Here is a 144,179-nt window from a genome sequence, read left to right as displayed (position 1 = left end):
TGTGTGGTAGAATAAGCGCAACCTGTGTGAATGAATAGGTAAATGTCACTTAAAGGTTCAGTGTGTAGAATTTAGTGATATCTAGTGGTTCAGTTGCATGATGCAGCTGAATACCCCTCACCTCACCCTCCCCTCCCATACATGAAAGAGAACCTGTGGTAGCCTTAAGTTGTCATAACAACTCAAATGTGTCAAGTTTGTCCAATTTGGACTACTGCAAAAAAAACATGGCAGCCTCCCGGGAGAAGATTAAATCCTTATGTAAATATAAAGTATTTGAATATAAAGAGACCATTCTAGGGTAAAGTACAATTTACATGATTACACCCTGTGAAAACCAATAGATCCCTTTTCATCTAAAGTAAAATTAATTATAGTATAGTGTAAATATTTACTGTGAATTTCAAATGCATTGGCTGAAATAAAAAAAAATGAAACCGTTTTTCAGTAGACAAAGTCCTCATTAAAAATAACAGCCTTGACATAATGAAGCAGTCATATGCTAGATTGTGTGTTGCCAATGCTTTGTTCAGTTTTGAAAATAGACCAACAATGGTCTCAAAGCATTTGCTTCTATTATGTGATTAGGGCTCCTTTTAAACTGTGACAAATCTGAAGTAAGACAAGGAGGGAATCAATCCGCACATGCCAACAGACACGTTAACACACTAGCCAGCATCAAAGTACACATGAGCAAGTAAACAATGCACTCTTCCATCCCATAGGGGCTAATTAGCCATCGATGTACATTAATCCATATGGACTGACAGTAACACAACACACCAACACTATTGGATGCCAGATACAGGCCAATATTCATTGCAGCACCAGCCATCAATCAGTATTTTTGCTATTTACTTTTGTATTGTGCACTGCAGTGTAATCAGTGGATTATGTGCAGATAACATCTATCTTCCATAACATCATCCAGCTCGTCCCTTCTTCTGTTCTGCTCCTGTTGCTCTTTATTTCTTTTTTCAATCCACTGACGTTGCTGGTCCGTCTCTTTGATTGTTATCTAGTGTGTCTTGGAATCTGTATTAATTAAAATGATTAACATAGAGAAGCTATAACCACATGGAAAGGGGTAACTTGTGACAAAAACAGTTTCTCTCTCTCTCTCTCTCTCTCTCGCTCTCGCCAGACAGACGGATAGACGGACAGGACATCAGGTACCAGGCAAACACATTCAGCCATCTCTACATTTCCATCACATTTCATGCATGATGATGCCACTTATCCGGAGTGGTGTTTGGCTCAACACAGCAAACTTACAGCCACTGATCAGTCACATTACAAGCAAACACTTGCAAGAGCTGCAGAGTTTAAAGCTTCGCTGCAGGTAAATAACCATCTGATACACTAAACTCTTGAGGAAGAAATGTAGCTGAAAATGAAACTCTCCTCTCACAGCAACATCCCGACCCACCTGTTATAACCAAATATTTCCCAAAGCACAGAATCAGGTTTCATCTCCTCTGTACTGATTAAGATCTATTGTATTTATCCCCATGGTAAAATTAGTTTTGGACTCAGTGATGCAGTTCCACAACAGACAAATGAACAACTTGGAGGGGCGACACTCTAGAGTGCAAGAAATAAGCATACACACACACACACACACAGAGAGAGAGGGGGTGTGGGGGCGGGGGGTAGCAAGAAAAACTTGCATAGCTCATAATACCTTTGTTTTGTTTTGCTGGTGATAAGAACTCACTCTTCTCACTCTCACAAGCTCCTTTCCTCATTCCTTTCCTCATCCCATCATCTACCTTCCGTTGTGTTAAAATGTTAGCATAAAGTAATGTGTGCAGATAAAAATGTTCCTATTATAATAAAGGTAGTATGACCATGACCTATAGTAGAGTAAATCTTTGATTTGCACAAACTTTGTATTATTGGGGCTTGCACTTTGTAGCATGTCCCTTTACTGCTAATTGCAGTCATCAGAAAGGCCATGTTGTAAGTATATAATACAGCATGTGTTAAGAGTAAATGTGAAACACAATGTAGCTGCATGATCGGAAGTTTAGGTTTTGATTGTACTAAATATTTACAGCCCACTAGACGCCCACCAGTAGAGATGAATTAAAATAAGGAATGTTAGATAATATTTTGAGTTTGAGATGTACATAGTATTTCAGTGTATTGGTAGGATTGACAACAGAGGCAGAAAAGACTTCTAAAGTCTGGAGCTAAGACAGCAGTCGATCCAAAGCCAAGGATGAGACAGATCGATGAGCAGCGAGGTATGATTCTATAAAGTAAACCAGACATGTGTGGTAATTAGAAATAACAATCAGCAGCGGGTTTCCTTGTAAATACTCAGGTCTGTACAAATTCAAAAGGCCTAATAAAGTCAGGGATGGTATCATTAGATGTTAGCTGGTTTTCATGTTCTTTATGAACAGGTAATCTTTTCATCTCCGAGATAGGATTAGAAAGTGTGATCATAATAAGAAATTTAAAACAGAACTATGCAAAAATCTCATTGTACTGTCAAATAAAAATGCACCGCACATTTTTCCCTCTTCAGAGTTTGTGTGAGTTCACGTTTGCAAGGTGTTTGTGTCTTCTGTTGGAGGCTGTTGCTGTTTTTCTCTCCCATCATGAATAATGCAAAGTCTTTGGGATTTATCAGAACTTGCAGGTGAGGGACAAAGGCAAACCTTTTGAGACAGGAGTAAATGATTGGTAACATGACTCAGTGGCAAAACCTCTCAGAAAGATATCCAGCATAGGGCTGTTACTTTTTATTTTGAAATTCAAATATTCTTTATAGAGAAAAGTTTGTAGTTCAAAAAGGTCATTCAGACATTCTGAAGTAGTTTGCTGTGCGACCCAAAAGAGGGCAATCGCTATAATATCTGCATTCGTAAAAAAAATAGGCTTAATGTAAAATGTTCATACCGAAGATGGTCCATAATTCGTATCTGACAGATTGAATTTCATGACAAGCCCCCTCTGTAAACCCTCTGGTGACCACAGCTCCAGGACTGCTGACGAATGCTCCTCGTGGGGAGATTAACTTTCATTTCAGAGTTCAAAAATGACCTTTCAGTCTATTTGCCCCCTGGCAATAGGTAAAAAATAATCCTGTGACTTAATCATTCTTCATTGGGTTGATTATATTTATCCAAGGCAGTGTCCATTAGTTTACTGTTTAAACACAACTAATCAATCAACTCTTCTGCTTGAACTAAGAAAGAGCATGTTAATTTCACTTGTTATTTTTTTATTGAAACAACTTGACATTCAAGTAAATAAAACAGTTTAAGTGAAAGTAACATGCAGATATTAAGCAGTTAGGATCAGACTTTCAGGGGTGCTCAGCCCCTATGAGAATGTGACATGCATACAGTGCGTGGTTGGCATGAACAAATAAAGGCCGGTCCACAAATCAGGCTGGGGGACAATAACAGGGTCATAACTTTCATATGGCTCTTATGTTATGTGAAAATTAGGTTAAACCTTGTTACAACTTCATATTGGCAATTTTAGGGTACAAAACTGATCATGTGGGTACTTCGACAGTTTAAACAGTTTTTGACCTGTTTCCTTATCCCTTAAATCCAGAAAGTCATCTAGAGCCCTTTCTGCTTCAGGTAGGAGGCTGTCTTGTAGCTCTCTTTCTGTCTCTTCATTTGTCTCTCCGGTCTGCCCTCTCACTCTCATGATTCAGAGATTCTTCATGGTCTTCTCTTTCTCCTTGAATTTTAAAAATAAATAAATAGCATATGATGTTAAAATGATAGTTCAATCAAATAAGTAAGTCACTTATTAACTACTCGTCACTATGCATATGGAGGGGGTGGGTGAAGTGTTTGAGTCCAGAAAACAGCTTAATTTACACCATGTTTGTAGCCTAATTGTCTGCGGTTATCCTCCTCTTAGTTACTGCAGCTTTCTTGAGTTCTCGTGATAACTGCAGTAACTCGCTGATCTCGTCTTGTGATAACTGGCGAGTATCCCAATAACTAGGAGGATAACAAAACATGGTGTAAATGGCGCCGTTTTGAGTCGAATTTGAACGACTTGGATGACACCAGAGGAAGAATAACATAAACATATTGTAAGAAAATAGAAAAAAATTGTATACGGGTAGTCTGGGAGAAGTCACATTTTATAACAGTACACAAGTGTTAAGTAACTTAAAATCATTGATAAGTCCACTGTAATACTGTGGGCAAAACAATGGTTATAACATGGATTTATAACTATGTGGTCTTGACTACCTGTCTACTTTCTCATCTGGTTTTTGCTCTACTTGCTCCACTGTCGCTGTGAATCTCTCTCAAATCCATCAGGTAGCAGGAAACAGGAATAATATCTACAGGCTAACAAGCACTGAGTCGACTTTCTGACTGATGTATGTGATGGAATGTGGCGAGCCCTGAAGCTACCAGTTGGTCCCTTTGGCTTTTTTTCAAGGGCAGTGTCGGTGGCAGCAGCTGAGTTGAGTACACAGGTTTTTTTAGAGCTGGTTTGTAAAAGTGGACGGCCACAGCAGGGAGCACATACAGCCAGCAGGTGATTTGTAATTCTTTATCAGAAGGAATGACCCAAGGGGAGCCCACACAGGGGGACGTGAGGGTGAGGAGGAAGGGCTTCCTTGTGTTTTTTCCTTTTTTTGGAAAATTTTTGATTTTTAGGAACTTTTAAAAGGTTAAACTCAGGTAAATAATTGCTTCAATACATTGTCCAATAAACACTAATTGTCACACAAAGATTTGCTTTATTTGAAAAAGCCTTGAATAAGCCTTTGCTTAAAGCTCTGTAATCCTTGATCATGCCTCGGCCATGATGCTGTTATGCGGGATACATCACATATTTAACTATTGATTCCATAACCTCTGTCTCTGTCTGTCCGTATGTGAAATGCATATCAAATAAAATATTTCAAAGATACTTTTTTGTCCCCATGGGGCCAAGGTGGCAACAGCAGCTGCAGAACAGTAGGTTGATCAACAAACAACAAAAAACTGTTCACAATGACATATCATGTAAGACTCAGAATAATAATGCAGAATAAAACTGCCCTAAAAACACTTAGAAAGATAAAACACAAAAAGGACATAAGTCATAAAAGATGAAAAACAAAAACTGGCATTAAAACTGAAAATCCATAGTGTTAAAGAACCAGACAAAGTGCAGTGGTTATTGAGCTACATGGCCATTGCGAGGGTTGATTTCTTATTGAGACGTGTGATAGACGTTGGAATGAATGAGAGCTTGAAGCAGTTGGTTCTACACTTGTAGGCTCTGTGACAATTTGCCTGAAGGTCAAATTCAGAGAGGAGTATGTGTGATGGGTCATTAAGAACCCTTTTTTAGATTTTAGCTGGTCTATGAGAGTCCCGAACCATGCTGCCATACTGTATCTAATTATGCTGTCTGGCACAGCAGCGTAAAAAGTCTGCGTAGGAAGTGCAGCCTTTGAGCTAACTTCCCTCTCGCAAACCATTCATTGTCTCTAGATTGTGTTGGTTGCTTAATAGACCTTTGAAATAGTCGACATACAATTTAAGAAAAATATTCCCAGCTAAGTTAGTAACTCAAACCTATATGGAAGCCACAGGTGTGAAAAGTATTAAAGCAAATTCGGTTTTATCTTATTAAAAACATTGAATATAAAATCTAAACCAGGTAGAACACAAACATCACTCTGCACCATAGACTGTTTATAAAAAGTGACAGTATATTATTGAACTGTTTGATGAAGACTTTGATGCTTGGGAGCATTCAATTTAGGTAAACATCAAGTAGACAGGCATGTTTAGAACAAGCATTGCGCTAATGGTATAAGATTCACTATTAGTAAAAAAAGTTGAGAGAATATTATACATCCAAGGGCGAAATTGTCTAAGAGTGAGACAAAGATAAAGGCTCAATTAGAAATGTGTTTGTGCCTTCAGCACCATGGACAGCGTCATGGATTTATCAATGCACACCACAGTTAGTCTGCTGATATTTCACAGCCATAGATTCTAACTTGAAGCAACCTCAGTTAGATACAGGATCAATGAGTCTGGCAGACGAGACTTAAATATTCAACTGAACATCCCCGATGCTCCTGCACTCTCTCTGCTACCAGGGGATAGGCTGTGTATCACAGTTGCTCTTAAATACTTTCATTATCTCTGCTGCTGATTTATTTGCTTCAAATGTGTTGATAACTTTACAAGATCTGCACTCAGAACTACATGCACCAAAGTGAAACCAAGTTAGGGCCAAAGGTTTGATTTGATTTAATGAATGTCTACAAAAGCACACGCATCCAAATTTGAAAAACAGTAGCTGCAGGAAAGAAAACCAGAAGACGAGAAATTCCCACACGTCAGTTGATGCTCCCGCAAACATGGTGTCCAGGCATTTCTCATCTTCTGAATTGATCTACAACCCTGAGAAATGATAATCAAGCCGAATGATTGGTTCTGTTTGTCTCTGATCTTCTGACAAATAAAATATGAAAATATGAAAACAAGACAAATCTCTATCTCTGATCACTCTGAACATCTTGAATCCCAGAGATGTGGCCATGGTGAATACCACCTAAACCCAAGGTAATCAGGGGATGGAGCAGCAACAATATTAACGTAACCCACCACCAACATCAATACGTAAAACAAACGATTTAAAATTGAAAACAACGGAGTGATATTTGTTTGGCGAAAATATAATCAAACAATAAACACACAATGAAAAAGATAAAATGTTAACATTACTGTTATTAATAAACGTATTACTTATTTATATCATGGTAATATCTGATTTATTTGGCCGCCAATAATTTTACAGAGAAAATAGTGTCCTCAGAAAGATAGCAGTGCAAACACATGTGTAAGTGTAAGTGGGTGGGTGGGTGGGTTGGTGGGGTGTGATGTATACACTGGGGTTTTATACATTTGTACAAACGTTGTCTTGTAGACAAAACATGTATCAACACACAAGCAGCATCTCCTACGCTCTAACCTTGTCTTTGTGTGACTTTGTGTTGTAAATGTCTCTCGTATCATTATTCAACAACATTCAGATTTTTGCAGGAAGCTCCATCAAACCCCCGCCTCTCTCTGTCTCACTCTCTCTTTGTCTTTCTCTCTGGCTGTCTCTCGCTCTCTCAAATAGCCTCCTGCTCGTATGTAAATGAGCTCTGCTCCTGCTCAGAACTGTTTGTCTGCACTCAGATACACTGTTGCTGCACAAATGTCCCAAACTTCAGTTGGAGTCCTTCCTCTCAGGCTGCTCCTGTGCGCTCAAACACAAAACTTATTTTTGGGCAGCAGCAGTTTGTCTGAGAGCAGACTAACAGCTCTGAGACGGAGCAGAGCAAATTTGCAATCAAAGGTGAGCTGCTTGAGCGCTGCGAAAAATGTTTGCAAATACACATGCATGTTGTCTCAGGTGTGAGCCTTATGTACAGAGGTAATTAGTGGGAGGTAACAGTAATTAGTGTATAGATACAGATAGACTAGTATTAATGGCCTTCATTTATACAGTTTTTAACAATAATCCTTAAGAGTTGAAACCACATCCATGATGCTTTACAAAAACTAGCACAGTGTCAGAATCATATTGTTTGTGTGCTGGAAGTTGTTTGATGCAGAGTGAAGTAATAGAACTTTGTGTTCAATCCTACTGTTTATCAACAGTCAAGATTTTATCGTCAATGTTTTTAATTTAATAAAACAGAATTTGCTTTGTTACTGTTCTCGTGCTTGGTTTGTATATATGTTTGAATGATTAAGTAAGCTGTTGTTATTTTTCCTGATGTTGCATATTGCCTATTTCAGAGGTCTGTTAAGCAATGGACACAATCTTCAGACCTGAGTTCAAAATTTTTTTTAAATAAAAGCTCTGTAATTCACCTGGATATAAAGCATTTCAGCAATAAAACAAAACTTAATAATTTTACTTTGAAGACAAATTGCCAAATAGGAAGTGATTGCCATGATTAATCGGCGGGCCAGCAGTTTTGACCCGTGGTTTCACCGAGTTACCGACAACTGCTGTAGTTTATCTGAGGATATAGAAGGAGACATGTTCAACTCCATCCGCAGACTGAGGGCACACTGCTCTACAAATCAATTGTCCAGATAGATGGATAGATAGATTCTTTATAGTGAAATGTCATCTGCCAACAGTCCACTTAGCAGCATGCATAGAATAGATAAAATAAGAATAGGTAGACAAATGAATAAATAACTTTAAATTAAGCTTAAACTTTTAAATGTTTAAAAATTGTAAAATATTGTAAGTCAATGTTATGATTTTAACAGCATTTAGAAAAAAGCTATTCCTCAGCCGTTTTTGTCCGATATGACCCTGAGCCTGCCTGAGGGGAGGATAGCGAGCAAGTGTTTCCCAGGATGTAACAGGTTCCTGTCGATGTTGACTCCCCCTCTGTGTAGTCGGCACTAGTGGATGGCCCCACAATCGCACCAAACACTTCACCTCGATCTGAAGCCGATCAGATGAGAGGTTTGTGAGATATGTGTTCTACATTCGGACAGAAAGACAGACGGATGTTTTGGGAATTAGGTAGATAGTACTGACTGTCTTTGGGGTGGAATGCCTGTGATCACACAGGTCCTGAGCATATGTGTCCCCTCCTTTTTGTTGATTCCTTCCATTACAGACTGCAAGCCTTCTGAACTCCCTCTGCCTCAGCCCAGGCCAACCAAAGAATCCAGCCTCTGCCGGCGCCTGTGAGGCACTTTTATATTTCAAATGATAAACACCTACCTTGGGATGTAGGAGCAAAGAGGGGGTGGCTATTGAGACGTGTAGATAAAAAGAACCATGCAGGATTCCTATTTGAATTGTATACACACACATATACTGCCTCCCCCTCAGAGCAGAGACAGAAAGGCAGAGCATGGCCTTATTCTCTGCCATGCTCTCACCACAAGCATGTGTGGGCTGTATCACATCTTCTCTTGTCTCTGTCTGCTATCTCCGGTTGCCATGATTGCTCCTCTAATTTCACGTCCTCTCCCATAGCACTTCTTTTCACCACTTTATTTGTTTTTAACCATTTAGTAGCCATTTAGTTTGATTGTCTCTGTCATTCAGTTTTTTTCTTTTCTCAAGGTGAATCAAAATAACAAATTGAGGCTGCAAAAGAGTTTCTGAATTAAATGGAAAAAACATGCAATAATAATCCCAAAATCCAATTTTTGTAAATAACAAATAAAGAACTTTTATATTCTCATCTCTGTCAGGCTAAGGGTTGTTTTCTAACAACTTACATCCCTCTGCAAATCGGTGCAGTGACAAGTGGACACAAATACACAGTAATTCAGCCCAGTTTGAGCAAATTGAGTAAAACATGCATTTGTTCAAGTTAATAATGTTTCAACTTAACTGATAGGTTTGTGTTAATAATGAGGTTTCATGAACCTGATAATTAGCCTCAACCGCCAGTTAATGTAATTGTTATTTCTGATGTTTTTTGATCAGTACACCTCATATAAGGCTCTTTTCATACTTCAGGTGATAAGATCACAAGTGCACAGTGTGTCTCCTCACACCTGGTATCACAGTGTGTCTCCACATTTGTATCCTCCGACCAATGATCAGATCTCAGTTCCATGCGGCCATTTTCTGTTGGACTGATTGGTCTGGTGTGTGTGTGTGTGTGTCAATGTGTTTGTGTTAGAGAGAGACAGAGAGGGCAATGCGGTGCTGATTGAATGAAATGGATGTGCTACATACAGCTCTACATTTTACTGAAATCAGCCTGTGATTATTTTATGGTGATGATGGCGACAAATAGATTTATATGTATGTGTGACTCACTGAGAAGAGTAAAAATATGTTCTCTGCCGGGAAGCTGACAGACCACTCATATGGGGTCAGAGTGTAGGTTGTAAGGCCCTCTGGTGTTCACGTAGTAAGCAGAGATAAGAAAGCAGCAGACAGACATAAGTTTGTACATGTTAACAGAATGCCCCGCTGTTCCTTCTTGTACGGTGACACATAGTTAAAGCCTCAAGAAAAATCAAAAGAGCAGTAAATTGACTGACAAAATGTGAGTCAACTCAGTGGCTTCATGAAAGTGCGAATCGATATTTTAGTAGGAAGAACCATTATCTGCTTTTGTTTACTCCTCATTTTTCCAGGGCGGCTGGAGACAGATGCCAATGGTGAGAGGTGGGGTACACCCTGGATAGGTCTGACTTACAGACACGGACAATCAACCATGCTCTGAGTCTCCAGTTTATTATGGCTACATCCACACTAATGCATTTTTGTTTGAAAATGCATCGACCCTGCTACGGATACGACTGTCATCCACACTACTCTGGAGTTTGGAGCCACTGAAACAGAGAAATTCTGAAACACTGTTGGCCCTGTTATAGTTTGAAAACTCGCGCTGCAGTTTAGTCTTGACGGTCCGAAACTGAGATGTTTGGACACAATGACGTGGATCGCAACTGCTGCTTCACGTGATGTAGATGGGGGGGGGCTTACATATCTGCAGGTTGGCTACTATCAGCATTTAACAGCCAGATGGCAGAAGGAGTAAGGGGATTTCCATAATGATTTGTTGTCAGTTTTCGTTGGGGGAAAATACATGGTCGGGTTGACTTATTATTACTGCTGCTTTCTGGACCACTCCCTTCTTAGAGAGAGCACAGGTCTGTTTGCCCGACTCCAGTGAGCAGACCTTAACAATATGGTTTTAACATTTTTTGGCTTTTACAGACAACCCATGGAACCACATACAAAAGAAAAGGTTTCGATAAAGGTTTGATCGAGGTTGCATAAAACATTCTTGCAGACAATAAGAGTTAAGCTTCCTTTTTGGTAACCATGACACCCCTGTGCAGCCCCTTTTTTAGGAAGATGACTACTTATTTGCCTTAATCGGTCAATTGTTTTTCTACCTTCTAGAATCAGTCGTGAGTAGACACAATGTCAGACTTAAATGAATCAAATACAAGCTAATAAACAAGCAAAGACTTGTGGGTAATTAAATCACATGTATTTAAAGTAAAAGCGTCACATCCTGCTGCACATTGGCCTCGGACTGTAAGTGAATCACAGTGTGACGGCTGGAAGGATGTGATATTGGGTAAGAATGAAAAATTACTGGACCCTCCTTGTCATTTTTTTAAGTGTACACGGAGTTCTCCCCTGATTCTCTTTGACTGCAGATTTTTTCCAAAATCGTTGTCACTTCAGCTCGATCTTTGCTCTCTTCCTGTTACAAAAATCAAAAGTTCCGCATCAAATCCTACCTCAATCTGGGGGAGGTAAGGTAAGTGCGTGTATCTCGCACCTGCCTGACACCTGCGGTTTAGAGCAGAAGAAAGGTTGTCTGCTGCTGCTGTCAGGCAGCTTTTTTTCCTGTTTCTTAATGAGAACATCTGAGGGAGACGCACACAAACACACACGCACACACACACACACTAAGAGAAAGAGAGTGAGGAGTGACAGAGCAAGCATCAATTCATATTCGTAGGCCCAACAGCTGGTATTTTAAAGTATTGCTGCTCAGTTGTCCTGGCAGCCTTGATGCTGCCTCTGTAACAAGTCTAGAATAACGATGTTCTCCAGCCCCGAGCCCCAACTCTCGCAAAGTGGGAAAGTTAACACTTTTTCAAATCACAGCCAGAGGCTGCATTTATGTTACTGGGTTTTGAGAAAGCACCCATCTTTATCCACATGAGCCTGTATCAGTTTTAAACTCAAACCCAATGTACTGGTGTAAACAGGAAGGCATGTGCATGCCAATGTTCACAGAAATAACTTGAATAATAGCTCATCTCCTATGCATCTAACCAGTTGTAATATTGTAAAATCAATCAAATTTTGATTTCTATGGCCTATATTCCGCATATCACAAATTTTGTCATAGGGCTTGATAAGTTATGCCATCTTTCGCCCTTAACCCTCAGCAAGATGAAGGAAACGAATGTGAGGGGTCCCTCTCCCAGGACGGAGAGAAGTGCAATAGATGCCATGTGTAGAAGAGCACATTCACAAAATAATCCTAATTACAACATTGATGAGACAAGACAATTTTTAACAGTTATGGAGACCTGCATCAATGTTGAAAGTATTTGTATTTGTGCACAGCTTGTAATTGATTATCCAGCGTTCTACACTGGTAGGCCAGGCTAATGCTGGTTGTCTCCTAGTTGAAGGGGGTAATCAGCAAATGGAGCTGATTTACTGTATGCAGAAATCCTCATTGGAATGAGTCATAATAAAAAGATATTCTGCGTCTCATCTTTACCTCTTTAACACTAAAATTTGCAGATATACCTGGGTTTCTAAAACATCGGTACCCTGAATAAGATTGACTCATTTCCCATGGCCAGATGAAACCTTTATGTTTTTCCCCCCGTTGCGTCATGTATGTACCTCGCTGTCTTGCCAGATTTGCACATTCACCCAGATGTCACATTCCCATCTCTTCAGATCAGAGCCGATAAAAACCTGTGCAATCATTTAACTGATACTGATCCATTCCCATCGCAAACAAAAGCCAGATGTTAGTTTGAGTTTTGACCAGTTCAAAAAGAAGTTTAATGTCTTATAGAGGTTGTTTGAAAAGAAATGACTGCAAACCCAAAACTATGTGTAACAAATAAACACGATTTTTACCCGTCAATTGTATCACTTATCTCCTACCTGTTATTATGTCTTTACAACAGTATAGAGAGAAGTTTATTGATGGATGGCATTACAGTGTTTTTTTTTATAAATTTGGCTTTTCTAAACCTTATTGCATAATCCCATTTTTGTGGTTCTCCTAAACTCTTATGGCGTTAGTGTCAGGGCTGGCAGAATGGCAGGCGTGAACCCAAAAGCAATGACACTGAATCAGAGTAGGAATGAGCAAAGTTCTTGGTTTATTGAAATGTAGCAGGGGTCAGGAGTTAGGAGGGCAGTCAGTCCGATACAAGCAAATCCGACAAGGAGCAGGCAAGAGAGAATCCGGGATAGATGGAGCAGGGGTCAGGAGCCAGGCAGTCAGTCCGATACAAACAAATCCTACAAGGAGCAGGCAGAAGAGGAGTCCAGGGAAAAAGCAGGAAGGTCACTATGGGGATCAGGCAAGAGATGAGTCAGGTCAAGGATTAGGCACGAACACACTAAACGATCTGGCAGAGGACAAAGGGAACAGGCAGGCAGATAGACCGGGGAGACTAATGAGTAGATGGAAGACAGGTGCGTGTGTGAGTGGGGCCGGTAAAGGGATCAGAAGAATGAGGAGGTGCAGAGCAGGAGGGGAGTGGCTGTGGTCTGAAATGACAAGGGGATTAATATGCAAAACTTTAGATCAGACAAACTGAAAATTGTCAGTTTGTCTGACGGCTCCTGAAGTCCCACCAGGCTGGTCCTGATGGGACCTATGGAACTCTCTGATGAGAGCACGATCGAAGATGTTGCGAGAGGGTTCCAAGGAGCGCTTTTCCGGTCCATATCCCTTCGTCACATCACTTTCGCTGACGGGTTTGATTTTGGAAACGTGAAAGTTAGGATGAACCCTCATGGACCGGGGAAGTTGAAGGTGAACTGCAGCCGGGTTAATGCTCCTGTACAGGGAAAAGTGGAGGCTGGTATCCTCGGGAGCACTGGAATGGAGAGAGTCCCGTAGCTGAACTGTGCAGCGTGTTGTGCGCGTATTCAACCCACAGGAGGTACTTGGACCAGGAAGAAGGATTGTGAGAGACCACGCACCTCAAAGCAGTCTCCATCTCCTGCTCCATTCTCTCGGACTGGCCATTGACTGTAGATGGAACCCGAGGATAGGCTGACCTTAGCTCCCAACAGGCTGCAGAATTCTGTCCAGAACCGGGAGGTGAATTGTGGACCCCTGTCAGACACAATGTCACAAGGGAGACCATGCAGACGAAACACGTGTTGAAGCATAAGTTCAGAAGTCTCATTGGCAGATGGCAATTTGGGTAACGGGATGAAATGGGCCGATTTGGAGAATCTATCAACAACAATGAGAATAGAGGTGTTACCGTCTGATGGCGGAAGTCCAGTGACGAAGTCGAAGGAGATGTGAGACCATGGACGATGGGCAATGGGCAGTGGCTGGAGCAGGCCAGAAGGAGGGTGACGGGCACTCTTGTCCTGGGAACTAACCCGGCAGGCTGCGACAAACTCCTTAGTGTCCTCTTCCATGGAACCCATAGTAGTCTGTCCCTTGCAGAAAAGCTGGGCGAGGATAAGGGGCCGTGAGGGCTTTTCAGTACTTGAAATGTGGCTTACCAGCGCCCTCGGAGTCTCTGGTGAGCCTGGTCTTTTACATCCACTGATGATAGCCGGGTTGGAGTTGCATCGGCTCCATGGGTGCGTTTTGAATCATCGTGATCGATGCAGAGGAGACATATGGAGATGGTAAGGGTCGACGGCTACATTACATTACATGTCATTTGGCTGACGCTTTTGTCCAAAGCGACATACAATTAGTACACTCAACATTCATGAGGGGCCATTTAGGGGTTCAGTATCTTGCCAAGGACACTTCGGCATGCAGATGGGAGAGAGTGGGGTTTGAACCGGCAACCTTCTTGTTGAAGAATCACCACTCTAACCACTAGGCCACACCGCCCGGCTACGTTGACCACTCGTCCCTGCTCTCTCTCGTTTCCGTTCCTGGAGGCGCCCGTCGATGCGGATGGCAGTTGCGATGAAAGTGTACAAATCCGCCGGAGGATCCCGTGTCGCCAGCTCATCTTTGATGACGTCAGAGAGACCGTTGTGGAAAGCGTTCCTCAGCACGGAGGGGTTCCCCTCCCTCTCTTCTTGGGACTTGTAAATTAATTGATACAGCCCTTTGTTTTTGCACAGCCCCTCAATTTTGAAATATGCAGAAATACCCACTCATTTGGTTGCATTGTAAATTATTTGCATTATATTTGTCTATTTGGTCAGGCGTTGTAGATTAGGCGAGGATTTCTGACCAAAAACTCTTATACAGTTTATATAATTACAATCTTTCTTGAGGAAAACACTGAGGGATCCGATTGTTGTGTGAAGATGATTTATCCACAATAAACTATCCGCTGAATGCTTGACATATTAAATTTTGGGTTAAGGTTAGGACATTCGTTTTTTTTTCTCTTCCTCATGTTACTCCCAATGCTGCTCCCTCCCTCTCATTGTTTCAATATATCATGATATTATGTCAGAGCTTCTCCTTGTTCCCAGTTTAGTAAACGAAGTTACGCACAAGTTGAAGTAGTCACAGGGCTGATGCTTGGCAAACTGCAGGGGCTGGCTTTGCAGTTCATGAACCATCAGAAAGCCACAGGGAACAATCATACTGGGACAAAATTAACTTCCTTACACCATCAATCAAAATCTATACAAAGCACCTGAGTTCCTGCTGAAACTCCCCAGAGCCACAGAAGTGCCTGTAGCTCATTTTTTTAAATCTATATTCAGTGAGGTGCAGTTTGCTGTTTGACTGTTTAATGAGCCGCATAGAGTCTGGTGCAGTAGAGTCATTAACCCAATGGCAAAAAATTGACGTGCTCAAAGAGCCGTTAGACGGACGCATCTGTCCCAAGCCATAACTTGGCTATATGAGTCGAGGCAGCACAGCGGAACTCTCTCTGCTGGAAGGGGGACTGTGTGAGCTACCTGCATATTGGTGTTGTGTTGGAATGTTAAGTGAGGTATATGGCTGACTTTTTAGTGTGGTCGATGTTCCATCCACTAACATGGAGGAGTCAGGGTTCAGGAGCAACCAACCACCATAAGGCAATAAAGAAGCTTTGGCTTCACTTTTGGGGAGCCAGCATATCACTCATCTTTATATACAAGGACTCAATTCAGGGGCTGCATCCTTCAGAGGCTGCATTTGTAGACTCAATCTTCATAGTGGCCATGACTACACTGTCCAATTTCAAAAGCTGAGTCAAATAAGGCGAACACATTAGTTTTTTCATACCACAAATGAAGGTTCAAAAGGGTGAATCCTTCTTGGCCCAACCTATTCCAGGATTCCCTAAGTTTATAAAACTTTCTTATTGTGTCCAGCAGCAGCTCTGTTGCTATTCAACATCATTAAATGCGGGACAAACTGGTGACACTGATTATGAAATTCCTCTGTAGACCATCGTGGTCTATGCTGCGCACAAAGTCCCCTGAATTGGGACATAGCTACAGCCTATTATTGTTTATTTAAGTATAAAGTTTCACAAGATCTAGATGTCCTACGGGTGCAAAGTCCTACCCAACGTCAAAACAGGATCAGCAACGAAAAGAAACATTTTCAGAGAATAAACCTAAGGACTGAGGGCAAAAAGAATGTATTAATAAAAACAGTGAACGTCCATGAATACATTTCAGCTACTTTATAAAGTAACATGTGGTAAAGTGATACATCACTGCAGCTTTAGCTGCAAGTTGCAAGTTTCATTTTGTTTTTAAAGTCTGGTTTTCATTTATGAAAATTTGTTTTAGGTTCGTGACATGTTTTTTTATGTTTGCATGATGATATTGATTTAACACTGTAATCATTAAAGGATAAGAGATTCATTTAGGATGCTGCCTTTATTCACATATGTACCACTTTCATCTATGTATATTACTTGCATTAAAACGCATTTCTTGATCCATATGATTAAAAAAATGTCATCTATTGTTATTATATTTTTACTGAAATAACATTAACGCATCCCTTTTATTGAACGTTAAACTGAATTAAGTGGGAGAATGCAATTGGGACTGAACAAAGGATCACAATGCACAGCCACTTTCAAACAGCATAGTCTACTGATTAATTTTAGATGAATTCAAGTTAATGAATTCATTTTTAATATAGGCTTGGGGTTTGATATCATTTTATCCAATCTGAATCCAATATCAAGTTGAATTGAACTGATTTGACCTTCTAGTTATTTTCTATAACCAACAGTAGCCTGTGCAGCCACAAGTGTTAATTAATTGTGTGGAGCGCAGAGTCTGAGCAGATAAGTTGTATTCATGTACACAAAACAAAGCTCATCAGTCTCGTGATTGGAGCACCGTCTGCGTAGTCCCACTCAGTGAACTGCAACGAACTGTTCACAGTCCTCATGATCCCCAGCTGCCCAAACCTGAATAACAAACACAGCTTACTCTGCTTAGGATTCTTGATATTATTAAAGTTTCCTTGGTGAATATAAGAGATAAAGGTTGTTTTTAATGACTTCCACTTTAAATTACATTTCTTTCTTGGTGTTGACCTTAACTCTCCGGTGCATTATTGATACTCTTGTTGACATTCCGAGCAACTTGCACCAATACGTCCAAATAATTTCTCCCATTCACAGACTGCTCTCACTGTAGATGCCATTTCTGTTTCCCTAAAATGGCAGCCTATTTGTCATTTTGATGGTGGGGGGGCGCGGACACTCTCCGGGGGGGGGGACCATGTCACAGACAAAAAAAAAAGGACCTTTCACTGGTTAGTGAAATCTCCCTCAGTGGCAAAATGCTAGGGGCTGGACTGACACAAACAAATCAAATACTGTTTCGTTCCTGATCCACCAATCAAAAGAGGAGTGTTATCATTTGAACGCGAGTTGCATGTAGGCTTCCGAGTATAAAAGTAACTGCAGGCATGGTCAGCGCTCACCCTCACTGAGACGACACCCTGCAGAGTTTGTGCGATTGCTCTTGTTTCCTCTATAATTCAGATATTCATTGCTTTATAAACAGTCTTTTTAAAGACTCACTCCCCAAGAGTTAGCCTTCTAGCTAGCTAACTTCTTCAAACTGCAGGTAGCCCTTTTCTCCTTAACACCTACCTTTACATCCATAATCATCCACTGTGACGCAACAAATAATACACCAGCACTTGAATACTATTCTGTGCTGTCCCTGTCTACATTGTGTACTGTTCGTTTTGTTAGGAACTACCCCTAACCAGCTTTGGGGAGGCCAAGCTTGCAAAAGTTTGAGAACCGCTGCTCTATAGCTTTGGCAAGTTTCAACTACCCTTGATAAATGTGTAACTGACTGATAGAGAATCCAGCACAGCAAGTTCGAGAATAATGCTGAACTGTAGATCGGTCATTTATAATCAGCATTTATTTCTAATATTCAGCCAGGAAACTTTTGAAATATGAAGAAGTCTGAAAAGAGTTTGGTGAATATTTTTCATTGGAAGACCCACTGGTTCATCCGGGGATCAGTTTTGTGAGTGTGACAATGAGGCAGAGGTGTGGACTTGAGTCACATGACTTGGACTCGAGTCAGACTCGAGTCATGAATTTGATGACTTTAGACTCGACTTGACAAACTGTAAAGAGACTTGCAACTCAACTTGGACTTCAACATCAATGACTCGTGACTTCACTTGGACTTGAGCCGTTTGACTTGATAAGACTTGCTCTTTTCCCCAAAACACAAAGATTCCAAAGTATGTTATTAAGGAGCGCTCTGTATCTGTCATCGTGTTTGTGTGCGTCTGTGTGTGTGTGTGTGCAGCGCCGCCGCTCCCAAAACGCGCACTACGCGCTGTGCGTTGGGCACCAAGTCCTGAGGGGGCACCAAAAAAAAAGCAACTGAAAAATCATCATAGTTATAATAATTATGTAGCCGAGCGTTTGGTTGTATCATAAGTCCGGCTTCAGCCGACAAAGGACACGAGAGCAGGTCATGCGCTCGGGACAGCACACCCGTTTATTCTCCGTTCATTTTACAACTTCACTAATCACAGCACCCACTTCCTTTAAAACCCCCTTTCAAAATAAGAGTCACTACCAACAACCCACTTAAAACCGGAAATACAAATCAACCCTCAACAATAACGTCATTAAATAAATTAGCTTACAATTATAATGCCGATATTATTTCAGTATAGAAATATTAGGTACCTTTTAGCCATGTATATCACAAAAAAGGCAGAACAAGAGATATATTAAATTGCTCAAAAAAAGTTAAAGAAGATTGACTATTCTTGTTTGTAGTTATTGATGATTATTTAACGTAATCATAGAGGAGTTATGCTTAGGGCACCAAAATGGCACGCAGCGGCACTGGGTGGAATCATACTACGTCCCCATCGTGCACAAATGACTGACAGACTTTTGGCCAATGTGGTCTTTTGCAAATGCAATGCAGCATAGGGCCCTGACATATAAAAAGCACAACCCTGTTCATTGTTATGTTCAAGTATTTGTTATGTTTCTCACATGTACAAACACACACAGACCATATGACGTGAGATAAACACAGGACAGGACAATGTTGTTAGCACTTTTGTACAAATAATTACAGTTGCACTTGTTTTTTCAAATGTGTTCATTCTGTAGGAGTGGTTTAAAATGAAGAATATTCCTGCAAAATATGAGTTAAATGTTAAAAATGACTGGTTAATAGTGCAATAGGGAAGTGCAATGTTGGCACAATTTTTTTTCTGTAATTTCAATTGCACTTGTTTTAATAAATAAATACAGATTTTAAAAGCATACATGATCTGTGTAAATATATTATTACTCAGTGATCAAAGGGACTCGAAAAGACTCGAAACTCAAACTGCAGGACTTGGACTTGACTTGAGACTTGTCAGTCTTGACTTTGGAATTGACTCAGGACTTGCCTGTCTTGACTTGGGACTTGACTCGGGACTTGAGGGCAAAGACTTGAGACTTACTTGGGACTTGCAAAAAAATGACTTGGTCCCACCTCTGCAATGAGGTCAGAGCTCCACTCGACAAATTGTCTGGCTTTGTTTTTTCTCTACATGAAAACCACTACTGCTCTATGATATGGAGCTGAACAGAATAAATATCAATGTGAGGCAGCAGAGGTCGCTATTAATCAGTCAAAGTGACATAGTATTGCTTTAAGTTTTATATCATGCCTCCAAAATACTGCAGTTTTTGAAACTATAGCACATGATGCTAGAGGGACATACAATTCACATAGCAAATGAATCCTATACCATTTTTCATGATACAAGTGTTAGGCAAAATACTTAATAAAAGGTTTTAGGGTTTTAACCTGATTTAGTAAATAATGAGTTTGACAAAAGATATTCACGGGCTTCCAATCAGCTGAAACAACCCAATCCTACATGGTGGAAGGAATATTTGTTACACACAAAACAAATGATTCCAATCCAATGCTCCTAATAGAGCAACACTTTTGTACAGGATAGTATTTTGTCATATCAAAGTCAGAACCATGTATTGAAATCCACTGCAGTGTTACAGCTTGTAAACACAAACCCCCATTTGAACTGGCGTCGGTGCAATAACATTGTCAAACTAAAGCCTTTCAACATACTTGAAAAAACATTGAAAACCCATTTTCAGCATTGTCTGTCATGTGTAATATTAAAAATGTGTGGATGCTGACAAACCTGCTCTTGAGAAAACCTTTGGACTATGTGAGGTTAAACACACGGGAGATATTCCCCCAGCGTCAGTGTCTCATGCTCACAGATGAAAAGTGACTGACCCTAGTCAGCCTCTAATTTGAAGGCAGACTCGTTCGTTTGAACTGCAGATCGGTAGAAAGTGACGTGCTGCGTTTCGCTCACTTTTAATATGCAGTGTTGCGATGAGGAGGTTTGGTTACTCTACAGTGAACATGGAAGGTTGTTGATGCAGTGCTGCACCGGAGTATTAAAAGTACGGTGAGAAATTAAGTAGTAAAAGTATACCGAGACATTAACAACCCCCACCTAGTACTTAATGCAAGTATTTAACCTTTAACTATCTCTCTTAATGTCACCCTGTCCCAGATAAGGGTTGCAGCAAATCAAAGAGAAGATGTGAACTTTATGTGGAGCAACGCTGCCACTATCTGGTGATACAGAGAACAACATTAGAGTTAAAACACTAAGTGGACATCTTCCAGAGGAATGAGCCCCTTTTTAATGTGCCAAAGCAGTAGTTTCCTCCTGTGAGTCAGATCCCTCCCCTTACGGATTCTAAAATAAACCCGGGGATTGAACAGACATTGTCTCTGTAGCACCCAACCTTTTCCCTCTGATCAACTATTTTTGTGTGTCAAAAGAAAAGGACATCTTCTAAAATAATGCTTTTGTCCTTTATTTGATAGTACAAGAACAGAGCTATTGAGTTGTGTAAATTTAAAAACAGCCTGAAAAACCGAGCGGGACTGGGGGTGTGGGTATTGTACCATGGGGGAGGTCTGATTGAGCATAGGTGTTTGTCGTTGGCAATTCGCTCTCTCCCCTTTCACAGCAGTGGTGCCATGTCGGCCTGGACACGCAGAGACGCTCCCACACTGTTAGGTGATAAAGACAGAAAGTAGGTGTGGGTGAAAGGTATTTAACAACTAAATGTTTGTGTGGAGACTAATGAGTCTCAGCGTGTCACTTACGACAGAACCAACCAATAACAGCCTCACATGTACAACCGTGCATATGTATCACCTGTATCTTTTTTTGGAGTAAAAAGAAATGCAATTTCTGGGAGGAAATCCATCTGTGACTCATTTTGTGTCTCTTTTGTGTAAATTTGTTTATATATCGTGGCAATAGTGGAAGAAAGGGGATTGAGACAAAGAATTTGATCTCGGCTCACAACCTGTACCCCATACCATGCAAGGCAGAGGGGAAACTTGAAATAAACAGTGATTTGACCTTATCGAAGAAACTGTACCGGACAGTCACTATCATTAGTAAACATAAAACTTGACTTTAAACTATCCATAAAAAAAACACATGGACCAGGTCAGAACATGATCACTACATTGCAGCCACAATAGCTGTGTCTCAATTCAGGGGCCACGTCATTGAGAGGACCCGGTCTATGCAGCCTATATTAGCTGCATCCTTCATCTGCCACCGTCTTTTCAATACATACCAGCTTTGCCGCCCCCTTCTTTGATTAATTACAGATGTTTTAAAATATGTGTTACCTGTTTAATTGAGTACTTAAATTTTAAATTAAATTGTTTTGATGTTTATGCCTCACACATATTTCTTAAAAAAAAAATTGGGACAGTCTTGTCAGCCCATTGTGACACAATTGCTCTTCGAAGGCAGCCTCTAAAGGATGTAACCCCTAAATTTGAGACCCGGCTATTCAACAAGGACATTTAAGTCCCAAGAGCCTTTTTTGTAAAAAAAGAATGTCTCCTTTCTTTGCTTTGCAGACAACATTAAAATATACTTGCCCCCTGGATCATAAAACTAAGACATCACTGCAGCCCTTGCTTGACTGCTTAAATGACATAAAATCATGGATGGATTCAAACTTCCTCAAATTAAACAACAATAAGACTGAGTTTATCGTATTTGGACAATCAGAACTGCAAGATGTGGATGATCTTGGGCCTTTGGCTCTTTATTCTCACTCCACTGTAACATGGTATTCTTTTTGACAGGGCTTTTAATTTGAAAAGCAAATTTCCTCAGTAGTCAGAGGTAGGTTTTTTCAACTGCGACAAATAGCTAAGGTAAGGGCCTACCTCCAACAAAAAGACCTAGAGAGAATTATCCATGCGTTCATAACCTCCCGTCTTGATTATTGTAATTCCCTGTATGTAGGCTAAAACAAATCCTCCATTAAACACGAGACTATATATATATATATATATCGTCTCCTCCATGGGGGAGCTCCAGAAGCACCTCCACTGGCACAGGTGAGGCCACTCTGGCATCAGGGTGTGGCCAATAAAGACATTCAGCTGTGCTGGTGAGCGGGGCAGCAGTTCGGGAGCAGACGTAGTGAAGAGACTAGCTGTATGGACGTGCCGTGTGGGCAGGCTTCATGCTGTGTGCTGTATTATAGTATTGGTTGTTGGTTTGTGTGTTAATTTCCCCCTTCCTGTATAGGAAGGGTGTTTTTTGTTAACTGAAGGATTACTTGATAAATCCTTATTTCCTTGTTAAAACCTAATCTAATGGCTTCCTTGTTTAAGTGGCCGGTTTTATTTTCTAATTGTTTGTCCCACTACCCTAGATAGCTTGGGGGACGTAACACACACTTTAAATCACTTTTAAAAGCACACTTGTTCTCCCCGGCTTTCTCCTCAAGTTGAGTATGTTTCATCGCAGCTGATTTTATTTATATGATCGTTTATCTTTTATTTTAAATTGATTTATTTTACATTAATAATTGTATTTTATTTGTATTACTATGACGTACAACCTATATTTTTACTATCCTTTTGTTGTACCATAGAACCTGTAGAGCACTTTGGTCAACCAAGTTGTTTCAAATGTGCTATATAAATAAAATTGACATTTACACCCACATACTGTTCAATCAGAGCAGCTCAAATATCACTGCAATGGAATTTCTTCATGGTTATTAAAGTTAATTCAAGACCTTGTGGATTTCAAGCAAAGTGGGACCCCTTAATATAGTCCAACATGGAATGAGTTTAAAATGCAAGTGAAGAACTATGCAAAATATCTGTGTTGTGTTGAAAGTTTGATCAGAAGCTCTCATCATAAGCTGTGTCCTCTCCTCTGGAAAGGATTACCACAGCACATGTCCTGCACACACTCACACACCCAAATAAATGCTCTGTGTGAATTATGTGTCGGAAGATGAATCGTGATTTTCATATGACAGAGCATGTGCTTTACAGCTGTCAATCAAACCATCCTGTCACTTCAGCTGCTCTCTATTGAATTTCTCCTGATACGCGACACATACCAATGACATTCCATCTAACCCACGATAGGGTGTGTGTGTGCGTGTACCCGTGCTCTGGAGAAAAAGTCTATCGAAGCATCCAGTGGCAAAATCTTTAGTATTGCAGCTGTGTTCCATACAAGTGCAAAGAATTCGAGCCTGGACGCAGACTGAGCTCTGGAGCGTCAGGCAAAGCATTAAAGAAACATTTTATTCTGTAAAACCTGAGCAAACTCTTGTTATATTTCATTTGATGTTTTGTATTCACTTCAGTTAATTCATCACACTGGAAATATGTGAGCTACTGAGAATTACTTTCAAACTGATTATTTGCTTTCCTTCATTCATTCAGTCATAACCGCCATTGCGTCTCTTTTGTTTGGCAGAAATCGGTTACTCATTCATTTCTGTCTCGCAAGGTGGATTTCTCCTAAACAGCATTTATTCCTGTTCAAATAAATCGTGAAAATGTTGACGAGAGAATTTGAAAATCCAATGTTTTCTCCTGCTGTCTTTACAGACGAGTATGTTTCTCTTATCTTTCTTCATCCTGTTTATTCAGTTCAAGTTATCAATGGCTGACTGTTTTTAATTATCTTCAAAGGTATTTGTCAAGCAGCCATTCCCCAGTTCTAGAACCTTTTGTCTTGTTCATAACATTGTATTATATCATTAGAAAATCTGTGTCCTTGTCTCTAGGCAAATGTATTTCCTCCTACAAGATACATTCACAATTAACATGACCAAATATTAATAACAGAGACAATGATTGCCATTGGGGCTGCAGATGTTGCTTGTCCGATACAAAAGAAGTGAAAAATGTGAGACCAGAAATCATGAGGACAACAAGAGTGTGAAATTTTAACTTTGACCTCATCTACATGAAAAGCATATTTAGAATATAGAATAATCAATTTCTTAAAGGAACAGATTGAGTTTTGCAAATGTCCTTACTATGTTCTCGCAATGCTATAAGAAAACTGTGGAAAGAAATAAGAATAAAAAGACACTCAAAATACATCACCTTATTACAGCTAACATTATCAAATAAACTTGATTATGTAACTTATCCAAAGGGTTAGAGTAGGTGTTAGGGTTGCATAAGGGTTAGGGTTATTATTATTTTAGATTTTTCGGTCCTCTTTCTCTGTCCAATGGTCCAGTGGTCCTCTGATTTCAGACCTGATATTATAAGGTTATTTACAGAGTGGAGCTAAAAATGGGTAATGAGGGGGATGGTTGACTTGCCTTCCCCAATGTTATATAGGTGTTGCTTATGTCGGGTGAGTATGGTATGTGTTGTTTTTCGCCGATGTAGTGTTTATTGCATGTGATAATGTAAATTAAATTACTTGTACTGAGGGAAAATGTGCTGAGTGTGGGAAATGCTGTTCTACTGTGGGGGTTGGAGATGAATTTTCTTTTTTTGTAGTGTGTGTCGTATTGTGTTTGGGTGGGGGTCTATTATCTGTGTATTTATATTTTATAAGTAGACTACGAATATTTATATTTTTTCCTAAAGGTGGATATTATGTTATGTTTCTGAAAAGCCGGATGTAATGTTTGAGTGTGAGGGAAGTTCTGTTTGATGACGCTATGGAGTCGGGTTAGTCTGTGAGAAAAGGTGGATATGAAAGGTATTAGTATGGGGTTGGGGTCAGGGTTGTTGGGTAGATGACTGTTTGTGTCCCGGAGAGGCCCACGCCCCCCAGGTTAGGATTGGGGTTAAGGTTCACGGTTATGGTTTTAGTGGCACTGGCCTACTGACCTGTTTTGTTAAATCCGGTTGGGAGGTTGGTTTGTGGCGAGTCCAGAGGGTAGTTTTACAAGAAAATTCCTATGCAGGTTGGTAGAGATCAACTCCCCCATCCCGGGGACCAGGGTCGGTCCCCAGGCAGAGTGTGTCAGCAAGGACCATGGGGCAGAGAAAGAGGCGAGTCTGGATGATCTCTGGGCTTGTCACGGTCGACTGATGTCACCCATCATTAAGGCCCGTAGGCACGATGGTGTCCATTTTGTGTATCCAACATTTTTCTGCCCAACGGTCCATCGGTCGTTGGATTCAAGACCGGAGATTATTAAATTGTTGATAAGATGTTGTTGAAAATGGTTGACCAAGGGAGTGGTTATTTTGCCTTCCCCAATGTTTTAAATGTGTTGTTTGAGACGTGTGAGTATGGTATGTTTGTTTTCTCCAATATAATGTTTATTGCATGTGGTGCATGTGATGATATAAACAACGTTACTGGTATTGAGGGAAAATGTGCAGAGTGTAGGAAATGCTGTTGTGCTGTGGGGATTGGATATGAATTTTCTGTTTTTGTAATGTGTGCTGTAAAGTGTTTGAGTGGGGGTTTCTATTATTTGCGTATTTGGATTTTATAAGAAGACTATGGAGATTTGTATTTTTTCTAAAAGCGGATATTGTATTATGGTTGTGAAAGGCCGGATGTAATGTTTGGGTGAGGGAGAAGTTTTGCTTAATGAGGCTATGGGGAAAAGGTATTAGTATGGGGTTAGGATCAGGGTTATTAGGTAGATGATTGATTGTAGTCTTGGAGAGACCCACGCCCACCAGGTTTGGGTTAGAATTAGGGTTAGGTTTGGGTTGGGGTTAGGGTTCAGGGTTTTGATTATGCTTGCGCTGGCCTACTGACATGTTAGGTTGCATCCGATTGGGGAGTTGGTTATGGAGGTTAGAGTTGGTGGTCAAGTTGGAAAGGCTCAGCTCTCCCATCCCGGGGACCAGAGTTCGCTCCCCAGGCAGAGCATATCTTGCAAGGACCAAGGGGCAGAGGTGGGTATGGAATGTTTTGGTGTGAATGGTGGGCGTCTCTCTGCCTGATGGATTTTTGGGAGTAGAGATGAAAAGAGGAGTTTTAATATGGTACACTATCAGAAAAAATGAGATGTTTATTTAAATTAATCAACAGAAATTTTAAGAGAAAGTTTGGTCTAGTGGCCGTGACGATACCCTTGGCACCGGGACCCCCGGTTCGAATCCCCCCCGAGGCCATTGGTGTTACGGTCATGGGGTCCTGGGAGTCCCCATGCAGCAGATCTGGTGGAACGAAAAGGATAAAAGGGGATTCAACAAAAGACAGGCAAGAGGGATGGACCTGTCGTGGCCACGGTGGACCGATGTTAGTCATTGAGACCTGTTGGTGTAAATGGTGGCCGTTGATGTTTTATTTATCGTTGAGACCTGTTGGAGTAATTGTGTCGAGTTTGAAGATCCACAACTCCTCTGCCCAATGGTCCAATGGTCTTGAGATTCCAGGCCTGAGATGGTCAAACTGGTTACTGGATGTTGTTGTAAAGATGTTTAAGTCTGGTGAGGATGGAATGTTTTGTCTCGCCGATATAATGTTTATTACAAGTGGTGCAAGTGAGGATGTAGATAACGTTACTGGTGTTGAGTGAAAATGTACCTAATGTGGGGAATGCGGTTTTGCTGTGGGGGTTTGAAATGAATTTCCTGTTTCTATAGTGTGTTTGGTGTTGTGTTTGAGTACAAGGTTTGTTTTCTGAATATTTTAATCTTATTAGTATGCTCTTAATAGTAGTGTAGTTCTGGAAAGCCGGCTGTATTGTTTGAGTATGGGCGAAGTTTTGTTTAATGATGGTATGTAGACCGGTGATTCTATTGGAGAAAGTGGAGATGAAGGGTACTAGGACGGGATTAAGGTCAGGGTCATTGGGCAGTTGGATGTTGGTGGCCTCGGAGTGGTCCCTGTTGGGATTATGATCTGTGTTATGGTTAGGATTGGGAGAGCTGGGGTTAGGTTTAGGCTTGGGGAAGATGTGGTTAGGGTTAGGATTTGGATATGGGTTAGGGTTAGGATTGGGGGAGCTTGGGTTAGGTTTAGGCTTGGGGAAGGTGTGGTTAAGTTTAGGATTTGGATCTGGGTTAGGGATGCCCTCCGAGGCCATGACTTGGGTCGGAGCATTGTGGGGAGTGGAGCGAGTAGGCGCAAGAGATGCCAAAGTGCTGTTTTTTATTTTTCGGAGGAAGCGTTTAGAGTAGCCTCTTTGTCTCAGACTGGAAAATAAAGTGGAGATGGATGTATGGAGGTCTATTGCTTGGGATGATATTCTATAGAACCGAATAATTTGAGATATAATTATGCCTTTGAATGTGTGTTTTGGATGATAACTTTTTTTGTGGAGAAGAGCGTGTGTATCTGTTATTTTAAAATAAACCTTCGTTAGTAATTGTGTGTATGGAAAATTATTTGATTGGTCAAAAAAGACTGGAGTTTCCTCCTTTGTCTAGTAATATGGTATGTGGGTCTGCAATTACCTGGTGTGTTGAGGGTGGATTGTAGTTGAATGATTGGGGAGGAGGCGGAGGAGGGTCCTGCGGGGCTGTCGTCGGGGGCTGCCGGTGCGCTGGAGCCCGGAGTGGCACAACTGGGAGGTGGAGTTCCGGGGATGAGTCGTGGCGAGGTCTCAAAAGCGGTTGGATTGGCATTGTTAGCCTTTATTGGGCCGCTCATCATGTTTAGTGACCCTCCCTTTAAAAAGACAGGGGCCCGTGTCTCCATTGTGTCAGTCCGGGCACCAGCAACACCTGTGGATGTGAGAGGGGGAGAGGAGATGGTGTTATGAATTAGGGTAGAAACGTTGGAATGACTTTGTGTAGTGGGTGTATTTGTTACCAGTTCTAAGCTATTGTTATGGATATCTGACGAATTTTGAATCTGGGCCTGTATTAGTCTGGTCTGTGTGGTAGGTCCTGGTTCTGTAGTGGTAGTTCGCAAGTCCGGGATGCTGGAGGTCGGGGGTAGTTGTGTCAGTCGGGTGTTAGGTCGGGTCAATGTAGGTAGAATGGGGGAGAGTTGGGGGTTGGGTTTACTGTTTCTAGTTCCTGGGCGACCGGTCTGGCTCCCAAGGAAACTTTCTTGACTGCACGTGAAGGGGGGGTGGAGGTGTTAGGGACGACAGGGGCTTGTTTGGTCTGACTGGGGTAAGTCTGTTTTGGGGGTGGCTGTGGAGGGCTTTTGTCATACGTGGGGCGAGTGGGTAGTCTGTCCGGTGGTATCTTGCATCTTTGTCTTTACGTTACATTACATTACATTGCATTTCATTTAGCTGACGCTTTTATCCAAAGCGACTTACAATAAGTGCTTCTTTTTTTTTTCTTTTTTTTCTTGGTGTAGGGGGGTCCAGTAATCTGGGTTCTGTCAGGGTCCTGGTTTGGGGCAGGGGAAAAGTCTTTCGTCTGTAAGTCGTACTGTTGTGTCGTTCGTGAATGATTCGTTCGTTTTGAACGAATCGTTACAAGGACTCGGGAGTAACGAGTCCTCTCAAAGAGTGATTCGTTCATTTTCTCGTGGCCGCGCATCGGGACTGTTGCGTTGGCTGCTGCAGGTCACGTGGAAAATGATCCAAAGACTCGTATCCGGCAGATGAACGAATCACTGATCCGAAGACTCTGTTGGCAGAAGAACGAGTCACTGATCTGAAGACACGGTCGTGAGGTGAACGATTCGTTCATCTGCCGGGTACGAGTCTTTGGATCATTTTCCACGTAACCTCCATAGGCTCAGAAGAGGAAACAGTTACCTCATTACCTATCGCGGGACCGCTGTTAAAAAGCAGCCATGACTGACAGCTTTTGTGTGGCAGATCATATTTTTTTTAAGAAAACCTCCTATTATATACAGTAAAACATGACAGTTTGTATGGTTTTAAATTGTCATATATAGTCACACTGGCATTTAATTATCACAGGAAATAATTACACTGCACTAAACTGTAAGTGTAAATGTTAAGTGAAAATAACAAAACCAGTCATTATGACTTTTGAATAGAGATGAACGATATGGGGAAATAATCTAATTGCGATTTCCCCCCCCAAATATTGCGATTAAGATTTAAAATGCGATTCTTTTATTTTATCCTCTCTTTCCCCCCCAAAAAAACGTAATGAATGATTTAAATATGACCAACACAATATTAGATACTGTACAATATTCTTTACCACATTTTTATTTAACTGCTCATTACAGAAACCAGAATAACAAATCGGTGTGCATTTAAGTAATTGAATCAAAGTCATTGTAAGTATAAACACAAGGCATGCACTTTTTAAAAAGTGTGTGCAAATTTACCATCTTGAGAATTTTTTTTTTTTAAATATAGGTGTCTTACTGCTCTCAAGTCAGTAACATTTCCAGTGTTGGGAAGGATACTTTCAAAACGTATTCTGTTACAGAATGCAGAATACATGCCAAAAAATGTAATCTGTAACGTATTCCGTTACATTAACTAATCTGAGTAACGTATTCTGAATACTTGGATTATTCCACATTGAATTACATTTTATAAGTGTAGGAATGTGGCGTTGTTATAGTCAGTGGATCAGCAGCAGTTTAAGCTCTGTGTCCACGGATGCGGCGGGCCAGCTGGATGTGCTGGTAGCGTGCGGATCAGCAGCTCCGTAGATCCCCGTTCATGTCCGGGCGGACGTGCAGCGGTATGGAGGCGCCGGGCCGCAGCAGGAACAGCTGAACACCTCCGTCTCGCAGATGTGCATGTTGGTGACCGGGGGGCTCTGTCGGCTTGCTTCTCCAAGGAGCGATTTCCCCGTCCGCCGCCCGCACCGCGGTCACCGGCGAGATGAGCTCGCTCAGTGTGGCCGACACGTTGGCCGAAGACTCTGTGGGCAGGTGACCGAAACACGTCGGGAGTTGAACGATTATGTCATCTGCCGGGTACGAGTCTTTGGATCGTTTGCACCCCCCCCCCCCCGTTGAAACGAACGAATGACTCAAAAGGAGATTCGTTCATTCTAGTGAACGAGATTCAAAGAACCGACACGGTAAAAAGATCCGAACTTCCCATCACTAGTCGGTTGTAAGTAGTCATGTAAAGTCATGTCGTGAAGGTTGTGTTCGTTGAGTATAGGGGGCCGGTCTTGTCTGGGGTTGAGTAGGGGTGGGGAGAAGGGGTTTCCGGAACTGGTGGGTTCTGTGTTGTTGAGATGCAGGTGGTACCTTACAGGGGCCTGGCAGTGTTGGGAATTCGTCTTCGTCAGAGAGTTCCGGGATGGTGGAGAGGGAGCTTTCCAACCTGCTCTTATGTTTGAAAAAAGGTTTATGGTTATTGGAGTTACTGTCATTTTGTAATTGTTTATTAAGTAAATGTTCTGTGGCTGTTACTGTATCCGATCTGAACCTTTGGCCGTATCTCTTCCTAGCTCATCCGATGGCTATCTGAAAAGCTAGGGGGTTGTATGTTGTGTGGCCGAGGCTGTGTATAGTGTTGGTGTAGTGTTCCTGTAATAATAACATAATATTGTCATGTTTGATGTCATCCATTGTGTTGTGTTGTTTTGTAGTTTGTGTCGTGTGTTGACGGTAGGTGTGGCTGGTTTGATGAAGTCTGTCAATCTATTGACCTGTCGCATCATCCCAGGTGGAAAGGTGTTGGTGGCTAGTGAGTGGTCAGTCGTGTGTTTGTGGTGTATGGCCTGGATCAGTCTGAATATTTGTTTTGATGTTGCTCGAGTATCTGGGTCTGGTGCATGACTCAGTGTGTGGGTGGGTGTTGTATCTATGTATGTATTCCTGGGTGTAGTGTTGTGTTTGTTCTGTGGTGTTGGGTGTGTGTTTATGGCCATCAGTGGTTGTGGTGTTGTGTGTGTGAGCTGTGGTCTGGATTCTTTGCCACTCTTCTATACGGTCTCGGCCTTGTTAAAAAACATTTTTTATCGTCACTGGTGGGGGCTCTTCCCCTGGCGGCGTAGGTGGAGGTGTCCTTGGTCTCACCGTGGGCTGCTTGGTCCTAGGGTCTGCCGGGTTGGAGCTGGGATGCTGTTGTTGTCCTTCTTATCCGGTTCCTGGCCAGCACGGTAGATGTTTTAGTGTGTCGTATCCGAGTGTCTGGTGGGGATACTAGTGCACATGGAACCCAGAGCCCTGTTTGAGTTAAATTAAAACACACGAGAAGGAAAAATAAAAAAAAATGTATAAAAATGAAAAATTAAGACAGAGTCCAAGGAGACGTACCGTACAGTGGGTTTTTTCAGGGTCCTGTTCCTGGGGCCTGCCGGGTTGGAACTGATGCTGTTTTTCACTTTGTAGCTCCTATCCGGCTCGTTAGATGTTTCAATGTGTTGTTTCCTGGTGCCTGGTGGGGATACTTATACAGATGGAGCTCCCAGAGCTCTGTTTGAGTTAGATAAAAAAGCCCACAGAGAAGATACGATTGTAATGAGGGGGGGGGGGGGGGGGGGGGGATTCAAGTGGGGGAAACTCAATAAGAAGGAGATGGGAGGGAGATCTCCAAAGTGTTAGTTATCCGTTTTAGAGCAGCACCCAAGAGTTAGTCCCCAAAAAAAAGGGGAGGGGGGGGGGGTTGAAAAAAATCCCCAGTGTGTTAGTATTCAATCCCAGAGAGAAAGTTCTCTTGGTTGTAAAACAACAACAATTGCTTTAGAAAAAGGAAGGCTCCAGGCAGATAACCCCCATGACGATAAAATATCCTGCTATTACTGGTTAAAAAATACAAAATACTCCATGTAGGTTAACAAACATCGGACATTCAAAGGTGGAAGAAAGTTTTTTTCTCTGACGAGAAAAAATTGACGGTCCTGATGGCTTCCAACGTTACTGGCATGACAAGGAGATGCCACCTGAGATGTTCTCTATGCGGCACAGTGGAGGGGGCGCCATCATGATCTGGGGTGCTTTTTCCTTCAATGGAACAATGGCGCTCCAGGTTGTGCAGGGGCGTCAAACAGCAGCTGGCTATGTGGAGATGTTACAGCGGGCATCCCTCATGACTGAGGGCCCTCGTCTGTGTGGTAACGGCTTGGTTTTTCAGCAGGACAACGCTCCAATTCACAATGCCCGTCTGACCAATACTTTTTTCAAGGAGAATAACATCACTCTTTTGGACCATCCTGCGTGTTCCCCTGATCTTAATCCCATTGAGAACATATGGGGATGGATGGCAAGGGAAGTTTTCAAAAGTGGACTTCAGTTCCAGACAGTGGATGCCCTTCGTGAAGCCATCTTCACCACTTGTCGCAACATTCGCACTAGCCTTTTGGAAACACTTGTATCAAGCATGCCAAAACGGATTTTTGGAGTGATCAACAATAATAGTGGAGCTACTCATTACTGAGTCAGTTTTTGACACTTTAATTTCTGTTTTTGGAGTTTTTTTTTTTTTTTGAGCTGTGGTCTTAAACTTTTGATCAGCTGATGAACAGCCTACTTCAGTTAAATTGTTGTTTTCAATAAATTGCCTGCTCACAACTTTTGGGCTCTTGTTCCCTTTTTCTTCTTTTTGCATTTTTAAACTCTACTTAGAACCTTCCTAAGATTCAACAGTGCAAAATGCTAATTCATGCAATTTTTTAACTGGTCTTAAGATTTTGATCAGGAGTGTATTTGTGTACAAACTGTCTGTCTAATGTAAATAAGTATGACTGCTTTGGAACAACCATGGGTCGGATAGTGTCTATGAAATGGTAGGTGTCCTTGATGTAACTGGGATGTTTATTGGAAAGAGGTCCAAGGAAGTGTTCAATGTATTCTGAAATATGATATGAAGTGCTATTACAATCTGAAACTATAGGTCTGCCGGGGGGAACTTCATAGGGTATCGTCCATGATGGTGGTTCTTTATGGATTTTCGGCAGTAGGTAGAATTGTCGGGGGCGTGGTGAAGTGGTTGAGTTTGTGTTTGTAAGTCTGACTGAATGGGTTTATAATGTGTAGTGTTTGAAAGTTGTCTGTTTGCCTCCAGTAAATATTGCTGTCTATCCATGATCACTATTTTGGAACCTTTGTCCGCTGGTTTTAAGATGATATTGGGATTTTGGGTAAATTGGAATAAGACCCTGCTTTCCGGCCCCGAAAGGTTGTCTGCAACGTCCTCTGGGGGCCGGTAGTAACGCAGGGCCTGTTCGTTCTTTTGCAAGAGCTTTATTGTGGTTCTGTGTGACTGTGCTGTGGTTGGTTCCCAATTAGATTTGTGGATAAAGGGTGTCTGGATGTGGTCCGGTTTTCCATAGAAATGACTGATAATTTTGAGCCGTCTGTTATATTGATGCAGGTCCCTATGAAGTTCCTCCCAGTCATACTGTGCCAGGCGTGGGATGAATGAAAGACCCCTTTCCAATAAATGGATCTGGTCTACAGTCGGAGTAAATAATACGGATAAGTTGAGTAAGTTGGATGTGGAGCTCCACCCCAAGTCAGTTGCAGGGTCAGTGTTTGGCACAGAGTTGGTAACTGTGCTTGTGCCCGGTTTAGGTTTGGGTCTAATCATAGATTTAGCTGTTTTAGCCAGTAGTTGAAAATAAGTTTGGCAGTGGCTGGCTTCCAGTGGATGTTATCTTTTTCTGTTAAAAAAGTATCATGGAGGATTTCTGCTAGGAATTGGAAGTATGTAGCTATGGTATTGTTGTATTTCAGGTTTTGTTGTTGCTTGATGGTAAGGTTTTCAGAAAAATGTATTATTGGGAAGTAAATGTCAGCACTGGGGAAGGCAAGTTGGGCTAGTTTATACAGGGATTTTAATTGTTTGCAGGAGGTCTGCCTGGGGTCCTGGTCCTTATTATTAATGCCGATGGAGAGGATCACAATTTTTATTGCTGGGTTTGGAAATGTTTTTCTGCATATTTTCTGAAAATGATACATGTTGGCCCCTGGATAACTGTCTAGTTGTATGTCTGGGTTGTTGTGGGGGGGGGATTCTGTTAATGTTTGAATCCCCCAACACCAAGACTGGCTTGCAGCTTTTGAAAGACCAGTCCTGGAGTTTCCTTGTGTGTCGTGCAATGTGTGAATTTGGAGAGTAAATTCCCGCTGTGGTGGAAGTGTGTGGCAGTAGGTTTAAGGTGGAGGAGGGTCCTGCGGGGCTGTTGTCGGGAGGTGAAGGTGTGCTGGATCCCGGAACGGCACAACTGGGAGGTGGAGTTCCGGGGAGGATTGGTAGGGAGGTCTCTTGCAGCTTTTGAAAGACCAGTCCTGGAGTTTCCTTGTGTGTCGTGCAATGTGTGAATTTGGAGAGTAAATTCCCGCTGTGGTGGAAGTGTGTGGCAGTAGGTTTAAGGTGGAGGAGGGTCCTGCGGGGCTGTTGTCGGGAGGTGAAGGTGTGCTGGATCCCGGAACGGCACAACTGGGAGGTGGAGTTCCGGGGAGGATTGGTAGGGAGGTCTCAGATGCGGTTTTATAGGCAATGTTAGGCTTTATTGAGTTTGATTTTGCAAATCTGACTGAATGAGTTTGTAATGTGTGGTGTTTGATAGTAATCTATTTGCCTCCAGTAAATATTGCTGTCTGTCCATTATGACTATTTTAGATCCTTTATCAGCTGGTTTTATGATTATATTAGGGTTTTTGGTGAGTTGTTCTAAGGCCCTGCGTTCCAGCCCCGAAAGGTTGTCTGAAACAATGATGATGGGAAAGTAAATGTCGGCACTGGGGAAGGCAAGTTGGGCCTGTTTATACAATGATTTTAATTGTTTGCAGGAAGTCTGCCTGGGGTCCTGGTGCTTATTGTTGACCCCGACGAACAGGACTACGATCTTTACTTCCTGACTGGGAATAGTTTTCTCGCAGAGTTTCAGGAAGTGGTACATGTTGGCCCCAGGGTAGCTGTCTAACTGTACTGTTGGATTGTTATGAGGGGGGATTCTGTTTGTTTGAATCCCCCAGTACCAGGACTGGTTTGCGGCCTTTGACAGACCAGTCCTGGAGTTTTCTTCTGTGTCTAGAAATATGATAGGTAGGTTTGAATTTACCTGATGTGAGGTGGAGTTCCGGGGCATAGTTGTTGGGAGGAGGTCTCAGAGAAGGGGTGTACGGTACTGCTAAGTTATGTGTGGCTGAGATGCTGGTGGTGACTTACTGGGGCATGGTAGTGCTGGAAATTCTTCCTCATCCGACAATTCCGGGATGATGGAGAGGGAGCTCCCCAACCTGCTCTTGTGTGTGGAAGAAGGTTTATGGTTGTTAATGATGTTGCTGTGTTGTATGTGTTTGTTTAGTAAACGTTCGGTGGCTGTTATTGTGTCAGCCCTGAATCGTTGACCATATCTCCTCTTAGCCCAACCAATAGCTATCTGGAGTGCTAATGAGTTGTGTGCTGTGTGGCCGAGGGTGTGTATTGTGTTAGCGTAGTGTTCCTGCAATATTGTCATGTTTGTCTACATCCAATGTGTTGTATTGTTTTGTATCCTGTGTCATGTGATGTCGGAGAGTGTGGCTGCTTTAATGAAGTCTGTTAATCTGTTGACTTGTTGCATCATTCCGGGTGGAAAAGTGTTGGCTGCAAGAGAGTGATCAGTTGTGTGATTGTGGTGTATGGCCTGTATCAGTCGAATATTTGTTTGGATGAGGCTCGTGTTTCTGGGTCAGGTGCATGATTCAGTATGTGGGTGGGTGTTGTGTCTATGTTTTTAATCCTGGGTGTAGTGTTTTTGTTTTGCGGTGTTGTATGTGTGTTTATTGTCATCAGGGGTTGTGTGTGTGAGCTGTGATCTGGGCCCTTGGCCACTCAACGATACGGTCTTGACTCTGTTGAAAAACATTTTAAAAGTCACTGGTGGGAGCTCTTACCCTGGCGGCGTAGATGGAGGTCTCCTTGGTCCAGCAGTGGGCTGTTTAGCCGATCCCTGGGGTGCTGCTTAGATGTAGTTTTCCAGCAAGATGGTGTTAGGTTTTTGGTGTCCTGGTGTCTGGTGGGGACGCTAATGCAAAGAGGAGCTTCGATATGCTCGTCTCAGTGTGTAAAAAATGTCCGGGATCTCTCCAGAATGTTGTTTTGTAATAGTTCCCCACAAAAAAATCACAAACACACAGATAAACAAGGGTCCAGGTGTGGTGCACTACCACAGTCGGGAGGGAGATCTCAAAAAAAATTACCTAATTTTTGTTAGGTAAGTACTCTCCACCCCCCAAAAAAAAGGGAAAGACAGTCATTTTTTGGTAAAAACTGTGTATTTCCTAACTTTTAATTTAATTGATTTTTGTGGCACTGACATGTTTTGTTTAATCCGGTTGGGAAATTGATTTATCTTGGATCCAGAAGGTTTTGTTTTGACAAGGTGGTGATAGGCAGGTTGGTAGAGTACAACCATCCCAGTACCACCATCCCAGGGACCAGGGTTCAATCCCCAAGCAGAGCGTAACAGCCAGGACCATGGGGCAGAGAAGGGGGCCATTCAGGATACTCCCCGGGCTTGTCGCAATTGGATGATGTTATCGTTAAGGCCCGTAGGCACAATGGTGTCCATTTTGTGGATCCATACTTTTTCTGCCCTCTTTCTCTGCCCAACAGTCCATCGGTCGCTGGTCTCTAAACCTGAGATTATTAAATTATTGATAGGGTGTTGTTGGAAATGATTAACCAGGTGGGTGGTTAATTTGCTTTCCCCAATGTTGTACAAGTGTTGCTTAAGGCGTGTAAGTATAGTATGTTTAGTTTCTCCAATATAATGTTTTTTGCAGGTGGTGCATGTGATAATGTAAATGACGTTACTAGTGTTGAGTGTCGGAAATGCTGTTGTGCTGTGGGGGTTGGATATGAATTTTCTATTTTTGTAATGTGTACTGTATTGTATTTGAATGGGGGGGTCTATTATCTGTATATTTGGATTTTATGAGAAGGCTATGGAGGTTTTGATTTTTTCTATAAGCGGAAATTGTATTGTGGTTATGAAAGGCCGGATGTACTGTTTGGGTGTGGGAGAAGTTTTGTTTAATAAGGCTATGGAGTCTGGTTGTTTGTCACACCCAGCGTATGAATGACATTACAGAGCGGACGGTAGTTTTACTATGTTCCAGGATGGGTTTATTGTAGAATCTCAGAGGGGCAGATATTCAAACAAAACAACGCACAAGACAAAACGAATGCTCAGCACGACCCCCCCCCCCGGTGCTGCCAAGCCCAGTCGCTCAGCCTGTGTCTGCTGCAGGTTGAGCCCCCGGAGGAGGAGGAGCCAGAGCTTTCAAGGAGTCCGGTGCACCTGCGTACCAGGTGCACCCAGTTACGGCTCGTTACCCCCAATCAGCAGCACTGCACACGGAGACCAGGGACACAAACAGAGGGTTAGACACCTGTCATGGAATGGTACAGGCCAGCAGGCCGTCACAGTTTGATGGGTAAATGTAGATATAAGTGGTATTAATATGGGTTTAATTTCAGGGTTATTGGAGGGTGATTGGTTGTGGTCTCGGAGCGAGGGTTATGGTTAGGGTTAGGGCCTAGGTTAGGGTTAGGATTGGGTCTATGGTTAGGGTTAGAGCTTGGATAAAGGTTTGGATTAGGGTTTGGGTTATGGGTTGGGTTAGGGTTAGGGCTTAGGCTAGGGGGATAGGTGGAATTTATTACTGGGGACCCTGTGGTTGGGAGCCCCTCCGATACCGGAGACCGGGGTGGAGCATCTGGGTTGTTGGAGCAAGTGAGAGAGAGAGAGGCCAGAGTGCAATTTTTTTATGTGGCGGAGGAACCGTTTTGAATAGCCCCTGTGTCTAAGTGCAGAGAAAAGAAGTGAAATGGATATATGTAAGTCTATGGATGTAGAGGATAATCTTTAAAAACGGATGATTTGTGATTTTATTATACCTTTAAACGTGTGCTTGGGGTGATAGCTTTTTTCATGGAGGATTGCATGTGTGTCCGTAGTTTTGAAGAAGACTTTGGTTAGTAATTTGGTGGAAGCCGAATTAATGGGATGTTCAAAAAAAACTGTTGTGACTAGAAAATTAACTTGAGACGGGTCTATGATGTATTTTACTTTGATAGATGGGTGATGGTTATTGAGTGTGTTAATGAAGTCGGAAAATAAAGAGATGTCATGTTGCCAGATGCCAAATATGTCGTCTAAGAATCTGAGGTAGAGAAGTGGTTTTAGGGTGCACTTGGCTAATGCCTCTCGTTCCCACTCGCTCATTTAAATGTTTGCATAAGATGGAGCATATCTTTGGCCCATGGCTGTTCCATGAATTTGGAGATAATGTTTGTTATTAAATGCAAAATCGTTGTTATTGAGACAGATGTTAAGGAGTTGAATGATTTGTTTGTCCGGTCTATAGGTGTCGGGATAATTATTAAAGATGGATGTTATTGCTTTGATTCCTATGTTTGTATTGATATTGGTGTATAAGCTGTCTATGTCTATTGTAAATAAAAATGCCTGATTTTGAACAACCATGGGTCGGATGAGGTCTATGAAATGGTACGTATCTTTTATGTATGCCGGATGTTTGTTGGAAAGGGGTCCAAGGAAATGTTCTATATATTCGGAGATATGATAGGGAAACTTGGTCTACCGGGGGGAACTTCATAGGGTATGGTCCAGGTTTGGGGTTCTTTATGTATTTTGGGGAGTAGGTAGAAAAGTCTAGGGCGTGGGTGATCTGGGCCAAATAGGTAGTGTTTTTGTTTATGGGTGATGATTTTTTTGTCATATAAATTTTGAATAATATTTCGGAGAAGGGGTTGAATTTGGTTTTGTAAGTCTGATTGAATGAGTTTGTAGTGTGTGGTGTTTGATAATAATCTATTTGCCTCCAGTAAATATTGTTGCCTCTCCAATATGACTATTTTTGATCCTTTATCCGCTGGTTTATGATTATATTGGGATTTTTGATGAGTTGTTCTAAGGCCCTGCGTTCCAATCCTGAATGGGCCGACTTCCTGTTGACACCGACTTCCTGTTGACACAGGAAGTTAAAAACTTGAACTCTGGCAAAAGGTGAGAATGTGGAATGCTTCCAAGTTACGTACTAACAGGCGAGAATATGGAATGCTTCCAAATGATGCACTTCCAAGTTACGTACTAACAGGTGAGAATATGGAATGCTTCCAAGTTATACATTAATAGGCGAGAATATGGAATGCTTCCAAGTTATGTACTTATAAGCGAGAATATGGAATGCTTCCAAGTGTTGCACTTCCATGTCCGGACTGTCCATAATCTGGAAGCTGCCCCAAGTCTAACCTCTCCCGCCAGTGGAAAAGGTTAGATTTGGGGCAGCTTCCAGATTATGGACAGTCTGGACTTGGAAGTGCGTCTTTTGGAAGCATTCCATATTCTCGCTTATTAGTATGTAACTTGGAAGCATTCTATATTCTCGCTTATTAGTATACAAATTGGAAGCGGGAGTTGAAACGTGGAATCGCTTACAGGCGAAAATGTGGAATCTTCCTCATTCTCACCTTTTCCTTAATGTCAACTTTTGAACTTCCTGTGTCAACAGGAACTGTTTCAACAGGAACTGTTGACACAGGAAGTTGCCAAAACGAGTGGGGAAAACACGGTTGACAGCTGCATATGAAGCAAACTCCTAGCTGATGCTCGCAGGAGGAGCAGCAAAAGGTGCAGGTAAGTCACAGTCAGTCTCTCCGGTAACCATTTATTTGTATTGGTTTTGATTTTGTCCAATGTTTGTGACGACGCTAATTAGCATGCTAATGCTAGCGCAATAGATCAGAATTTGGAAGCACATGGTCTGCTTCCAGATTTACACCTATTACATTTGCTTTTCAGGCCTGGGAGCTTTTTCCACCTGAGATGAGCAAGGTAAGTACACAAGGTCATCCAATCGATTGTACGCTAACTTTGATGGATGCAGCTTGTCTTTCCTGTCATTCCTCTGTTCTCCATACACAGTCCGAGGACAGCTGTGAGACCAGCCCTATCACCCCTGATGAAGCAGGATTTGATGTCTCAATCCAACATGGATCAATAAAGTAAAAGATATCCAGATGTCATATTTTTGTACTTTGTGGGCCCGTTTGTCTGTCATGTGCTGCTGATGGCTTAAATTTGACACCTATTTTCCTTTGATCCATCCAGGGTCCAGCTCAGTAATATCAAGCCCGGCAGTAGAATCTTCGCGAGGGAAACCGAGGTCGAGTGGACCCTCCACCCTCCCCCAATTCACACCACTTCCAACCACCCTTCCTACCCTACTGTCCAACCCCTCGACTCCTCCATCCCCCCCGTCGCTGCAGCTCCTTCACCCCCCACCAACCTACACCACCGGGGAATGTCCACAGGAAAAAAGTGTTGGTTGTGCTGCCGAAAAGACATGAGGGTCAGGCGCCTGAATCCAGACGCTCTGGTACCTCCACTGGACGTAGATGTAGTCACTGTTGTATTCTATCATAGGTATGTTCGATGGATTGCCTTGAGGTCTTTTACTGTTTTTGACGACAGAGGTTTTTAGCACAGGAAAAGTTAAATCAACCTTGTGTGTTCTAAAGCAATAAAAATTTTGCAAAAGTCCTTTGCTGGTCATTATCGCCGCCTCGTAGTTATACTTGTGGTAGCTTCCAGAATCTAGAAGGATCTGTCATTCCACATTCTCGCCAGTAAAAAGGTTAGACTTGGGGCAGCTTCCAGATTATGGATGCTTTCAAAATCGGTATTTCCAAATTATGAAGTACAGACTTTGGAAGCATTCCATATTCTCGGTAGTTGTCCATAATTTGGAAGAGATTAGATTTGGGGCAGCTTCCAGATTACGGAAGATTCCACATTCCCGCCAGTGGAAATGGTTAGACTTGGGGAAGCTTCCAGATTATGGACAATCCGGACTTGGAAGTGCGTCTTTTGGAAGCATTCAATTTTCTCGCTTATTAGTATGTAACTTGGAAGCATTCCATATTCTCGCTAACGAGTACGTTACTTGGAAGCATTCCATATTCCCGCCTGTTATTACGTAACTTGGAAGCATTCCATATTCTCGCTAGTTGTCCATAATTTGGAAGAAATTAGACTTGGGGCAGCTTCCAGATTATGGACAGTCTGGACTTGGAAGTGCATCTTTTGGAAGCATTCCACAGAATGGATATTTGTTCCATGCGCCACCTGGTGTTTGTGAAAAATGGGATTTTGCACTTTCGTCGTCGGATCCGGGCGAGCTTGGTGTCAAAAAATCAAGCGCGGCGCGTTGGTAATTTAGGTGCATTTCACATAATTTTCTGAGGCCTGTGGGCGGAGCTAAAGGGCAAAAATTAAATATGGAATTTGGCGCCTGGTTAGGGTTAGGATTGGGGCTTGGGTTAGGTTTAGGATTAGGGTATGGGTTAGGGCTTGGGTTCTGGGGGTAGGTAAGGTTTGCTACTGGGGAACCTGTGGGCGGGAGCCCCTCCGAGACAGGGGCCGGGGGTGGAGCATTTTGGTTGCTGGAGCGAGTAAGAGCGAGAGAAGCCAAAGTGCTGCTTTTGATTTGGCGGAGGAAGCATTTTAGATAGCCCCTGTGTCTGAGACTAGTAAAAAGGATGGAAATGGATGTTTGTAAATCAGTGTAATTATAAAAATGGATGATATGGGATTTAATGATGCCTTTTAAATGTGTGTTTTGGGTGATAGCTCTTTTTGTGAAGGAGTGCGTGTGTGTCTGTTGTTTTGAAATAAACTTTGGTGAGTAATTGTGTCTATGCCGAATTATTTGAATTATCAAAAAACCTGTAGTATCTAAAAAATGTACCTGTAACGGGTCTATGATGTATTTTACTTTTATGGATGGGTGATGGTTGTTAAGTGTGTAAATTAAATCCGAAAATAAAGAAATATCATGGTGCCAGAATGCCAAAGATCTCGCTCCCACTCGCTCATATATATATTTGCGTATGAGGGTGCATATCTCTGGCCCATGGCTGTTCCGTGAATTTGAAGGTATTGTTTATTATTAAATGAAGTCGTTATTATTGAGACAAATGTTGAGGAGTTGAATGATTTCATTGTCCGGTCTGTTATCGGGATTGTTGTTGAAGATGGTTGTTACTGTCTTGATTCCTATTTTTGAATTGATGTTTGTGTTTAAACTATCTATGTCTATTGTGAATAAATAAGACGGATTTGGAACCACGGGTCGGATGATGTCAATGAAATGGTATGTGTCTTTTATGTACGCAGGATGTTTATTGGAAAGGGGTCCAAGAAAATGTTCAATGTATTCAGAAATGTTGTATGAGGTGCTGTTGCAGTCCGAAACTATGGTCCATGTTGGTGGTTCCTTGTGAATTTTGGGTAGTAAGTAGAACTGTCTGGGGCGGGGGTGTTCAGGGCCAAATAGGTCGATTTTTTTTGTTTGTGGGTGATGGTTTTGTTATTGTATAAACTTTGAGTGATATTGCGGAGTAATGGTTGTGTTTGTATTTGTAAATCTGTCTGGATGAGTTTATAATGTGTGATGTTTGATAATTGTCTATTTGCCTCCAGTAAATATAGTTGTCTGTCCGTGATGACTATTTTAGAGCCTTTATCAGCTGGTTTTATGAGAATGTTGGTATTTTTTGCAAGTTATTCTAAGGCCCTGCGTTCCGGCCCCAAGGGGTTGTCAGCAACTTCCCCCGGGGGCCGGTAGTAACGCAGGGCCTGTTTGTTTTTTTGCACCAGGTTTATTGTATTTTTGTGTAACTGTGCTAAAGCGAGTACCCAGGAAGATTTATGGATAAAAGGTTTCTGTATATGTTTATGTTTGTCGTGGAAGTGGATGATAATTTTTAATCGTCTATTATACTGGTGAATGTCCCTATGAAGTTCCTCCCATATTGCATGGGGCGTGGGATGAACGAGAGACCCCTTTCCAATAGTTGAATTTGATGTGTGGTTGGGGTAAATAATTTAGATAAGTTCAGGATGTTGGATGTAGAGCTCCACCCATGGTCCGGTGCAGGGTCAGTGTGGGGTGTCGAGTTTGTGTCTGTGTTGGATGTGATTGTGTTTACGCTCGGCTTGAGTTTAGGTGCATTTATATATTTAATTGTTTAATCCAGTAATCAAAAATGAGTTGGGCAGTGGCCGGTTTCCAATGGATGTTATCCGGTTCTGTAACAAAGGTGTCATGCAGTATTTCGGCCAGGAATGGAAAGAATGTGGCTATTGTATTATTAATGTATTTGAGATTGTGTTGTTGTTTAATGGTGAGGTTATTTGAAAAATGAATGATAGGAAAATAAATGTCCGCATTGGGGAAGGCAAGTTGGGCCTGTTTATATAATGTTTTTAAGTGTCTGCAGGAGGTCTGCCTGGGGTCCTGGTCGTTATTGTTGATCCCAATTTAAAAGACCACGGTTTTTATTGAGTTATTGGGAATGACATTTTTCGCAGATTAAGGAAATGAAACATGTTGGCCCCTGGGTAACTGTCTAATTGTATACTTGGGTTGATATGGGGGGGGGTTCTATTAATATTAGAATCCCCCAATATCAGGACTGGTTTGCGGCCTTTGAAAAAACAGTCCTGGAGTTTCCTACTTTGTTTTGCAATATGATAAGTTGGTCTGAAATTACCTGGTGTGGTGGAAGTAGACTGTAGTCGAATGATTGGGGAGGAGGCGGAGGAGGGTCCTGCAGGGCTGTCGTCGGGGGGTAAAGGTGTATTGGAGCCCGGAGTGGCACAACTGGGAGAAGTTAGAATGGCCATGTTAGCCTTTATTGGCCCGCTCATTATGTTCAGTGACCCTCCTGTAAAAATAACAGGGGACCCGTGTTTCCATTGTGCCAGTCCGGGCACCAGCGACGCCTGTGGGTGTGAAAGGGGGAGAGGAGATGGTGTCCTGAATGAGGGTAGAGACATTGGAGTGACTTTGTATAGTGAGTGTGTTTGTTTCCAGTTCTAAGCTATTGTTGTGGATATCTGGGCCTGTATTTGTCGGATCTGTATGGTAGGTCCTGGTCCTGTAATGGTGGTTCGTAAGTCAGGGGTGCTGGAGTCTTGGGGTGGCTGTGTAGGTCGGGTGTTTGGTCTGGTCAATGTAGGTAGACTGGGGGAGAGTTGGGGGTTGGGTTTTATTGTTTCTGGCTCCTGGGCGACCGGTTTGGGTAGTCACACAGGGCCTGTTTTTTTGCAAGAGGTTTATTGTGTTCTTGTGTACCTGTGCTATGGTGGGTTCCCAGCTAGATTTGTGAATAAAAGGTTTCTGTATGTGTTCTGGTTTGCCATAAAAGTGACTTATAATCTTTAATCCTCTGTTGTAATGGTGTAGGTCTCTATGAAGTTCCTCCCAGTCATATTGTGTCGGGCGTGGGATGAAAGACCCCTTTCCAATAAAGACGGTTTTAAGAGATTGACATGATATCTTCGAGCGCTATTCCTCCTATCGGGGGTTGAGATCATGTAATTATCATTTGGGCCACAATGCAGGACCTTATAGGGCCCAGCGTACTTGGCCTGAAAGTACGCGAGGAGCAGAGTCCTCTCCACGTCTGACCAACTGTACGCATCAGCTACCCACTTTAACAATTTAAATAAAGTGCCCACATTAGCCTCTCTAAATGGTGGAGCTAAACAAATCTTCTTTTCAACGTTTAAATTAGGCGTAGGTGACTGGCCACCTAGAATTTTACCATCTCGCAGCAGATTGAATCGCTTTATTTTCTCAACCTCTTGCGTGAGACGGGTTTTCGCAAGCTCCGTCTCCCGCTGCATTACCAGCAGAGCCTTTTTCTCCTCAAAAAACTGAGCCACAGATGCTGGTAGCGCTGTAGTTATTAGCACTTGCCGATCCACTAACCCGGCCACAACTACACACCTAACGCTCTCTTGTAATCTCCATTGTACTAAGGAAACAACGATGTTATAATTGTCCACAACCTCGATTAACTGCTCTTTAGTCATAGAGTTTAATGACTCAGCTGACGGAGTTTGAAAATAAACATCCAACACTTTTGAAGTCATATTCAAACAAACGAAATATTCCCCAATTAACTCTTGATTTGCTATTGAGATCAACAAATGACCCGATGCCTGTCTAAACAGTAGACCATGCTTTTCTTCAGGTGGCGTGAGACCGGGGATTTTAAGCACAGAGCCCGTAAATCCGAAAGAGCCACCAGTTGATAATGACTCCCTTGAAATCGGAAGTGCCCCAGAGACAACCGCTCTAGATCCCTGCCACCCAAAAACAACAAACAAACATAACAAACAACGCATCCGAAGACATGCACTAATCTTAACCAAGGTAATTTATTGATCCGACTTTCCAAATCTAAGTTAATCAGAAATAATCACACGATGACGCTTACTCATCACGGTTTGCACAACCCACATGCACAATACTCCGCTCCACTAGAACAACACACTTTACCAATCAACGTATCAAAGAACGATTTACTCAACCTTACTTATCCACTTTGCTTTAGACGAGCCCCCATATGTCACACCCAGGCAAGAAATGACTTAACAGAGCGGATGGAGTAGGTTTTACCAGGTACAACGATGGTTTTATTGTAGATTTCGAGCGGTGCAATTATCCAACCAAATCACATTAACGAAAAGTCTGCATCAAATCCGAATGACAACGCACAAAGCCAAAACAAATGATCAGCACAACACCAAGATGCTGGCCAAGACCCGCGGCTTAGGCAGTGTCGGCTGCAGGTCGAATCCCCTGAAGGACGAGGAGCCAGAGCTTTTAACGAGTCAGGTGAACCTACATGCCGGCTGCACCCGATTAAGGCTCATCACCTCCAATCACTTGGGCTAAGGAAATGAGTCCTGCATCAAATCCGAATGACAACGCACAACAAGGAAAATGAGTCCTTAGCCCAAGTGAAGGAGTTCAACTACCTTGGGGTCTTGTTCGCGAGTGAGGGTACTATGGAGCGTGAGACTGGCCGGAGAATCGGAGCAGCGGGGGCGGTATTGCGTTCGCTTTACCGCACCGTTGTAACGAAAAGAGAGCTGAGCCACAAGGCAAAGCTCTCGATCTACCGGTCGATCTTCGTTCCTATCCTCACCTATGGTCATGAGGGCTGGGTGATGACCGAAAGGACGAGATTGCGGGTACAAGCGGCCGAGATGAGTTTTCTCAGAAGGGTGGCTGGCGTCTCCCTTAGGGATAGGGTGAGAAGCCCCAGCCATCCGTGAGGAACTCGGATTAGAGCCGCTGCTCCTTTACTTAGAAAGGAGTCAGCTGAGGTGGTTCGGGCATCTGGTAAGGATGCCTACTGGGCGCCTTCCTTGGGAGGTTTTTCAGGCACGTCCAGTGGGGAGGAGACCTCGGGGAAGACCCAGGACTAGGTGGAGAGATTATATCTCAACACTGGCCTGGGAACGCCTCGGGATCCCCCCGTCAGAGTTGGTCAATGTGGCCCGGGAAAGGGAAGGCTGGGGCCCCCTGCTTGAGCTGCTCCCCCTTCGACCCGACCCCGGATAAGCGGACGAAAATGAGATGAGATGAGATCTCCAATCAGCCAAGCTGCACACAGAGACCAGAGGGCACAAACAGAGGGTTAGAGGGTTAGATACATGGCATGGAACGGCACAGGCCAGCAGGCCATCACAGAGCTCCACCCCAAGTCCGGTGCGGGGTGTCGGGTTTGTGTCTGACTGTGTTAATGCCCGGCTTGGGTTTAGGTCCATTTATACATTTTGTTGGACCAGTAATCAAAAATGAGTTTAGCAGTGGCAGGTTACCAGTGGATGTTGTCCTGTTCTTTAACAAAGGTATCGAGGGGTATTTCGGCCAGGAACGGAAAAAATGTGGCTATTGTATTGTTAATATATTTGAGGTTGTGTTGTCTACTAGTGAGGTTATCTGAAAAATGAATTATGGGAAAGTAAATGTCCGCATTGGGGAAGGCAAGGCAAAATGAAGGTGTGCTGGAACCCGGAGTGGCACAATTGGGAGGTGGAGTTCCGGGGAGGAGTAGTACAGAGGTCTCAGATGCGGTTTGAATGGCAACGTTAGCCTTTATTGGCCCGCTCATCATATTCAGTGACCCTCCCGTTAATATAACAGGGGCTCCTCGTGTTTCCATTGTGCCAGTCCGGGCACCAGCGACACCTGTGGGTGTGGAAGGGGGAGAGGAGATGGTGTCTTGAGTGAGGGTAGATACACTGGAATAACTTTGTATGGTACTGTTTCCAGTTCTACGCTATTGTTGCCTCTATTTCTTGGGTCTGTATGTTAAGTCCTGGTCCTGTACTGGTGGTTGGTAAGTCAGGGGTGCTAGAGTTTGGGGATGGTTGTGCGGTCCGGTCAATGTCGGTAGAATGGGGGAGAGTTGGGGGTTGGGTCTTATCGTTTCTGGCTCCTGGGGGACCGGCTTGGGTCCCCAGGGGACTTTCTTGACCCTCACTGAAAGAGGGGTGGAGGTGTTTGGGTCGGCAGGGGCTTGTCTGGGCTCCCTGGTCTGTCTGAGAGAGGTCTGTTGTGGGGGTGCCCTCTGTGGTTGTAGAGGGCTTTTATTATATATGGGTTGAGTTGGTAGTCTGTCCGGTCGTGTCTTACATCATTGTCTTGGTGTAGGGGGGGTCAAGTAAGGTGGGTTGTAACAGGGTCCTGGTTGGGGGCAGGGGGAAAGTCTTTTGTCTGTAATTTGGCTGTGGGCGGTCCTGTATAAGTCACAAAGGTTGTGTTTGTGGGGTATAAGTGGCAGGTCTTGTCTGGGGTTGAGTAAGGGTGGGGAGAAGGGGTGTTGAGTTATGTATGGTTGAGATGCAGGTGGTAACTTACTAGGGCCTGGCAGTGCTGGGAATTCTTCCTAATCGGACAGTTCCGGGATGGTGGAGAGGGAGCTCTCCAACCTGCTCTTGTGTTTGGAAGAAGGTTTATGGTTGTTAATTCTGTTGTTGTTCAGTAAACGTTCTGTGGCTGTTATTGTGTTTGCCCTATACTTTTGAGCAGACCTCTTCTTAGCCCATCCGATGGCTACCTGGAGTGCTAAGGAATTGTGTGTTGTGTGGCCGAGGGTGTGTAGGGTGTTGTTCCTGTAATATTGTCATGTATGTTTTCATCCAATGTGTAGTATTGTTTTGTATCTTGTGTTGTGTGATGTTGGAAGGTGTGGCTGGTTTAATGAAGTCAGTTAGTCTGTTGACCTATCGCCTCATTCCAGGTGGAAAAGTGTTGGTTGCTAGAGAGTGATCAGTTGTTTGTTTGTGGTGTATGGCCTGTATCAGTCGGAATATTTGTTTGGATGCGGTTCGGGTTTCTGGGTCAGGTACATGATTCAGTATGTGGTTTGGTGTTGTGTCTATGTTTGTAATCCTGGGCGTAGTGCTGTGTTTGTTTTGTGGTGTTGAATGTGTGTTTATTGGGGTTGTGTGGCTTGGTCCTTGGGGATACTTGTGGGCATGGAGCTCCCAGAGCCCTGTTTGAGTTTAATAAAAAGCACACAGAGAAGAAAAATAAGGGGGGGGGGGGATACTCAATAAAAAGGAGACGGGAGGGAGATCTCCAAAGTGTTAGTTTTCCGTTTTCCTAGAGTGTTAGTTGTAAGACACAGAGAGAGAGTCCTTCCGGTTGTAAAACAAGTTGTTTAGAAAAAAAAAGGCCTCAGGCAGATAACCCCCATGACGCTTAGAAATACTACTTTTAACGATTCAAAAACATAAAACTCCAAGTTGGTTAAAAAACAAGGAGTTTAAAAAGCAAAGGTGCTTTTAAAACAAGGGTTAAACAATAAAAAGAGTCCAAGGTGACGTACCGTAGAGTGGGTTTAAAAGGTCCTGACGTTTCGCAGAGGTTCTGCTTATTCAGGGTTGGGGTTAGGGTTATGGATAAGAAGGTCTTAGAGACTTGCGAGTAGGTTCTATCCCAACTAATGCAGGCACTCCCGATTAATTGGCACCACCCCCGAGCTTCAACGACCTTCAGAAGGGAAAAACCCAATTTGTGAAGTGTTAGGGTTAGGGTTGTAGCTAAGGTTAGAGCTACGGGTTAGGGAGCCTCGGGGGGGTACCGTTGAGCCATTTTGCCACGTCCATTGAAAATTACTCCAGAATGCGTACATTTTAACCACTTTCTAATTTTCTGCAAATTTTGGTGAGAATGTTTGCATGTTTTAAGCCAATTAATTGACTGTCGGGGCCCTAATAATAATCCATCCAATTGGTACAGGGCCTCACTGTCTGTCAGTGCTCGGGCCCTAATAATTCTTTCCTCCAGAGAACCCTGTTACTTCACATGAGGGATTACGTGACATAAACAGCCACATTGTGTTAGCCAAGGACTACAGACACATTGTCAGGCAAACAAATAGAAACGCAGTCTATTTTTAAATCATTGTCATTGAAAATTCCACTGATGTTACTTGCAGGAGCGTCACTTGTCAGGCTGTCATCTTCATTAATATGCAAAAGCCTATTTAATTCTCTCGGCTGCTGAAACGCAAAGGTAGGTGGACCACATTTTAATTTCCTTTGTCACACGTGTCAGATCCAGTAGAACATTACGTGCTGGTTTTTAAATTTTTCAGTAGCACTTCCTGTGCCATGTCGTCTGGTACACACTCTGATGCTGCTTACTTTAGTCCTGCCACAAAGATTTGATTTACAAGTCAGGAGATGGGGAGGATGGTTGGCGGCATCAAGTCTGCACTTTCCATGCACCGGAGATATGAAATCGGTGAACTTTACCTGCTTCACGAGCAGTAACTGGTCATTCTTGAGTTGAGTCCTTGTGATACAAAACTGTTTGTTGGCTTGTTTGTGCCGCTTGATTCACAATGTTATGATCATAGTTTGCATTACGTAATTGTAATTATGTATATGCTTTATTTTAAGACATTTCATCCACATGCAAAAGTTTGTAGGCCATGTTCAATCTTTATGATCATAAAGCTTACCTGGGTGATATGGCTTCATATCATATATTATTATATTAACATAAACAGTACTGGTAGCACATTGACATATAGTATCATTACATTTCATTTAGCTGACGCGTTTATCCAAAGCGACTTACAATAAGTGCATTCAACCATGAGGGTACAAACCCAGAACAACAAGTAAAATTTCTTCAAAAAAAAGCTAAACTACAAAGTGCTATAAGTAAGTGCCACTCAATTTTTAGTTAAAAATTGTATTCAAGGTATGGTCGATGGGGAGCTTATTCCATCATTTAGGAGCCAGGACAGGGATTTTGAGTTTTTGGCCGGAGCAGAGTGAAATGTCTGGGGGTATAAGATTTGACCATTTCCTGGATGAAGACTGAACCTAACCCTAGCCATAACCCTAGCCCTAACCTTTCACAATTTGGATTTTGCCCTTCCGAAGGTCATAGAAGCTCGGGGATGGTACCATACGACCGGGAGTGCCCGCAGTAGTGGGGGTAGAGCCTACTTGCAATTCTCTACAACTTTCTATTATTACTAACCCTAACACTTATTTCCTTATCTCTGACTTCAATCTCAGAGTGTTTAGGAAAATAAATAACTTTAGATTTGTTTAAATATTTGACAGAATCCCCTTTTTCCTGCTAAGAGTTGTGTTTGGAGTTTTATCTGTGATCATATTTTAATAAAAGAGATACCGGCTGCTTATACTGTAAAATCTGACTAAATGAGTTGGTGTAAGAGTTGTTGAAGGAAGAGATGCCGGCTGCTTACACTGTAAAATCTGACTAAATGAGTTGGTGTAAGAGTTGCTGAAGGAATTAAGTGCCGGCTGCTTACACTTTTTTCACAGAAGAAAAAAGGAGTTATAATTCAGCCAGACGCATGTTGTAAAATCGCTCCACAACGGTGGTTAATGTGGGGGTTGGGGTGACGACACACACTGTAAAACACAGCGCCTTAACGGGTTTGTGTGTCGGCATGTCGCTACGGATTTAACTCACAGGCCCTCCAAATCTCACAAAAAAAGGGAATGGAAGGGCCTAACAATTGGACTATCAAATATTATATGTAGAAAGAGATATCAAATTAGAAAAAGTGACTGTGGGGGAGACTTCTGAGGAGCAGCCCTTTTGCGGTCTCTGCCCGTGTGTTAGCATTCCTACACACTGATAGTAAAGCGCACACACATTCCCTCTCACTGACGGAGCAACACACACACAATTTCAAAAATGGAGGATTTTGGGGAATATGTGACAGCGCAAGTGAGAAATATGACCGCTCCTAAGGAGTGGAAGGGTAGAGAGGAAGTGTGGAGCAAGATTTTGATCGGGTGGCGGAATAAAGGGTGGATATTGCCCGGGAACATAGCCCCAACCCAGAAGGTGATTGGAAGTATGAGAGCCGCACTGCTCTTAGCAGCACAAATCTCTGGAGCGTTGAGGTGAAGGGTTGTGCGACATACAGGAGACAGGCCGTCACATATTTCACTGCAGAGATCACATGTTTTTGTTTATAGCACATCGATATTGGTGTTGGTTCCCACCAAAACCTCTCGACATATTTGTCAGGGTCTTCTCCATGTAAGGCTCATCTTCATCCTGAGATATTTCTATTCTTTTCTTTTTTTTTCCCTGTTTTGCATCATGTCAAAAACAAGGAGAAATCTGATCTATATATCCACTTAAGCTGTTGTTGCATGATGTGAATAATATGCTTCCTATGGTGTTGTACTGCCTCGTTCCAGTAATTTGGCAAGTGGTGACTTTGTAAACGTGGTATTACTGCTGACGATTGGAGCCTTTGTATTGTACCCATGTTTGTCAAAATGAAGCATCTAAACAGGCAAGTGCTATAAGTGTGGGTGGAGATGACTCCCCCACAGTTTATAATGCAGCGGTGTGTATTAGGTCCAGAAACACAATCTGTGATTACTGGAATTAGGGATGCAAAGTTGCTCTCTTCTTTGGTCATGTTTCTAATGACTTGAAGTGCAGTGCTGTGACACATGCTTCATAAACATGTCTGTATAACACATATGCTCTGGCATTTACATCCTGTCTGTCAGTATTAGTGGCAGCTCAACAAGCTGGAGTGCTGGTTACTCCTCCTCCTCCCCCTGTATTTACACATCCAGTATCCTCATTCCTCTCTGTCACACTGACAGAAATGTGGGAGTAGTACTTGTGAAGCAAGAAATAGATGCAGTCTGTGGCTGGATCCACGGCACGAAACTATTGAATAGATCAAAAAAGTACATCTCAGCTTGTCTCACAATATTATATATATATATATTTATGCCCCTGCAAAAAAGTTGAATTGAATAATTGCATACATAACCAATAAATGAATGTGAAAATGTCTGAATTCCAAATCTGGGCTCATCAAGAAAAACAACATATTGGCTTCACTCTTCTAGCTTCAAAGAGTTATTTCTATTAACATGTTTGGAATTATGAAAGCAATACATAATGCAGCCAAGGGAGGAGAGCAAATCTGGACCAAGTATTGAACTTTGTTGCACACCAGGTTGTTGACTGAAAGCTTAATGATAGCAGAAGAGAACGCCTGTCAGTAACAGTCAGGAAAAGAAAGGAACAAAACTAAACAACCAACTGACCTTGGTTTAGACCAGGGGTGTCCAAACTTTTTCTCCCGAGGGCCACATACACAAAAATATACGAAGGACTGGGCCACTCCTTAGACGTGAGGTGAACTGCCTCACTTCGAATGCACTAGTATTGGCAAAATCAATCAAATGCAGGTAAATTACGTTCATGTTTGTAACCGCCGCTGCCGCCACGTATCGTATTTTTTTATGGTCCGGGTGTATGTGGTACATGGTATCATGTGTGTATGTATATTTATATGTGTACATTTTGTTTTTGCTGTGGCTGTTGATATTGTTATTGTTTAGAAAACGGGCGATTCTTTTGATAGGGGGAGGTATGTAAGCTATTTTATTTAGTGATTCTTATTTTGAAGAGGGGTTTTACCAGAAGGATGTTCTGTGAGGAGTGTAGTGGAAATGTGACGGGTAATAAACGGGTGCTATGTCCCGAGTTGATGACCCTCTCCTGTCTTCTTTTGGCTTATTCAATTCAACTAAACGCTCGGCTACACTGTATTTATCTGCCAAACCTTGAAGGCCGGTCCGTGAAAATAATGCCTACATTAAACCGGTCCGTGGTGCAAAAAAGGTTGAGGACCACTGGTCTGAGGGACAGCTGGCAGGTCAGGAGTAAGTTTGGTGCCACCTAGTGTTCAAACTAAGAAGTGCAATACAGTGGGCCATAGTCCATTATATTTGTAGAGTTTGATACAGGCCAATTAAAATTGGATGGTGGGCCGCAGTTGGCCTGCGGGCCGAAGATGGACACCCCTGGTTTAGACCAAAGAGTGTTAACTAAGGTTCTTCAAAAACAAAAGAGTTGGACGTATCAAGAATGACAGTTGATCCATTAAGCCACTGCAGAGGAAAAGGGCCCAACTAGAAAATATAATTAACAAGTATCTCTGCCAAGGATATAGAATATGTTTTCATTTGTGTGAGTTGTTTGTCTCATATGTAACGCTGCCGACCTGTCCAGGGTGTAATCCCATCTTCTTCCCAATGTCATCAGGGTCTGGCTGCAGCCCCTCCCGCTACAACCAAAGGATGAGCTGGATGGATTGACTGCCTTGGCTGATTAAATAATACTAATAATAAAGTGCTTACAAGTGTATGTTTACCAAAGTATGTGTCAATATACTTAAATTAATTATTACTGGCTCCATTTAAGCAGAACGTGTTGCAGTGCTGTTGTGTTTGATCTTCGTATTGTTTATGTATGAACATGCTACCAGCTTTTTGTCATTGCTTGAAAAACCCACACATAAATAACACATGTCTAGTGTGTTTCTGTGTTGATGCCTCCTTGACGCATTCATACATTTTTATAAGAGTACCTGACAAAAACGATAATATGCTATGACAGGATGATGGCTCTAACTATGGAAACTCATAATGAGAATATAGCCGCGAGTTGTGTATTATAGCCTAGGCATGCAACATGAAATGTGTTTTTGTTGAAGGAGGAAGATTTGCTCTTCTGACACATCAGCAGGTGGATTCCACAAATCATACAGGCTTTCCTCTGAGCTTTGACATCTGCTTTTAAGTTCTGATGCTGAAGGATTTACTTGAAGAGACCTGGAAAGTACTCTGAGTCATTTCCTTATTCACATCTTCCCCTGACATGTGCTATGAAGTGAATACAAGGGAGTGAACCACTGCTGTAGGAAGAAAAATGTATGCAGGTCTATTCAAAATAGATCAGACTCCGGTGTTCTCCATGATCATTATATCACTATAGTGAACGAAAAAACAACAGAGGCATCATAAATATTTCCTCCTCCATGAATAGTTAGTTATATTCTAAATACTTATGCGCTTGGCAGTCAAATTTTTTTTTAGTTTTCTTAGAGTAAATGCACAGGCCTCAATAATCCTATCTCAGGCCCTCACACAAGTCTTCATACAAGTAAAGATGACAGTTTGTGTAAACAGTTTTCATTAAGACAACACGCCAGCATACTTTCAGTGACTTGTTTCAGCCGCATTCAAAACCCTGGTCTTTACTGTGATCCTGACAGCTCACATTGAATAATGTTCAGGCAGATATGTTTTGGAGTTCAATATGCAGATGACGTCATCGATGAACGGAGATGTGTTTTATCTGCGTTTTATGTCTTTTATAGCTTTACTATATATATACTTTTTTCAACTTTGTTATTGTTATATTATTTACACACCACGCACTATAATAGTTTTCAACTCGATTCTCAACCACAGTAGCTGGAGTCCTGCTGAGAATCATGTTTAATACATTCACTGTGTGTGTGTGTGTGTGTGTGTGTGTGTGTGTGTGTGTGTGTGTGTGTGTGTGTGTGTGTGTGTGTGTGTGTGTGTGTGTGTGTGTGTGTCAGTCAGTGATTGAGGATCTTAATCATTTGTTTACCAGGGCCTATAATTGCATTACTAATAAAGAATGTGCTCCCATATCCTCCGCCATAATGGTAAATAAGTGGTAGAGTAAGCAGAGTAAAGTCTTTTAAAAAGAGATGAGATCAGAGTGTATTGAGATGCCTCTCTATTCACAGCACAGGCAAAAAATTACTCAGCACAGTGAAAATCCAACTGGAGTCGCGTTTTGTTTACTTTCCTCAGGTATTTCGATTGCACCGTTTCTGAGTAAGTCGTCCACTGACTGGGAAATTATAGTCTGTGACAGAGGTTAAGATTCGCTCCATGCCGAGCCATGTCAGAAATGTTATCTGCTGCTCACAGTGCTCTCACTTGAAAAATTCAATCAGAAGTTTGTGGTCAGAAGTTTGAGCGAGAACCAAGTCTGAGGGAAGCAATCACATATCCTGAATGGAGGAAAAGTCATCAGCAGAGGTAATGATTTTTGGATGTGCAGTATGTGGTGCCATTAGTTGCTTATATATTGGAGGTCTGCTCCCTCACTCAATAGGATGGAGAAGTCACACCATGTCAGAGGCTTTTACGGAAACGCCCCTCATTCACTATGAATTGAGTGACCTTATGCATTGATGAACTGCAATGTGGTTTTGTTGCCTCACGTTGCTTGCGTTCAAATCCTATCAATTTGTGTTTATGCCGATAAGGGACCTTTCTGATATTAGACATCTCTAGTCTGGAGACCGGAGGCAGCTGGTGAACCTGTGTGTTCGTCTGGTTAGACGAAGCATTGCATGGACAGCTTACACCGTATGAAAAGCAGTGATGTTGTGTGTACAAAGCAAGGCTAATGATTTTGGGGTGTACAGTTTGTAGTACCATTAATGCTTATATATTGGTGGTCTGCTCCCTCACTAAACCTTACGCTGCACTTTTTCTGTGCGACGGCTACAATGTACATTGATCAGGGACATTAGGAAGGTCTGGCTGTAGTGTTTGCTGTCAGACGTCTTCATCAGTATCTCTATGGGTGCCCGCTTACCATCCGCACACACTACAAACTTCGCTGTTGCACCATTGGCCTCAGGTAGAAGACGGGCTCTCCTGCTGTCGGCCTAATGGCCCATCCATTGCAGAGCAGGTGAAGACCATGCATTGATATAACCTGAGTCAATCCCCCTGCCAGACATGCCAGCTGCAACATATGTGCCATGGCATGTTGAACAGATTGTCACGTAAACATGTACAGACAAAGCAGATCAGACAGTGATCTGGGAACCAGTGACTGAGAACCATTATTGACTCAGGTAAATGGTTTCCTCTCTTCAGACACTGAGGAACTAAAGTTAAAAAACATCCAAGTTGGATGTACCCTGCACCCTGTTGTCTTCATTTCCTGATTGTGCTGCATGATTCCCAACCAAGTACCTCTACGTCTCCAAATCATGTCTGGTGCCCTGATATGAATCTTGAGTTGGAAAATAAGGTGATATCCAGCTTACATTGCCAGACTGACACAGACAGAGACATTTAAACTGGAAGATGGGTACATCTAGGTCATATAATTGGCCTCTGTGTAAAGTGTTGCTCCTTTAAGGACCCTGATGCGCCACTGGTTTCATCGTCCATTGACTCCAAGACAATGAGTCCAATAAAGTGAAATCTAACTTTTACTTCTGAGGCAAGTAACTGCCAACGGCAACCGTGACGTCAACAGTTTGTTTTTGTTAATGCTGAATTCCAGCTCCTTGGATTTGTCGGATATTCCCACTTGAAATTAGTTTTTTCTTCATTATTATTAATATTATTATTATTCAGGGCAATTAATTTGCTTTTTGAGGGCTTTAACATGCTCAAACTCTTACCAAAATTTGCAGGAAGTTAGAATCTGGAGGAATTTTCAATGGGCATTGCAAAATGTCTCTGGTGCCCCCCAAGACACCCGGAACGTGTTTACATTGACCGATCTTCACAGAAATAGATACACAGGTGTATCATGACCAGACAAACAAAAAAGTCTCTAGGTGCATTCGGAAAAACGCAATAGGAAGCCTGTTTTTTGCATTTAGTGGCCATATTCCACATCTTTACTCTGATATACTTGCATCAGGGCTTTCATCTGATCAACTTCACATTGCGATCAGTGTCATCACAACAAGATGGAGATAAAGTTATCAAAAGATCGATTATTCGTCACACGTGTGACCGTGTCGCAGCGTCAAATTTTGATTACAGGCCATTAAAACACCACGTTCTGGACCATGAATCCTTTGATGCTGAGCCGTAAACAAACAACTCCATTCTTGCAAAGGTCACGTCTCTCTCTCTACCTTTCTCTGTCTCAGAATTGGACATTTCCTCAAGCCGTGTAAACATTGAGGTACGGCGAAGGTTCATCCTTCGCCAAAGGAGAAGATGTCATAACTCCACTGTGCATTGTCCTATCACCACCAAACTTCTGTCTCATGATCAGAGTCCAAGCCTATACAGCTCTATGTGTCAATATTTCCTCAGTCATTATTTATTTTTTCAGGCAAAACGATGCAACACTTCAAAAGGCATATGCTCGGGTCCCGCTCAGTGCTGCTTTGCAGCTCTAACATTTTTTGAAAATGTATTTATTTTGAACCTGTAAACATAAAAAAAAAATTCAAAGAGATCTTGATGTGTAAAATTGTTGGTCATTGTTTATTGAGAAGAGAAACCTTTTTTATTTAGAATAGCAACATTACCAGGATAAGGACTCCTCTCTGTCGTATCTAGCGCCCCCTACAAGGACCCTGACCCCTACATAAGGAATCAACTACTCTTACAGTCTATATGGGAACCACTGTTCCCTGTTCCCAGTTCGGGTGGACCCCAGAGCGGAGGCAGAACACTGAGGACGGAGGTGGTGCGTTCAATGATATTTATTATCGTAGGAATAAACTGGATGCTAGGGTGCTGATAGCTCCGGGAGATCGTCAGTTGGGCGGAGGAGAAGGAGAGCAGTTAGACGGGGTTGCTGATAGCTCTGAGCGATTGTCAGCGGGGAGGAAGAGAAGGTGAGCAGGAGGATGGGGTCCTGGAGGACAGGATAAACAATCACGGGGGTTACTAGGTAGTCGCTACAGGGGAAGCAGACTGAGGGGCCGAGAACGAGTATTTACCACTGTTGTGTCAAGGACGAACTGGCAATGACTCGGCGCAATGCCAGGGTAGATGTAGCAGGAGGCTGATGAGTGCAGGTGCGCTCCTTGGTGAGCCTCCGCCGAGTCATCTAATGAGATGAGCTGCACCAGGGAAAAGGAGAGAAGAGAGGAGGAGGAGGAGCACTGGAGGCACAGTGAACTGTGTCAGATTCTCCTCAAAGACAGAGAAAAGTGAAACTCTACATTGTCCCTGGATGAACTGTATTTCCACCGAGGACAGAAGTAAACCGTTTCATTGAGTCTACAGAGTAATGCATTGGACCAGGGGGCGCTGTTGAGCCATTGAGCTTGTCTAGAAAATCTTTAAATTTCAATAGGGCCTCACACCGTTTGTTGCTCGGGCCCTAATCATGATATTTCAGTTTATCATCCTCTGTTCTTATTTCGGTGAGAATTTGTGTAGAAAGTGTTGGTCTTGATTTCCGTGCTGGCTCTTTTTGCTTCGAATCTGCTATAGGGGAAGGATCACACGAAGCAAGGATGGTGAGAAAAAATGAGGATAGAGATAAGATCAATCAATCAATCAATCAAATTTTATTTGTATAGCCCATATTCACAAATTACAATTCATTACAACTCCCTTTAGTCGTCATGGGGTATGACTCAACAACAAGATGGACAAACAATATCTAGTTTTCAGTCGCCACCGTAGTTACTATTACCCCCCCCCCCCCCCCCCCCCCCCCAGTCTGTCCCCCACCACGCCCCAAACTACCCCGAAACTCAAGACCAGCCAGGGGGGATAACAGCTCACCAAAACCAGAAAAAAGACTGGAGGTCCGGACAAAATGGACCCCAAGGTCTTCAAGGTGTGTGTGGAGCAGCTGTCAGGTTTGTTAATACATCTTTACAACCTCTCGCTGAGGCTGCCCAAGATCTGGAAGATATCCTGCATCGTCCCTGTACCCAAGACGGAGCGTCCCAGTGCTACAAACGACTTCGGACCAGTGTTTTAATGTCACCTTTAAGAGGAGCACCTCGGGCCCAAAGAATGGAAAAATTGCACATGAACACAACTCTGATCCCACCACTATTTTGCCTTTTTTTAAATAGCCTTTTGTATATGTAGAATTACTCCTACTTTTGTAAATATTTCTATATTTACTTTTTTTTTCCTTTTTTTGTTATACTATATTTTCCACTTTAGCTGCTACTTTCTTTATTGACATCGACCTGCAGAAATGGAGAGCCCCTGTTCTCCACCATTTTAGACCTACGCATGCACGAGTTCCAAACCCACTAAGAGAAGTAAACTGAACATCTAGTATTCATTCTAACACCATCAGGGCAGAATATTAATCCCAGCAATCCCATCACAAACCAATACTATACTGGTGGCATAGTGAACAGATTTAAGTAGCACTCTATATCGCCACTCAGATTTCCATGGCTGTGCCTAAACCAGGGGTGTCCAAACTACAGCCCGCGGGCCATCTGCGGCCCGCCATCCATTTTTAATTGGCCCGTATCAATGTCTAAGAATATAATGCACTGTGGCCCACTGTATTGAACTTCTTAGTTTAACAACTAGATGGCGCCACTGCCTTGTTCAAAACGACGGTGACTTCATAAAACAGTACCTAACAAAAGTTGTGGGAATAATGTGCCCGTAGAAAATGCCGGATTTCAATGAGGTGAGTATGTCCAGAAATACGGTTGTTCGACGTATTGAAGGCTTATCGGCCTGATAAAGGTTGTGCTTTCGATTTTTATTCTATCGCATGTGATGAGAGCACAGATGCCACAGACACTGCACAACTGTTAATTTTTTTGCGGGGAGTTGAAGACAGTTTAAAGGGGACAACAACTGGGAAGGACATGTTTGAAGCTGTGTCAGATGAAATTGACCAGGCTGGACTTAAATGAGACAAGCTGTGTGGAATTACAACGGATGGGGCACCAGCAATGATAGGCGAGCGCAAAGGGATGGCCTCTATGATGAGTGCCAAGGTGCGGGAGAGCGGAGGTGAGGCTGTCAAAATGCACTGTATCATCCACCAAGAAGCCCTCTGTGCCAAAGCAGTCCAGCTTGGCGATGTGATGAACACAGTTGTGAAAACTGTCAACATAATTCGGGCAAGAAGGCTTTACCACAGAGAATTTCAGGCGTTCCTCTCTGACGTCGATGCTGAATACGGAGACCTACTCTACCATTCTGAAGTGCGCTGGCTCAGTCGCGGGTCCGTGCTGCAGCGGTTTTATTCCCTGAGATCAAATATCAACAAGTTTTTAAAAGAAAAGGGCAGACCACTTCATGAGATCAGTGACCCTTTATGGTTGGCATACCTGGCTTTTTTAGTTGATCTCACTGGTCATCTCAACAAGAGACTGCAAAGAGCAGCTGTTACACCAGATGTATGCGCACATGAAAGCACTTCAATGTAGCGCACTTCCCCACACTGACCGAAATCAAATGCGAATTTCCAAATGCTCTGCTAAAATGGGAGAATATGTGTCTGTGATCACATCTCTCATGACAGAATTCAGTCAGCGCTTTCAAGATTTTTCCGTCATTGAGAAGAAAATCACACTGTTTGCGGCTCCGTTTTCAATGGATGCAGAAGCATGTGAAGACGTATAAACTTTCTGATGTACGGATGTCGATGGGAGCTCATTCCACCATTTAGGAGCCAGGACAGGAAACAGTCGTGATTGTTCAGCTCGCAGTGAGGAAGGAACGAGCTGATTGGCCGTAGCAGAGCGGAGTGAACGTGCTGGGCTGTAACGTGTGACCATGTCCTGGATGTAGACTGGACCTGATCCATTCACAGCATGGTAGGCAAGTACTAATGTTTTGAACCTGATGCGGGCAGCCACTGGTAGCCAGTGAAGGGAGCGGAGGAGCGGAGTAGTGTGAGTGAATTTAGGTTGGTTAAAAACCAGTCGAGCTGCTGCATTCTGGATGAGCTGCAAAGGTCAGACAGTTATTGATGTAAACAGAACAGACTCGAGGACTGCAGTGTAAAACAGGATCAGCAGCTCCTGAGGCAGGTTGTGCTTCCTAAGCTGGAGCAGGAAGTACAACCTCAGCTGGGCCTTCTTGATGATTTTATTGATGTTGGGTTCCCACTTCAGGTTCCGGGACATTGTGGTTCCCAGAAACCTGAATGATTCCACAGCTAACACAGTATTGTTGAGTATGGTGAGGGGCTGCAGTGCTGGGGGGCTCCTCCTGTAGTCCACTGTCATCTCCACGGTTTTAAGCGTGTTCAGCTCTAGGTTGTTGCGGCCGCAGCACAGGGCCAGCTGTTCAACCTCCCGCCTATATGCAGACTCATCCTTATCCTGGATGAGGCCGATGACTCATGTGTCGTCTGCAAATTTTAGGATTTTAACAGAGAGCACACATCCCTGGGGTGCACCAGTGCTGACTGACCAGGTGCTGGATGTTATTTCACCCAGCCTCACCTGCTGCTTCCTGTCTGTCAGGAAGTTTTTGATCCACTGACTGGTGGAGGCAGGCACAGTAGGCTGGATGAGTTTGGTGAGGAGGACATCTGGGATGATGGTGTTGGACGCCGAGCTGAAGTCCACAAACAGCATCCTTGCATAGGTCCCTGGGAAGTCGAGGTGTTGCAGGATGTAGTGCAGGCCCATGTTGACTGCATCATCCACTGACCTGTTTGCCCGGTAGGCAAACTGCAGAGGGTCCAGCAGGGGGCCTGTGATGCCCTTCAGATGGGTCAACACCAGTCTTTCAAAGGATTTCATGACCGCAGACGTCAGGGCGACGGGCCTGTAGTCATTCAGTCCAGTGATGTAATGTTTCTTTGGGACTGGGATGTGTTAGGATTTCAAATTCTAGCTGGTATTTGGGTCTGACTGAAACTATTTGCAACTAAAGGGGGGGGAAGCATGATCAGTTTGAACCAGATATAAGGCCTTTATTTAAATGATTTATAAATAACCCTTGCTGCATATTGTTAATAATGAATCTTATAATTGTTCTGAATTCTAACTTTTGGTATTAAACTATTATTCCCATAGAGTCATTCACAAATATGTTTCAAGCAGCTGTCTGATAAAGTTCTGGAGGTCGGACAGTGTGACTTCGTTGACATTGTTTTGTCTCGTTGTTTTGGTTTCGAGGATCCTAATGTTTACATCAACAGGACATTGTTTGAATATAGCAGGACAACATATTCCTTTCTCCAATGGCCTACATGGCATCACCTGTGTCAAGGCCTTTCATGAAGAGAACATTTTGCTTAGCAGCTATCAGAGTAGTAGACGCGTCATAGAGAGCAGCTTCTTGTCACTTCCTGGATTTCTGTGCCAAGAGGCGTGGACATGCCTGTGCACCAACAAGGGAGAACCAAATTGATTTGCGGTGACTCCCCTTCAATCTTTCATAACCAATCATATTATATCTACTGTTATAACTATATCAAACCCCTTTTTTTCGGGGCCATTATTAACTACCTATTGCTAACTTAATTAGCCTAGGCTGTGATAATTGTCCATAGCTATGTTGTTCAACTTTCATTGCATCTCAATAAATATTTAAATTGGACCAGTCCGGCTCTTCTCATATTTAGGATAAACCAACACGCCTGACAATTTGGTGACCCCGACGTGATCCTAAGAGAAGTTTTTACCGACGTGATCCTGAGGAGGAATCTTTTGACCAGAAAGACCGGAGACCTCGAGGTCTAGGCTGCTCCGATCGATCCTCCGCATTCTCACAAGAGCTCTAAATCACAAGGTAGGCAGAAACCTGTTAAAGCAAATTCTGTATTAGTTAGATAGTCATTGTTATAGGTGTGAGAGTGCGGTGGAGAGATCGGAGGTAAGATATAAATAAGTTCTGTGTTTTTTGATATGCAATGAAATGAGATAAAGACATGAAATGAGATAAAGACATGAAATGAGATAAAGACATGAAATGAGATAAAGACATGAAATGAGATAAAGACATGAAATGATATGGGATAAAGAAATGAAATAAGATAGAGACATGAAATGAAATGGGATAAAGAAATGAAATAAGATGGAGACATGAAATGAAATGGGATAAAGAAATGAAATAAGATGGAGACATGAAATGAAATGTGATAAAGAAATGAGATCGATGAGATAGAGAAACCAAGAGAGGGATTTGAGGTTTTTTTCAGCTTGGCGCAAAAGATTTCCAAATTTGACGATTCAAACAATTGTTTGCAAATACAACAAACTGCAACCTGAATTAGTCAGGGGGTTTTGGAGGAAGCGGTTTTTGCCTGCACCGGCGAGTGAGGGACCAAACTGCCAAATACCCTGTTGTTGAATCAGGTCCTAATAGATAGAGGATTCAGGAACCACGATTGCAGTGGGATCTGGAGACGGAGTGGTGTTCTGACGGGGACAGTTGCTTAATGGTCCAGAAACCCTGTTGAATCGATCCTGAAGCAATGATAATAAGGGTCTGCGAAAATATTGTGTACTGGAAAGTCAGCGCTGTTATGACGAGACCAGATGCTTCACTGCAACCAGTCACAAAGCTTTGGAGCGGCCCTTGAATTCGGAATATAACGGCTGTGAAAATATTGTATTCTGACCGTGGCATCAGTTTCGATGGATCTGAAGCTTATCAACCCAGAGTGCAACTTTGAATCAAGTGCCTAAGATTAGTTAACGGGACTCAGGTAATAATATGATATCTCTGCATCTAGCACCTGTGCTGACGAGGCAGGAGCTTGACTAGCAGACTTTACCGTTATTCTGAGTCTAGCATAAAAATGGGGTAAGACGCCAAGCTGCTATTAATATTATTGTGAGCTCACCTGAATTGTACAAGTTTTGTAAAATCTATGGTGATTCAGCACAGTGGCTGATCACCGTAGGAAGCTGTCTGCTGTTTTGTTTTTGTCTCCGTGGAGCTGCTGTTGCTGCAGTCGCCACGGTAACGCTTCCATATGTACATACATATATGCAATGTCCGTTTTGGCTTATGTGGTTTATTATTCATAACACAAAGACCTGAGAGGATTTATTCTGGCTTAGTTTTGTAAAAGTTATTGTGTTGTGTCTTTCAACTTTAGAAATCAGAGCTTATTTGAGATTTTAAGACGCTCTGAAGACGTAAAAGCAGGGGAACACTGTAAATAAAAACCTGTTAAAATCGTTGCAATCATTATTAGCTCTGTGTAAAACGCATTGATCATAGAATTAGTTCTCAAGGATGTTTTTGTGACCTAGAGACTCATTTGTTGCTTGAATCAGGCCCAAATTATAAAGCACAGAGACATTAATATTCTGTTTGCACCAAAGGTGAACAGAAAAGTTTGTTTTTGTTTTGTTCCCTTCTCTCAGGGGAGGGGTCGTAGTTAAATAAAGTTTTAGGAGGTCGATGTGGGGATATTACTAAGATTCCTATTTTTTGCTTCGTGTAAATGAACTATTTTGAATTGAGGAGTTTATTCTCAGGGCATTTATTTATTATCAATCACTGGCTTAAAGAGCTTATTTTGAGGGGAAGTTAATATACCTGATATCAGAGTTAACTTTGTGCTATTGTTATAAACAAAATAGCGACTAGAAATTCTAACTAAATTGACACAAAATAGGGAGAATAATCTTTTAATTTATGTTTAGGCTGCCTGGAATCACAAAGAATACCAAATCTAGGTTGAATTAAAAAGTATGTCTATGAAAACGAGAGATGAGGAGAGAAAAAAAGAGTCAAGGTCACACGGCTGACTGAGACGCAGGAAAAACTGACTGAGCGAAAAACTCAGTAAAACGTCTTTTTCCTAGAAAAATAGGAAAATAGACTGGAGGCTATACGCCTGCCAAGATGTATGTTGTATGTATGGACGGGAGGAGCAAACTTGTAAAGAACTTGCCAAAGAAAGTAAAAGAATGTTGAATGAAGGTTTGAGAGATTAACGGATGACGAGAAAAATAAAGCTATGTTTGGGAATAAGATAGGAGTGAGATGTTTCAATTCAGTAATATCTTGCTCTGAGATGGATAATAGAATGTAAAATTTGAGGGGTAAAGAAAGTAGGGGAAGAGATGTGGGATAGAAAGATTTTGTATGTGCACAACAGCAGGAATGGGAGGGAGATAAGAGAGTTTGGGAGTCGGAAAGCCATCTGGGGAAGGCCAAAAGCTTTACAGCTTGCAACTGGCATTGACCACATAAGGAGGCTTGGTTGTTTGTTTCTATGTTGGGTTGTTTGTTTTTTACTATTGCTTCAATCAGAAGTAATAAATTCCAAACTTAATTGTTAAAATTATACTTTTTAGGCACAAATTTGTGGTTTCAGATTTTTCAAATATATCCAATCCATTAGAGGAAAGGAAAAAGGTTTAGGCCTCCAAATTTCTACATAAAATCAGATCATTTAATATCTTATTTTTTACCCGACAGCAGGGATAATTGTAGACACCAGTTCAATACTTTGATTCGTAATATAACTTCAAGGATGAGTGATTAACCAACCTTACAAAATCACATTAATGTGTCCTTTAAAAGTCCATCTCTGAGTACAGTCAAAATGTTATGTTTTTTGATTTTTCTTTCTTTGTTTTTTGATATTTATTAGCCATTTACACCCTTGAAAAGTGTCATCCTCAACTGTGGTTTTGTCACAATGAAACGATAATTGTTTTTGTTTTTAGTATGGAGAACTTGATTCTCTGATGCAATGAGCCCTGTGAAGCTAGACAGAGCTGGTCTGCTTTGTTCTACTCGAGTTTGATGAGAAGGGAAAATCTATCTGTTCCTTATTAATATAAATCGATACACCACCCTTTTTTATTTTGTATCTTCATTTCGCAACAATTTATGTTGAAACAATCATCAATTATGTCTGTGAGCATAAACGAACAACTGTTTCATATCAACTGAAAGCAAAGGATAATTGTTTCAAAAGAGGGATTCATGTTTGAGTCTTGTTGAAATGCTCTAATTCTGCCTCTTTATTTTTATTTTTTAGAGCTGAAGTCATTCATGTGCTTGCGATGAACCAAATCAGTCATATGAGGATGAGAAATTCAACCTAAACTTTCAACTTAATTCTGTGCTGCCTGAAATTATCAAAATACAAAAAATAAGACCTTTTGAATGAATACTTTTGCCATTTTGGCCTCTATACACCAACTGGTTGCTGATAAAGGGTATTACACCTGGGGAAACCTAAAGATATTAAAGCTCAGGTTACAACTGGTTTGACATCATTGGATTTGCTTGTTTAATTGTATAATTGTATAAAAAATTAGCTTTTGTTTAATATTTTATTAATTTTGTTTTGTTTTATTTTGGTTATTGTTTTTAATTTTAATTTAATTTAATTTTAGTTATAATTTGGATTTAGATTTAGATTTTGAATTAGAATTTTGAGTCTGATTCTGATTTTAACTTTTTACAGACAGAGATACACACCCCTGACATACCACCACGACCAACACCGACCAACCAAAATACACACACATTCATCGACATGGCACAGCGCTACCAAAACATTGAGTGGCTGAAGTAGAGGATCTGGTTTATTCTGAGTCTGTCCCTTCTGCTTGGAATACTGATAAGTGTGCTGTTCTGGAGGTATTATTATTAACAGGCTAAAGAAAAATAAATAATAACCTGTCAAAAACAGTGTGTTTTATCCCGAAAGATGGCCGCCGCCCCTGTCCATAATAAATAATAACCTGTCAAAAACAGTGTGTTTTATCCCGAAAGATGGCCGCCGCCCCTGTCCAGACCCCCACCAACCTGCTGCAGCTTCTCTCTCAGCTGGAAGACGCAGCCTGCGAGGACCAACGTCAAATCCAGAGTCTACGAGAGATAAGTATCGACCTTCAGTCACGTGCTGATATTGCCCTTGAACAGTTGCACCAGTGCAGAGCTTCTTTTGCAGAGAACGAGGAGAGTAGAGACCAACTGAGACGGGATGTGATGAACGGCAAACGCCAGCCCAACCAAACTCAGGACGCATCAGAAAACCACAGGAAAGAGAGTATGGAGCTGCAATGCAACCTCAGTGAGGTCAGCAAAGAGCGGGACGCTCTCAGCCAATCAAACATCCAACTGAGAGAAAGTCTGCGAAGTGCAGACACCGAAAGAATCAGTATAAAGCGACAGTGTGAGGAGGAGGTGGCTGAGCTAAGCAACAACCTCAGAGAAGTGGAAAAATCACGACTGGAAGTTTGGAGAGAACTCCAAGAGCTGCAGACTCGTCGGTTGGGGGAGGAGCCCCTTAATCAGATGGCTGCCGTGTCAGAATTACATTTGGAAATAGCAGAGGCAGTAGCGCAGGCTATGAAAATCGAAAGAGACAATCAACCCATGGCTCCATACGTTCAACCCCCTCCATTCAGACCAAGAGGGGGGTACGGCCGTGGTAAGTATGGAGATCAAGCCATAGGTTACAACGATAATCGATGCCATCGGTGCGGCCAATCTGACCATTGGATCAGAGATTGCCCTAATATGGGACAAAGACGATCATCACCTAACCCAAACCCTAACCCCTACAGAGGGCAAGGCCCCCATCGCGGAGGACCCCCAGGACGAGGCCGAGGAAGAGGCATGCCCCCCGCACCCACACCAGATGCCAACTGCCACCTGGGAACACGGCAACGGCTATGACCAATGAAGTTGCCCAGTGTCCACGGAAGGTCACGTCATACCCCAAATTAGACCCCATAGTGACCTTTTGAAACTAATGGAGAGTCCATCCCCTTATCATGTATAAATACAGCCCAATACCCACTTTTAAACAAAACCCTCCCCGCCATTGAATTAGGAAAAAACAGTCACCTGTATTATAGGTGACATTATAGCCACATTTTTATATGTCACCCCCTAAAAAGTCAACTCGGACCACGGCATCACTGCAGTTCTGAACTTTAAAGCAATTACCTTTACACCGGCCCGACAAACCAAAAGCGCTCAGGTGCTCAAACACCCTGACATCACCTGAAGGATCCAAACCCATCAACATGGCCAATGGAATGATATCGGAAACACACGCCCCACATATATCCAAGGCCCTCTCCCAAGAAGAGATCAAACTCAGAGAAGATCTCCAATTCAAACTAGCCCAGATATTTCTCAAACAGGCCCCTGGACCCACACACATCAGTAGGAAACAGACTCAGAAGAACATAGAAATACTCTGGTGGCATCAGTAGTACACAAATACAATACATGCAATTCACACGACACTAAAAGACCATATAAATGCCTATGGGCCGTTTCCCTGTTTGTAATGCGCCATTCAAAGCGCTGACCACCAAGTACAGGGCAATTTAGAATAGGAGTTTGATTCACCCTCAATGTAACTATTGTAAGACTCTTGTAAGCCTGAAAAAAAATATGTTTCACCACTTAAAGAGGAATAAATCTGAATCCAATTCAAGGACCAGAGGTCTAAAACACTTTAACTCATAGCGTGTTTCATCTTAAATGAAAAGCACAAACCATAATACAAGCCCTTTGTTTACACTTTATTGAATGCCATATCTATAATCATATTTAAATTTTGTTGCAACACTTTAAACTCTTAATTTCAGTGAAGAAGGTTTTTATTTTTTGGTTTCACCAATTATCTTAACATCCAATGCTCTTAATTTGAAAGGTGTTGTTAAGCTCTACTTATGTTTTTATTATTTTATCATGAAAGAAAAGTGTGTCAGAATAACTTTTATTTAATCTGTTTCAGCTGTCGACTCTGAAGCGGTTTGTTGAATCTCATTTCTAACACATTTTTCCTTTGTATGTGATTCCTGTGTTACCACAGGGCAATTTGAAGTCAAAGCTTCTGAATTATCATGTATAGAAGCAGTCGGATGATTTTTGGAGAATGGTTTGAACACAAATACTCAAACGCTGTCATATCTGCTGCTTATTGAAATTTAGCTTGTTGATCATTTAATATTTCATGAAATGCCAAATATTTTTGTCACTCTTCTGCCACTTTTTGAATCTTTATTTTTTAATGTCCACTTATGTGGCTACTACTCCTCAAAATCTTAAAGAAATTGTTGACCTCAAAAGAAGGGTCTACCTGTATGTCTTGTTTTGATTACTTGTTAATTTTCCTTCGCAAAATTAAGTTCATATAATCAACTTTAAACTCAGTTACGCACTGCAGCATATTAATCACTTTACTGTTTGTTTCCTTTCAATCTATGGGATCTGGGCTCCATGTCTCCACAACCCACTCCCATCCGGTGACAGCTGCACCTCTTGCAACCTGACAAACGGAAAGTATTAAATCCACAAAAGGATCTCCACAAGGCTAAAATCCAAGATCATTGACTCTTAAACTGATGTCCGAACAGCACTGGATGGGATGGTGGTTAGGGGTACATGGAAATCCCAAGTAAGTGGTTCACACCATTAAATGGTGTGAAAAGAGGGATTGTTAGGATTTCAAATTCTAGCTGGTATTTGGGTCTGACTGAAACTATTTGCAACTAAAGGGGGGGGGAAGCATGATCAGTTTGAACCAGATATAAGGCCTTTATTTAAATGATTTATAAATAACCCTTGCTGCATATTGTTAATAATGAATCTTATAATTGTTCTGAATTCTAACTTTTGGTATTAAACTATTATTCCCATAGAGTCATTCACAAATATGTTTCAAGCAGCTGTCTGATAAAGTTCTGGAGGTCGGACAGTGTGACTTCGTTGACATTGTTTTGTCTCGTTGTTTTGGTTTCGAGGATCCTAATGTTTACATCAACAGGACATTGTTTGAATATAGCAGGAACATCATATTCCTTTCTCCAATGGCCTACATGGCATCACCTGTGTCAAGGCCTTTCATGAAGAGAACATTTTGCTTAGCAACTATCAGAGTAGTAGACGCGTCATAGAGAGCGGCTTCTTGTCACTTCCTGGATTTCTGTGCCAAGAGGCGTGGACATGCCTGTGCACCAACAAGGGAGAACCAAATTGATTTGCGGTGACTCCCCTTCAATCTTTCATAACCAATCATATTATATCTACTGTTATAACTATATCAAACCCCTTTTGTTCGGGGCCATTATTAACTACCTATTGCTAACTTAATTAGCCTAGGCTGTGATAATTGTCCATAGCTATGTTGTTCAACTTTCATTGCATCTCAATAAATATTTAAATTGGACCAGTCCGGCTCTTCTCATATTTAGGATAAACCAACACGCCTGACAGATGATGGTGGAGCGTTTGAAGCAGGAGGGGACTTCACACAGCTCCAGAGATCTGTTGAAGATCCATGTGAAGGTGGGGGCCAGCTGATCTGTGAAGGCTTTCAGACAGGAGGGTGACACACCATCAGGGCCTGATGCCTTCCTTGTCTTTTGTTTCTGAAAGAGCTGGCACACATCCTCTTCAAGGACCGTCAGTGCGGATGGGGAGTCATGGGGGAGGGGGTAGTGATAACAGGGGGTGCAGATGGTTGTGTGACATCTGGGTTGGAGCGGGTGAGAGGTGTTAATGTGGGGTGATCAAACCTGCAGTAAAACACATTCAGATCCTCAGCCAGTTTAGGGTTCTCCATGGGGCGGGGGGAGGTTATCCTGTAGTTGGTGATGTCCTGCAGGCCTCTCCACACTGATGCAGGGTCGTTAGCTGAGCTTTTCAGAATAGTTCCTCTTTGCTATTCTGATCTCCTTAGTCAGTGTGTTTCTGGCCTGGTTGTACAGGATCCTGTTCCCACTCCTGAAGGCCTCCTCTTTGGCTTGACGAAGCCGCTTGAGCTTTGCTGTGAACCACGTTTTATTGTTATTAAAAAGGCAGTACATTTTGGTGGGAACACACATGCCTTCACAGAAACTGACATACGATGTCACAGTGTCAGCGAGTTCGTCCAGTGATGAAGATGCAGCCTAAAAAACACTTGAGTCAGTGCAGTCAAAGCAGGCCTGTAGCTCCAGCTTTGACTCGTTGGTCCATTTCTTCGTTAATGTGATGGCGCCATGAATGGCTGCTGTCAGGCGTGTTGGTTTATCCTAAATATGAGAAGATGAGCCGAACTCGGTTTGTTCAATCAAGTATTTATTTAGAAAGCCATGAAAGGTATCAATCAGCAAAGCAATGGGCATCCAACAAGTCGCATCAGAACACGAGACCCATCAGAACGCATCAAACAGCCGGCGCCTGTCTATTTTATAACAGTAGATATTGGTTCTTCCTCCTCGAAAGTGTGCAGGCATAGGCCATCCTCTTGGTATTGGAATAAGGAAGTGACAAGGAGCCACTCCCAAGACCTTGACACAGCTGATGGCATGTGGGCCAATGGTGTTGACAATTGGAGAAAAGATTATTGTGTTCTTGCTATATCAAAACAATATTCTGTTTGTACAGACATTCCAAACAATTTAACCAAAACAACGAAACACAACTATAACGCAGACACATTCTAATTTGCAAGATTACACACTAGGAAGGAAAAGGTTATTTATTAATCATTTGTATAGAAGGCCTTATCTGGCTCAAACTGCTTCTATCTTTATTCATTTAGAGTTCAGTCAGACAGGATTTCAATATTTTACCTATATTCTCTAACACTGCCACATTGTTTGTACCAGCTGGGGTTAACCCAAGCGTTGTCTCCTTCTCATCCTCCTACCTCTTCCTCTTCTGTGATGGAGCTTTAGTGGGAAAAACAAAAGGTTAAGGGTAGTGGTTTCATACTTCTCGGTATTTCTTATGTGGGTTTATTGTATGCAGAGGTGTCAAAAGTATTCCCATTCATTACTCAAGTAGAAGTATAGATAAAAATACTTCTGTAGAAGTTGAAGTATCAACTCAAGCTTTTTACTTAAGTAAAAGTGTAAAAGTACTGGTTTCAAAACTACTTAAAGTATAAAAGTAATGTAAGGGGAATTATTTAAGGTAAATACATTAAGTTTACATTGGAGAGGCGGTGGTCTAGTGGCAGAAACTTGGACTATGGGCAGAGAAGGTCTCTGGTTCGTCTCTGGTTCGACTCCACGGAGAGACAACAAAAGACGAACCTGGATTGATCTGTCCAAAAATCCAAGAGTCTCCCTACCCTTTCTAGTGCCCCTGAGCAAGGCACCTTACCCCCCCAACATCTGCTCCCCGAGTGCCGTACATGGTTGCTTTTTACCCATCTGGTGCAGGACACACAGAACAGTAAGCGGAGGTTAAATTTCCCTACCTGCATGAGTGTGCCTTTGCATGTCTGTGCATGTGTTTGGGACTAATAAATGCATCTTAATCTTAATCTTAAGTACCATATTTGTACTACTGAGCATTAACATGCATTTCATGGAGCAGAAGACATGATAACTAGTTGCCAATAAGTATTGTAATAGTGCCAAAAGTCAAACTTCAGTGGAATGTTATCAATAACCTTTATTGGAGACCTTTTGGACTAAATCCTGTATGTACAACAACACTACCGAAAGGCTTTGTTCAGCCGCAAAAGCAGCAGGTTCTCAAAGTTATTTAAGCCTATGCATGCTCTACCTGGCCTGAGGATGAGCCCTGCAACACTAAACAGTCTTTCACAGGCTGCTGAGGCCCTGCCCCTTGTACACACCGACCGTCGCTACTACCGATTGGATGGTTTAGTGAGGTCTTCCGGAGTCGTTAACGGCCCTGGTGGAGCGCCGAGAAGACGATCAAACTTGACTATCTAGAGGAACTAAAATTCGTAACAAGGTTTCCGTAGGTGAACCTGGGGAAGGATCATTACCGGTACAGCCGGACTCGACTGCATGGCACCCATAACCCCCCCCCCCCCCCCCCCACAGGTGCTTAGGGTCTCGAGCTGCGCCCCAGGGCCAGCGTGTCTCCCGAGGCCAGGGTTGTGTTGGTGTGGCACGCGAGTGCTCTCCCACCTACTCCTTCTATTTTTCTGTCTCCTACACTTCGTCTGAGCACTGTCCACGACCGTGCGGTGCCTCCTTCTCTGCTCTTCCACCCCACCTCCGTGCACCTTTGCCGGCCTGCTCCGCTGGTCGACGGACCTGACAGCGAGGCGCGTCAGTGAAGGCGGGGGGATCCCGGATGCTGCGAGGATGGTGCCGCATGCTGCACGCAGCTCTGGCTTTGCTCTTCCTTTTCAGGACCCTTATGTGCGGTTGTGTGGCGGCCTTGGCCTGGCCGTCATCTCGCCGGGCGGCGGGCACCCAACTCAAACTCGACCTCGATCCTCTGGAGGGAGGTTTAATGTCTTAAGTGTCTTTGAACGATGAAAACCGGAATGAAAACAAGCCAAAATGAAATAGGAGTAAGGAGGCTATTTTTTAAATGCAAGGAGTAGAAAGTACAGATATTTGCGTGAAAATGTAAGGAGGAGAAGTAAAAAGTCGTCTGAAAAATTAATTATACAGTAAAGTATTTCTACTTAAGTAAGGTAACGAAGTATTCGTACTTCGTAACTTGACACATCTGATTGTATGATCATTGTATGTAGTATTTGTGCCATGTTTATATATTGTTAGTGTAACCCTGGGGGAGAGCCACCCTCTGCTTTAAACTTTTAGCAGAATAATGATGTGTGCCTAGTGTTATATATACAGTAATCTGCAATGTGTTACAGACATATTATTTGAATTGTAGTGATTGTGTGTAGGTATATGGAATTATGTAGCATTCACTCATTCACATTGATTTACATAATAAAGATTTTTTCTGATAATGTGTCAGTTATTTGAAAATAAAAAAAAAATTCTGGTTTTCCCTCCATCTCGTGTCATCCAATTACTTGTCACACTATCTGCCCCTCCCCCCTCACACTGATTCATCAAGGACAGAAAGAGCAGTTCAGACCATCTTACATATTAGTTAGTTTATTAACAAGATGAACAGATCACTAGTGAACCTACTGCATGTGGGTCAAGAAACAATCTAATGTTAGTCTGGATCAGGCAGGCAGATCAAGGATTTTTTTTAATCACTTTAGAATTCTCTGAAGATAAAATACAATCGGACAAACGGATATTCATGAGTTTGTGTATGTGTGATAATGGATTTGAACTGTGGTCTCATAAGGAGACTGTTGGACAAGATAGGGGAGAGGGTGATATTATAGTTCAGCTTGAGATGTGACGAAAAAAGATAATTATTTAATGCATTTGATTTCTCACACAGTTTCACCTTGTAAACAAGATTTAATCTAACATCCGTCAGTTTTACTTACTTTAAATATTTTCCTGGAAACTCAAAAAATGAACTTAAAATGAATTTTGGAGGGTCAAAAGGTCAGGGTCACATGGCCGTGCATTGTTTTAACTAATATCAGGAATCATCACATCTGGTACGAACCTTCACTTTGACTCAAGGATTAGCTGAACAGAATTTGGTGGCTAAATTTTTTTTGTATAGCCCATATTCACAAACCACAATTTCTGTCAGTCAGTATCCCTCTCCCAGGATGGAAAGACGTGCAATAGATGCCAAGTGTAACAGAGAACATCAGAAAGATAACACTTTATAGCATTATAGCGTAATTAAGGTCAATGACTTGATGGATTATTGTCAGTGATGGTTGAGTTATTATATATCAAGCAGTCTTGTTGTAATCATATATCTTCATGATCAGATGCCAACACTTTTAATTAGCTCTCAGCAGCCTTTTGGAAAATAAATCAATAACATTGTATTTGTATAGCCCATATTCACATATCACAATTTGTCTCATAGGGCTTTAACATGCTGTGACATCCTCTGCCCTTTACCCTCAACAAGAGTAAGGCAAACCTCAGAGAGAGCCACATGTGATGGATCCCTCTCCTAGGATGCGCAAAAGTGCAAGAGATGTCTGATGTAAATGAGAACATGATCAAGATAAGTGTTTTAACTTTGTAGCATTACTGAAGGTCAATAAATTGATGGATTATTGTCGTTATTGGTCGAGTATCTTAGGAGAAATAATATATATCAGGCAGTTGTAATCATAGTCCATGGTCAGCAGCAGTGTTACCATAGTTACTTTGAAAAAGTAACTTAGTTACTTTACCAGTTACTTGATTTTAAAAGTAACTAAGTTAGATTACAAGTTACTTTATTAGTTACATTCAGCAGCTGCCGACAACACCCCCGCCGCCTCAACATAAAAATGACAACCGGTTTTGCCAACACTCACTTTATTAGAAACCACTGGAGCCCCCCCCCCCCCCCCCCGCGAACGGAGGGTTCCCCCCAACGGGCGCTGTAGCTGAGGTGATCCGCGAGAGGAGCCCGACACGCGTACAGAGCATGGACTATATAGAGGTCCAGAGTCGCTGCCGCCGACCGCTGTACCCGGTCCTCTCTAACCGGTCCCCGCCTTCCGCAGCGCCGATGGACACCGCCCCGCGGCCCACTAGAAGGAATGCCCCCGCACCGCGGACGAGCACCTCCCCCCCAAAAAAACGTTGAGGCGTGCCGCACACCGAGCCTCCGCCGGTGTGGTGAGGAGGGTGACAGGGCGACTGCTCCCCCAGCCGCAGGACGTGCCCAGTAACGCGCTACAAAGTAACGCGTTACCGGCATCACTGGTCAGCAGTCACCACCATCAAGATAGGATGCCACTGAAGGCCGACGCATGCTTCTGCAACTGCGTCGGCGGCTTTTCACAAAGCTGTGTCGCAGGACTCTTTGTCATTCATGTTTCCCCAAGCGTTGCGCCGCTTACAAAGCAATTCCCCGCCAGAACACTAGGCGGAGTAATGCTTTTTGTCGAAGACGACCTTAGAGATGCCTTCTTTCTTCTTCGTCGATTGTTTATTTACATAGCATAGACAAATCCGCCAGTCAGTGACGGGTTATACTATCGGATCTCTTCGGCCAAGTGCTCTTCTATTTGGTCCATATTCGTTCTTCTAAATCTTCCGTGATTTCTGCCGGTATTATGGGGCATGAAACTGGAAACTAGACTCCGGACGGGATGTAGTAAGCAGACCAATCACAAGCCTTGCGGGCTGCGTGAGGCTTGCATTGCTGTGTCGTGTAGTTAGAAAAATTGGGCGACGCACGTAAGAAGAGATACATAAGCACGTAAGGGGCCCGGAAGTGCTTTTGCGGGCCAGTGAAAACGCAGAAGCATGCGCCTGCCTTAAAGTCTACAGTCATTGTCCACTGCTGCCATCAGGATTCCACCATCAGCTGCCACCTCAATTATCAGATGCCAACATGATATAGGATCCGCCATTATTATGACGATCAGCCAGCACGATACAGGATCCATCATTACCTTGACGATAACTGATACACCATTATAGTCCATGATGTGGCCGCAGCCGCAGCTGTGTGTCTGCGGATGATAAGGCAAAGGGACTCCGGGGAAGAAGGATGGAGAAGAGGAAGTAGAAGCTGGAAAGTGAAGCTCCGTGTGTCATGTGTTCCCGACATTCTCGACCTATAGCAGCATAATTAAGAGCACGTCTAAGACAAGACTGGACCGGCTTTAACTATTAGCTTTTTCAAAAAGGAAGGTTTTAAGCCTACTCTTAAATGTACATATGGTGTCTGCTTCCCGAACTGAAAGTAGGAGATTATTCCAAAGGAGAGGAGCTTGATAGCTGAAAGCTCTGGCTCCTACTCCACTTTTAAAGACTTTAGGGACGACAAGTAATCCTGAATTCTGGGAGCAGAGTGCTCTAGTGGGTCGACAGCTCTTTAACGTAAAATGGCGCCATATTATTCAGGGCCTTGAAGGTGAGGAGAATATTAATTTATATTCTAGATTTAACCGAAAGTCAGAGTAGCGATGCTACTACTGGAGAAATGTGGTCTCTTTTTTGGGGGGGATGTCAGGACACGTGCTGCATCATTTTTGACAAGCCGCAGAGTCTTTAATGACTTACTGCTGGAGCCTGATAATAATGAATAACAATAATCCATTCTGGAGGTAATAAAGGCATGGACTTGTTTTTCTGCAGCTTTTTGCGAAAAGGACCTAACCCATTTTTAAGATATTATGCAAGTGGAAGAAGGCAGTCCTAGAAATTTGTTTTAAAAGTGAATTTAAGGACAAATCAGGCTTGAAGACCACTCCTAGGTTCCTGACTGCTTCATTGGAAGCAAGGGTGGCACGTTCTCCCCGTGATTTACAGAGGTGCGGTCCTCTTCACATTCACTTCCACAAAGATCACCAGCTCCATCTGTTGAGAGAAGAAGACATCATTTACAGAGACTCACTTCTGAGAGGTGGATTTACTGCTGTTAAAGGTGAAGCCATGTTTCACTGTATTGAGGAACATATACTTCTAACAAACTGTGAATAGATGAGACAGATGGACCTCAGCAGAGGTTCTGGTCTTTATAAAGACCTCCTGGTTACCATGGTGATGACGAGAGCCACTGATGTGCAGGCTTCGGTCACACTGATCTCAGAGCTGTGACAAAGATTCAACTGATCAGTGTGATGGAAGTTTTCTGGAGGCTGGTGAAAGGAGAACTCGGGCAGCAGCTGAAGTCTCAGGCAGGAGAATTTAATGTAGACTTGATGCATCAAGGAGACCAGTAGGTGGGACAATATACAAACGCTAACAGAGTATCATGATCAATTGTCACCCATAAGTCTGAACATGCCTCCTACAGCATCCCAGTATATCTCACTCACCTTGCGTCACATTTATGTCTAGCCACTAGCAAAAAAAGTGGAGTCGGTGCTTCTCTGTCTGGGCATATGAATTAGATATAAAAGTCCATCAGCGTAGATCCTACAATGAACTGCTAGTTGGCCCTTGATCTCTAACCTGACCATGGGTACTGCTTAGAGAGAAGGGAGTATCTTTGGAATGACACTGGCTGTTCTCTTCATGGTGAACAGATTGACTGTATGAAGATGGTCAACAATTCCTCAACAATCAGTTCTTCACTGATGAAGTGAGAGAAAAATCTGTATCTGTTCAGCGTGTGAGGCTGTCAGCTGTGGTCCAGCTTTGTGGTCCAGCTTCATTTCCTGTTAACATGAAAACAACAACAACTGTCGTCTTCACATTAACTCAATCAAATGATCACAAGCAGCTTCTGGCTCGTTTGATTGGCTGAGTGTTCTCTCTCTTTGTTTCTATCCAATCCTGACGTCTGTCATTATTGTCCTCTCACAGCTTCACTGAGGAAACACTGAAGCCTGAACTACGAAGCCACTTCAACATATCAAGGAGATCTTTCTGAGATCCAGCTCAACTTAACCTAACAAACACAGACAGGCTAAGTGGTCACATGACGCTGTTATCAACTCCTTAAGTTAAACAAGATCTGATCATGTCAACATAAAGGGCCGGATTAACTGTATTACCAATCACAGACATGGACAGTTTGACTGACAGCAGAGCCTCATATTTCACAATGAGGATCAAACTGTTCTATAATAAAAAACAGGAGAACAAACACATGATCCAGAATGAAAGAAACTCAGTCACATTTGCTAAATGCATGAAGAACAGCTGGTAAAATATCTGTGACACACTCTGAGGACAGACACTGTCTCACTGACTCTTAGGACACATACTGTCTCATTGACTCTGAGGACACACTGTGACTCTGAGGACACACTGTGACTCTGAGGACACACACTGACTCTGAGGACACACACTGTGGTGGTAACCTCTGACATCACTACTCAATAATAATACATGGACCTATTTTCAGGAAGCTGACTGATTGCCTTTGGTGTTTTGGTTACAGGATGAGTCTGGGTGAGTGGGAGATCATCTTAACCAACCAGACGTTGATTAAACAGAGACCCTGGACATGTACTGTGATACTGACTGTGTTTAGTGAAATACTGATGAAAGCAGCATGGACTGACTCCAACCATCTACTGACCTCACAGTCTCCAGTCGACAGCCTGAACTCTGCTTTAGATCAAGCAGCTCCTTCACTGCTGAGTCCTGCAGGTTGTTGTTAGTCAGACCCAGTTCTCTCAGATGAGAGGGGTTTGATCTCAGAGCTGAAGCCAGAGAAGAACAGCTGATCTCTGACAGTCTGCAGCCATTCAACCTGAATAAAAAATATAAAACTTAACTGTAAAATAAACAGAGTTCATGTGTCAAAATAACATACAATTATTCAGGTCAGCAAAAACTCATTACATGGAAGATGAATATGAAATCGGACAAGTTGGATTAAAACAAAAAAAAAAAAAAAAAAGAGTCCTGATTCAGTGAAAATATATTATACGGACCCAGTCTCTGTCCTGCAGATCAGTTTAGGAAATCCAGAAGTAAACTCAGATGTGTTTTAACAGCTTAATATTTAAAATGTCACAAATTAATTAATGGATTCATGTTATATATGAAGAGGAGTTGTGTTAAATTAGAATTAAAGGAGATACATTGAGAATAAATACTTTATTATAGATACGAGATCTACAAAAGTCAATCAGTGAACTGACCTCAGTTTCTCCAGTTGACAGGTTGGACTCTGTAGAAAACCACACAGCTCCTTCACTCCAGAGTCCTGCAGGTTGTTGTCCCTCAGATCCAGTTCTCTAAGATGAGAGGGGTTTGACCTCAGAGCTGAAGCCAGAGAAGAACAGCTGATCTCTGACAGTCTGCAGCTCTCCAACCTGAATAAAGAATAAAACTTAATTGTAAATTAAACTGAGTTCATGTGTGAAATAACAGATAAACATTCATGTCACAGAGACTCATAACATGGACGATAAATATGTAATCGGACATGTTGGATTAAAAACCAGTCCTGATTCAGTAAAAATATATTATTTGGACCCAGTCTCTGTCTTGCAGATAAGTTTAGGAAAAATCTAGAACTAAACTCATGTGTTTTAACAAGTAGCTGAATATCTAAAAAGTCACAAATGATTAATGAATGGATTCAAGTTATGAATGAAGAGGAATAATGTAAAATAATAATTAAAGGAGAGAAATTGTGTATAAATGCTGTATTATAGATATGAGATCTACAAAAGTCAGTCAGTGAACTGACCTCAGTTTCTCCAGTTGACAGGTTGGACTCTGTAGAAAACCACACAGCTCCTTCACCCCTGGATCCTGCATGGAGTTGTCACTCAGACCCAGTTCTCTCAGATGAGAGGGGTTTGACCTCAGAGCTGAAGCCAGAGAAGAACAGCTGATCTCTGTCAGTCTGCATCTCTCCAACCTGAATAAAGAATACAACTTAACTGTAAATTAAACCGAGTTCATGCATGAAAATAAACAAATATTCATGTGACTCAGACTCAAAACATGGAAGATAAATAAGAAATCAGACATGTTGGACTAAAAACGAGTCCTGATTCAGTAAAAATATATTATTTGGACCCAGTCTTTGCTCTGCAGATCAGTTAATGAAATCCAGAACTAAACTCAGCTGAATATCTAAAATGTCACAAATTAATTGATGGATGGATTCACATTATGTATGAAGAGGAATTATGTTAAATTAGAATTAAAGGAGATAAATTGTGTATAAATGCTGTGTTATAGATATGAGATCTACAAAAGTCAGTCTGTGAACTGGCCTCAGAGTTTCCAGTCGACAGTTTGGACTTTCCAGTCCAGAACACAGCAGCCTTAGTCCTTCATCCTGCAGGTTGTTGTCCCTCAGATCCAGTTTTCTCAGATGAGAGGGGTTTGACCTCAGAGCTGAAGCCAGATATAAACAGCTGATCTCTGACAGTCTGCATTTCCATAACCTGGATAAAGAAATATGAATATTTGAACGTGTCCTCCTGTTGTTGTGGATCGTCATCATGTCAACACAGACTCTCAAAATACTGCTGACCTCAGTCCAGTCTGTGATCTGAAGATAAACATCAGATCAGACATGTTGGACCATTGTTAACACTGTTTAAAGTAGAGATGGCTCCTAACAGCCAATTCCTGTTTGTTTCTGACTTATCAACTGTTCAACGTCTCAATAAGAATGTGTCTCATTTTGAAAACCAGTCAGGTGGACGTGACTGACAGTCAAGGTGAGTGAAAGATGGCTGACGGACAGTGAGCAGAGCAGAGCAGAACTGTAAAACTTCAAATAAATAATGACTGAATAAGAAAGAGTCTGAAAAAGGAACAAGGATTTAAGGACCTCATAGTTTCCAGTCGACAGTTTGGACTCTCTAGTCCAGAACACAGCAGCTTCACTCCTGAATCCTGCAGGCTGTTGAAGCTCAGATCCAGTTCTCTCAGATGTGAGGGGTCCGACTTCAGAGCTGAAGCCACGACTTCACAGTGAGTCTCAGAGAGTCCACAACCAATGAGTCTGTAATTAAAGAAAATATCACATCTGTTAGAATTAGGGGGACTCACACTGCACTGGTTGGTGGTGGCAATTCTAATTTGAAAAGAAAGAAGAATAAACAATATTTCCTGCTTCTTCAGTTAAAGGAAGAGTCATCCATGACACTTATTCAGTGATTGTCTCCTCACACTGTACTAGCTGTTTGCTCATATATATATATATATATGAAGTATATACAATAATCTCTTGCACTACACATGGTGCAATGTGTGAACCCTCAAACTCCAGCACAGTGATCACATTGAATTTCACTCTCCATATCTGATCTAGTAGTTCTGTATGTACATGAGAACAATGAGAATGTTTATGTATACATAATAATAATTACTCTATTACACACACACTGAATTTCAGTCTCCAATCAACCTAACTCCGATCTACATGTCTTTGGGTTTGGGGAGCAAGCTGGAGAACCCAGAGAAAATCCTGCAGACACAAGGAGAACATCCTCCTCACAGAAAGGCTGCACTAACAGTGTTGACCACTGCAACACCATGCTGATCAAAACAATGAGAATCATTTAACACTGTGTGTATTGGAAGAACGACTCATCTACACTGATTGAACATGTTATTGATCATGTCTGGACTTACAGAGCCTTCCTGCAGTTCCTCACAGCTGGGATCAGTCTCCGTCGGCCCTGGTCTGATGTGTTGAACTTTTTCAGGTCCAACTCATCCAGAACCTCCTCTGACATCTGCAGCATGAAGGCCAGAGCTGAGCAGTGGATCTCAGAGAGTTTCTTCATTGATTTGTTCTCTGACGTCAGGAACTGTTGCATCTGCTGATGAACTGAGTGGTCGTTCATCTCAGTCAGACAGTGGAAGATGTTGATGCTTCTGTCAGGAGAAATGTCACCACTCTCCATCTTCGTCAGGTTGTTGATGACTCTCTGGATTGTTCTCTTTCTGACCCAGCAGGCCTCCTAAGACTCTCTGGTTGGACTCCAGACTGAGGCCATGAAGGAAGCGAACAAACAGGTCCAGATGACCATTTGTACTGGTGAGGGATTTCCTCATAGTTCCCTTGAGGAAGTCATCCAGGGAGAAAGTACTGTCTGTGTCCCCATATGTTCCCAAGAAGTATTTGAGTTATTCTGTGTTCCTCTTGGTGTAACAGTGGAACATGTAGACTGCAGCCAGGAACTCCTGAACGCTCAAATGAACAAAGCAATAGACTGATTTCTGGAAGATCACACACTCTCTTCTGAAGATCTGAGTACAAACTCCTGAGTACACCGAGGCCTCTGTGACATTAAGACCACACCACTCCAGGTCTTCTTGGTAGAACATGATGTTTCCTTCCTCCAGATGTTTAAACGCCAGCCTCCCCAGCTTCAGAAGAACGTCCCTGTCAGCTTCTGTCAGCTGCTGTGGAGTCATCTCATGTCCCTCACCATACTTGTTGTTTTTCCTCTTTGTCTGAACCAGCAGGAAGTGGGAGTAGAGGTCAGTCAGGGTATTGGGCAGCTCTCCTCTCTGGTCTGTGGTCAACATGTCCTCCAGAACTGTAGCACTGATCCAGCAGAAGACTGGGATTTGACACATGATGTGGAGGGTCCTGGACGTCTTGATGTGTGAGATGATTCTGCTGCACAGCTCTTCATCACTGAATCTCCTCCTGAAGTACTCCTCCTTCTGGGCGTCAGCGAAGCCACGTACCTCTGTGAACCTGTCAACATAAGTAGGAGGGATCTGATTGGCTGCCGCAGGTCGGGAGGTTATCCAGATGAGAGCCGAGGGAAGCAGATTCCCCAGGATGAGGCTTGTCAGCAGCACATTGACTGATGACCTCTGTGTGACATCAGACACAAGCTCCCTGTGGTTGAAGTCCAGAGAAAGTCTGCTTTCATCCAGGCCATCTAAGATGAACAAAGGTTTACAGACAGCGAGCGTCTCTGCCGTGAGCTTCTCTAACGTTGGATGGAAAACACAGAGCAGCGTGAGAAGACTGTACTGCTCGTCTTTCACCAGGTTCAGCTCCCTGAAAGAAAGCACAATCAGCAGAAAGCACAATCAGCAGACCCACATCTTGGTTTTCTAAACCCTCTGCGCAGTCCAGTGAACTTCTGCACTGAGAAGGTTTTTCCAACGCCAGCGACGCCGTTGGTCAGGACGACTCTGATGCTACTCTGCTGGTCAGTTAAGGCCTTAAAGATATCGTGGCACTTGATGGGATTGTCGTGGAGGCCTTTCATCTTGGAAGCCGTCTCAAGCTGCCTCACCTCATGTTGAGTATTAACCTCTTCACTCTGTCCCTCTGTGATGTAGAGCTCAGTGTAGATCCTGTTGAGGAGGGTTCTACTTTCTTTTTCATCAGTTCCTTCAGTCACATGTTTACATCTCCTCCTCAGTCTGAGCTTATGTTCATCTAAAAACTCCTGAAGACCACGATCTGCTGAAAGACAAGAAACAATGTCAGAGACAGAGAATCTGCTGATTGTTTTTATCAGATACAGTAAATGCTTTCTAACTGAAAGCGTTTTATAACGATGTTAAATGTTGATGCTGTATGAAGGTACAAAATAAAATGTTCTGATGGAAGAAGTGAAGATATCAGCAGACACATGTACAGTCCAGGCTCTGTTCATTTCACGCCAAGACTATTGTAACTCCCTCCTGGCAGGTCTACCTGCTAGTGCCATCCGACCTCTGCAGGTCATCCAGAATGCAGCAGCTCAACTGGTCTGTAACCAACCTAAATTCACACACTACTCCTCTCCTCCGCTCCCTTCACTGGTTACCAGTGGCTGCGTTTCAAACATTAGTACTTGGGTACCGTGCTGCGAACAGATTGGGTCAAATGTTATACCCCAGCCCGTTCACTCCGCTCTGCCCATCGACTTGTTGCTCCCTCACTGTGAGCTCAACACTCATCAAAATCACAACTGTTTGGTGTCCTGGCTCCTAAATGCTGGAATGAGCTCCCCAATGATATCAGGACAGCAAAACGTCTATAAATCTTCCGCCACAAACTAAAAGCCCACCTCTTCCGACTATACCTTGACTAAAGTTTAAACTAACAATTTAGTAGCATTTAAATGGCATTTACTTATAGCACTTTGTAGTTTTGCTCTGGGTTTGTACCCCCATGGTTGTTATTGTACTTATGGTAAGTCGCTTTGGATAAAAGCATCAGCTAAATGAAATGTAATGTACAGTGCTGCTCTGACCGGCTGTCTGAGCTCCAACTCCTGTTCTGGATCTTTTTCCACACTGGGGACAGGAGGAGTCTCCTGAAGAACCAGACAGGTCCCAGTATGAGGTGATGCACTGTCTGCAGAACCAGTGTCCACAACTGGTGGAGACTGGATCCTTCAGGACGTCCTGACACGTAGCACAGCGGGACGACTGCTCCTCCTCAAAAACATGGCTCCTCTTCCTCTCTCTGTGAAGACATTTCTATGTAACTCAAATGTCACAGTCACAGGTTGTCATTACTTCGGTCTAGCAGGTCTCTTACTTTGGGTGTGAGGGTCCAGGTTGAGTACTGAAGTATATAGGAAGTCCTTTGGACTGGTCACTCTTCAGAGACACACAGCTGAACACTGGAGACTCTGCACTGTCCTCTTCCTCATTATAACCACTCATCTTCAGTCTGAGAGGACAAACACACACACAATGAAGGCAGGTATGTAAATTCAGTTTTTATTCAAATATAACAGAGTCCATGCTCCTACACGGTTTCAATGTTGTCACGGTAACCTGAGACAGTTGTATGTTTAATGTGTTGGACTCAGCAGATCAGAGTGTTTAGTCAAACTGTTGATTGACGGACAGAAGTTCATCCTGAGTCTTCTCTCTAAAGTCCATGAATAGAAAACTGACTGGGAAGGCAAAAATCATATGAATAATATAAATGCCGAAAACTCACCAGCCTCAGACTTCACGTTTCCTCCCTCTGCTCATTGTAGTTAGAATTAAGTCTGAACCTCTGTATGAACAGTATATGGTCTGAAAGCTTTCACTTTCTGATCCTGCAGTTACTTGAAATCACATGACTCAGTGTGGGCGTGTGTTTGGCCTGAGCATCCGGGAGCGGCCAAAACAGCCCAGAACGGATAGAGCAACGGAGTACTCGAAGTTAGAGGAAGAACACATGGTGGCCTAAATCCGGTTTTCAAAATAAACTGTTGAAAAGGAGCCTAAACAGAATGCATAACTGAAAAACTAATTTATTGGATTATATTCACAAGAAGTATATATCGTCTTACCGGTGTCATTTTTCTGGATAGCATTTTGACTATCAATTAAGAGATTTTACAAAATAAAAGTTACACATTTTTAGCTTCAAGTAGCTAATTTCTCCACCTTTCAAAGAACTATAAAAACACTTGGCTCAATAATTCCAGTGAGAGTGAGACTGATGCCTGTGTTCGGGACCTTACTTTGGACTTTACTTTTACTTTTTACAGGATCACCTAGCCTGGAAAAATAGTGTTAAAGCATATAAGAAAGGACCTCCACAAAGCAAGAGCTGTCTACTACTCCACACTAATAGAAGAAAAAAAAAAATGTTTCTCTTCAGCTCTGTAGCTGACAATCACACCTCCACCCCTGAATAGCAATATCTTTATGACCTTCTCTAATGATACAATTCTATTATAAATACAATCAACCACCCTCTGCCCCCAGTTGGCACTAAAACACTATCAAGAATAGAAATCTCAGAAACTGCTGAGAATTTTATCAATTATTTAGACAGCTTCTCTCTGATCACCATTGATCAGTTTACCGAAATAATCTCATGTTCTAAACCAACAACTTGAGAGCTAATCACAGCACAGAGACAGCCTTGGCAAAAGTCACTGTTCAGCCCCCTATTGGCTCGGGGTGGGACATATTATAAATGCAACAGGTTTGGGGAAGTGAGGTTGCAGTCACACAGAAACTATGACACGATATAAGGCAAAAGAAAGTATTTATTTAAACAAAGCAACACAGGGATAAACAAGGACTCTGTGGCACCAAAGAAAAGAACACAAAGAACGCCGCCCCCCCCCCTTTGGGTTAGCACCCAAAAGTACAGCGGGTGGTGCTCACTCTAACCTGGGGTATTAACAAGAAGTAAACCCACGTGCGTGTTATATGTAGACCCCGGAGTGTCTTACCTGTCCATGTTGTCCCTGTGTGCACAACAAACAAACATTAACAAAGACAAAACAAAAGTAGGCGGCTAACAACTCAAATAATAAAGGTAAAACTAAATCAATGCACCAGCAAACAGCCACGCTAAACAAAACAAACAGAGCTCTGCCACAGCTCCACCCAAAATGCCCCTCTCTCGCTAACAAAAAAACAAATGACTATTTAAAGGGGAAGGGTTGATTGAAGATCTGGACCAGGTGTGGTGATTTTATTATCGCAATCAGGTGAGATGAGCAGCCATGACGCTTCTTCCTCTGTGGCCACTTCACTGACGCGTCCTGCCCGAGAGCTCCTCCTTGAGGTCCCTGCAGGCATCACCACGCAACCAGGAGGAGGAGACAAAACAACACAAAACAGAAAACAATACATGTACACATACAGGACATAAAGAACACGGTTCGTAACAGTCACTAATAACTTTCTGGTAGCTTCAGCTTCCCGTATCATACAGTGTGACTGATACTGAGCAGGAAGAAACTGTGATAAAACAAAGGAGTAGATGCAAGTAGATGGATTTACCTAAAAGGAACAAAGGTTTAGTCACGGTAGGACCAGGCACACTCTCCATTTATATTTATTCTCTCTAGGCTGAATAAATGTATTCAGGGTTTTGTGTTACAAGACAGCAACGAGAGACTCACAACATTTGATCAACTGCATATAAACCATTCACAGAATCAAAGTATTAGAAGATAGCATTGTCTATTGTAATGAAATATTGTGTCAGTGATGGTACATTTTTTATAATGGAACCATAAACAGGGCTACAGAGCTGCGATAACAGACATAAACAGCAGGGTTTACATGTGTCAAATATAGCAAAGGCATTGTAGTATACACAGGGTTAAAGTGACATTAATATTAACAACTATTTGAAGTCCCCAAGGCACAAACATTAATAAAAGCTTCTCACCATCATTTTAGGTAGAGGAGTAGTAAGAACAAATTAGTATTTTTATGAAACTCATTGAAAAGAAAGCAGTGTTCCAGTTTCGGTCATTAAGCATCATATTCCATTGAGATCACTGCCAAGTCCTACCTCATTTGTGTGTAGCAGATTGTTGTACATCTTTTTATAACATCTCGACGATCTATCCACATCTAGTACAGAAATACAGACGGAGGGAAAACCAGAAGATAAAATGTCAAATAACTTTATTTATGACAGTGTCACAAACATCTGAATGATTTAAATCAATGCGAATGAATGATTGATAAATAATTCCATATAACTACACACAAACACTTGAATTACAATTATTTGTGTTTGAGAGTGGCTCTCCCCCAGGGTTACACTAACAGTACATAAACACTACACAAATACTACTGTGATGTTAATCTGGAAATACAAGAGGCTGGAACACCATATTTGTCTTTGTGTATTTAATGAGGGGCTTTCTGCAGAAAGTATCAACAGAGACTCACAGGGATCTCAGTGAAAATGCAGTCAGTGAGGTATCTAAACACAGACAATTGATTTACAGACATTCAGTTTTTTGGGGAGTCTAAAGGGTCAGTTGACAGTTTTGAGGTCAACTAGGTTCAGACCATAAAACTGCTCAGGTCATAAACTATTTGGACAATTTGTATATGTATGTAGAAAGGTCATAAAGGTCTTTAGACAGGGCTGCAAAAATTCACTTTCCAACTACAACATAGGTTTCACACACTTATTTAATTTGTCCATTACACTAGACACAATGATCATACAATAAACACACTGGCCACAGTTTCACCGATGGGGGGCATGCACAGCAACCCATATGCTCATCATCACCCTAATGTAAAAAGTGCAGCAGCACACAAAGACTTAAGCCTGGTTAGAACTCTGTATGATTCTTTGAGTTGATCACAAGTTTAGCAAACCCAACATACAACTTGATCACTGTCGTATAGCTCCAAGACGACATCCGTAGGGTTGTCAGCTATTGTCTGTGGGTCTATGTAGTTTTCAATGTCCTCAGAGATGAGAGTGATCCCATGTTGGTTTCAGAGTGGTCCTGATGACTTCTGTGGTCTAACGCACATGTAGGAATGACACATGACTTTTTAATGAAATCCACAGAATCCTTGTGGGATGCAGAAACTGGCAGAGAACTTTTCCGAGGAACATTGTCTCTGGAAATCTTCCAGATTATTCCCAGGATTATCGGCTTTGATAACAGAGACGACAGACCAGCTCGGCGGCAGAAAGACAAGCTAGCTGCCATCAGGACAGTATGGGACAAGTTGGGGCCCCGCCTCACCCTATTTTACAACCCTGGGCCTAATGTCACTGTTGATGAGCAGCTGATGCCATTATGGGCCGCTGCCCCTTTTGGCAGTCCATATTGTCTAAATCCGCAAAATAAGGAATTAAGATATGGGCTGCCTGTGATGCTGCTTCATCATATGCTTTGAACTTTCAAGTGTTAATACTGATGTTAGTTTTTCCACGTTTCTTTCTTTTTTAAATTGCGTTTTATCAGAAAAAAATGAAAAGCACTTTTATTCATAAATTGGATTTAACAGGGTTAAATAACAAATATTAAACATATATGCTTTCTATAATGCTTGTTTTTAGGATAAAGAAAACATCTGTTAAGTATTTTTACATAAATTGTTATAGCTGTATTGATTGAAAGACCCAATAATGCACTGGGTCCACCAGACCCGCAAACATTGGCTGAGCGACAAAAATATGAACACCACACAAGGTTTAATTGTGTTAATGAGGTGCATCTAGACTTTGGCTGGTACAAGCACTCATTGTGATTGCTGCCACTTAACAGAGGATTAACAGAGGATAGGGCTAAAAATGAACAGGATTCTGGTAAACTACACAGGGACAACAGGATTTTTGTACTTGAAGCTGTGGGTCTGTGTATGTGTGTGCTTGTATGTGATAAAATTATCAATTTATACTTACCATCGCTCAGGGTCAACAAACCAGTCTTCCTCCCATTCCCATCCTTGCGATGGCATTAAGCGTTCTAGTTTGAGTTTCACCCGTCCAGTTACATCTGAGAATTTAAGGCGACCGACCAGTCCATCTGTTCCCCACTTTCCCCCGATTTACTAAATTCCCTAGATCTGCCACTGGTTTCACCATCGATGGACTCCAGGACCATGATCAGGGTATTTACTCTGAACTATAAGAGGAAATTATTTTCTGATAACATTTTAGAAAGAAAAGTTGAATTAAAAATGTTGCATTACATGCCTGTCATTTGACATTGCAAGTAAATCAAAGGGCTGTCGGCTTGAAAAATCTGCTGAAATGTGCTTCGCAGTCATTATCTTGAGAAGCCTGGGAAACTAAAGTAAAATACCCCAACTAAGTTTCTTTATGCAACTAAAAATGATCACAGAAAATGTAAATGAAATCTTTGTTATCAGCTACAATTAAACTAAACATTTATAGAAGCAACAGCATTTCCTTGTCCTATATTTGTTTTTATAATTCGGACATATTCTACAGTAACTCTCTAAGAAGTAGAAAGAACTACAGTGTTTAGCAGGGGGAAAAGTTTTATTCTTGTCATCGTGAACATGGTCCAGAGCTGATGTCGTGATCACGGCAAGAGAGATGACTGCTTGCTTCATGAGAACTATCACATCCATGTTTGTCACGTGTTGGATTCCCTGCACAGAGGCTACTCAAAACAAGAAATTTTAATATTATAGGCTACTGAATTTCCATCTGACACAGACACAATGCAGCATTAGCGGCTCACGTGAATAGAGGGAAAAGTCACTCAATACAGTACAGTCGTGCTGCTTTGTTCTGCTGCAGCTGTTGTAAGGAAATTTTGACCAGAATAGCACGATACAAGATACACCATTACAATCACGATAACTGATACTTGATCCACCATTATAGTCCACGATGTGGTCGCAGCCGTGGCCGTGGGTCTGCGGACGATAAGGCAAAGGGACTCCGTGGAAGAAGGATGGAGAAGCGGAAGGAGAAGCTGGAAAGAGAAGCTCCTTGTGTCATGTGTCCCCGACATTCTAGACCTATAGCAGCATAACTAAGAGCAGGTCTAAGACAAGGCTGGGCCATCTCTAACTATTAGCTTTATCAAAAAGGAAGGTTTTAAGCCTACTTTTAAACGTAGAGATAGTGTCTGCATCCCGTACTGAACGTGGGAGATGAATCCACATGAGAGGAGCTTTATAGCTGAAAGCTCTGGCTCCTACTCCACTTTTAAAGACTTTAGGGACGACAAGTAATCCTGAATTCTATTTTTTTAGATATTATGCAAGTGGAAGAAGGCGGTCCTAGAAATTTGTTTTAAAAGTGAATTTAAGGACAAATCAGGATCAAAGATCAATCCTAAATTCCTGACTGTTTTAATTGGAAGCAAGGAAGGCACGTTCTCCCTGTGATTTAAACAGGTGCTCCAGCTTCTACTCACTAACGCGTACAGATTAGGGGTTGTGTAAATTAGAAACCACACACAAGCTGCTGCTGCTTCAGCCTCTGTGGATCATCAGGACACAGCTCAGTCTCCGTCCTCTTCACATTCACCTCCACAAAGATCACCAGCTCCATCTGTTGAGAGAAGAAGACATCCTCATTTACAGAGACTCACTTCTGAGAGGTGGATTTACTGCTGTTACAGGTGAAGCCATGTTTCACTGTGAACATCTGCTTCTGACAAACTGTGAACAGATGAGACAGATGGACCTCAGCAGAGGTTCTGATCTTTATAAAGAGCTCCTGGTGGTTACCATGGTGATGACGAGAGCCACTGATGTGCAGGCTTCAGTCAGACTGATCTCAGAGCTGTGACAAAGATTCAACTGATCAGTGTGATGGAAGTTTTCTGGAAGCTGGTGAAAGGAGAACTCCGGCAGCAGCTGAAGTCTCAGGCAGGAGAATTTAATGTAGACTTGATGCATCAAGGAGACCAGTAGGTGGGACAATATACAAACGCTTATAGAGACGTTGATGAAACAGATACCCTGGACCTGTACTTTGATACTGACTGTGTTTACTGAAATACTGATGACTGCAGCGTGGACTGACTCTAACCATCTACTGACCTCACAGTCTCCAGTCGACAGCCTGAACTCTGTTTTAGATCAAGCAGCTCCTTCACTGCTGAGTCTTGCAGGTTGTTGTTAGTCAGACACAGTTCTCTCAGATGAGAGGGGTTTGACCTCAGAACTGAAGCCAGAGAAGAACAGCCGATCTCTGACAGTCTGCAGCCCTTCAACCTGAATAAAAAATTAAACTTGACTGTAAATTAAACAAGTTCATTTGTCAAAATAACACACAAATATTCATGTCAGCACAGACTCATGACATGGAAGATGAATATGAAATAAGCTTGTTGCACTAAAAATGATTCCTGATTCAGTAATAATATATTATTTTGACCCAGTCTCTGTCCTGCAGATCAGTTTAGTTAAAATCCAAAACTAAACTCATGTGTTTTAAAAAGTAGCTGAATATATAAAATATCAAAAATAATGAATGAATGGATTCAAGTTATGTATACAGAGGAATTATGTTAAACTCAAATTAAAGGAGATACATTGAGTATAAATACTGTATTATAGATATGAGCTCTACAAAACTCAGTTAGTGAACTGACCTCAGAGTCTCCAGTCGACAGCCTGAACTCTGCTTTAGATTGATCAGCTCCTTCACTCCTTCTTCCTGCAGGTTGTTGTCACTCAGACCCAGTTCTTTCAGATGAGAGGGGTTTAACCTCAGAGCTGAAGCCAGAGAAGAACAGCTGATCTCTGACAGTCTGCAGCTCTCCAACCTGAATAAAGAATAAAACTTAATGTAAATTAAACTGAGTTCATGTGTGAAAATGACAAATAAACATTCATGGTCGAGCTACACACACGGACTAACTTCCAGCGGGACATCGCGAACTGCTGTGTGCAAGCGTTCACTGAGAGCTGGCTGGAACCTATGGTGCCTGACTCGGCCGTCACTCTGGCCGTTTTTTCAATCTACCGGCAGGACAGTACCTCAGAGTCGGGTAAGAGCAGTGGTGGAGGTTATGCTTGACCGTTTTAGGGGGCTTTTGACAGCTGCCACCGTTTCATTTATTTTTCAATAAACCAGGGCAGCGCCTAATCCAATCAGCAGAAAGCCTGGAATCATAGTTCCGAATAGGAAGATGTCTTCAACGTTCGCCACGGAAAGGGCCGCTAGGCACACAACACGACACTTACCCCATGCGTCCATCGAGTAGCCAGCTGCGAACGTCCCTTCAGGACAGACAGGTTCCCCCGTAACCGAGTTCCTCGTCGTCGAGAAGATGGTGTCAATTGCGTTGATAGACCAACTGATCAAATCCATGATTTTAAGTTCGTAGAGCGGTGCGGAGAGAGTCTCTCAAGTGTAGGACAAGACAAGACGAAAGGAGCCAAGCAGGGAAGGTTAGGGGGAAGAGAGGGAGAGAAAAATGTGACCGCCTTCGAAGAGAGCCAAACGAGAGATGGGGACATTAAGAAATACACAGACACTGTCTCTGCATATATCTCCAAATGCATTGATGATGTCGTCCCTAGGGTCAGTGTTAGAACTTTACAAAACAAAAAGCCCTGGGTAAATGGTAATGTCCGTGCTAAGCTCAGAGCACGATCCTCTGCCTATAACTCTGGTGACCCGGAAGCTTTGAGGAAGTCCAGATCTGACCTACGGAGGGACATCAGAGATGGAAAAAGAGACTTCAGGGATAAGCTGGAATCCAACTACATCAGCTCTGACCCCAAAGTTGGAATCAACCAACACCCTTCCATCCGCTACTGGCGGAGGACCGAGAAAACTGCACTCTGTCCCTGACAGTGGCTGACGTGAGGCGAGAGCTTCAAAGAGATAACCCTCGAAAGTCATCTAGGTCCGATGGAGTTCCAGGCCGTGTCCTCAGGGGGTGCGCCGACCAGCTAACGGAGGTATTAACCTCCATATTCAACCTCTCCCTACAATTGTCAACAGTCCCCACCTGCTTCAAGCAGACCACAATCAGCCCCATACGTAAGAAACCATCCATCACCTGTTTAAACGACAACCGCCCTGTAGCACTGACCTCCACCATCATGAAGTGCTTTGAGCGGCTGGTCAAAACCCACATCTGCTCGACCCTTCCAAACACCCTTGACCCCTTCCAGTTTGAATACCGCCCAAACAGATCTACGGATGATGATATCGCCCTGACAACACACACCACCCCCTCCCATCTGGAAAGGCTAACACATATGTGAGGATGCTGTTCATGGACTAAAGCTCAGCGTTCAGCACTATTGTGCCTGCCTAGCTCGACTGTAGGAAAAAAGATTTTGGCTAGTCTGTGTGACTGAACTCTTTGCAATAAAGTTCGGAGGGGTGGGCATGAACAGTTTGGGCCAGATAAATGGCCTTCACACAAAAGATTTAATAGTAACCTTTTCCTTCCTATTGTTTAATCTTGAAATTAGAATGAGTGTGAGTCACATTGTTGTTTAGCCTCACACCTGTCTTGATAAAAGGTCTGCTAAGAGTTGCTGCCTGTTGTGAGACTGTGATATTTGTGACATACTATACACTGTACTTTAACTTGTTCTCATACTTAACTTTTACATTAAAGCATAATTCCCTTAGATTCATTTAACTTCACACAGAGTTCAAGCAGATGTCCCAGGTTCGGAGTGACATTGTTGTTTCGTTGTTCTGGGTCCTGAAACCCCTCTGTACAACTGGATCTTGGACTTCATGACGAGCAGACCCCAGGTGGTGAGAATGAGCAACCACACCTCCTCCTCACTGACCCTGAGGATCAGGGCCCCTTGGCTGCGTACTTAGTCCCCTCCTGTACTCCCTGTACACACAGGATTGTGTGGCAACACACAGTTCCAACATCATCCTCAAATTTGCAGACGGTACTACCATCCTGGGTCTCATATCTAACAACGATGAGACTGCCTATAGAGATGAGGTTAGAGACTTGGAAACATGGTGCCAAGAGAACAACCTGTCTCTTAACGTCTGCAAGACCAAGGAGATGATTGTGGACTTCAGGAAGCTGCAGAGGGGGGGGGGGGTCACGGTCCGATACACATCGATGGAGCTGTAGTGGAGAGAGTCTCTGACTTCAAATTCCTCGGTGTGTTCATCACAGATGACCTTACCTGGTCCAAACAAGCAGATTCGGCGGTCAAAACTGCACAAAAGTGCCTATACTTCCTGAAGAGACTCAAGAAGTTTGGCATGGCTTCAAAAACCCTGACAAACTTTTACAGGTGCACTATTGAGAGCATCCTCTCAGGCTGCACTACTGCCTGGTATGGTAGCTGCTCTGCTGCTGATCGCAAGGCCCTGCAGAGGGTGGTGAAGACAGCGGAGCATATCATCGGCTGCCATCTCCCTTCCATGCAAGGCATCTACAGCACAAGAGGCCTGAGAAAAGCATGGAACATCATCAAGGACCACAGCCACCTAGGCTGTGGAATTCTCACACTGCTGCCGGCTGCCGTCTCAAAAACAGCTTTTTCACACAGGCCATAAGGCTTCTGAACCAGCAACACTGACCCCTGAACAGTTATCATGAACATTATGCTCCCCCACTCATACAACCACACTTACTACTTATTACATATATATTCATATTATTTAATTTAGTATTCCTCACTCCTTGATCCTGTAAACTGCTGCTTTATTTTACTATGTTATATGTTACGAGGTTATATGTTATATGGTATATGTTATTTTGCGTAGAAGTTGCCTGCCAGGTCACAAGAATTTCACTGCTCTGATGACGCTGTTATTGGTGCATGTGACAATAAACTTTGATTTGATTTTGATTTGATGTCACAGGGACTCATAACATGTATGATAAATATGACATCAGATATGTTGGACTAAAAACCAGTCCTGATTCAGTAAAAATATATTATTTGGACCAGGTCTCCCTGATCAGTTTAGGAAAAATCAGGAACTAAACTCATGTGTTTTCAAAAAGTAGCTGAATATTTAAAATGTCAAAAATAATTATTGAATGGATTCAAGTTATGTATGAAGAGGAATTATGTCAAATTAGAATTAAAGTAGATAAACTGTGTTTAAATGCTGTGTTATAGATATGAGATCTACAAATGTCAGTCGATGAACTGGCCTCAGAGTCTCCAGTCGACAGTTTGGACTTTCCAGTCCAGAACACAGCAGCCTTAGTCCTTCGTCTTGCAGGTTGTTGTCCCTCAGATCCAGTTCTCTCAGATGAGAGGGGTTTGAACTCAGAGCTGAAGCCAGAGATAAACAGCTGATCTCTGACAGTCTGCATCTCTCCAACCTGAATAAAGAATACAACTTAACTGTAAATTAAACCAGGTTCATATGTGAAAATAACAAACAAATATTCATGTCACTCAGACCCAGAACATGAAAGATAAAAAAAAATCAGACATGTTGGACTGAAAACTAGTCCTGATTCAGTTAAAATATATTATTTAGACCAGGTCTCTGTCCTGCAGATCAGTTTAGGAAATCCAGAGCCTAAACTCAGCTGAATATTTAAAATGTCACAAATTAATTATTGAATGGATTCATATTATGTATGAAGAGGAATTATGTTAAATTAGAATTAAAGGAGATAAATTGTGTATAAATGCTGTGTCATAGATATTTGATCTAAAAAAGTCAATCAGCGAACTGGCCTCAGAGTCTCCAGTCGACAGTTTGGACTTCCCAGTCCAGGAAACAGCAGCCTTAGTCCTTCGTCCTGCAGGTTGTTGTCCCTCAGATTCAGTTCTCTCAGATGAGAGGGGTTTGAACTCAGAGCTGAAGCTAGAGATAAACAGCTGATCTCTGACAGTTTGCAGCTCTCCAACCTGAATAAAGAATACAACTGAACTGTAAATTAAACTGAGTTCAAGCGTGAAAATAACAAACAAATATTCATGTCACTCAGACTCATAACAGGGAAAATAAAAAATAAATCAGACATGTTAGACAAAAAACGAGTCCTGATCAGTAAAAGTATATATTACTTAGACCAGGTCTCTGTCCTGCAGATCAGTTTAGGAAATCCAGAGCCTAAACTCAGCTGAATATTTAAAATGTCACAAATTAATTATTTAATGGATCCATATTATGTATGAAGAGAAATTATGTTAAATTAGGATTAAAGGAGATACATTGTGTATAAATGCTGCGTTATAGATATGAGAACTACAAAAGTCAGTCAGTGAACTGGCCTCAGAGTCTCCAGTCGACAGTTTGGACTTTCCAGTCCAGAACACAGCCACATCAGTCCTTCATCCTGCAGGTTGTTGTCCCTCAGATCCAGTTCTCTAAGATGAGAGGGGTTTGAACTCAGAGCTGAAGCCAGAGATAAACAGCTGATCTCTGACAGTCTGCAGCTCTCCAACCTGAATAAGAAATACAACTTAACTGTAAATTAAACCGAGTTCAAGCGTGAAAATAACAAACAAATATTCATGTTACTCAGACTCATAACAAGGAAGATAAAAAAGAAATCAGACATGTTAGCCAAAAATGAGTCCTGATCAGTAAAAATGTATATTACTTAGGCCAGGTCTCTGTCCTGCAGATCAGTTTAGGAAATCCAGAGCCTAAACTCAGCTGAATATTTAAAATGTCACAAATTAATTATTGAATGGATTCATATTATGTATGAAGAGGAATTGTGTTCAATTAGAATTAAAAGAATAAATTATGTATAAATGCTGTGTTATAGATATGAGATCTACAAAAGTCAGTCAGTGAACTGGCCTCAGAGTCTCCAGTCGACAGTTTGGACTTTCCAGTCCAGAATACAGCAGCCTTAGTCCTTCATCCTGCAGGTTGTTGTCCCTCAGATCCAGTTTTCTCAGATGAGAGGGGTTTGAACTCAGAGCTGAAGCCAGAGATAAACAGCTGATCTCTGACAGTCTGCAGCTCTCCAACCTGAAGAAAGAATACAGCTTAGCTGTAAATTAAACCGAGTTCAAGCGTGAAAATAACAAACAAATATTCATGTCACTCAGACTCATAACAGTGACGATAAAAAAAGAAATCAGACATGTTGGACAAAAAACGAGTCCTGATAAATAAAAATATATATTATTTAGACCAGGTCTCTGTCCTGCAGATCAGTTTAAGAAATCCAGAGCCTAAACTCAGCTGAATATTTAAAGTGTCACGAATTAATTATTGAATGGATTCATATTATGTATGGAGAGAAATTATGTTAAATTAGAATTTAATGAGATAAATTGTGTATAAATGCTGTGTTATAGATATGAGATCTACAAAAGTCAGTCAGTGAACTGGCCTCAGAGTCTCCAGTCGACAGTTTGGACTTTCCAGTCCAGAACACAGCCACATCAGTCCTTCATCCTGCAGGTTGTTATCCCTCAGATCCAGTTCTCTCAGATGAGAGGGGTTTGAACTCAGAGCTGAAGCCAGAGATAAACAGCTGATCTCTGACAGTCTGCAGCTCTCCAACCTGAAGAAAGAATACAACTTAACTGTAAAATAAACTGAGTTCATGCGTGAAAAGAACAATCAAATATATTCATGTCACTAAAACTCATAACATGGAAGATAAAAAAGAAATCAGACATGTTGGACTAAAAACGAGTCCTGATTCAGTAAAAATGTATTATTTAGACCAGGTCTCTGTCCTGCAGATCAGTTTAGGAAATCCAGAGCCTAAACGCAGCTGAATATTTGAAATGTCACAAATTAATTATTGAATGGATTCATATTATGTATGAAGAGGAATTATTTTAAATTAGAATTTAAGGAGATAAATTGTGTATAAATGCTGTGTTATAGATATGAGAACTACAAAAGTCAGTCAGTGAACTGGCCTCAGAGTCTCCAGTCGCACGTTTGGACTTTCCAGTCCAGAACACAGCAGCCTTAGTCCTTCATCCTGCAGGTTGTTGTTCCTCAGATCCAGTTCTTTCAGATAGGAGGGGTTTGAACTCAGAGCTGAAGCCAAAGATAAACAGCTGATCTCTTCAAGTCTGCAGCTCTCCAACCTGAATAAGGAATACAACTTAACTGTAAATTAAACCGGGTTCATGTGTGAAAATAACAAACAAATATTCATGTTACTCAGACTCATAACAGGGAAGATAAAAAATAAATCAGACATGTTGGAATAAAAAAACGAGTCCTGATTCAGTTAAAATATATTATTTAGACCAGGTCTCTGTCCTGCAGATCAGTTTAGGAAATCCAGAACCTAAACTCAGCTGAATATTTAAAAAGTCACAAATTAATTATTGAATGGATTCATATTATGTATTGTGATAGAAATTGTACTATTAGGGCAATGATTTATGAGGAACTACTTTGATGTTTAGAAAGATAAGAAATGTCTCCCTGAGAAGTCAGGGTTGCACTCAAACAAATGTTATATAACTTCCTCACTGACAGGGTCACCTAACAAAGACTTAACAGCACGGGGGATTTGTGGCTGTAAAGATTGGAAAAGGGATCTTTAAAAACAGATGTTACATTCCAAGGGTCTGAGAAAGAGTAGGTGACAGGATATTGATCACCAATTACTTCACATCAAAAAGGATGATGGATAACATTTGTTTCCTCTCTAGGAGGGGCTTGGAGATGTATAAAGTGCTGCTTTTTCTTGTATGTCATTGCTCAATGTATGAAATCTATGCCATGGTTTTGTACGATGATGCCAATCTGCAGATGTAGAATAAACTTCCAGAAAGACATTGTAATGACTTGTGTTTGACTAAGAAATTCCCACAACAGTATGAAGAGGAATTATGTTAAATTAGAATTAAAGGAGATAAATTGTGTATAAATGCTGTGTTATAGATATGAGATCTACAAAAGTCAGTCAGTGAACTGGCCTCAGAGTCTCCAGTCGACAGTTTGGACTTTCCAGTCCAAAACACAGCAACCTTAGTCCTTCATCCTGCAGGTTGTTGTCCCTCAGATCCAGTTCTCTCAGATGAGAGGGGTTTGAACTCAGAGCTGAAGCCAGAGATAAACAGCTGATCTCTTCAAGTCTGCAGCTCTCCAACCTGAATAAAGAATTCAACTTAACTGTAAATTGAACCAATTCAAGCGTAAAAATAAAAAACAAATATTCATGTCACTCAGACTCAGAACATGGAAGATAAAAAAGAAATCAGACATGTTGGAATAAAAAAACGAGTCCTGATTCAGTTAAAATATATTATTTAGACCAGGTCTCTGTCCTGCAGATCAGTTTAGGAAATCCAGAGCCTAAACTCAGCTGAATATTTAAAATGTCACAAATGAATTATTGAATGGATTCATATTATGTATGAAGAGGAATTGTGTTCAATTAGAATTAAAAGAGAAAAATTATGTATAAATGCTGTGTTATAGATATGAGATCTACAAAAGTCAGTCAGTGAACTGGCCTCAGAGTCTCCAGTCGACAGTTTGGACTTTCCAGTCCAGAACACAGCAGCCTTAGTCCTTCATCCTGCAGGTTGTTGTCTCTCAGATCCAGTTCTTTCAGATAGGAGGGGTTTGAACTCAGAGCTGAAGCCAGAGATAAATAGCTGATCTCTGACAGTCTGCATTTCCACAACCTGGATAAAGAAATATGAATATTTGAATGTGTCCTCCTGTTCTTGTGGATCGTCATCATGTCAACACAGACTCTCAACATACTGCTGAGTCAGGACTGGACTGGACTGGACTGAGGTCAGCAGTGCTGAAGATAAACATCAGACCAGACATGCTGGACCATTGTTTCATTCATCAGCTTCTTCTCTGTGTTTGGTCACTATGCAGGTTTGTGTAATTAAACACTGTTTAAAGTAGAGGTGGCTCTGACAGCCACTTCGTGTTTGTTTCCAACTTATCAACTGTCCAACGTGTCAGAATAAGACACGTTGAAAACCTGAATAGGACGAGCGCTCGGCCTCGGCCTTCATGTAATTTACTGACACTTTCATAGTGATGAGGAACAGGTGAGTGCAGGTGAATGGAGTTGGGCTGATGAGGTGGATGTGTCTGACAGGCTGGAGTGACAGATGGTTGATGGACAGCGAGCAGAGCAGAACTGTGTCAATTCAAATAAATAATGACCGAATAAGAATGAAAGTAAGAAAAGTGAACAAGAATTTAAGGACCTCAGAGTTTCCAGTCGACAGTTTGGACCCTCCAGTCCAGAAAACAGCAGCTCCACTTCTGAATCCTGCAGGCTGTTGAAGCTCAGATCCAGTTCTCTCAGATGTGAGGGGTCTGACTTCAGAACTGAGGCCATGACTTCACAATGAGTCTCTGAGAGTCCACAACAAATTAGTCTGTAATTACAGAAAATATAAAATGAAAATAGAATTAGGGGGACTCACACTGCACTGGTATGTGGTGACATACAAACGCAGGGTGGTAATTCTAGTTTGCCAAGAAAGAAGAATAAACTATATTTTCTGATTCTTCAGTTTAAAGCAGGGGTAGGCAACCTTTACTATAGAAAGAGCCATTTTACCGCCTCTTCCCCAAAATTAATTTTGTCTTGAACCGCAAAACATTTTTGATAACTGTTGAGCCAAGATGAAGCCAGCTAAAGTTTCCCTCTAAAATCAAGTATGGAGATTGTATCTTCTGGTGGTAACTTAATCCCTGGGGTTTCCCCAGGAACCCCTGCTCTGCTCCTGGCCGCTCCCTCTCTCCTTTGACCTCTGACACTCAATTGGCTTAAAGCCAGCATCATTCCATGACCACACCTCAAGGAGGCAGGACCTCTCAGGTAGAATAAAACCACTGAGACCCCATTAATCTCCGCCATTTTCCCTGCTGAAAGACTTCAACCAGGACCCCTCTGGGGTCCACATGTTCTAAACTGCTAAAGGGGGCAACCAGAGTTATTTTCTTTTATTTCTTTTCATTTTCTTTTATCTTAAGTTGAATCTTATTTTGAAAGACTGTTTTTGTTTTTAACTTGAAAAGGCCACGCACAGGAACTCGCTCAAAGGCCGAGCATCACAGACTTCCTTTCCACAATCCACAGCTGCGCAACAGCTGATCATCCCTGCAGAAGAGACGTGGCAGAATTCCGTCGCAGAAGGACGAAGCAGAATCACGTCAAATAAGACGAACAACATTTAATACCGTTCCAAGAGCAAGAGAAATTCACTCTATTTGGCCCAGCGCTGACCTCCGTTGCAACCACGAGACCCACCGGAGCACCGCTTAAGAGGCCAGAACTTCACTCATTTGTTTTCCAGGAATCCGCCCATTCGTGCACGCATCCTGAGGTTCAACAAGAGATTCACTGGACTTCTGGAAAATCTGTGCGCCACGCGCAGGCAACACCGCGGAGGTCACAGTAAGAGGCTTTATTGTCTGGGCAGAGACTAGTTTAAATACTTAGCTTGTCATTTTATTTTGAGTGTTTGTTTGTAGATCGCGAATCTATTTTATTAGTCGATACATCACTTCCGGTTCCTTTGTACCGTGTTGAAATGTTTTTAAGTGCTTCGCGCCGTTATGGAGAGTCTACGGCAGCACTGTTATCGTCCGACTGGGTTCGTAGAGACTTTGCCGATAAAAAGAACGGTACACAACTCCAATTTGAGTACCGAGTGGTAAAGTTTCTGCAACCTTGTCTCTGACGATGTTTTTCTCTCTCTCTCTCCCTCTTTTCTCCTAAACCTGCTTTTACACACGTCCCGACCTCCCTTCACATATTTCATGTTACATGGATACATCTAGAGTTAAAGAGCCTTAATACATCTCGACGACATTCGGCGCCAGAACCAGGAGATAAGAAATCTCTTTGTCTAGAAATAGTCCTTTGTGTAACTGGCGACCGACCGCCATCTTGTCTTCGACCTCATATCGTCACAGAGGTCATCTTGGAATTACTTGAACGTAACTTCTTGATTTTGGCCAGACGACGTCACCACGTGAACTCGTCACTACGCCATAACCACTCCCCCTTTTCTTTCTCACACACACACATAGAGACCCACACAGACAGGCAGACACACACACGACCACACACACATAGATACTCAGTATCACATGCATGGTCCTAATTGTGATAAGTGCTGCTGCTGCTGTTGCCATCCTGGAAATATTGGAGTTTCGACATCGACAGCGCATTCATTTTGAAAGAGGAACAGAGAAACGCGATCAAGGCATTTGTAGATCGAAGAAATGTTTTTGCCGACCTTCCAGGGGATTCGGAAAAAGTTTGGGACACAATGAAAACCCAGTGGTCAAAGTGGTTTCTTGTTTGGTGAAAAGTGAAAGAGGCGACCGAAATGGGCATCACGGCGATGCAACTCGGCGTGCATGAATCTGGAATCCTGGCTGCTGAACAAGAAGAGGAGGCACATGCTAGGCTATCGTCGTGGATGAAGTTCATCTAACTTTAAAATGGTAAGAGAAAGTCTTGACTGTCTGACTTAGTAAATAACTCACAATGTCGTGATATGAATCAAATGTTGTAAACATAGTTGTCTATGTAAGTTCACTAGCTCAGACTGAGTACAATCATAATGTTAGTCATAAGTTCGTCTACTTCTTTCAGCGTGCGTGCAGTTGAGTTCTGTTGACAACAACTATGCGTCGCTTAACATAAGTCACATACTATTTTGCTCTGATTGGTTGTAGGTCAATCAAATTGAGCGAAGAGTCATTTTTTTTCCTGGTTCTGTTGAAACACGCCCCATAATCACAGCACAGCCCAATGGAGCAGTATCAGACTCATATTCTGACTAGAATTATGAGTATGACAACATCAGGCTAACACAGGACTATGCTTTTTTTGCTCATCTCCAACTTAACAAATCAGTTTTCATGTAATGAATGTGAGTGATAGTCACGTTCACGTTCATTTTTGAAATTATCATCGTATCAGGCCGTCATGAAATACCAGCATCAGCAGCATGCGCGTGTGTGTGCACCCAAAAAGCGCACATAAACCGGCCCCGGGGCGCCGCCCCCCGACTGACTCACTCGCTCAGAGAGACACAGTGAGATCAGAGGTTGTTCACTGGAAGCAGCCGGTCACTGACTGACTGACCTCCAGTCTGACCTGCTCCCACGTTTTGTTTTAATATTTCGTCAACTAAAATATGCGTCAAATCCTATTACTACGGCGCTCTTCCCTACAGGTCGCCAATCTATAGTGTCCGACCCCCGGCCTCTGTAAACTAACCATGGATAAATCCCCAAAAAGAAAAGTCTGGATGGAAAATAGAGAGTTTAATTCTGTGTGGATAGATTCATTTGCTTTAACTGCCCAGCGATGCTGGCTTACCCATATGCTTCAGATCCTCTGGGAGAGATGCAAACACCACATCAGCACTGCAGGTCTTGGCTTTGTAGTCTGTGATGGTTCTCAGTCCGGCCCACATGTTCCTAGTGTTGGAGCCCTTGTAATGGGACTCCACTTTGTCCCTGTAGAGTCTCTTAGCACTGCTAATAGCACTCCGGAGCAGCAGTCCGTGCTTTGAGTTTAGCATGGACATCACCATTTATCCAGGGCTTCTAGTTGGGAAATGTTTTTTTACTGTAGTCCTGGGTACGACGTCATCGATGCATTTGCTAATGTAGCAGATGACCGCGTCCGTGTACGTGTTGATGTCATCATCCTGGAACACGCACCACTCCGTTGTGCTGAAGCAGTCCTGAAGAGCCGAGTCTGATCGATCGGTCCACTGCTGGATGGTCCGAGTCACCGGTCTGTCACGCTTGAGTTTCTGCCTATAGGAAGGCAGCAGCAGGACGGAAACTTGATCTGATTTGCCGAATGGGGGGCGGGGAGGGCCTTATACGCACCCCGGAAAGGAGTTTAAACATGATCCAGCGTGTTCGCTCCGCGCGTCGGGCAGCTGATTTGCTGGAAGTATCTCGGCAGGACTTTCCTCATCTTGGCGTTGTTAAAATCCCCCGCCACGATAAACGCAGCCTCGGGCCGTGATGTCTCTGTCCTGTTGATCACCGCATGCAGATCGTCCAGTGCCTGGTTAATGTCGGCGCTGGGCGGGATGTACACCGCTGTTAGAATGATCGACGTAAACTCCCTCGGGATGTAATAAGGACGGCATCTGATCATGAGGTGCTCGCTTTGAGAGTAACTCCCCGGCTGCGGAGATCGAAGAGGCCCAGGAGGACCGCTGCCCCCCAGTCATATCCAGGGCAGACGTGTGGAAATCCCTCAACCGGATCAACACACGCAAGGCACCTGGACCTGATGGGATCCCCGGCCGAGCTCTCAAGGTGTGTGCAGATCAGCTGGCAGTTGTGTTCACAGACATCTTCAACCTGTCACTGCTCCAGTCTGTAGTCCCCGCATGTCTCAAGAAGACCATCCTTGACCCTGTTCCCAAAAAAACAAAAATCCTCTGCCTGAACGACTACCGCCCAGTAGCACTCACTTCCATTATCATGAAGTGCTTCCAGCGGCTGGTCCAACCATTCATCACCTTCTCCCTCCCTGACTCTCTGGACCCTCTTCAGGTTGCCTACAGGTCAACTGCAGATGCCCTCTCCCACCTGGACCAGAGGGACACATATGTGAGAATGCTGTTCATCGACTACAGTTCAGCATTCAACACCATCGTGCCCCTGAAGCTCGTCACCAAGCTCAGAGACCTTGGGCTCAACATCGCCCTCCGTGATTCGATCCTGAACTTCCTGACGGGCAGACCACAGGCGGTGCGGATCGGCAGCACCACATCCTCCACCCTGACTCTCAACACCGGGGCCCCCCAGGGCTGCGTGCTCAGTCCTCTTCTGTACTCCCTGTTCACGCATGACTGCGTGGCCACCCACAGCTCCAACACCATCGTTAAGTTTGCTGATGACACCATTGTCAAAGGCCTGATCACCGGCGACGATGAGAAGGCCTACACAGAGGAGGTCAGAGCCCTGACATCTTGGTGCCAGGACAACAACCTCCATCTCAACGTCAGGAAAACGAATGAGCTGATCGTGGACTACAGGAAGAAACGAGGAGAAGAACACGCCCCCCTCTCCATCAACGGGGCCACGGTGGAGCTAGTCAGCAGCTTCAAGTTCCTCGGGGTCCACATCACTGATGACCTGACCTGGACCCATCACACAGACTCCATCAGAAGGACGGCCAGACAGCGGCTCTTCTTCCTCCGCAGGCTGCGGAAGCTCGACATGGACTACAGGATTCTCTGCAACTTTTACAGATGCACCATAGAGAGCATCATGACTGGCTGCATCACCGCCTGGTATGGCAGCTGCACCGCCCTGAACCGTAAGGCTTTACAGAGGGTGGTGAAGTCTGCCCAGCACATCACCAGGACAGCACTACCATCCATAGAGGACCTCTACACCCAGCGGTGCAGGAGGAAGAGCAGCCGGATAATTAAAGACCCTTTTCACCCCAGCCATAAAATGTTTTGCCTGCCGCCATCTGGCCGACGGTACCGCAGCATCCGGGCCCGCACCACCAGGCTCAGAGACAGTTTCATCCCCCAGGCCATAAGACTTTTAAACTCCTCTGAACTGCAATAACTCCATCAAACTAGCACCGTGACATATTTGCATATTTGGACTTCTGTTGTTTTATTTTCTCCTCAGCTGTTCATATATATTTATATATATATATACATTATTTCCTATTTTGATATTCTATTTTATACTATTTCTCTTATTTTATTTCATTTATAGTGTGTAATTACTTGAGCATTGTTAGAAGAGAGCCTGAGACTCAAGCATTTCACTGCCAGCGACTGCTTAATGTTATTGTTGTGCATTTGACAAATAAAAATCTTGAATCTTGAATCTTGAATCTCTTGAATATTGCGAGGAATTGGCAAAAAATGTAACGTTGAAAGACATTTCCAGAACAAGCACACAGCATTTGCTAAAAAGTACCAAGCTGGAGATGGGCGAAAAAAGCATAGTTCTATGTTCATTAAATACAAGTAGGCCCACACATGTATTCAGTTTTCCTCTTCATAAGAGTTTGGTGTTTTCCTTTTTTGTACCAGGTAAAAATAGCAATAAAATGTCAGCATTTTTTTTAATTTTCGTTCTATAATTTAATAAATGCAACAAACTATAGTTTTTATATATATTTTATAACTATATATATAACTTTATAACCTGTGTTATCAAATGTGTTTTATGGCTCTAGACAGATTTTATTTGGGGGAAGAGGGGCCAAAATGGCTCTTTCCATAGTATAGGTTGACTACCCCTGGTCTAGTAGCTCTTACTTTGGGTGTGAGGGTCCAGGCTCAGTACTGAAGTACAAAGGAAGTCCTTTGGACTGGTCACTCTTCAGAGACACACAGCTGAAAACCCTGGAGACTCTGCTCTGTCCTCCTCTTCCTCATCATAACCACTTATCTTCAGTCTGAGAGGAAAAACACTGACACTGACGTTGAACTCAAACACACCCACAATGAAGGCAGGTACGTAAATTCAGTGTTTCTAAAAATAAAACAGAGTTAATGCTCCTACACGGTTACCCTGTTGTCACGGTAGACTGAGACAGTTGTAGGTTTTTTTGGACTCAGCTGATCAGAGTGTTAAGTCAAACTGTTGATTGATGGACAGAAGTTCATCCTGAATCTTCTTCTCTCTAAAGTCCACGAATAGAAAACTGACTGGGAAGGCAAAATAATATGAATGAATAAAATAAATGCTGAAAACTCACCAGCCTCAGACTTCACGTTTCCTCCCTCTGCTCCTTGTAGTTAGAATCATGTCTGAACCTCTGTATAAACAGTCTATGGTCTGAACGCTTTCACTTCCTAATCCTGCAGTTACTGGAAATCACATGACTCTGTGTGGGCGTGTGTGTGTGTGTTTGGACTGAGCAGCCGGGTGAGGCCAAAACAGCCCAGAACGGATAGAGCAACGGAGTACTCGAAGTTAGAAGAACACATGTGGGTTTATGTCCGGATTTCAAAATAAACTGTTGAAATGGAGCCTAAACAAACTGCATAATTGAAAAAAAAATGTAATGGATTATATTCACAAGAAGTATATATCGTCTTACCTGTGTCATTTTTTATGAATAGCATTTTGACTGTATCAATTAAGAGACTATACAAAATAAAAGTTACAAATTTTTTGCTTCAAGTCGCTAATTTCGAATTATTTTAAAGTACTACAAAAAGGCTTTGCTCAATAATTCCAGAGAGACACTGATATTCCTGTGTTCAAGACCTCTCAGACTATCCACACACTGAAGATCAACCATGTTTACTGTATAGATTAAGAGATTTTACACAATAAAATCCAACATGAATCAAATCGGTTCATTTCTGGATCTTTCAAAGTACTATAAAAACAGTTTGCTCAATAATTCCAGTGAGAGTGAGACTAATATGCCTGTGTTCAGGACCTTACTTTGGACTTTTACTTAATAGCAATATCTTTATGACCTTCTCTAATGATAAAATTCTATCTATTATAAATAAAATCAACCACCCTCTGCCCACAGTTGGCACTAAAACACCATCAAGAATAGAAACTGCTGAGAATCTTATCAATTATTTAGACAGCTTCTCTCAGATCACCCTTGATCAGTTTACCAAAATAATCTCATGTTCTAAACCAACCACTTGAGAGCTAATCACAGCACAGAGACAGCCTTGGCAAAAGTCACTATAACCTCTGATAGCTTCAGATCAGGCATTTGTGTCTGTCCTCATTCTTTTAGATCTTCGTGCAGCATTCAACACAATTGACCATCACATTTTACTATTGGAGACTAGAACAGTTAATTAGCATTAATGGAACTGCCCTAAACTGGTTTAAACCTTATTTTTCCTATTCGCTTCCAATTCGTGCAAATTAACAATGAGTCATCTGTGCGCACCAAAGTTAACCATGGTGTTCCACAGGGCTCTGTGCTCGGCCCAATTTTATTCTCATTATATATGCTTCCACTAGGAAACATTATCAGGATACATCAGGTAAATTTCCACTGCTATGCACTGCTTGTCAGAGGCAGCTGCCCTCAATCAGTGGGGCAACAATGGAAGCTGCCTCTGATGCCACAAATGTTTGGTGGCAGCTACCTCTGTTGCCACTGTTTGAAAGTGTTTGAGGCCAGCTGCCTCTGTTGCCTCAAATGTTTGAGGGAAGCTGTCAGAATTGTCACAAGTCATCGGTATCAAGTGATCGGTATCACTACCGAAACACTCTCTGAGAGCAACCAAAGCTGACTGTGACTTATTACTGGATACTGGTTGAAAATTTTAGATAGTTTGTTAGCTCTTTGGGGGTTTCAACAAAAGGTCCACATCAACCAGATCCATATACATGATCCTGATGTCTATGGATAGGTAAGACGTCAAGACTGTAAATCATGCAGTGCAACTGATTTTGAAGGAAGAAACTATGATAAAACAAGGAGTAGATGAAAGTAGATGGAAATATCTCAAAGGAACAAAAGTTTAATAACGGTGGGACCAGGCACACTCTCCATTTATATTTATTCTCTCTAGGCTGAAATGTATTCAGGGTTTTCGTGTTACAAGACAGCAAAGAGAGACTCACAACATTTTATCAACTGCATATAAACCATTCACAGTTTTATTTACTATCATAAGTTGACTTTGGCCCAAATGTTTTCCTTATGACAGGATCTCATAGGCATTCCAAGGACAAGAACATTTAGAATATACCTATTGTTACTCCTTCGACTTCAAAACAATTCTTATGAGTTATGGACTTCTATGGTGTATAAGCATCAGTGCATATACTAGAAAAATTAAAAAAGAAGTTCTACAAAACAAAACGCTGCGACTTTGTTTTATTTTCAATTCCTCAGTATTTATGTGAATTCAGTTAACTGACAATTACTTCAATGACAGCATTATTGATATAGGCTGGCTTATCCTGTTAAAATATAACAAAATGTACTGATATTGAGGCAAGCTGTTATTTATACTTTCCTCCATAACCAGTAATATTTAAGAACATCTCCACCAAGGTTACCAAGTACAACTTGGAATGTAATTTGTGCAAATGCAGATCTACAGAGCTGCGATAACAGACCAAAACTGCAGGGTTTACATGTGTCAAATATAGCAAAGGTATTGTAGTAAGCACTGGGTTAAAATGACATTATCACTCTCATCAGAGATGAGAGTGATCCCATGTTGGTTTCAGAGTGGTCATGCTGACTTCTGTGGTCTTACTCACATGCAGGAATGACTCATGAGAGTAGGGATCTGGAGAAAACAAGGGGAGTGTTTGCCTGAAACGAGAACTTTCCGAGGAACAATGTCTCTGAAAATCTTCCAGATTATTTCCAGGATTATCGGCTTTGATAACAGAGACGACAGACCAGCTCGGTGGCAGAAAGACAAGCTAGCTGCCATCAGGACAGCATGGAACAAGTTTGGGCCCGCCTCACCCTATTTTACAACCCTGGGCCTAATGTCACTGTTGATGAGCAGCTGATGCCATTTATGGGCCGCTGCCCCTTTTGGCAGTACATATTGTCTAAACCCGCAAAATACGGAATTAAGATATGGGCTGCTTGTGATGCTGCCTCATCATATGCTTGGAACTTGCAAGTGTTGCTCGTGTTGTGTAGACTGCCAGAGTGTGCTCAATTTATAATTGAGTTCCAAGAAAAACGCAAAGCACTTTTATTCATAAATTTGATTTAACAGGGTTAAATAACAAAATATTTACCATATATGGTTAATATTATGTCTAATATGTCTATATTGCTTGTTATTAGGATAAAGAAAAGATCTGTTAAGTAATTTTACATAAATTGTTATAGCTGTATTGATTGAAAGACCCAATAATGCAGTGGGTCCACCAGGCCCGCAAACATTGGCTGAGCGACAAAAACATGAACACTACACAAGGTTTAATTGTGTTTATGAGGTGCATCTGGACTTTGGCTGGTACAAGCACTCATTGTGATTGCTGCCACTTAACAGAGGAAAGGGCTAAAAATGAACAGGATTCTGATAAATTACACAGGGACAACAGGATGTTTGTACTTGAAACTTTGGGTCTTTGTATGTGTGTGCGATAAAGGAATCTAATTATACTTACCATCGCTCAGGGTCAACAAACCAGTCTTCCTTCCATTCCCATCCTTGTGGTGGCATGAAGCGTTCTTGTTTGAGTTTTACTTTTCCAGTTACATCTGAGAATTTAAGGCGACCGACCATTTCAGCTGTTCCTCACTTCCCAGATATCTGAGCTTGGTTTTCATACTGCAGTCACTTATATTACATTACATGTCATTTGGCTGACGCTTTTGTCCAAAGCGACTTACAATTAGTACACTCAACATTCATGAGGGGCCATTTAGGGGTTCAGTATCTTGCCAAGGACACTTCGGCATGCAGATGGGAGAGAGTGGGGTTTGAACCGGCAACCTTCATGTTGAAGAACCACCCCTCTAACCACTAGGCCACCTAGTGGTTAGAGTGGCCTAGTGGTTAAGGCTCCGCCTTATAAACATGCTCTGGTCATGTGAGCCCTGACACCTCGGGGCCCCCCCCCCGATTTACTAAATTCCCTAGCTCTGCCACTGGTTTCACCATCGATTGACTCCAGGACCATGATAAGGTAATTTATTCTGAACTATATGAGGAAATTATTTTCTGATAACATTTCAGAAAGAAAAGTTGAATTCAAAAGTTTGCATTACATGCCTGTCATTTGACATTGCATGTAAATCAAAGGGCTGTCGGCTTGAAAAATCTGCTGAAATGTGCTTCACATTGTCATTATCTTGAGAAGCCTGGGAAATTAAAGTAAAATACCCCAACTAAGTTTCTTTCATGCAACTAAAAATAATCACAGAAAATGTAAATGCCATCTTTATCAGCTACAATGAAACTAGACATTTATAGAAGCAACAGCATTTCCTTGTCCTATGATTGTTTTTATAATTCTGACATATTCTACAGTTACTCTCTAAGAAGTAGAGAAAGAACTACAGTGTTTAGCAGGGGGAAAAGTTTTATTCTCGTCATCGTGTACATGGTCCAGAGCTGATGTAGTGATCACGGCAGAGAGATGGCTGCTTGCTTCATGAAAACTATCACATCCTTGTTTTTAGTCACGTTGTTTTTAGACTCTCTGAACAGAGGCTAATCAAAACAACTGATTTAAATATTATAGGCTACTGAATTTCCATCTATCGCAGACACACTGCAGCATTAGCGGCTCACGTGAACAGAGGGAAAAGTCACTCAATACAGTACAGTCGTCCTGCTTTGTTCTGCTGCAGCTGAATCAATCATTATAAACCGAAAAATGCATCACCACAGATGTTGTAAGGAAATTTAGAACAGAATTGAAGACGATCAAGTTGTGAACATTGTGGAAAATTTGTAGATAACTAGTATTCTCTGAACGATCCAGTCACAAAGTTGAAAACAAGGTTTTCTTCTTCAGCACCATTTACTGCACACTAACCAGGATGGGAACAAACCAATAACATGTGAAGCAATAACACTGAGTGGGATTTCATTGTTATTCTGTGGCAGTGAATAGGAGAGAAATATACCTGGGAGAGTTTTCAAGAATAAGCATCCCAGTTGGTCAGACTGCATAAAATTCTGTTCAACAAGGGATGATTATCCTCAATCTGATGGTCGCTGCACATTCATCACAATCGGATGCCACATTATGTCAAATCGACATGTGACTGCAACTCATCCCAAAGCATAAATAAGTTTAATGTGTAGGTTTGCATACAACAAATACATCAGCAGCAGAACAGTGTTCTTATGTTTAAACCCAACTAAATCTACATTTTCCACGTTGCTGTACATTAACAACAGAATTAACCAGTTAAGTGTAACTTACTTAATGCAAAACAACAGCCAGCCAACTGCACTAATGCATTTGTTACACACACACACACTTTAAAGTGCAGAGCTATGATAACCTGTGCCACATGTAGGGTTGCATCTATGAAATAAATTCACATCAGCTACAGGCATGAAATGTCAAATCCCCAAGTTATATTATCACTTTAGACTTTTCCCCCCCTCACGTCTGAAAAGTTGAACACCCTTATAAAACACAACTAGGAAAAAAAGATAAAAACTAAAATACATTTTCAACCACAGTGCAATAAATTATGAGATTAACCAAATCCAATCTACCATCTACCCAAACAGTGTTTCACATTGATCTGGACTCAGTTATACAACCAGGGACCACTAGAAAAACTGCAAAGGATCGCTCAGTCATTTATATTAATGCTGCACTTTAACTATCCTCCAGCAGATGGCGACAATGCACCGTGCTGCTTATGACGACATTATAAAAGTAAAATATGAGACTGAATGTAAAACAAAAGCGACGTCTCTCAAAACCTAGGGGTTGTGTGAGCTAAACGAAATAATATTGCTGATGCATAAACTGTTAAGAGTTATACTTATATTAGTCTATTAAAGAAAAAGGGATGAATGTCATCTGCTAGATTGATCATTGGCTGATATAATTTTTGTTCCTGTTTGATGCATGAAATGAGTCACATTTTGATATCACAACATTAAACCAATCACGTGAACCGGATTGTATTTAACGGTCTGATTCCAACACTTCCCTTTTCTTTGTTACCAAGGCCACTATGGAACGTCATAAGAAAACTTAAATCCTCACATTTCGCATCTTACAAAACTACAGAATTATGAAACCCTGTTCAACTATATAATTCTGCCCTATCCTATGTATTAATAAATGACTTGAGTCCAACGGTTTCTAGTAACTTTTCTGAGCTGAACCTCTGAGCATCAGAAGGTGATTCTATCACAGTTTATCATTAGCATCTTCAATGGCTGAAATACTGCTTCACTTGTGACATAAAATATTTACAGGCTCATAATATTTTCAACAAGATACTGAATTTTCTTTCTTGCATCGTGGACTTCAGCAGCTCCCCCCCTATTTTAAACTCAGACACCATCCTCATCTCAGTAGATCACTGACTCCAGATTCAAACGCATCAACAGCTAAGTGATTTGATCACCTATGACTACTTTTCTATGGAAAGTTATCCAGTATTTTAAAACAATATGTTTCTGTTATATTCCATGTTACAATCCCAGAGATCTGATCACTGGCAGCATTAGGGATTCGTTTTTAAATTCAAAGGATACATCTGGTTATTTTGTGTATCTTTCTTTTCAACAACTTCCACAGAAAGTCTGACACCAGCAGTTTCTGTATCCAACCAAGAAGAAGTCTGTGTGTGTGTGTGTGTGTGTGTGTGTCCAAAACCTGATATACCTTACTCCTGCATGTCCAAAAACACATCAATGAACCACACTCTTGTACTGGTTTACATATTCATTATTACTGTGGCCACACAAGCTGCAGGTTGTTTTAACTCAATCCGGTTCACACAGTACTGCAACTGGAGATACTAACTACAGCATAAAATGTAGATGATCCGCAGCTGAAACCTGTCCCGATTCATGATTTCCTCCTTTTTAACTAAAGTTTGCCAGAAAATTAACGGATACTTAAGGATCATTTAAGGTTTATTTAAATTGTAGTATACATGTTCTTGATCTGTTTTTAAAATTAATATTGTCAACACAAATTCATAAATTTGGGATTAGAGCCGCATATAGACTAAAGGATGATAGGTGTTGTTCTTCTCATGGGACTTATCAATAACAAAACTATCACCAGTGTTTTGAGCTCCTAAAACCCATATTTTTCACCTCTGCGGTTACCCTGACAACATATTATCACACACACTGTGACACTGCTAGAACCTCAGTTTGCTTCAAACTAAATGATTGTTAGTTCGTCCAACATCGTCTCCCACCATTTTTCCTGTAGCACAATCAAGGGGAGAGCTTTTGTAATTTTCCAAAACAGACCGACTGATAAGCACGTGTGTGTGTGTGAACGTGGGCGGGGTTTGAACTTTAAAGCAGAGAACCAAGTGCGAACACCATGTCACCTTCAATGAATAATGTATACGTGATACTTATTTGCACTTTTATCTCACCTTGTCGAGACTGTAAAGCCACACAAAAAACTGCATAATGCTGTCAGGTGAAGTTATGACGACAGTTGCCGTTTTCCCTTCGACACAGTGAGATGACCTAGTTCGTTTGAAGTACACTGAGGGTTTCAGGATTCTCAGCACTGGAGCCAAAAATAAACCATGAGACATGACTGGATGATAGTGTATACATTCTTTCCAATGAACCGGTTGACATACTTTAACTACACTCTGACTTACTGAACTGACATTTTTTTAGTAAAAAGACCAAGGTAACGAACGGCTACAGTAGCCTCCTGTAAAGTGCAGCAGTCCCATTCAGTAACAATAGGAGAAACTGTTTGAGTAATGTGACTTCATTATACAGATCCTTCTCCTGCAAGTAATCTCCCGTGGTGGTGAAGACAGATCAAATCCTTTTGACAACAGTTTAAATGCAGAGTGAAACTACTTGACCGATTCTGTTGTTCGATGCTACAGATGAGGCCCAGAGACATCACCCGAAGCCAAGTAGAGACAGAACAAGAGAGCAATGTTGTTTCCAGGAAATAATCCATCTCAAGTTGTCACGAGCCAGAATTTGGGGGAGGACATGTTGAGACAGTTGAGGTGATGGAGGCTCTCAGAACCTCAGAAACGTAAAATATCATCCCACCAGCAGCGTAGTCAATCAAGTTTTGTTCCATTCAAATGTCCCAGGTGAGAGAAGCCGGGAGGATGAAAACCTGGGGAGGTCACAGGAGAAGGAGCATCCTCTCCTAAAAGGGAGCTTAACGATACTCTGCGGATTTCCTCTCCTAGTGTACTTCATGGTGACCGAAGACAACCAGAGTTTGGGGGTCGGGCGCTGAACAAGAGTTCAAAAGTTTGTCCCTCCTCCTTCCCCCATGTTTTCCTCTCATCCTTGCATGACTTAAAAGGCGTCTCTTTTGGAGGCACGAGGATTGGTGAAAAAGAGGCGCCTGTTGCAACATGATGAGAAGTGAGCTTGTGAGTGTGGGGGGGTTTGGTAGTGGAGGTGGTGTTACCATATGTGGGATTCACAATGAGTCATTTTAATGACACCCACTCCGCCACCTAGCCGACGATAGTTCATTCCGCCGTACAACCTGGAAAGAGACAAGCAGGATTGAGGTGGAGAAAACTCATTGATTTTTACTAACTTGACAGAATGAAGAGAAATGAATGTGCCAGTGACAGCTTTCCACTGCCCTTCAGATGAAGGAACAATATTGGATCTAATGAGATTATTTATTTACACTAAGGTTAAGTTAAGCGGGGTTATCTTAGTTAAGTCAAGCGGGGTTATCTTATAGGTAGACAGACAGACAGACAGACCTCAAAGAGAGTGACCTATGAGGGTTAGTGAGTTTTAGAGAATATAATTATGCGAGTACGACTGGGACTGCATCAAACTACAGGCTTGCATTTCTTTTGTTGCTTTTTTTAAAAACAATCTCATTGACGTCTACCTGCTACTGATTTGACATTGGGAAAAAGCAAATAGACATAAATCAGCCTTTTATAATAAGTCAAATTTTTTTAATTGTGTCATGACTAAACTATATTTCTATCTACATTTTGGGCAAACTGCCAAGATTGCTGTATTGATACGTATTTTTTTATCATGCCATGTAAACACTTTGTTCCACATACCTCCATGTGTTGGCGTCAGGGTCGTAGACTTCTATAGTTTTAAGATACGTCGTCCCATCAAAACCTCCTACTGCCATCAGCTGACCGTTGACCACAGCCAAGCCCACCTGCAGGTACAATTACACTTCAGTTTAAAAAACAAATCTATTTTTTGACAAATCTATTCAGGACTTAATACCCCTAACTCATCATGTCATTAAACCAGCTAAGAGAATAACTGCACTTTAAACTAAATTAGTTATTGATATATGTGAAACACCTAAAGCTACAGACAACATGTTTCAACCACTCAAAATGTCAACACATACACACAGTCTCCCTTACCCCGCTCCGTCTAGAGGTCATGGCTACCACAGGAGACCACTGGTTGGTTCTGGGGTTGTATCGCTCTGCACTGCTCAGCTCTGTGGTGTCGTCCCTCCCTCCGACAGAGTAAATCATGTCCTGGTAGACGGCACAGCCGAGGTGCTTCCTCCTGGTCCCCATTGGGGACACGGTGTGCCAGCGGTTCTCTTGAGGGTTGTAACGCTCCACTAAGGGAAAAGAGATACACGGAATTATGAGATTATAACAACAGAATATTTGTTGGAGGGAAATTAATAGAGATGACTGTGACAGTAAACTAACACACAGCTGAGTGGGAAACGACAGTGCACAGCAATGTGTTTCAATCACAAAAACAGTGTTATAATTTTGCAGAGTCCTCCATCCTCCCACTCATATATTATCTCGTTCAGGATCACTGGAGAGGGAATTTGGAAACATGTACTTTTCTATATTAATTGCCTGCAGTGGTAAATGTATCATTATTAAAAGTTACCAAGTGGCAGTGACACACCAATATGTGCCGCAAAGTACCAACAAAGGAAAAGAAGAATAGTACTTCAATTCAGTACAGTAAACCTAACCAGTATTCCATGTGGGACCTATGATAAAAACAGCTTTGAATTTGTCTTATTTGGAAGGAAATTACCGTGACAGGTTTTATTAAATCTAAAGGATACAACCATGCATTTTGTTAAAAAGCACAAAAGATAAATGAAAGGAAAATATGCAGCTGATAAAGGCTGAATTAGTGGGGTAATCCCAAAGCAGAAACCACTGTTATGTGCATCACCTCATTTACATCCGTATTCTCATTTCTGGCCATAAGTACTGTTCGGTTGAGGTTTCGTAATGGTTTAACATAAATAAGTTCCATACCTGTATTTAATGGTGACGTTCCATCCGAACCTCCCACGGCATAAAGAAATCCCCCCAGCACAGCCACAGCTACACCCAGTCGTCTGGTGCTCATGGAAGCCACACGAGTCCATTTGTTTTCCTTAGGATCATATCTGCGGGACAGATACAGATACATACGTATGTGACGTGGGTACATGTCAAGACTGGTAAGTCAAAGCTGTAACAAATAACAGAATGATGAAGCTTAACAAGCAGAGGAGGTGAGAAGGATGATTGGAACACTGACACTAATGAAATAATTAAATCATAGCAAAAACACAATTTTGTGATGATACCTTTCCACAATGTTGAGACAGGAAACACCATCCTGTCCACCTACAGCGTACAGATAACCACCGAGGACAGCTACGCCCACACTGGTACGACAAGTACTTGTCGGTGCCACGTCACTGCTCCACTGGTTTGTTTTAGGATCATATCTGGATGACAGAGGTGGAACAGAATAAAATGATTTTACTTTATAAAAGTGAGTTATAAAGAAGACATAACAGATAAGTAAACAGAAATATCTTAGGATAAAACTTGAGCGATCCTGCCGCACCTCTCCACAGAGTTGAGATACGACGAGCCATCGTGACCCCCCACCGCATACAGCAAGTCATCCAGGACACTAACGCCGACTCCGCATCTCCGCTTACTCATCGATGCTACCATTCGCCACTCGTTGGTCTGAGGATCGTAACGCTCCACACTGGAAATGGCGTCTCCGCTGCACCAGCCACCAACTACAAGACACGCAGAAAGAGAGTGAACAAATAAGGTATGTCTTTATACAGTCCTCCACAGCCTGAGAGGGGAGTCTAGATAATACCAATTCAACTGTATTGAATTATTGTGCCTGGAGGTACTGACCTGCAAAAAGTACCTCTCCACAGCGGATGGGTTTCCTCGGCCGTGTTCTGGGTCCCTGCATTAGTGGTCTCTCCTGTGGCAGCAGCAGGTAATTTTTAGCTTCATCAACAAGGTCTCTGAAACAACAGAATCACACATATAAGATACATGTGATGCAAGTCATAAACCATTGTGGCATATTGTAAATGTATTTCATTCCAGGGTCTACAGACAGAACCCACCTGCACTCCTCGTCACTCTTAATGAGGGGATCTGAACCCACGGTGCCCACCAGAAACTTGGGACTGAGCAGCGGCAGACGGACATGTTGCAGGACCTGTACAACACACGAAATCCATCTAAATCCCCCAAGTGTCCTTAAACTAGGGCAGATTATGTTGTAATATTCAACTATATATAGAGAAATGATGTGTGGCTTGTGCACTAATGGCCACACTGGCTGCAGTAGCTGGGATGGTAGTGTTAGCACTTTGAGAAACAAACCTGAGGCAGCTGCGGTCTGCGTTCCTGTATGCTGTATTTCACCCAGGCCATCACAGCATTGAAAACCTGCTCCTCGCTCCGCACGTTGAGCTCATCGCTGGAAATGATGTCAATCAGCTGGTTTGCTGGCAGCAGCATGAACTCTTCGCTTTCCATGACCTACCAAAGAGCAGAGTCAAACAGTCAGCCAGCAGCTTGACCACAAGTAGAGGACAGTGTATTCTATTTACTGTAATTCTGTAAAAATCAATCAGTAAATCAAATTAAATATATATATGTGAACACAAAGTGCCATAATCATTACACTGCAAATCATTTATATCAGTAACAAATCTAACTGATGATTTACAATAGACTTCCTCTGAAGTGAAATAACACAGTTGTTATATTATAATATTAATAACTTTAATAAGGATTATGACATATATAGATTTGCCAGTGTACTTGTATTTTGCATTATAGCTCAATGGTAGAATTCAAGAGTCAAAACGTCTGCTGCCCATCATCAGCATTAATAACCATTGTAATTATTTAAGTACCATCAAAATGTCATGCGTGCCACTGGTTTGCAAAAAATGCAATAATTTAAACTGGCCACCAGATGTAGCTGTTTGACCTGGAGGAATTAGCTGAGCTAATTAGAAAACTGTTGTTTGAATCTAAAAACATTCAGACTACAGATAGTTGTTGTGCAAAACATATTTTCCAACTTTGAGTTGCTGGTTTCTGGATGTCTAGAACTGACAATGTAAGTTCAAAAAAATACCTAAAAAAGAGACATTAATGTTTAGATTTTATTGACACTTGAACAGAACAATATATGTCTTAGTTTAAATGTGCACGCACTCTGAGGCTTGTAATGTGACGAAAAAATGTAGCATGTACACATACTATAATAGCCAGTTGTTCACAGGCACAGGACCCTTGCTATTGCTAATTTTCCAATGGTAACTTAGTTTTTAAAGTATGCATGTGCACTAAAAGCTAGGACTCTTATCTGGGAAAAAGTGTTTCTCTCAGAGCATGCCCTTTACTACACTGTCTAAATGTACCTACATAATCTTTATTGCACATTGCAACATGTTATGTTAAGAAATTGATGGGACTATGGAGTTTTGGACATTAATTTTCTATGTTCTTACCTCTTGAAAATTGTGCTGGGTGAACTTGTCTGCAATGCGGAGCAGCTCACGGCAGGAGTGTGTGTCGGCGAAGGCCCTGATGCCCAAACAATTGGAAGGATCTAGCTGCCTCTTGAGGAACTCGCAGCAGGCCTCCTGGATCTCAGCCAGCTGGAGGAGGCAGGCAGCAGGGAGCAGTGTCTGCACATTCCCCTCCTCTACAGTGACCTAAAGGGCAAGGAGGGCAGGACATCACAGATCTGTTATATAGTTTATCTTAAGGATACAAGTAGCAGGGCGACAGTTGACATGTCAACATCTCAGTCAAAGAACTCGGCATCAACGTTTAACTGCCCCCCACAAGCCTCCTGAAGGCCACCTCACAGTCTACCTGGTATATCCTTTATTGTATCTTATTCAAGATATATTGGTATACTGTGCAACACTAATGCAATCCTGTCAATAGTGTCTTGTGGAATTTTGCGAGCATTCATATTAATGAAAGCAAAACAGCACCAATCCATGAAGCTTAACCTTAACAAAACAGGATGGTAGTGTTACCTGGGAGGTGTAGGCAAAGTCAATGAGCAGCTCCATAGCCCTCTCATCGATGTCACGGATAACCACCTCAGTCTGCCTGCTTTCTGCCAGCTCACCAGTAAACATTGCCCTGTGAAGAACATTAAAGTAGATCATGAGATGTAAAGTTACAGTCGGCATTCAAATATACCACAACTGCTCTGCAATGCTAATTCCTTGAGAAATTGATCAATTTCCCAATAAAACTCTGGGTACCTGAAGTAGGGGCTGCAGGCAGAGAGGATGACACGATGGGCATAAATCTTCTTGGCCCCCACCACCAGCACCACGTCACAGAGCTCACGGTGTTTCCTCAGCAGGTTGATCACCTCCAGGGTCTGCCGCGGGTGTTTGTCTGAGACGTAGGGCATGCGTGCAGGCTGGGGGACCCCTTCTGGCAGTTTGTTGGGGTCCCCCAGAGTACAGCGGCTGGTGATGTCCATTCCAGTGGCGTCTTGGCGTGCGCTGGTGACCCTTGACATTAACCAGATATGAAATCATTAAGTGAGTAAATATATACTTCAGTTAACATCTTGTTGAGCCAATCAGGTGAGTAGGTTCTGTCAACATGGTGGAGGGTTTGGATACATTTTTGTAGGATGTCATGTAAATGACAAACTGCTCTAAATGCAGCAGAGAGAACTATGTGAGTAAAGATTTATTAATTTGTGGGATGAGATATAAGAAGAAAGGAATTCAACATGTTTTTCTTTTGTTGTGACTATAGCCAAGAGAAATAAAAACACTGGCTTCTCCTACATATGGAAAATTCAAACGGTCAAAGAAGGAAGGTTTCAGTTAGTTAAAAAGTAAATAAGAACTCCAATGTAAATCACAATAATAATTAACAAATCTAAATAGTAGAACTAACAATCAGGGAATTTACCACAATATACTGTGAAATCAGTAATTCTTTCATCCCTAAACATGAGATAAGAATTTTCCAACTAGTCCTAATGCCCATTATCTATTTTCCTTGATAACTAAACCCTTCCCTGTAGTAGTACTTCTGGTAATACATTTGGTGGAGTTCTATTTTTGGGTTCTGGACCTGGATTTGGCTTTGAGTCCACACTAGTATATTTTTTACTACACAAGTGTTGCTAACACTATAAATAGAACACTATTTTCTGCTCAACATCCTTCCTTTACCTAACTGGCCATCGAGCCATTAACCTGCAGGAGTACAGACACCGACTACAGGCTGAAATTAGAAGAAGAGCTGTGGTCAGACCCACCCAGTCCTCTGGGGGTAGGTGGAGGGGGATTCATTGCGGAAAAGACTAGTCTTCAAGGGGAAACTGTATTGGTTGGTCTTGCACACAAGCTTAAGTGGTGCCAGTAGGACGTGTGTCAAAGATTGAATACATTTTATTAGAGGATATTTTGGATCGTTGTTGTGAGAAGGCAGTCTTGAGTTTTGATTAAAAGGACCCATTTAATGGGTGAGAGACTCAAACACAGATTTATCATTCTGCAAAAGATCAAACACACACTACTCCAAACGTCCACACCTACCTGCGCATTGGCTTTGCATCCATGCACTGAAGAACAATGTTTGGTCTCACACCTTGACGTTAATCTACAAACGCCAACAAAACAAATTAGACTTTCTTGGTAGTCAGTGTAGAAATTGCATATGAAGTCAGCAGCGTTTACCAGGGATCAGGCTCAAAGAAATATGCTTGATCTATTTGCCTCCAGTGAGTCATTATTATTTTTAGACACGCCTGGTCAATCTATTGTGATCAGACACAGCCACCATGCCTTTGTGCAGTTCATGATTAATGTTATTTTTTTAAACTAAGTCAGGCAGATGTTCGATCATCTCTGCTGCTTCGGGGACTGTAGTTTGTTTGGGTAAAGTTTCTGTATAACTGTTTCCCATCTTGTATGTAAATGAGGGACAGTGTAAAATAAAACCTTTCAATAGAATATAAACTGAAAACAATGACCGCAGATCTGGTACATCATATTTTCTACACAGACACAAAAACACAACATCCACAACAAGCAATGTAGCATTGATAAATCTTGCATGTCATGGGGCGTATGATTTACTACACGTACATTAACTCCTAAGCAATAGCTAAAACAAGTAATATCTCCCTATACAAAAATATATAAAGAACAACAGTTATAGATAGGCATTGAATGATTGAAAGAGATAAATTAGGCTGTAATAAATAATAGATTTTAGAGATTTAGTTAGTACACCGTTAAATCACTAAAGCGATTTCACTTAGGTGTACAATTTGAGTTGCATGCTATCTAATACTTTGTCAAACATTTAAAATGACTGCATTTCCCTATAATTTAAATGAGCTTGTTGTATTTAAGTATTAAGGGGATACATGTGTGGTTGAGCTGTATTGTAAGGGTGCCAGTGAGTTACTGAGAGCCTATTTCACATGATTCTTGCTGTTCTTGGTTGATGAATGCACTTCTGGTAAGTTGCTTTGGATAAAAGCGTCGGCTAGATTAATGTAATGTATTTTTCCTGTTCTGCTGTGATTCAAATAGGAATCTTCTAATAACCATTGCTTCATCATGAAGTAATTGTCTAATTGACACTGAAAACAGATTGGACTCCAAACTAGCTACTGACAGACTTCACACTGACAGTATAAACATGATCACAGATTAGGATCCACGACTGTTTAACAAGATCAGATGATCAATTAATGCTAACATCCGCTTTTGGTCAAAATGTCTCATGGTGGAAGCTTGTGTTTTATTTGTTTCTATTCAGATACATGATTCCCATGACTATCAAATGGCTTAAGATAGACTGAGCGATTGTTGTTAGCATTTAGGCAGATAGACAGATCCCGGGTGCGCACTCTGCCTATCAGTTAGCATCTTACAGTTTCAAATGGCTTGCTACTAATGAGGATTCACTGAGATGTCTTGATAGTTGCAGCAGAAGCCAACTGGTTAAATAAAGAGAATGTGTAAAATGCGCAGCCTTAGCAAAAATAGTGAGCTAGCAAAACTAGCCGAGGATGTCGGGAATGCTATGTGCTGTAGCTGGCCCCGAGGCAGTGGATCCACAGGGGAGTCTATCTCAAAACACAACAACAGCCTGACATTTACTCCACACAACCACGTAACACAACATAACAATGGCTTAAGGGGGTGATTTCTTAGCAGGGGGAGTCTCAGCATCAGGTCAAATATATAAACTGCAATGCTAACGTGAACTAAGTTAATGTTAAGGCTTCAGAAACGCCCGCTGCTAACACAGTTAGCAGTGAGAGCTAACTGACAGGGAGAAGATACGGTAAAGATTGTGTTTACCTTATATTTCCATCCTCACGACACGTTAAAGCCGCCCAGATCGCTAATGTTTACAGTTTTAATGTCGGCTCGACACTGGGTGCTTTTCTTCCTCGGTTATTTGCGCGTGCCAAATGCCAACGCCATTTCCGGACCACTCCTTTTCAAAATAAAGGTATGGCATGACGTCATTGTGCGGTATACATGTGGCTGCGAGTTCAATAATGTCATTAAATATTGGTTATGTTGAGTGTTATTACATGAAGCATGATGATTTATATAGGAACGTCAGATCATGTTATATGGGCAATTAATTAATAAAACCAGGTCATTTATGAGCGTTTATAGTAAAATACTAAAATAGTCGGGACTTATAATACTGAGTCATTATGTTGGTTTGCTTAGGTAATTCAATTTGATAACACTCAAAACAAATGGTTACACAACTGCTTCACTATTTTCATGGCCGCAATATCATCTCTACAGGTCTCAGAGTAAAACCTGAGCTGATGGGGCCCTTAACCTAGATTTGCGGGCTCCTGGCATGTTCATCTAGCTTTGCACCAAAGTTCACCAAACACTGCTGCCACAGTTTTAACTTATATTGTGCTAAATAACCAAAAAGATTTAACAAAACAACCTACTTTGAGGAGGTGAAGATATCTACAGGCCTGGACATGAGCAATCCCATAGGTGACCAACAGATCTGTTTGGATGAACGAAGCTGCTGCTTGTTGCTAATGCACTGATGGCTCACGATCAGCGTGCTAAAAGTTGAAACCAACTGGAAACGACTACCCCATAATGACCGTCATGTTTTATTCAACTGAATTCAACCAATTGTTCAGATTTGGGTAAAAAAATCAAGCTGTAATGACCTGTTTGCATTCAAAATATATAAATGAGGCAGTTTACTTTGTGATTCAGCAGAGGGCGCTCCTAATCTTCACTATCAGCTCCGATAGTGGAGTCAGAACCACTTTTTGCACACTTTATATATCTAGCTACATTTAGATGTCAAATGATACTGAAAATCTTAAATAACCAAAAGTGAAAACACGTATGTTTCTTTAATTTTTCAAATTTATGACACATCCGCCACTATATATGAATACTCATATTCATCATATTGTCTTTTAAGACAAGGTCACTCTAAACCTTCAGAAAACCAGTGATTCTTTCAAATCAGCTGTTTATTCTCATAAGTACCCAAGTTGTCTGCCTTGCTCCCTCTCTTCTTCTCCTGTCCCCATTTCACTCAGGCTCTGGGTGCTTGGCAGTCAATTGTCCTGGGCCCTTGGCCTCCATGTTTGTCCGTGCAACTACAGATGCCATGGATCCTCTAGATGTATGAATGATTTGTTTGTTTTGGCCTTTTGTGCATTTGTGAAGTCTGTCCTCTTTGTGGGTTTTAATGGTGGAGAGGTGTGTGCGTGGCTCATAATCTTGTCGCCATTCTGTGCACACATGTGGCATGTTTGTTCATCCTAGAAGTGGGATGTGTCATTGTTTCCCCTTCCTCAGGTTTCTTCCATTTCATTCAAGTTTTGATAATTAAAATGTACTGTGAGAGAATGTAGGACAATCCATGTGTTGTGTTTATGCAAATGCCTGTGCATGTTCATCTTGTCAATTAGACAAAAGACTAAGAATAATGTTTCAGTCAATGCATCTTCTCAAGTGGTTTTAATACACAGTATAACCAAATGCTGCATTTCTAGTAGTCTTTACAGAGAGAAATTATTTGATTCACACTTGTAAATGTCACAACTGATATTTTCTCAGTTACATTTAAAAAAAAAAGTTTTACAGAAAACCAAAGATATCTTATATTTTCCAACAAAGTGCCTCATCTCATATTCTCCAAATAAATTAAATTTATAACATATACATCTTTGATCAAGTTTTACATAAGGTTCCATCCCAAGAAACTCAACAATTTACTTGACATTTTCAACTTATTCTCACCTGTAAATCCCTGTGTGAATGAATGAAATTAATTCAGTGACCATCAGTCACACAATTGTTCTCTTTTTAACTGTCTGCTCCCAGATTGGTCAGTGAAAATGTTATTGTTTCATAGCTGTTCATTTGCTAATGTTAACGAATAAATACTCATTCAATTTTGACTTTTTTTTTTTAAACCAAGAATAATGAGTTTCTTTCTTCTTCCCATCAGAGCTTCATCAGCTTTGAGGAACTCAGGCATGGCTGACTGGCAGCTGTGTCATGGAGTGGGACATAATTGGCTGAAGCAACAATGGATCTGGAGTTTGGACTGGCCAAGTAAAAAAAAAGAAATAGTTATTTAAAAATCATAATTTTACAGTTATTTCCTATACAATAAATACTGAAACAATTGCAATATGCTATCTCACAAACGTATATGTAAATTGCCTGCATTAGTTTTACATGGCAACCAGACAAAAGGCTTTACATAGATGATTCAGAATGTAACACCAAGTTAGCTTTGTCTGGATGCATATTTTGTGACATAACTCTTGATAAGGTTAGTGAATTGTGAGTGTATTTCTTACCGTCCATGTAAGTCAATGTAGTGAGGAGCGGTGTGTCTGGGGAAATAAATGTTGTATATTGCAGATCCTCCATCAAAGGTGGTGTCAGTTGACCAGGGGCAAGTGACGTCATCATCGATGAGGAAGCAGGATGTGGGCAGACATGTTTCTTTTGACGAGCTCGGCAGTTCTGAAACCACACCTGAAGGTGGTAGAATGATTTAGGTAGTTAAACCATACACAACTTCACCCCTTTTCAAACAAATGCATACCTAAACATTGTATTTGGGCATGAGACATTAACATTTCTTAGATTTCCCACTGTTAACAGATATCACAATTGAAAATAAGAAGTCTCCATGTTCATGAAGCTTTTTAAATTCCCATAAATAAAAATAAAGCTTGGTGGCATTACAATATACAAATTCAGAATTTTTTTGATTTCTAGAGTATTATACCTGCAAATAATAGCTTTATATAATAATACTTAAATCCTATTTATTATATAATGAAAGTGTCCGTCAGGCATATCTTAACTGGCTCATTTCAGTAGACTGATTGGCAGTGATTGTAAGGACTTATCCAGTTTAAAAAACTTCACCAGACAAAGCCATTATTCTTCTGACCCAACTCCTGAGATCAAGCAGCACGTTTGAATTAATTAAATCCCATCAGAGCATCTGTTCTGGAGTTAAGAACACTCATTTCACCTGAATAACTCTGCGGCTGAGACCAGTCATCTCTGCCAGCTTCTGGAGAGTCTGGGCATTTGGGTTGTTGTCTTTAGCAAACTGCGTTTGCATTATCTACAGATACAGATGACAGAAGGGGACGGGTTTATATGGTAAATAGTTTTGTATTCTTGATGACCACTCAAAGCGCTTGACAGTACAGTTTTACATTCACCCACACATTCATACAGTGCATCTATTAGCAGCACTTTGTTGTTCTATGATTCACAATATAGTCACAGTTGAAGAGTATTAAAGTTTAGAAGATAACTGCCCAACAGTATAGTTTAGCATTTGCTCAGGAAAAAGCACCCGTGTAATGCAAATTTATATTATTGATCTCATAATTTGGAGACAGGTATTTTACTGTTGTGGAAGTCAATCAGATTTACTACATTTAGAAGGAAAACTTAACCTTAACAGACGTATACAGACAACCACATCCCTATTTTGCCCTACCTGTAACTGGTCAACAGTGAAGCTGGTCCTGGCCCTCTTAGCAGGTCTTGGCATGTTACTGGAATCATCTTTGTCTGCCAACTCATCCTCTGTTTGTGGTTGCTCTTTTAGACAAGACACAAAGTATGTTACCAGAATGGGGACATTTTGACATGTGGGACTCACTTAAGGGTTCCGTTTCACATCGGTTCCTCCTGTTGGCATCTTTCAAGTCTGTAGACCATATACTAGTAAAGTGACATCAAAGACATATAGACCCATGACTTTATAGGTACTGAAAAGAGTTGACTGTCCAGTATTCAGACAATTGCCAATGATTGTGTTGAGCAGGTTGGTGATGAAGGTGATCAGTTTTTTATGAACTCTGTTACTGTTGCCTTCACCACAGACACCAATCAATCTATGTGTGTAGATATAGCTGAGGAGTTTTAGGTAAGACATTCAGGATATGTACAATTTAAAGACTCATCTTCAAATCTTCATTCATGTTCATAGTATAAAATCACTAGAGATGACTGCACATGTCTCAAATTAGCTGAACACTGAAGAGCAATTAAAGAATGCAGACACCAAATTACTGGAAATTTAACAAATGTTCATATACATTGTGGTTTCATTAAACTAAATTTGCCTTTACTTATTCGTATTTTCTACTGCAAATAAGTAATATTTAATGACTTTTTAGCACACTTACCATTTTCTTTAGCACGTTTGATATTCTCCATCATAATATCATAGTGTGGCCGGCAGAAGACCCTGTTCTCGAGAAATCCACATTCCTCTCCAGTGGACAGCTGGCGTTTACAAGAGGTGCAGGAAAAACAGGCCAGGTGGAAGGTGCTGCCTCGTGCCCGACGCACCCAGTCAGTAGAGTGTATGTTACGGCCACAACGAGCACAACGAGTCCCATACTTCCTGAAGAAAAATTATGAAAAAAAGAAAACAGGAATGTGTGTGAGAGTTAGCAGTCCCGATCATACATTCAAAAAGAGAAACATTAAATAAAATGTTGCTTGTATCCTGGTATCCAGTGATCCAATATATTAGAAATGTGGAAGAACAGCCTTTAAATTCCCCTTTCAGCAGACCTCGCATACTGTTATGTATTTTGTCGATTGTGTCTCATTTGAAATTCAAATTTTTCCAACATATTATCGTCTTCCTTTTAATCACAGCCATATAATATGCATATTTTCAAGTGCACTCTTTGTCACCATTAATCTCCTTAATTATATGATCGGCTTTTTAATGAGCCGTCAAAAAGTATTTATTATTCATAAAAGACATATGCTAGAGATAAGTTATTGTATATAGCTGTGACTGACCTGAAGTAGTCGAGTTTGCAGAAAACCTGTTTATCTTTGATGTAGCAGCTCACGTGTCGCCCCAGTGATGTTTTACACACACTGCATGAGAGGCAGCGCACATGCCAGCAAAAGCTGTTCACCTGATGGGGGAAAAATAAGATTTAAATAACAAAATGGTTTACTTTAACTGTGTAACGTATAGCTTGCCCATTATATAATGCCACATATGAAATTCACCAATTTATGTATATACTTGCATACAATTTGACACAAATATGTATATATAAATAAAAACACATGGCATTTTACATTCATATTCATTTTGTTTACCATACCTTTTTATATACTCATAGCCGCTTGTATATGCCTATATAGGGATAAGTTAATTGTTATATTTCCTTATACTAATGCACAAATACATTATTGTGCAATCATCACTTGCCACTGCTCTTTACATTTCCCTACAAACAACATTTCCTTAGTCAAAGGTGTTTTGTTGCATGTTTATTTGAAACACACACTATATATATATATATATATATATATATTTATTTGTTGTGTTGGCCTCTGTAACAAGTAGATTTTCCCGACTGGGAATGAATAAAGTTTTCATATTTAGTTTTGAAAACATGGCTTACAACCAGGTTTATGTTAATCTCAATTTAGATTAAGCAGAAAAAATAAAGACTAGCAGTTTTGGGAACTTGGGTGAAGAGAAATACAAAAGGTTAATATACAAGTCAAGACAACAGTAGCGCTGGGTCCTCCTAATTAGCGACATCAAAGTTATTCGACAGTATGGACATGATGTCGGTCTGACCTTGAGCAGGTACCGGTCCACTATCTCCTGGCCGCAGGAGGTGCACAGGGTTTTCCCCTGCAGGGAGGACACAGCATGGACGGAGGAGGACGAGGACGAGGAGAGGGAGGAAGGAGAGTAGGAGTCTTCCTCGAAGATATCGTCAGGCCCGGAGGAGCCCTGGTACAACAGAGACCCCACAATGTAAAGAGAACACTCAAAAACACACTTATATCGTAAAATGAGAAGCAGAGTATCAGTGACTTATATTTTCAAGATGTCTGAAACTACTCAGCCCGGGTCGGTTCGGACGGAGATATTTAAACAGAGCAAAATGCTACACACAAGTTCCTGTGTTTTTACTTGGCGGCACTTTGAAGTTTGGAAACTCTCATTTGACTGAAACTCTCCACACTTGCTGTCCACACCGAACCACTCCCACGGACCCAAATAACAGCGTCTCGCGTGGAAACAAGAGTTTAACATGGAAGCGGAGATGGACGTGCTTCGCGTGGGAACACCTACTGTGTCGACACAGCCGTGTCCGCGCAGCAGCTCGGTGAGAGCAGCCTCAGGTCTCCTTTCGTCCCCCGACATGCTGTCACACACTGGCACGCGCGAACCGAGTGATGAGCAGGTACGCTGACGTCGCTGCCATCTCCATGACAACCACCGAGGTCAGTCCACTGCCCCAAAATAGGGAACTCCTGAAAACTTTCAATTCATCAAAACTCTTCTGAAGCCTATAGCTCTGCTCCTGTTTATTCCATGCGCCGCCACATTTAATGTACAAACACGGCCGCGCACTGCACCGGGTCACTGCTTCGCTTTGGGTCTGGTGTCTGTGGCGGGGTTCTCCTCCATTTTTTACCTGTGCTCAGCAGGTGCACGTGTGCGGCGGGGGCGCGGACAGCGGGGGGGTGGGCACGGCGGCCCGAACGAGCTCACAGCTGCACTTCATAAAGGCAGATTGCGCTCACAGCAGCGCACGTGCACACGATGAGGAGGACGGGACGGTTCCGGTAACGCTCGGGCAGGTGTTCGTGTCTGCATGCTAACAGCAGCTAAAGGGCAGCAGCCGGTAGCGACAGATAAAAAGCAAACGAACACCGAAATAACAACAGAAAGGGTTAGGGTTAGAAAGGACACGTTTAAAAAACATTCATATTTTGAATAAGTTCACCCCTGACACCATTTGCAATATATTTAGCCAGAAAGGATCAACATGGGTTTGCTAAGTAGCCAGTAAGCTAAATTAATACTTAATAGTGAGTACTAGCCTGTTATAATCGCGTTTATGTCTCAGGCCTATGGTCTCAATCCTGTATATATAGGGCCTGCTGGCCTAACTTCACTAAGACTTTTTGCCTCTATTCACCAGCAGGAAATAATAAATGCTATTAAATTGTATAAAACTGCTGCTTTAAGAAAAGGCTGATGATATGTCACCAAAATCAAAAACAGAATTAGTTACTATATGAAACTAAACAGGTTGCTTAGTGAAGCTAAACGAAAGTAATGATGAAGTAAGTCGTGCAATAAGCGATATGAGGACATTTTTGTTTTAAACTGCTGTAAAATTCAACTACCAAAGTACGTGTCTTTAAAGTTTTAATTAATGGAACAAGTTCTGAATCATACATTCTTTATGTAAAATGAAGGAGTTGTGTAATTCTTGAGAGAACGGAGATACGAAATATTGCGAGTAAAAAATGAACACAGAAAAAACAAACGAACATATTATAGTTTAAAAAAAAGTTGTTTTCGTCCACATAACATTCAGCACACTTACCACGCTGCTGGCGACCCTGGAGTGGAACATCTTCCCGCAGCCTTCGCTCGCTGCTGCTGCGCATCCCTCTGCAGCCAGGTGTTGGTGCGGCACAGCAGCCAGATGTTTCCTTGTTAGTCCACTGTGGTGCAGCTCGTCACACACCTCCGGTTCGCTTCTTGTTCTGAGGAGAGCCGCGATCTTTCCATTTAAAGCAGCCCCTGTGCGCCTCCCACCTAGACGGCCTGGACCCGCCCGCCCCAGCGACACGTCTGGGTTCATACTGTGAGGGGATTATGTGTAGGCCTACACTATGACTAGTGCTACTTATTACTTTAATAACAACAAAGTGTAATTATTGTCTTTTCAGCACTGGATAAAATGTATATATATATTTTTTTTTTCTTTCTAGAGATATTTGTTCACAGATATAAACTATAGGCCTATGCGTTTGTTGTTATATTCCCCACAGCCTTATACAACTGCAGCACTTTAAAAACGAAAGAAAGAAAGAAAAACTAAAGTGACAACGAATTTTCCTGTGAGCGACACACAATCCTGCTTCTCAGTGTCTCTCATGTAATTTAGTTTTCTTGCCATCAGGGACATTATGAACACAGAACCGGGCATGTTTGGGGAATTATTAGTTCTTGTCATCCACAATGTCTGTGCAGCACATCTAAACCTGTTCATTTCATTCTTTGTGTAGATGCATATTCCAACAACATAGGTTTCATGGGTAAATTGGCTAAGGCTTTGAAAAATTCTACTTTTTGACATGCCAAAAAATTATAAACTCATGCAAAGTGTCAACAGTGTAAATATTTAGGACCAACAAATTTTTCATCAAATGTTGTGAGTGGGGAGTTGATATTATTTTGTAAATGACACTCTTTTTTGCAACCTTGAATAATGCTCTATTATCTGCATCTTCATATTCTCTGAATTCAAAGGCTATTGAAAAATCCATGAACTGTATTGTACAGTTTTTAGAACACCCATGATTTAAGGCTAAAAGGATTTGTTCTGGGTGAAGAGGGGGTCGCCAGCACACAGTGATCTCCCCTCTCTGGAAAAGACGGAGTGCTGTGTCAAACTGTTAAGTGAAGGTGATGGCAAGCCACAGACCGGGGGTCAAAAAGGCATGAATGAAAACATTCTCAGAGGCCATTTTGTGGATGGCAAGTTAAGAGACTGGGTCAGAAATCTCAAGGGTATTTATGTCTGTAATCCAATAGCCCACTCCCCCAGCTTGTAATTATAATAAAATGAAAGATCTGAAAGTGTTGCACAGAGTGGGTTCAGGCCTCAAAGAGAAAATATAACAGGGTTTCAAATCTGAAACTGAAAAAATTAACAGCATAAATATGATGTTTTGTATCTAGCCCGAAAACAAAAGACAGAATAGAGAGGATGATGAGCTTCACTTCAAATGTTGAGATGCAACCATTCTGTAACTTGTGTGCAGCAATTTCAGGACTTTCAGTACTAAACATGATTTTCTATTTATTCTGCAAAAACCTACACCTACAAATGTAAAACTTTTGCAAATGTAGACATTTAAAGCAAATTTTAGTTTTAGGAATCTATCCAGTGAATGGAAATTGAAACTTAAGCTCTTAATTTTGATAGACATGGAAATATAAGACTGTCTCAGTCTAGCAGTAAAATACATAATGAATAAACAAAACACATAATAAATAACAAAATATTAATATATTGTATTTTTGTTGTCACATTAACAATGATAAACATGCAGTTAAATTTGTGTAATTATCAGAGTTGCAGTTTGGTTTAGGCACAAAAACTATTTAGTTAGGTCTAAATAGCTACTTCCTTAAAGTTACATGACCTTCGTCATCAGGGTTACAATAATAAACTCAGAGATAAGACTGGTGATGGATAAAATAAATAACATTTAAACAGGAAACAAACCCCCCTGTTTCTGTCTCATGGGAAAGTCTTTCTAAATATGTTGTATCATTAGCACCATAAAATAACAAAATATTATTGAAAAATATTGTTTTAAAAATTATTTTTATAATCCTAAAAGATTAGAAAAGAAAACATCTAAAATGACATAAATGATTATCAAAAATGCTATAGTATTTTTTGGATTAACAAGTTCATAATCAATTCACTGACCATTTATTGAACCAGGGTACTTGTTGGTTTCTCAGTTTTTGTGCTGCCATGTGAAGTTGCAGCCAATGGGGGCCAACAGTTTTTGCTCAAGGGCCCCAGCAGGTTAATGAAGCCATGCTTGTGGCAGATTACTCCACTACTAATCCAGGCTCTTCCCAGTGTTTGAGGGTTTAGGACAACACTCCTCCCAGACAGCATCTGCTGTTTCATTCAGATCACCAGAGGCAGCTGCCACATCAGCTGATTAACATCATGGCAACGAGAGATGCTAAATGTGAATTTTGGTTTTTTTCTTAGTGCAGTTATATTTTCCTTTAGAAAATAAATAATGGTTAATTGATATTGCGGCTGCTCAAAATCTGACTCCTATTCTGGTTTTAAAGTGTTACAATTTATGGCATAATTGCTGTAGACGGAGGAAATGTCTGCCTGCCCTAATTTCCACTAGTTTAAAATTGAGCTTTGAATACTCACACCTGCTCCTTTCAGAGAATAGTGGGTAATTTAACTGTCAGCCTGTTAGTGAGCATGAACACAATGAGTCACAAGACATCAAACAGGATTAGATTATGCACTGATCAGATACAGCAGGAATATACTGTGTGCAGCCTACTGTAAACCTCCAACATTTACTCTTAAACCTTTCTTTAAACAAACACTGGTGTGACTCTTGGTGTGAATATTATCTAATAACAAAAGTGCAGCGAAGTATCCCATCTTCTGAAATGCATGTTTATCATGTTGACGTCAGCGTTCGTGAGCAGCGGCAGTGTTTGTCCGTGGGCTTGGTTTCCCTCTTCAGCCAAAAACAATCCCAGCATCCAACAAACACGCAGCTGTTTGTGGTGTAAACTCACACCCCAGTTTGCTTTTAGTTTGACCACGATAGTCTTTGTGTTATCTCACTGCTTGTATTACATAACACATGCATGAAGGCGTGTGTGTGTGTGTGTGTGTGTGTGTGTGTGTGTGTGTGTGTGTGTGTGTGTGTGTGTGTGTGTGTGTGTATATTGATGGCAAATAATTATCAGGCACTGACAACATATACAATGTTGTATGTTGTACAGTAGTAAATGATACCAATAATGGACCTAATAGACTAGAGTATACATACAGTATAGTATGACTGTGTATTCTGAAGTCTATAGTAATGTTGCATTCCAATCCATTCCCTCCATAATACACACATTTTGAAATGTCTCTAAAGATTTTGGGTCGTCCAGTTAATAGTTATCCAATTGAATCGAGAACAACTGGACATGATTGTCGATACTTGAAGTTGTTGAACTTCTTATTCAAGAGGCTTCTTCAGTTCAGAACTGAATGAGACCTGGAGTTGTTTGCTGGTATTAAATCAAGCTGCCCACTGTGCCAAACAAAGGCAAATAGTTACTTTTCACAAGTTTTAAAATTAAAACAGTCGGGCGCCATGCAAGGGTCAGGATCTGATGACTAGATTATCTTATTCTAAATAAACAAATAAACAATATAGGTCCATCTCAAGCAGCTACCACACTAAAATAATGTGCATGCTATGATATTTCAATAGCAAGACTTCTAATAATGTCATATAATATATCAGTCAAAGAGGATATAATAAAGACTTTAACTTTTGATGCTGATTTCTATTGTACACTTATAATATTTTATAATAAATAAATGATATACTTATATAGGGGAGAGAGGGGTAGTGTGGGACATCGGGTGATGTGAAACACCCACTGTATCTAGGCAACGGAACTCATTTGTGGTCATGTGACTATTATGTTTAAAAGCCCCTCCCATTCCCCCCTTGCCATGAAGGAGAAGTTGGTGCAGGTGCTGTGGAAAGTATGTTTTTTCACAAAAATTTGTTTTTTGCATGTAAAAGTAAATTTTCTTGCTTTGAACTTAATCAACTGTTGTGTCAAAACAAATTGATTCAGGTAGAAAGAATTATATCATACATGTTGATGAACTTCCAACATATAAAACCATGTGATTGATGCTAGCTGAAGATTAGCCTGAATTGATAAAAGATGTTGTTTTTCTAAAATTGTGGCTTCGGGGTAAAGTGGGACAAATGCTGTGGGGTAAAGTGGAACAGTGTCTCACTTTACCCCACCATGAAGCACAAGTTAAGTTTAGTATTAAATATATTTTAGTGTTATATTACATTATATATGTTTTATTTTTAATGTCATAAACATTATAGAAAAGCAATCATGCCAAGAAACTTTACACCAGGAAGACAACCTGGGGCCAAACACCCCTCGATGAGATGGAGAGTGCAGCCGCTGAGGTCATGCAAGGAAAGAAGTCCTTAAGAAAAGCTGGAAGGGATACAAATATTGACAAGACAACCCTCAAAAGATTCATAAAGTAAAGAGAAAGGGAAAGTAAAATCAGTAGCCTGGGGTGCAGTAGCTGAGGTAAAGAGAATATTCACAGATGAGATGGAGGAGGAGCTTGCCAAACACTTGAAACAACTAGCTGACCAGTTCCATGGCCTTGCTCCAGTTAAGTGCCGTGAACTGGCATTTGAATACACAGAGAAAATCAATATCCCTGTCCCTGCCAATTGGACAGAGAAACAATGTGCTGGTAAGCTGGTGTGTGCAAGAGATCACATGAATCATAATAATCATAAATGTGCTAAATTGACCAATCCCCATGATTCTGTTACTAGTCCGATATTAGTGGTTGTCAATCTAGCTGTCGGGATTTTAACTATTACAACATGTGTTGTTATGGTAGTTTTAAAGTGGAAAAAATAAGTGGACCACTTTACCCCAGCTACGGGGACACAAGACCACTTTTTTTAAAACAATCATATTTTCACTGCCCTTTGTCCTGAAGGCATTCTGATCATTTCCATTGCTAGAACACATCCTGAATTAATGGGAAATGTGTAAATTTTACTGATATATCAGTTTAGCTCGCCTAAAGGGGAGCAAATGTAAAAAATGTCCCACATTACCCTGCTCTCCCCTACTTTTATACTTTTGAATGAATAATTACATAAATGATGCATTACAACTATCTTTCATAAATATGCCTCGGCCTTGTCTGCCTCTGTAGAGTAAAAGGGATTTTTATCACATGGAAGCTGTAGCTTGACAAAGTTTCTGTCCACACAGTCCACAGTTTTGAGTTTTTTAGTGGAATGAATTTAGTTTAATACATCAGTTTAATACTTTTGATGCAATAACAGACATTATTACGTGGAACACTAATTGTTTCAAGTAAGACTCCACACCACAGAGATGACTCAAAGCTTAAAAACTGAATCTGTCAGTTGATGTACTGTGAAAAGCATGTTGTTATTTGTCCCACAGACTTTCATCCCTGCCCCTTTTCATAAAAAAAGCGATATCATATTCTGAGTGTAGTTATAAATGTTTAACATGCAATGAGTGAGTTTTTGCTCTGTACCTCCATCTGTTGGAGTTTGCATGTTCTCCAAGTGCCTACGTTTTTTACTCCCACAGTCCAAACACATGCAAACTGGAGATAACTAGACACTCTAGATTGTCTGTAGGTGTGAATGTCGACGAGGATGTTTTTATATGTAGCCATTGTCAGACTGAGCTCTAGAGGATGTCTGCACAATTGAGTCCGGACTTTCTCCTGAGTTTCAACAATGCAGCATCTCATCCTGAGATTGTATTTTTTTATTTTTGGATCTGCTGCATGTTGGAAACGTCACAAACCACTCACTTGCTATGAATCCGTGTTCTCACATCGGCTCATTAGGACATTCTCCTGAGTTTTGACTGGGGGCTGGAAGAAGAAACTCTGCAGAAAGTCTGCAGGCTCTCACATGGTCATTTACTTTGTCACATACAACTCCTCCAGAGAATGTCTGGAGATTCTCTGTAGTTCAGTGCTGTCTGTAAGCAGCATCAGCCATGTGATGAACTGGCGAACTGTCCAGGATGTATCTTGCCCTGAGATTGGCTACAGCCACCACATGACCCTCAAAGGATAAGCTGTATAGATAATAGATGGATTGATGGATATGCATATAGAATCTTTGTTCCAAAGTCATATTTTATGGTTGCCTGATGAATGCAGCTGAAAACAAGATTGATGAGATTGGTGAGACTGAAACAAGATTTGAGGCTAAGGGCCCTGAAACCAAAACAACCAACATCTCATGTTACTTTGTACATTCCACAAGGTCATTATTCTCCCAATTGTTATTAAGAAAATATTTGAATAGTGCAACTTTTATCGTCTCTTGATCCTTCAACAGTATCCTGCGACCCTCTGGGATGTCCTGACTCATTGGTTGGAGTTCTATTTTTTATTTTCTATCTACTCATCTAAATCACGTTTAGATGAGTTGATTGCTTTAGAATGTAGAAATCATAACGTCTGGCTTTTCAACCATCTCAATGCACACGCACATTGTCAGTTTACACAGCTCTGGATAACAAGTGCAAATCTATCACAAATGTGTTTTTCGATAGCATGAAAAATATTAAGCATAAATGGCAAAGGCCTCTCTTATCTTTGTTGTCTGGATTTCTCTGCACGGTAAAACTATTAATGTTTATTAACTTCAAATATTTTTTGGGAATGAATGAGATCAAATCTAGTATTTTTGTTTGTCTTCAGCTCTCGATGATATAAGAATCATAGGAACAGATCAAAGTCATGTCTGTCAATCTACTGACTTTGTTAAAAACCAGAAACTTTGCCTCACTATTGTTATCAGAGAACTTCCCTCTCTTCATCTGTCGCGGCACGCACAGCGAGCCGCCTCTGTTTTTATCAAGTTATATCATAATCTAAAGTAGACTTCAAAGCTGAATGTGGGGTAATTTTGGTTTTCATTCCTCCTGTTTTTGTTTCTTTATTTCTCTCTGAAATCCACCATCTGTACTTTCTTCCTTCTTGCTTCATTCTCTCAGTTTCCTTCCTCCTAATTTTGTCAGTCTCATTCACCCTCTCCACTTACATTTCACTTTACTTATTTCTCTCCCCCTCTCAGCCCTCCTGAGTCTATCTCTCCATCCATCTCTGTCTCCTGCTCTGGCTGACATGTCTCTGTGTTTCCTGTCTTTTGTGAAACCCTCCTCTCTGTCACATCTTGTTTTCCACATCCTATCCTGTTTTAATCCAGCTCCTGCCCCCCACCCCCTAGCACAGCAGAGTCACGCTATTGGAGGAAACGGATGAATAGTGGCTGCTGAGTGACGGGTTATTCTGGGCTGACTGTGGAGGTAAACATGGCGAGGTAATGGAGGTAAACGTCTGGTCTTTTGATTGGGTGGTATACAAACAATGGCCAAAGGTTTTTTGAAGGGCAGTAATAAAGACTGGGGTCTTCATCATCTCATCTCATCATCTCATTTTCGTCCGCTTATCCGGGGTCGGGTCGCGGGGGGAGCAGCTCAAGCAGGGTGCCCCAGACTTCCCTTTCTCTCCACCTAGTCCTGGGTCTTCCCCGAGGTCTCCTCCCCACTGGACGTGCCTGAAACACCTCCCAAGGAAGGCGCCCAGTAGGCATCCTTACCAGATGCCCGAACCACCTCAGCTGACTCCTTTCTAAGTAAAGGAGCAGCGGCTCTAATCCGAGTTCCTCAAGGATGGCTGAGCTTCTCACCCTATCCCTAAGGGAGACGCCAGCCACCCTTCTGAGAAAACTCATCTCGGCCGCTTGTACCCGCGATCTCGTCCTTTCGGTCATCACCCAGCCCTCATGACCATAGGTGAGGATAGGAACGAAGATCGACCGGTAGATCGAGAGCTTTGCCTTGCGGCTCAGCTTCGTTACAACGGTGCGGTAAAGCGAACGTAATACCGCCCCCGCTGCTCCGATTCTCCGGCCAATCTCACGATCCATAGTACCCTCACTCGCGAACAAGACCCCAAGGTACTTGAACTCCTTCACTTGGGCTAAGGACTCATTTCCTACCCGGAGTAAGCAATCCATCGGTTTCCTGCTAAGAGTCATGTCCTCAGATTTAGCGGTGCTGATCCTCATCCCAGCCGCTTCACACTCGGCCGCCAGCCGATCCAGTGAGTGCTGAAGGTCACAGGCCGATGATCCAATGAGGACCACGGCATCTGCAAAAAGCAGTGACGAGATCCTCAGACCACCGAACTGCAACCCCTCCCCACCACAACTACGCCTCGATATCCTGTCCATGTATATCACAAACAGGATTGGTGACAAGGCGCAGCCCTGGTGGAGACCAGCATCCACTGAGAACGAAACTAACTGGCTGCCGAGGACGCAAACACAGCTCTCGCTTTGGGAGTACAGGGATTGGATGGCCCTGAGGATAGACCCCCTTACCCCATACTCCCGCAGCACCTCCCACAGTTTCTCCCGGGGGACCCGGTCATACGCCTTCTCCACATCCACAAAACACATGTAGACCGGATGGGCATACTCCCAGGCCCCCTCCAGGATCCTTGCGAGAGTGAAGAGCTGGTCAGTAGTTCCATGTCCGGGGCGAAAACCTTATTGTTCCTCTTCAATCTGAGATTTGACGATCGGCCGAACCCTCCTTTCCAGCACCTTGGAGTAGACTTTACCAGGGAGGCTGAGAAGTGTGATGCCCCGGTAATTGGCACACACTCTCTGGTCCCCCTTTTTGAACAGGGGAACCACCATCCCGGTTTGCCACTCCTTTGGCACTGTACCTGACTCCCACGCGATGTTGAATAGGCGTGTCAACCATGACAGCCCCTCAACCCCCAGAGCCTCAACACCCAGGGATCTCATCAATCCCTGAGGCCTTGCCACTGCGGAGATGTTTGACCACCTCAGTGACCTCCACCAGGGAAATTGACGATGAAACACCATCAACCTCGAGCTCTTCCTCCAACATAGAGGGCGTGTTATTCGGATTCAGGAGTTCCTCAAAGTGTTCCTTCCAACATCCGACGACCTCCTCAGTTGAGGTCAACAGAGTCCCATCCTTACTGTACACAGCTTGGATGGTTCCCCGTTTCCCCCTCCTGAGGTGCCGGATAGTCTTCCAGAAACACTTTGGTGCCGACCGAACAACGAACTACGCACAAACAACAGTCAGAGTTTTCCCCCCTACAACCCTTAGGCGCAGGGAGGCGACCCTCTCGTCTACCGGGGTAAACTCCAACACCGCGGCGCTCAGCCGGGGATTCATGAGTATCCCCACACCCGCCCGGCGCCTCACGCCCTTGGCAACTCCGGAGAAGAATAGAGTCCAACCCTTATCCAGGAGTACGGTACCAGAGCTGAGACTGTGCGTGGAGGTAAGCCCCACCAGATCTAACTGATAGCGCTTCACCTCCCTCACAAGCTCCGGTTCCTTTCCCCACAGCGAGGTGACGTTCCACGTCCCCAGAGCCAGCTTCTGCCGCCCGGGTCTGGTCCGTCGAGACCCCTGACCTTCGCTGCCACCCATGTGGCTGCGCACCCGACCCCAACGGGTCTTCCCACAGGTGGTGGGCCCATGAGATGAAGAGAGGGGGGGTGCCACGTAGTTTGTTCGGGCTATGCCCGACCGGGCTCCGTGGCAAAACCGGCCATCAGGCGCTCGCCATCGAGCCCTCCGTCTGGGCCTAGCTCCAGACGGGGGCCCCGGGCTTCCTCCGGGCCGGGTTCGATATTCATTGAGGCTTTTTGAACCATTCTTAGTCTGGCTCCTCACCTGAGACCACTCTGCCATGAGAGACCCTACCAGGAGCACAAGGCTCCAGACAACACAGCCCTCAGGTTCACAGGGACACGCAAACCTCTCCACCATGATAAGGTGACGGTTCCAGGAGAGGTCTTCATCAGAAAACTCAAATTATGTAAGCTTGTCTCTACACTTCTGATGTGAACAATCTCTTAGTTCATGCTCCAATTTGACTGTAGGTCAGTTGTCTGTAACAACATGATCCACATGGACAAATCTGCTGCCTTCAGGCTCATTTCCAGGGACCTGACGTCATGCAGACTGTCCATACACATAAATACCTATAAAATATAAAAGTTTAATTGAAAGCCACCACCATCCTCATGCAATTGCATTTAGGCAAAATTCTTACTAGTGCATATTCGTATGCATCCGATGTTAACTCATCTTCTAATCATGTAAGCAGTTGTATCATTGTAAAATGCTGAGTTTAATCAGAACACAACTGATTATCCGTGTTGCGTTCTACACAGGTAGCAGAGGCTCATTCAGTTGTTTTCCTCAGTAAGGGGGTCATGTGAAAGGAGAATGATCACTGGATCAGTGGAGGCTACAGCGACTAAAATGATTGAGTTTTCAATCTAAAGTAGTGTGCACACTGCGTTTCCATATAGAGTTGATGTGTTTTCAAATAGACACATATAAGTGTTGATATGGCATAAAATCAGGAAGCTTTTGGTAGAAGGTTTGTGACATGGGGCCGAGGTAGGGGGCGTTTTAACCATGGTGTCATTTCAGTCTACTGTAGCCTATACAGGCAAACATATGGGGTTCTCACAAAGTTGTCGTTACCGTCACTGGGGCCCCTTTATCAGTTTGTTTTTAAGTGACATAAAGACACATAAGTAACATAAAGATAATATGCAATACGCATTACTGGCAAAACTTGTTATGGCTGTTGTTTGATATAGACATTTCTCACAGTATCCTTCTGTGATATTTTCAACATGTTGTATCATATTAGTCTGTGTAGCTTTATTTGTATAGCACCAAATCACATTACACATAATGCCTTGACCAGTTGGCTCGAGATGATGAAAGAAATGGGGAAGAGAGAAGAGGTGAGGGGAGAGCGAAGTTGGAACAGTTTTGCAACAGTGACAGTTCTTTGAGACAAACTGACACTAGTGAACAATTTTACCTTGTCTGTGTCTATTAGCTCCGCAACAAGGATCCGTCATAATTCTCCTTTTGAATGAAATTTCAGCTTCTCAGATATTATCTGTCTCACCACAAAACTTACTTATGTGTCTCTGTCACAATGTGAGAGCTGACTGCAGGGCACCCAAACTATTCTGTAAGTCATTACTGTCTGCAATATATCCACAATCCCAGAGGGAATGTTGGCATCATTCAAGTTGGTTTAATTGAGACGCCAAAGAGCTTTTCATTTATAAACAGACACAAGACATAGTAGGAAATAAAAATAGAGTTCAAATTGATTATGTCAGTTTATGTCTTTGAAAATGAAACTGACATCAATATCCTGCCTCTGTCAGAAGGTGTTAGGCCAAATGGGACACACATCCACACAGAGGAAGTGTGTGAGGCCCTGTCAGTCTGGCAGAGTGGAAGACAAGCCTGAGGAGGGAATGGGACCACTATGTAATTTATTCACACTGATGGCCAATACAAACCAAATCCTTAAAGTAGTACTATCTGATCCAGACATTAAACAGTTTCCTACACACATCATCTGCAGCCTCAGAGGAAATCCAGCTTCGTCGGACAGGCTACATTTTGCTGTCTTCAACTGTCTCCAATGAACAAACTTTTATTCATTGGACTGGGTTTGACTGAGGAGGCAAGGGGTTGTCCACTCTAGGGTCAGCGGTTTGAACCCAATCTTCCCCAACCCAAGTGTTTTTGAGCAAGATACTGCACCAATTATTACCCCTGAGTGCTGTGCTGGCAGTCGAATTGATGCGGATGATGTGTGATAGCAATAGAGCTACATATAATGCGCTGTATAAATGTGTGTGTCAAATGGTAAAACTTGTTTATTTTTAAGTTAGGTCAAGCACTGAGGTGAATGCTTGATCTCCTGAATGTTGGAATGTTTTATTCAAACGACAGCACATGACCAGTATGGTTAAATAGTAAAAAATTGTAGAGAAAAATCCATCAACAGTACATCCATTACATTGGATTTGGCTCTAACACTGTTTACCCCTGAGACTCCAAAAGTGGTTTGTGGTCTCAAACACTTCACCGAACCCTCCCTCTGCATAGTGGTGAGTGGATAATGAGTGAATTTATAATCCTTTAAGATTAAGATATGTTTATTTATACCAAACACATGCACAACACACTCATGCAATGGTAGGTAAATTTAACCTCTGCATTTAACCCATCTGTGTGCAGGACACACAGAGCAGTGAGCGACCATGTACGGCGCTCGGGGAGCAGATGTTGGGGGAGTAAGGTGCCTTGCTCAGGGGCACTAGACAGGGTAGGGAGACTCCGGGATTTTTGGACAGATCAATCCAGGTTCGTCTTTTGTTGTCTCTCCGTGGAGTTGAACCAGGGACGAACCAGAGACCTTCTCTGCCCATAGTCCAAGTTTCTGCCACTAGACCACCGCCTAAGGTAAAGGAGCAACGGTGCCAGACAGAAATGATGCTGTCTCATCTGAAATTCAAACAACCCCCAAATCCCTGGGTTCATAGGTTAAAGGATATGAGGGTGAATGTTGGAGAGAGCACAGGGAGAAGGTTATGGTTTCTTAGGGGAAGTAAGGGGAGACCTCTAGACCCTTTCTGAGTGTTTATATAGTGGTGGTAGGATATCCTGCTACATGATGAAATCATTACAGACCTCTGTAGTCTTGGTTTCTCTGCCTCTCTCTCGGTCTGTGTGTGTGTGTCTGTGTTCCTGTACTTATATCTTTGCTAGGACCATTTTAAGCATAGACCCCAAGGAGTGAGGACATTTTGATCAGTCCTCACTTTATCAATGGGCTGTGTGAGGGTTAATCCTTGGTTTTAGGGCTAGAATTAGGTTTAGGTTAGGGTTAAGAATTTAGTTTGGATAGTTAAGGTTAGGGTAAGGGGTTACAGGAACTTATCATGTCAATGAGTGTCCTCATTAACATTGAGGTACAAAC

General features: G+C 42.1%; 3 protein-coding genes and 2 pseudogenes across 7 annotated transcripts; all 5 read right to left on the bottom strand.

Moving 5' to 3' along the window:
• Positions 1–75,349: 75,349 nt before the first annotated feature.
• LOC133967927 (ribonuclease inhibitor-like) lies at positions 75,350–80,282 on the bottom strand (annotated as a pseudogene).
• A 1,730-nt stretch (positions 80,283–82,012) lies between these two features.
• On the bottom strand, positions 82,013–85,424 carry LOC133967925 (NLR family CARD domain-containing protein 3-like; annotated as a pseudogene).
• Positions 85,425–90,062: 4,638 nt separating this feature from the next.
• Positions 90,063–107,304, bottom strand: LOC133967926 (ribonuclease inhibitor-like). Of its 3 annotated transcripts, XM_062403631.1 has the most exons (14): positions 107,165–107,292; positions 106,722–106,861; positions 100,644–100,817; positions 99,924–100,097; positions 99,384–99,557; positions 98,367–98,540; positions 97,826–97,999; positions 97,285–97,458; positions 96,747–96,920; positions 96,207–96,380; positions 95,669–95,842; positions 92,156–92,329; positions 91,602–91,775; positions 90,063–91,107 (listed from the first exon to the last, which is right to left on the bottom strand). In XM_062403631.1, exons 3-14 carry the CDS (start codon positions 100,775–100,777, stop codon positions 91,095–91,097), a joined length of 1,887 nt encoding a protein of 628 aa, XP_062259615.1. In that variant the 5' UTR covers positions 100,778–100,817; positions 106,722–106,861; positions 107,165–107,292; the 3' UTR covers positions 90,063–91,094. The 3 variants fall into 3 exon arrangements, with proteins under 3 accessions (XP_062259615.1, XP_062259616.1, XP_062259617.1); XM_062403632.1 differs by lacking the exon at positions 106,722–106,861 and having other exon boundaries at positions 107,165–107,304; XM_062403633.1 differs by lacking the exons at positions 106,722–106,861; positions 107,165–107,292 and adding an exon at positions 103,784–104,186.
• Positions 107,305–111,438: 4,134 nt separating this feature from the next.
• On the bottom strand, positions 111,439–123,820 carry klhl20 (kelch-like family member 20). 2 transcript variants are annotated; one of them, XM_062404269.1, is made up of 14 exons: positions 123,706–123,820; positions 121,924–121,987; positions 120,622–120,879; positions 120,388–120,496; positions 119,848–120,054; positions 118,706–118,864; positions 118,444–118,538; positions 118,223–118,338; positions 117,912–118,095; positions 117,646–117,789; positions 117,329–117,462; positions 116,450–116,658; positions 116,126–116,232; positions 111,439–115,578 (listed from the first exon to the last, which is right to left on the bottom strand). In XM_062404269.1, the coding sequence occupies exons 2-14, from the start codon at positions 121,944–121,946 to the stop codon at positions 115,494–115,496; spliced, it is 1,830 nt and encodes a 609-aa protein (XP_062260253.1). In that variant the 5' UTR covers positions 121,947–121,987; positions 123,706–123,820; the 3' UTR covers positions 111,439–115,493. The 2 variants fall into 2 exon arrangements, with proteins under 2 accessions (XP_062260253.1, XP_062260254.1); XM_062404270.1 differs by lacking the exon at positions 121,924–121,987 and having other exon boundaries at positions 123,706–123,804.
• A 1,574-nt stretch (positions 123,821–125,394) lies between these two features.
• On the bottom strand, positions 125,395–131,422 carry LOC133968636 (LIM/homeobox protein Lhx8-like). 2 transcript variants are annotated; one of them, XM_062404785.1, is made up of 8 exons: positions 131,289–131,422; positions 129,518–129,676; positions 128,716–128,837; positions 128,085–128,305; positions 127,391–127,494; positions 126,911–127,006; positions 126,222–126,402; positions 125,395–125,962 (listed from the first exon to the last, which is right to left on the bottom strand). In XM_062404785.1, exons 1-8 carry the CDS (start codon positions 131,316–131,318, stop codon positions 125,886–125,888), a joined length of 990 nt encoding a protein of 329 aa, XP_062260769.1. In that variant the 5' UTR covers positions 131,319–131,422; the 3' UTR covers positions 125,395–125,885. The 2 variants fall into 2 exon arrangements, with proteins under 2 accessions (XP_062260769.1, XP_062260768.1); XM_062404784.1 differs by lacking the exon at positions 131,289–131,422 and adding an exon at positions 130,022–130,343.
• Between the last annotated feature and the right edge of the window lie 12,757 nt (positions 131,423–144,179).

The sequence above is a fragment of the Platichthys flesus genome, chromosome 14 (genome assembly GCF_949316205.1).
Source record: "Platichthys flesus chromosome 14, fPlaFle2.1, whole genome shotgun sequence".
NCBI lineage: Eukaryota > Metazoa > Chordata > Actinopteri > Pleuronectiformes > Pleuronectidae > Platichthys > Platichthys flesus.
Note: the sequence above shows the minus strand (reverse complement) of the source record. Positions and strands in the feature narration are given on the sequence as shown.

Coding starts and splice junctions, on each gene's coding strand:
- LOC133968636 (XM_062404784.1), bottom strand. CDS start 130,093: ATGTCGGGGGACGAAAGGAGACCTGAGGCTGCTCTCACCGAGCTGCTG. Junction 128,838..129,517: donor TGGACCGGTACCTGCTCAAG/GTCAGACCGACA, acceptor TTCCCCCATCAG/GTGAACAGCTTTTGCTGGCA. Junction 128,306..128,715: donor TGCAAACTCGACTACTTCAG/GTCAGTCACAGC, acceptor ATTTTTCTTCAG/GAAGTATGGGACTCGTTGTG.
- klhl20 (XM_062404269.1), bottom strand. CDS start 121,946: ATGGATGCAAAGCCAATGCGCAG. Junction 118,339..118,443: donor AAGAGTGACGAGGAGTGCAG/GTGGGTTCTGTC, acceptor CTGTTGTTTCAG/AGACCTTGTTGATGAAGCTA. Junction 118,096..118,222: donor TGGAGAGGTACTTTTTGCAG/GTCAGTACCTCC, acceptor CGTGTCTTGTAG/TTGGTGGCTGGTGCAGCGGA.
- LOC133967926 (XM_062403632.1), bottom strand. CDS start 100,777: ATGGCCTCAGTTCTGAAGTCAGACCCCTCACATCTGAGAGAACTGGAT. Junction 100,098..100,643: donor TGTCGACTGGAAACTCTGAG/GTCCTTAAATTC, acceptor TTCTTTATCCAG/GTTGTGGAAATGCAGACTGT. Junction 97,459..97,825: donor TGTCGACTGGAGACTCTGAG/GCCAGTTCACTG, acceptor TTCTTTCTTCAG/GTTGGAGAGCTGCAGACTGT.